At 38.3% G+C, this 144179-nt stretch overlaps 3 protein-coding genes across 4 annotated transcripts; all 3 read right to left on the bottom strand.

The window, feature by feature from the left end:
• Positions 1–64682: 64682 nt before the first annotated feature.
• LOC127637029 (inositol polyphosphate 5-phosphatase K-like) lies at positions 64683–76242 on the bottom strand. Of its 2 annotated transcripts, none has more exons than XM_052117874.1 (12): positions 76208–76242; positions 72228–72332; positions 71914–72022; positions 70771–70887; positions 70497–70672; positions 70267–70378; positions 69616–69725; positions 68496–68718; positions 67518–67655; positions 67315–67398; positions 67053–67157; positions 64683–65199 (listed from the first exon to the last, which is right to left on the bottom strand). In XM_052117874.1, the coding sequence occupies exons 2-12, from the start codon at positions 72323–72325 to the stop codon at positions 65131–65133; spliced, it is 1341 nt and encodes a 446-aa protein (XP_051973834.1). In that variant the 5' UTR covers positions 72326–72332; positions 76208–76242; the 3' UTR covers positions 64683–65130. The 2 variants fall into 2 exon arrangements, with proteins under 2 accessions (XP_051973834.1, XP_051973833.1); XM_052117873.1 differs by lacking the exon at positions 76208–76242 and adding an exon at positions 72600–73165.
• Positions 76243–84166: 7924 nt separating this feature from the next.
• Positions 84167–123519, bottom strand: pitpnab (phosphatidylinositol transfer protein, alpha b). Its single transcript, XM_052117569.1, has 12 exons — positions 123379–123519; positions 115458–115488; positions 101345–101490; positions 100405–100496; positions 99066–99073; positions 98750–98824; positions 89420–89503; positions 89250–89327; positions 89018–89128; positions 87801–87923; positions 86625–86705; positions 84167–86459 (listed from the first exon to the last, which is right to left on the bottom strand). Exons 1-11 carry the CDS (start codon positions 123393–123395, stop codon positions 86658–86660), a joined length of 813 nt encoding a protein of 270 aa, XP_051973529.1. The 5' UTR covers positions 123396–123519; the 3' UTR covers positions 84167–86459; positions 86625–86657.
• Positions 123520–126058: 2539 nt separating this feature from the next.
• On the bottom strand, positions 126059–142596 carry LOC127636773 (large neutral amino acids transporter small subunit 4-like). The gene is made up of 14 exons (XM_052117493.1): positions 142535–142596; positions 141572–141822; positions 134887–135181; positions 134680–134735; positions 134466–134542; positions 133447–133539; positions 132705–132838; positions 132419–132615; positions 131291–131434; positions 129785–129917; positions 129483–129615; positions 128608–128681; positions 128345–128468; positions 126059–127757 (listed from the first exon to the last, which is right to left on the bottom strand). Exons 2-14 carry the CDS (start codon positions 141729–141731, stop codon positions 127596–127598), a joined length of 1782 nt encoding a protein of 593 aa, XP_051973453.1. The 5' UTR covers positions 141732–141822; positions 142535–142596; the 3' UTR covers positions 126059–127595.
• Positions 142597–144179: the final 1583 nt, after the last annotated feature.

Genomic DNA, 144179 nt, shown 5'->3' with positions numbered 1-144179 from the left:
CACACTGTGGAAATTATAATTCTGTGAATGATTTAAATATTTGGTTATTACCTGTAGGTTATGATAACTTTGCTGTGTACAGTGGGATGAGGGTGCTATTCACCCAGAAATGCTACCATTTTGTATTGGAGTTTAAAGATACTTAAGAATAACAAATAAATACAATAATATTAATTAGAAAAATGCATTTAGTCTTTATATTAGCATATATATTATTCGCCATATGATCGCCTCACGCCCGCACATCTCTCACACGCACGCCCCACGCTGTGCACAAACAGAAATGCTGTCTGTTCGTGTTCTAGTTGTCAATCACGTGAACGGCAGAGCAAAATGCTCTACACTTTTACACTACAAAATTTACACTTAACTTGGAGTTTTACGTGGATTTATACAGTTAATCAGCCCCAAGTAGCTGCTATAGTTGCCAGTAGTGACTACGAGGTGGTTACCCATGTGACTCTACCCTCCCTAGCAACCGGGCTAATTTGGTTGCTTAGGAGACATGGCTGGATTCACTGAGCATCAATTCTTGCTGAGCAACCCAGGCCCCCTGCTTCAATTTTAATATTGAATCCGCTTGGCTTGGTGTTAAATGAAGGCATTGCATGATGAAACTATTCTTTTTTCATTCTGTGGAGTGAGGAAACTTTTTAACTTTGAAGAGCTTGATGCTGCAGCAGTGATGGACTCAGATTGAGTGACAGTGCACGCAGCTGTGAACTTCCGTAAAAGTCCCATTTAATAATCTCTCAATAAATTACATAATACCTCAAATTAAACCCAGTAAAGTAATGACAGGAATGCTGCGCATTGTAACGAAGTAATTTTTATCATTCGAAATTTACTTGAGTGAGATTAAAAAGTAACAACATTTAAACCTACTCTAAAAGTATTTTTTACTAAAAAGTTACTCAAGTAAATGTAATGGAGTAAATTTAACATGTTACTACCCACTTCTGGTATTAATATATTACAGTAAATATTAATATATAAGTATAATTTACTTTGAATATTTGTAGTATTTGTTTATTGCAAAATAAATGCAAAATCTTGTGGAGCACTTGCTTCTGATTCACACATGACAATAAAACACAGAGCACATGCTGGTCCTGAATAAATTATATAATCAATTATAATAATGACAACTGTGCATGTGCACAATTACATTTTTTACTCTGTGCTTGTGCATTGTGGGATTTAAATGTATCCAAGTGCCTCGAGTGTTTTGACTACATTCACCAAAATTCTTTCACATTACAGTGACCATTTCTGGTGATGCCAGAAGGTGAAGACAAATGAGTGTCTTGTGTGAAATTAGTTAGACACTGAATCAATTATTAAAATAAAAATGTAATCCTTTAAAATGTGTATGTCTACAGACCTACAAAGAGACTTTAGTAGAGGTTTTAAGCATTATAAGAACAAAGCAAATCTATAATCTCCATACAGTTTGTTAAATGCTGAGCATGACTTTTATCAAAAGACAACAATATTAGTCCTATAATATTTATAATGAGTATCAATAATGTCCGTACATTTTCATGTCTACATATCTATTCACTTCAGTAAAATGCATTCTGAGAACACAGCAAATCTATCTTTTTTTCCTACAGTTTGTTGATTGCACACCAACACAGAGGTAAAGAATAGGAGAACATCAATGCAGATAAAAAACATGGATATATGAGCATTGTTAAAAGCAACTTTGTAGAAATGAACGGAGCCATGTTGAATAGACTGTCTGACTGACGCCTATTACGTAAGGGTTGTTTCGGCTCATGAAACTCACCTTTTACATTCGCTCAATCAGCCCAAAGTAACAAAATGCAAAGAATACTGTATACAAATCCACTATTCGGACTTGGTTTGGGTTTAGCTTGGAAAAGTGCGGGAGACAAAAATCACCTTTTCAAAGAGTTCAGGCGATGTGTCCCCCACGTCCCCCATGGCTGCTACGCCCTTACCTGGAATATGTACAACACTGGCTGTGGATCCATAGTATCTTCTTAAAAAAAAAGTAACAGAAACATTGTAAATCACTCAAGAGATCCATTCTGCTACAATCAGTGGATATGTTCAACCTAAACCTCTCTTTTAAATGCTCTCCCATAACTTCTAGGTGTGCGACGCAGGTGTGAGCAGTGAATAGTTTAAGATTAGTGTAATATACGTGCAGGTGGGAGCATTGGATGTCCCTTATCATTATGTCTGTATTCAGCACATGGGGTGGAAGGATAAGCCACATGACAGAGGTGACGGGGGCCCTAGGAGAAACAAAGTGTCTCGATATCTCCACTACCTTCGTTTAATTATGGAGTCTGAGCTGTCACAGGTCTTTGTGCAAGCATTCACCGCATTGCACTCTTCTAGACTATGCCCTGTCTCTCTCTAGCTGACACATGATATGACTCTATCGGAATTATTTGCAGCAGAAGGTCCCTATGCACATTAAGTAAAGTTCAAGTGGAAGCTGGGGGATTTGATCGCTCTGATACCCCTCCCTTTTCCTTTCCCGCTTTTTTATTTTTTCTGGCTTATTCATCTCCCTGCCATGGATCCTTTACTGTCTTCATAGCTTTGAAGTGTTCTTTATTTCTTTACTTTAGTCAGCGATATGGTAATCTCCTTGTTTAAGGACTCATTAGTATAACGTTAGCTAGATATTTTAATTGAGGAGAGCAGTGCAATTTAGATCGGGAAGAGAGGGAAGACGCAACACTTGCATCAAAAAGAGGATATTTATTATTTATATTATATATATTTATGCAACAAAAATCGCATTAGCATTTTGCTTGGAGATCTTTAGAAAGGGTTGCTTTTCCAGTAGTTGATAGCGATATTTTCATGTTATTCCTAGTAAAATTTAAGACTCACTTATCTTGTTTATCTTCCTGTGACCCCACGTCCACATGCGTGGACATTACGTTTTGGCTTTGCTATAGGCTGTGCATAATTCCATTTCATTTAAACAGACTGATTCCAGTTCCATAGACTCTAGGCTGTCATTAAAGGGTAAACTTTTGACGCACCAAATCATGTGACAAAGCAACATGGTGCGATCTGAGTTTGGCCGATATGACATTTGGACACTAGAGTGCAAATACAGCAAACTAGATTCCCGAAAGCACAACTGGACCATCGCAATTGAAATCAATGGATTTGTAGAGTTCTCTGGCACAACATTGATTTTATTACATTGGTATTTGTGGCAGGGCGGAGGGCGGGGCCGGGTCGTGATCATACACACCCGGCCCCGCCCTCCACCCTGCCACAGTATTATTATACTGACACCTAGTGGAATGGATGCTGCATCTTGTAAAAACCAACATTTTCTGTTAATGCTCCGCTTGTAGAAATATAGAATTCGGAGTCACCCATAATTAATTTATTTTGTGAGCAAAAGTGTCCAATGATAGGGGGTTTACTGAGATAAAAATAAATAGTATTTGACTGGTCATGTAATGTCAATATGGCTGCTCCCATGACACAGCCCAGCTTCATTTAAAACAAATCAGCTTTTAGTAGTCAAATCTTTTTTTATTTGTAAAGAACTTTTCACAATACACATAATTTCAAAGCAGCTTTAGAGTATATCCTACAGCAGTGGTATTGTAATGGTATCGCTATTGTTCATTAGGCTATTGATATGACTGGATTTTTTATCTCATGTGACAGTACATGTTTTAAAATAACTTTTTAAAACTACTGTAAATTTATTTTGGGGTAAAACTAAAGGTGCATACCAAATAAAAATAAATCTTATTATATAGTGTTGGTTAGAATCATCTCATAATACACCAAATTATCTGCTTTGAGGCAGGCCCTTTTTTATTGTTAAAGCTGTTACCAACTTTTGTAATGTCCTTTTTTCAAATTTTCCATTCTCTAGGTAATGAGTTTTGTCATCCAGAATGGCTTGATTTTCCCAGAAAATGAAATAGCAAGAGCTACTATTATGCCCGTCACCAGTTCAACCTTGTGGACATTGAGTATCTGCGATACCGACAACTATACACTATTGACCGTGACATGAATTTAACAGAAGACAAATACGGCTGGCTGGCTGCCCTTCAGGTGAGATGCACACAGTTTCATAAACACTGCGCAACCCCCTCCAAGTGGTTTTAAGTGCAGTTCACCCAAAAATTAACATTCTATAATTATTTACCAACCCTCATGCCTATCCAAACTTTTATGAGTTTCTCTCTTCAGTAAACCACAGGAGAAATTCTTAAAAATGTACTGGTCTCTATTTCCCATGCAATTACTATGAAAGGGGACTGGAGCGTTCAAGCTTTAAAAAGGACACAAAGGCACTATAAAAGTATAAAATGGTCCATACAACTAAAATATCTGAATATGTTGAGTCATATGGACCACTTTTATGAAACGTAATAGTGATTTTGTGTCCTTTTCAAAGCTTGAAATCTCCAGTCCCCATTCACTGTAATTGCATGGGAAAGGCACGGATATCTTCTTTTGTGTTCCTCAAAAGAAAGTAATTTATACCGCTTTGGAATGGCATACATTAAGGGTGCATAAATTATGACAGAATTTTCATTTTTGTTTGAAATGTTCCTTTAACCTATAGAATAAACCCAGTGTAAATCTCCTTGCTGAATCTGTTCTTGCCATCTGTTAAACTTTAGGGAGCTATTTATCTCCTCTAATAAATGGAATGTGTGATGCATGGCCCATATGATAATGAAATTGCATAATACAGCCAACCAGGCATGATTCTCCAAAGCAGAAAGACATTTCATGCACATACTTTGTACTGCAGACGCCAGAAATCAGATTTTCACTGTATTAAACAGAATAAAAAGCTTGCTTCAGGGGCTAACAGTTTGTCAAATGCATGTAATTTATCAACATAATCAGAGACTTGTGTTTTATTCACCTGGCAGAAGATTTATACTCAGATTAACAATCACAGAAGAGATTCCCATTGAAAAAATCTCTTTAATATCTCAGTTGTTCTTCTAGACGGGAATAAGATTAAATAGAGAGCAAATGGAGATGTTTCCTTAAGTCTCCTGTATTATCTCCTGAGAAAAAGTTTTTACACATCTTCTTTAGAGTTTCACAAGATGTTTCAACAATGTCATGCACCATGCACAGATTTTGTAAAATACCAAACTGTGCAATCAAAATGTCTGTAAATGCTAACATTTCTCATCAAATCCTTTGCATTGTGTTTGGCAGACATTTACATAGTTTGTTTCTTGTTTTTGTTTTTTAAATTCAGGCAGTGGTCACAACTCTGAATCAGGCTGATAAGGTGATCGTATTCGAAGGAGCAAAACTTCTGTTTATCTTTAACATCCATTCCAGCAACTGCTACATCGATTACAGCAGTGGAGCATGCTGGGAAGTATCCTTTCACACAAAAGCTCTAGAAGACTAACTAAATTCGACAATGTCCTGGGTTTATATACAGTATACGTGGGAGTGAGGATGTGTGTCTATTTGAGGATGAGTATATCTACAAACTTGGTGCTGTGGAATATGCAGGAGATATGTAGGAGAGAGGTCAGGTCACTGATTATATATGCATTAGTGTGTGTGTGTATGCAAGCAAGGTATAGTATATGTATGTGTGTGATGGAGAGATTGCATGAATTCTGAGGAGTGTGATTGTTTCTTTCTTGGATCTGTGGCAGGTGTTCTACGGCATAAGGGGCCGTTCAGACTGAATGCTGTTTTTGCTTCTATCTGCACAGTTTTTCAATTGTTTTTCTGTATAAACATGCGCTATAAGGTCATCTTTGTCTACTGCGCCAACTCTCTCTGTTTTTTCAGCGTCTCGTGCAGGAGTTCCACTTTTTTTAGAAGTGGTGTCAAGTTTAAAATGGCAACTTTAAAAACGCACTTCGAGACACCTGAGTTTTATTGTTTTTTGTGCTACATCTTGCTTTTTTTAACACTAGAACACATTTGGTCTATATGGTCCCAAATACGTTTTTGCATCCATCTAGACTGTATTTAATTGTGTTTCTATGTAAACGTGCACTGCATGGAAGTCTTTGACTGTGACTAGCTTTTTTAACACATTTGGTATAAAACGTCCCTCTTAGTATTTGTGTCCATCTGCACTGGTTTTTTAAATGATTGTTTAATATTTAACATGCACTAGAAGGACAACTTTGATCATTGCACCTCATTGTGCTGCTTTTTCAGAATCTTGTCCAAGAGCAAGTTTTTTTAGACACAGTGTCACGGTACAGTTAAAAGAACTTCAGCTTTTAAACAAAGCATCTTGAGAAATCATCTTGAGAGCACGTTTGGTCTAAATAGCCCTTATGACCGTTGTGCATATCTCACTGTGTTATTAAGCATGTAGTGCAGGAACGCCAAATATTTTAGATGACTTGTCAAGTTAAAAATAACTTTTAAAACATGCCTCAAGACACCTGAGCTCTGTTATATTTATTGTGCTGTGGCTAGCTTTTTTAAGCACAAGTTAGGTCTGAACTACCCCTAGGCGTTTTTGCGTCCGTTTGCACTGTTTTTTATATATATATTTTTATGTAACTTGATAGCCAGATGTTTTTGACATTTGTGCTATGTCTTGCTGTGGTTCATAACATCTCATGTAGGAGTGCCATGTTTTAGGCACAATGTCAACTTGAAAAAACACGTCTCAAGACACCTGTGTCCTATTCTATTCGTTTTTCTGGTTCTAGCTTTTTTAGCTTAAGAATGCATTTAGTCTTAACACCCTTACGGCTTTTGCACCTATTTATTTCTATGTGAACATACACTAGATGGATGTCTTTGACCGTTGTGCTGCATATCGCATGGGAGCTTTTTTGAAAGGAAATAAGGTTTTGTTCTGAAAGGCCCCTAAGACCTCTGATGAGCACTAACTACATGGACAAGTACAAATCCTGTGTGTGTGTTCTTCAACCCTTCATGGCTCTTTAGATGCTGGCCTGCCATTGGCTGTGACACATTTCCATTGATGTGTAAAGACAAGCTCGTACACGAGGGAGGAAGGGGAAGTGGAAAATGATCTGACAAGTTTTGAAAACACATTTAATTGGCTGCAGAGATGCTAGAGGTGACTGTCATCACACAAAGCGAGCTGTTCACGGGCTTGTGTGTGTGTGGGTGTGTACATGTGATGTTGTGTTGGAGCATTTGGGGTTGCACCAATGGGAGTTTGTGTTTGTATGGTGACTCCAATTAGGAGATGAGCGGGGGGAGAAAAAGAGACACCTTACGACGAGAGAAACAACGGCTCATCAAACATCACCCACTCGCATATATTTACTTGCATAAATACCCTCACTCACCAGTCACCAACATGCATCAAAGATATAGTCTTAGCTCAGTTAAACACACAAACAAAATACTATTGTGTCATTTTTGACAGAAAGAGCTCCAAGCAGTTTACGGAGAACAAATGCCACTTTAACCCTAAAACAGGCAGCGTGCACCATAAGATAAATACTATTAGTTTCTTATAGGGGGTATGAGAAAGAGATTCTCACCCAATCTTCTTATCATTTATCATAGTTGGGTTTGTTTTGAGCATGTGGGTCACATGACTTGGTTAAACTTTTTTGTGATCTTTAAGTCAGCCTGACATAAAACCAACGTGGCCGCCCATGGTGCAGGACATGCTGACTATTTGATAATTAATTATATATTAATCTTGCTTTTTCTTTAGTAAAAAATAAATAAATAAATAAATCTGCTAATATTAAATTAGAACATTGTCTTAAGATGTGGAAGAAAATTATGTTGTAAAATGAGGTATTATTATGTTCATGCTTTTATTTAGCAAATTATTAAGTGTGAATATCCCATGAGATATGTTGCCAGATTAAGGGAAGTAAAAGCGTTAATCCACAATATTACATATACACATTTATTACACTTACACATTTCATACATGCAACCTTAAAGCTAAACGTTTCTCAGTTGTGTTACACACAGTGCTGGGTAGTGACAAATTACATGTAATCTGGATTATATAATCAGATTAAAAATCAAGTACTTGTAATTGGATTAAATTACATTTTAAAATATTTTTAATCTGACTACAGTTACCTTTTATGGAATACATGATTACATATTAAGAAGGTAATGGCAGTAAATTGTTAATTGATTACCCTAATCATTCTCTTTTTTTATATTTTGTTTTGTCATTCTAAATCAGTATACCACTGATATACATAGCAATGTAATTGCTGTTGATTTTATGGTCATTAATGTTTGTTAATTTTATAATAATGTTATGTTGATTTTATGACCAATGAATGTTCACAATGTTTCTGTTGTTTTATCCACTTAAAATGAATTTTCCATTTGATTTTTTGAATGATACACTGTCATTGCTGTTAGATTTAATTTTTATTGTATGTTCATTCATGTAATGTTTAATGTACATAACATTTAAAAAAGTCATAATTTTTTGTGATAAGAATGAAATACATTTTCTTTCTTATTGTACTTTTATGTTAAAATGATACAAGGTTATCCTACTCAAATGCATGTGACAGAATTAGGTTGGAAGTAATCCGAAAGTAATCAGATTAGATTACCCAAAAATTGTATCTATAAGATTATGTTACTGGTTGCATTTTTGTTTTTGTCATGGAATTTGTAATCAGTATCTGATTACAATTCACAAGAAATCTGCCCATCACTGGTTGCACAAACACACACACACACACACACACACACTCTCTCACACACACAAACACACACACACACTCTCTCTCTCTCTCTCTCTCTCTCTCTCTCACAGGCACACAAACACACTAACACACACACACACACACACACACATTTACATTTACATTTATTCATTTGGCAGACGCTTTTATCCAAAGCGACTTACAAAAGAGGAAGAACATCAGCGAATCATCTTAGGGAGACAGTGGTACAAAAAGTGCCATATTACAAAGTTTCACTATCATCAGAATAGTACACCAAACAGATTTAAGTGCAACAAGAAATGTAAATAATTTTTTTTTTTTTTTTTTTTTTAGTGACCGGTTAAGTGCTTTTGGAAAAGATGTGTTTTTAGCCGTTTTTTGAAGATAGAGAGTGAGTTAGCTTCCCGGATTGAGTTGGGAAGGTCATTCCACCACCGTGGTATGATGAAACTGAAAGTCCGGGAAAGTGTTTTGGTGCCTCTTTGTTTTGGTACGACAAGGCGACGTTGCTTAGCCGACCGCAGGCTTCTGGTGGGAACGTAGCTCTGCATAAATGTTTTTAGGTATGCTGGAGCAGACCTAGTGACTGTTTTATATGCCAGCATCAGGGCCTTGAATTGAATACGTGCATGAACCGGCAGCCAGTGGACAGAGACAAAGAGTGGTGTAACATGTGCTCTCTTAGGCTCATTAAAGACCAGACGTGCTGCTGCATTCTGGATCATTTGGAGAGGTCTAATAGCACATGCAAGAAGGCCTGCAATGAGAGCGTTACAGTAGTCCAGTCTAGTTATGACAAGAGACTGAACGAGCAGTTGTGTGGCATGTACAGAGAGGAAGGGTCTTATCTTCCTGATATTGTAGAGTGTAAATCTACATGATCTTGCAGTTTTTGAAATGTGGTCTGTGAAATTTAGCCCATAATCAATGGTTACCCCTAGATTTCTGACCGTTTTGGAAGGCGCAACTGTAGTTGGACCCAGCTGCACGGTGATGTTGTGTTCAACAGCCGGGTTGGCTGGAAAGACAAGGAGTTCGGTCTTGGCAGGGTTGGGTTGAAGGTGGTGTTCCTTCATCCAGGCTGAGATGTCTGCCAGACAGGCAGCAATTCGAGCGGTCACTGTGGTGTCGTTGGGCTGGAAAGACAAGTAGAGTTGCGTGTCATCAGCGTAGCAGTGGTAAGAGAAACCATGTGACTGAATGATGGGTCCCAGTGATGTTGTGTATATGGAGAAGAGAAGTGGCCCAAGCACTGATCCCTGAGGTACCCCAGTAAGTAACTGGTGTGGCTTGGATACTTCCCTCTCCATGCTACCTCAAAGGACCTTTCTGAGAGATAAGAGTTGAACCAGTCAAGCACAGTTCCAGTGATACCCAGTTTAGAGAGGGTGGAGAGTAGGATCTGATGGTTGACTGTGTCAAAGGCTGCAGAAAGGTCCAGCAGAATCAGAACGGATGATCTGGATTCAGCTTTCGCCTGTCTCAGCGACTCGATGACAGACAGCAGGGCAGTCTCAGTGGAGTGTCCACTTTTGAAGCCTGACTGATTGTCATCCAGCAGCTTGTTCTGTGAGAGATAGGTGGAGATCTGATTGAAAACTGCCCTTTCAAGTGTTTTTGCCATGAATGGGATGAGAGAGACTGGTCTGTAGTGTTCTATCTGTGTGGGGTTAAGTGCAGGTTTTTTCAGCAGTGGGGTTACTCGAGCCTGCTTAAATGTAGTGGGAAAAGTGCCTGCGAGACAGGATGTGTTAATTATGTGTGTAAGTGCCGGTAGGATGGACGGAGAGATGGCCTGGAGAAGGTGTGATGGAATGGGGTCAAGGGAACAGGTTGTGGGGTGGTTGGAGAGGAGTAGTTTAGAGACCTCAGTGTCAGTTAAAGGAGAGAACATAGGGAAAGAAGGGTTGCATACAGGAGCCAGGTGTTTGACAGGGTGTGGTGCTGTGAATGTATTGCTGATGGCTGTAACCTTATCAGTAAAAAATGTGGCGAATATATCTGCTGTCAGTGATGTGTCAGGTGGTGGAGGGGGAGGGCAGAGAAGTGTGTTAAATGTTCTAAACAAGCTACGAGTGTCTGTGGTGCTGTTGATCTTGGTCTGGTAATATGAAGTTTTTGCAGTTTTAACGTTAATTGAAAAGGTTGCAAGCAGAAGCTGATATTTACCTAGATCAGCTGGATCTTTAGATTTCCTCCATCTCCTCTCAGCTGCCCTGAGATCAGTCCGATGTTCACGAAGGACGTCAGACAGCCAGGGGCTGGGTGGTGTAGTCCGTGCTGGGCTAGAGGAGAGAGGACAGATGTTGTCTAGACAGGTTGTTAAAGTAGAGCTAAGTGTGTCTGTGGCAGTGTTTACATCAAGCATGGAAAATACATTTATTGTGGGAAGAGAGGCAGAGACATCAGTGGAAAGGCGAGAGGGTGAGAGGGAACGGAGGTTACGGCGAAAGGAAACCAAAGGTTTCCTTTCACACGCTCTCTCTCTCTCACTCTCACACACACAAACTAACACACACACATGTAAGTTATGTTTTAAAATAAATCAGAAACTAAAATTTTTGGAATTACTTTTTTTTGTACCTTAATAGGGCAACATATCCTGGGATATGTTTTAATTGAGTCCAAATGATATAAAAAGCGACATGACATTTTTTTGCTAATCATTATCTGTTTTAGGGTTAAAATCAACATGAACCATTTTTACTTTCTTAATTTATTTATATTTACTTTATATATTCACACTTTTAATATATTTATTTCAAATATGTATATATATATATATATATATATATATATATATATATATATATATATATATATATTTACCTCAGATCAGTAAAACAGTAATTGGTCGGTGCAAACAAACTTCACCACTTACTTGAGTTGGGGTGGGATCTATTTATTTTGCCCCCCAAAATAAAGCTCTGTGATGCAGTAGGCTTACATTTCTTCATGCTTCTGGGGAAAGAGAATGAAATCAATCATGTGCTGTAGTACAGAGAATCTCTCCAGATCTTTTTTCCCCCTTTACCTCTTTCACTTTATGTTTCATTCAGTGTTTTTTTTCTGCTCTCGGTTTGCCTTTCTTCGTAGTCATGGGAAATGGACAGGGATATGTTTCGCCTGTGATAGAGAAAGGCTGCTTAGGAGGCACACTTTGCCAGGCAACACTTTGATAAATAAATAAAAACACAAATAAAGATTGCTTGTGCATTGCCAGGTTGTAAATGATGCTAGGAGAATCGTGGTGCTTGAAACCAAGAGAGGCATGTTGTTTGAAAATGGTGATATTCTTTTAAGGGTGTACATATGATGAAATACAACAAAATGTAAAAGTTTGGACTTTTATCAGCAGAACAAGTTGGTTCTCCTCAGGATCAGTATAACGATTGCAGTTTTTAGGTTCTGGTAAGATTTTTTTTATTGTTTTTTATGGATAGGGTAAATACAGGTAAAGATACTAAAAGTGGGACACTAAATCATCTTTCATTATTTGTATATTGTTTCATTACTAAATAATCATGATTAATATAATCCTAAACTAGTATGGGATGACACTGATGCATTTGGATTAAAAAATGACAGCAATGATTTTAAATACTGCACTAGATTCCTGGTGAATTAAACTGTTGCTAAAGCAACAATGACTTTTATTCCCTTTATAATGGGTTACATTTTAATGTGCATATTATAATCAAATTGTACAGTAACTCAACATAGTGAGCATTGCACTTGCAATGAAAAGGACTCTTGTATGAGTCCTGAGGAACACGTGAGTCAACACATAAAACAAAAGTGTCCTAAAAGCACTGAAAAAATATGTGGATGCTTTAGCAATTTCATTTTTATCATTGCTTTTACGTATGATTCAATCAGTTAGGTTTAAGGTTTAGGGTAGGGAGGTAGGTTTCCTTTATTTAAAACTCTGAGCATTAGCCTTGAAAAGCTCATCTGTTTGGGAGAAAATTTTACTTGTTCTAAGAACCGCTCAGTGGACATTTCACCTCGGAACTGCCGTGATACATGTAAGGAGCCATATAATGTGATTTAGCAAAAATGCCACCACAGTCACTGTAATTTCCATGAGATCAGGCTCTAAATTTTCAGAAAATATCCCACTTTAAATGTATTCACTCCGCACATTGCTGGTTAAGCGAGTAAAAAAGTATGGTGAGAATACCAGCACCCCAACATCCCAAACAAAGGCCCAGTAACACAACATGCTGGTGACCAGACCTTGTCCTCTCTGTTTTCCAGAACTTGAGCAAAATCAGCCTTCCCATTGCCCAAGACACAACTTTCAAGCTCAATTAAAAATTCCCCCACTGTCAAGTAATAAACACCTCTGGCAGGTGCAGAGCTACACGTGTTGAACAACTAGTTTGAACCATATCGCTAATGCACACTCCAGCAGCTTCAGACTTGAGCGAACAGCCCCTCATTATAGCAAACTCATAGCAGAGGCTCTCGCCCACCCATCAGTGCCGCTCGTACCCCCTGCCCTCTTCTTCAGAGAAAAAGGGCTGTGGGGAGCTGCCGGAGATGAGCTCCACCAGCTGAAGGCCTCCCACCATGGCCTCTATTTAAGCCCGGCCCAGGCAGCCAGCACACTTGGTGGGGAACAAAGACACCCTTCAACCAGGGTGACTTAGGCTTCCTCCAGCCCCTGCCGCTGCCCTTTCTGTGTCTTGCCCATGAGGAGGGAGACCTCTTTCCATGCCAGCAGCCATCGTGCTTTGAAGATGAGAGACAAGGGTTTTAGAAGTGTTGGCTCCTGTTTAGGACAGACAGATGGAGTGGTAAATAGGGCCCCCGTGTTCCTCCCTGAGCACCTAATAGTTTTTGTGTTATGGCGCTGTATTCTTCTCATTAAAACATCGCCTTTAACCAGAGCCTGTGTGGGCTTTGTGGTGTGCAAAATTTCGAAGTGAAAAATGATTTCCTCCATTTACGCCCTTAAGCCATAAACGTAAATGTAGAGCTTGGCGCTCATTTGTATTCAAGTTGTATTTAGCTTTTTTTGACCTGCCAGTAGATTTGTACTATTCTTTCTCTAGTGCGATGGCCTGTCCTCTGTTGCTGATTCACAGAGCAGATACTGTGAATGTTAGAAGTGTTAATCCCAATAGGACATCAGATACATCAGAGAACTGGCAGTATATCTGTCTCAGAAACACATATTTCACTGTGAGTCATATTGTCATTACATATCATGAGTAATATGGCACAGACTTGGATTGGGAGACAGGAAGTGGAGTATTGGTTTCAGAACAGGTTCCATTAGAAAAAAGAAAAGTGGTACCGAACAAATTTCATGGCTTTCTGTTCCGTTAGAGGTTCTCGATTCTTCTGCAGATGTGTTGAAATTACAGAGTGAAATATACAGCACAAACAAACAAACAGAGGTCCAATTCCTCCAAAAATTACTTATAAGCTTGTTCTTTTAGGGGGAAAAAACACAAAGTGATTTTTTCATGGAAAGGTAAGCAAAACATATTAATGAAATAAGTGTTGTAAGAAATATCACCTGTCTCTGTGACAGCATTAGACTCTGTACACAGCAAACAAAAATGTGTCTGTGGACAATGACACTTTCGACCTGTCAATCATTTTGCTTGTTCTCTTAGTATTTTAGTTGCAGCGAATTATTGAGACTTACTGCCATTTTTAAGCCATGTTGTTAATAACAGTTGTCAGTTGAGGGCACTATTTTGCTGCTGTTGTTTTAAACAACCGTTTTTGCATGATGTCGGTCTCAATAAAGCTTATTTGGTATCTTTGGAGTCCTGTAACAATCAATGGCTCAGTCTCGAGGAAGTAGAACGGCTGAAAGTATTTTAAAACTGAAAAAGTTACATTTCATAATGTTGGACTTGAAATGAACCAAGAAACATTACTGTGTACAAAACTGTAAAAACTGCATTACTTTTATGCATATTCATCTGTTCTGCTAAAATCTGACATTATCTAAATATTTGGCATTTCCTATTTCCAAATCACTTTTCTCAAAAGTACTAAACAAATTGTTAATGGAATCCTTTAGTCACCCAAGAAGGAAACTTCTGCCATTATTATTGTTCCAACCCCATGTGAATTTCTTTTTTCTGGGGAACACAAAAGGAGATAATCTCCCAGACACAAAATAAAAATAAAATAGTTCATACAATTTGTGTGTCAAACTCCAAGTCTTCTGGGGACATATGATAGGTTTCAGTGAGTAACAACCCAAAATGTAAAGGGGTCATGACATTTTCCCTGATCTTTTGGATCAAGAGGACTTTGTACTATAAAAAAAAGAATTAACTCAAAACTTTCTCCTCACTTCAAAATGAGCATTTGTTGAAACCAAGCTGCCAAAAAAACCTCAGCACTTTATCTTAACCTCACCACTTCCGTAGCCCACCCAGTAGCAGTTAGCAGTGAAATGGCAAGTAGAGAGATCAGGTCAATCAAGAGCAGAGAGCTAATCATAACAGTGGGCGTGTACTGTCAAGTCTTAAAGGAGAAGCAGCACCATAACCGATTGTTTCTGACGGAGGGTCAGAATGATGGTGGAAAATGATGATGTTTTGCAAATATGTAACTAAGAATATTACTAAAATTATAAGTGAGCCTCAAGGAAAATAGAAAATGGAAAATTACTTAAAGCAGGCATGTCATGGCCACTTTAAGTAATTTCTCAGTAAAAAGCTTGAAATCGGTTGCACGTTCATGAGTGATATGAGAAAAGCTTGTTCACAGTGGCACGCATGTTCATGTAAGAACCTGCATTGTTTTTTGTGAATTATGTAAACATTTTGTCTATTTTTCTAGGACATTTTGGGTGTAATTTTTCTTTAAGCAACCAGTCTTGTTAAGAGCAATGGGAATCATTTCCAGAATCGTTCAGTTCCTTACAATTTCCACACTTGTTATCGAGTTCTGTTCTTGAGTATTGTTTCATATCTGCCCTCCCTCATTCCCATAGCTTTGCTATTGACTAGCTGGAGCCGTTACTAATCATTTAAACTGATCATTATGCCAGATTTCTCCTCCGCTGGAGTGTTTTGTTTAGTGGGAGGCAGGGGAGAGGAGATGTTGAGGTCTTGGAGAAGGATCAATAATTTCTTCTTGCAGGAAAATATTGACCCTTACGGTCTCCAGGGCCATGAATTGCAGAGGGGGCTTTCAGCCAATCGGATGGGTCGATAGGAACGTGGCTGGCTCACGTCAGCTTCTTACTGGTGATCATAGCCAAGCTTTCGGATGCTGGACAGGTAGATGTTCTCAGGGGACAATAAAAACAAGGTTGTTCTACTTTCAAACAGATTTAATAAATCAGTACACAGGAGTGCATAAGTTAAAGTAGCAGCTTAGAAAAACTAGAGAATTATTTGGCTTTAAATGTCTAAAACGTGCAAGTTAAAAATGAAGAGTGTAATTTTTATGTCTGGTGCAATTATGTTGCTCAAACTGATATCAATTCTGTTTGATGCCGCTACTAGTGAAGAAATGGCACACTTATCCAGCAAATCTTTGATTGTTTAATAGTGTTTACATGCCAGTGGAATCTGGTAACAAAAAATGTCTTACATACAGTTGTCTCTTCACCTGAAACTGGGATAGGAGAATGTATTTTAACAAAATAAATTACACACTTCACTTCACAACTAAAGGATAACAGTTTCTTTTTTCCTCTGTTTATTTTCTGTATACTTAAGCCTTAAAATGTTGAAAATGTCAATATCAAGTCCAGTAATCCAAAAGTGTTTATACATAGGCCTACGTAAGTGTGTCAAACTCAATTTCAGCCCGGGACACTTCAGCATTATATATGCCCTCAAAGGGCCGGTTGAAAATCTGATTTGGTAGCAACCATGTAATATCCAATAATTTAGCATATTTTGTGCATTTAAAATGCACATTTGTCAATAAAGCATTGAATTTGAGGTTTGGATGTATATGTAAATTATTATATTTACAGTAACATCTGTGAGATCATGAATGCCTAATCTGTATACGGCTAAATGAAAATATTTTGACAGAGCAACTAAAATGGGTCTCCTCTATAGATGTCTTTCATCAGGCTCCTACTTTTTAAAGTACAGCCATCTCTTAGAATTTATGAAACCAAACAAACCCAGTTACATTTTCGTACAATCATACAGCAATATTATAGAGACCAGATTTTACACAGAAAGAAAACTGATATCTTGGTTCATAATAATTATGAAAATTATGGGACAACAGTAAAGAATAACAGTGATCTAAATACATTTAGAAACTATTACTGGCAAAATACCATAATTAATACAGTGTTTTACAGTAAATCCTTGGTAAATGTTTGTAAGGTATATGATGTGTATGTGCAGTGAAAATTCTTCTGATTCATGTGTGCTCTTTTTTTTTTCATGATTTCTCTGTCGTTGCTGTTTATAATGGCTGGGCTGTTTAACATGGTTTTAAAGTAGTTTAATCTATGATACATTTGAAGTTTTGCGTTAGAATTCAAATGTGGTTCGTTATCCTTACCACGCTTGACACAAGCGCTGTTTATAATGGTCTACACGGCATGTTGCAGTCTGGTAAAAATGCATCTGCCCTGTGCTCACGCACCTCTTTGCATTTTTCTCTATTGATCCAGGCAGCAGTTAGCGCTGTTGATAATGATGTGCGCTATACGGTTTAGAGTGGTGGGCGAATAAAGCACCTTCTCTGCACTCACGCTGCTTGACCAGAGCTGATAGTTGTTCTGGGTAGCACAGTTTTGTTTGCTTTTGGAGAGAGTAAAATGCGCTCCGGGGGAAGGCCCATTAATATTCATGGAGAAAGAGCTTACTGATTGGTCAGTGAGACGTTCCATTAACTTTCCATCATACATTTTTGAAATCAGCTCATGGGCCACATGAAATAAGATGGTGGGCCAGTTTTGGCCCACGGGCCTTGAGTTTGACACCTGTGTCTTAGAGGATTATCTTGTTTATAATGCAGGGATGCACACACACAGACAGACACACACACACACACACACACACATTGAATACACTTTTGTGAGATGTTCAGTGTTCATGTGGAGACTGGTGGACAGGTCTCTGTAGACAGAAGCATTATGCCTATTCAAAATGAGGAGGCACATCAACAATATTTTGCCATCCCACCATCAAACATTTTTTCCAAAAATTCAAACGTGTTCATCTTTCCCTTTAGAACTACTGGTAGTTCAACCTCTATGACATGGGTTCTGGTCCTGTGGGAACCAATTGCGTTCACATAACCAGTGGTGAACTTTTTTACTTCACTGACAGTTCTAAGTTTAGGGTTAGGGCATAGGGCTAAAAAGAAATATGCATTCCTGTTGACTGTACTGCATAATTTACAGCTAAAAAGACTTGTTTTTGACGCCACTCTGTGGACATTTCACATGGAAACTGGAGCGCACACGTGCGCATACATTGAACAAAACCTCCAGCTCTGGTCACTGGGGGCAATGGTTCAAATTTCAGTAAACACAGACCAATTTTAGCAGCAGAATTTTCAACTTGCTGTTGCCGAATTCACAGTGCGATTAGTCTGGGCTCATCACTTGATTTTTAAGCCCAGTGGATTCTAAATCTAACTTCCAAAAAAGTATTTCTACCTTTTATAATTAAGTTTAAAGTTTATGTGGGAATCTGCATTTATATGTTTACATTTGGTCAGTCCAATCGAGTCACTTCTTACACAGATCTGTCATCATCTACCCATTCTAATGTTGCTTATAACTCATAAGGCTCTTGACTTTGGTTTGCCTTGCACACTAAACAAAAATGGTACCTAACACATCTTACACATCTTAAACTAAGATACTTTTTCCTTTTGTCTAATGCCCCATAAAAAATAAGGTGCAGATGCTCCTGTCTACAGAGCAAAATGTTTTCTTCCATAATTCCACCCACATGTGCTATTTCTGTTTTTATCATTCTTATCTTCCCTCTTTAAATTCAGTTTTTCTCAACTTTCCATTCCTTTTCTTTTCCTTGTCCTATTTAATCTACTGTTTATTTCTCTCAATTTCTCTCTTTTTTCTGTTGGGTTCACAGACATGTGTCTTTCTTTGCCTTCGTTGACCGTAGTTCTCTGTAACTACGCTTTTTGAAGCATGAGACCAAAACCGTCCTACAGACTTTATCCCTACAGAGATAAGTGCAGAGAGTGCAGTCAGGTCTATATCAGACTTAAGTGTTCCCCAGTTAAAACGTGTCCAGGGGCAAGTTATCTTCATATCGATTGAGGCGCAGAGAGAAAGGACCATCCTCAGCTCACTTCTGGTAAGCTGTATATCCAGGACATTGGGACTTTTGGGAAACTTTTCTATGCGTTATTCATGAGGACATATACACAGCGTTGAGGTGAAAGGCTACAGATTGTATAATGTTACATATTTTTATGGCAGGCATAAGGGACTTTTAAGAGCACTGCTACTCAAACAAGTTTACAGGCAGTAAACTGCAACAATAACGTTAATTAGTTTGACAAATACATGGTTGTTTTTAGCACCTTGTTGAAGTCTGTTGAATTTTCTGACTGTGTGTAAATAGCATACTAGCATACTACTCATACTATTTCTGCAGTATACAGTTTGCGTAAATGGACTTTTTATGCCCTGATGACTTTACACAAAAATGTATTACAAATAAATGTGTTTATTTCTGAAATGACAACTGGACACAAAAGTGTTTGAAGTGTTGCATACTACATAGTAGCACAGGGCTGTTTGAAATATTGTGTAATACATAGTAGCATGACTCTGTTTGAAACATTGCATACTATGGTTTTATGTGTTGCAAACTGCATACTTCATAGTAGCATACTATTGTATGAAACAATGCATACTACAGTACATAGTAGCATGACACTCTTTGAAACATTGCATACTACATTGTCGCATACTACTGCTAGAAACATTGCATACTGAATACTACTACAGTTTTAAAAAATGGCATACTACACAGTAGCATAATACTGTTTAAAAAAGTGTATACTGCATAGTATGTAGTAGTATACTACTATTTAAAAAAATTATACGGCATACTACATATCACTTTTAGAAGAGTTGCTTACCGTATACTACAAAGTGTGACTTTTACATACTATATTAAAAAAAGCAGGCAATATACAGTGTATACTATGCAATTGCAGTAAGCAGAATGCTAGTATTTAATTTCGGACATAGCCTCTGATAAATAACAGGAAAAATGAAAACCTATCAAATTGATTATCAAATTTTGATTTACTGGTGAATGGCCAAAGCTGTAGATATATTCATAATGTTTAAATATGTCATCAAATGAAAACAGCAACTAAATTAACTAATTTATCTACACTGGGATGAAAGCAGAAATGAATCTTATGAAAGAATAGTTTCCAGCACTGGTTCTTTAAGTTTTACCAATTCTATCTGTGTGCAATGTGATACTTTTGGACCTTTCCAGCTCTTCAACAGGGGCGATTTGAGAGACAGAATTAATTTAAGGATAAAATATCTTAGTCGAAAATTAAAGAGGGCAGATTGGCAGGAGAGAATGATGATAAGGTGTGTTTTGAAATGAGAGTCAGGTTTTTTGGAAATAGCTTTCAAAGCAGACAGAAAGAGATGGGAAAGAGTGAGAAAAGGTCATGAGGGTACAGATTTCAGATTTTAGGATATTCTATTTTAGAGAGTTTGGAAAGTTTATGTGAATGGCCCACAGCTGTGATTCACAGGGTCCTTCCTGTGGCATGGAGACCTGATTTCTCCGCCATCCATCTATCAGCTGTTGTTCAATCATTCTGTGGTGAAAGGTGGATAAACTCAGTGGAAAGTAACAGCCTCTATTTGCCCCTCCCGCTGATGCTGTCTGTAGGAACCAGCAGTGTGAAGCTCTAAGAGAAATCAGCCACCTTCCAAACAACCCAGGGAATAGAAAAAAGAGATTTGGAAATGCATTACAGCAAGTAGGAAAAAAGACTGAAATCAAAACAGTTGAGAGATTGCTTCCCTACCAACCTCCCCAAAGATGCAGAAATTCTCTGAAAAGCAAGCAGCAGGGCTATGGAGCCGTTTGGGAGGGTGAGGTCTGCTTACACACAGAGTATTGTTCTTTGTTTACTAGATTCAACCACGATCCCCTTTAAATCCCCAATTTTATATCAACCCATGGTGTTTATATTTCCGATTTTAAAACTATCATGGCAGTTTTTGGATATAATCTCTTTCCAAAATGATGTGCTTGCTGATTACTGAACTTGATCTGTTTTCTCCCCCCACCCTGAGCTTTTTGATTGTGTATTTGTTGAATGAGAACATTTACGCCTTTTGGGGAGGAGGTAGTTGGGCCTGGATCACATCCATAATTTTGGAAGCAGAGATTTCCTGGTTTAATGAGAATAAGCTTGCCCTTTTTACTCAGCTCACAATCAAAAAACATGTTTGATTTCCTTTAATGTGTATAGCAGCTGGCAGTTTTTACGAGTGTCAACAAATAAAATGCTAAAAATCAAAATCTGTATTTCTAACTTTAGATGTGACAACAAAACCTTGAATAATACCAAAACCTTAAAGTGTGCAGATACAAGTGAGTGATTTCCATTTGTGGGTTGTATTTTTCTGTTTTAACGTGTCAAATGAGTGTCTTACATTGTTTTAACCAGTTGTAATTGTGGAGTGATCAGTGATTGGAGGTTTTCACATCAACCAATGATGACCACCAAAAATACAGGTATTATAAGTTATTATAAGTCAGTGAACTTATAATAACCAAACCAATCAGCTCCAAAGTATATCACAACATTACAATAAATTTGAAGCATAAAAGTATTTTCAAATAAGACAAAAAGATGAAGGTACAAAACTGTTTCATAATGTCTCTAATAACTGAATGAACTACAATCCCATTAAGCTTTGGGAATGATGTAATACAATTAAAAACTATAGAAAAATATAAAACAATTGATTTAAATGTGCACTCAGTAACTTTTGTCGTAGGTTCATCTTGCACTTACACTGACACCTAGAGGCTTGGATGCAGCATCAATTTAAATCAATAGTTTTCAGTTTCAGATGTCATTGTAGAAATGTAGTATTCACAGTCATTCCTTTAATCAATGAGTGAAAGTGTCAAATAACAGGACGGTTACTGAGATTAAGTTAGTATTCAGCTGGTCATGTGAATCTAACATGGCAGCCCCTATGTGTGGACCCTCTCCGTGTAGAATAAAACAGCTTTTATAAGGTTATTGATATGACTGGAGTCTTCATTTTAATGTGAGTGCTCATGCTTTCCTACACATATAACATGAGAGTTAAACCTTTTTTAATGAGGAAAAAATGACTGAGTGCACATTTAAAGTTGCTGAATATATAAGTAAAAGTGTTATAAGTATAGAATCAATACATTAAACGTATATTGCAAAATATTCAGATACATACACTTATAAGTAGTTTGTGAGTGAAGGAAAACAAACTCAGTTGTGTCATTCACAGTGCGTCACAGGAGTTTTATTGTTATTCTTCAACTGATGTATTTTCCTCCTCAGGATCATTTGTAGTGTAGCTTTTCACCAAGAATCCTGCATTAAACATTGATTTTTATAATGAGTACTGATGGCTTCAGCGGAAGTATATACCATTGATTAACCTCAGAGCTTACAGTAGGACTGTCTTTAAAGGTTTTTATTACGGAACTCTGGAATAGAGAATTCTGATTGGTTGATGGCATCATCTAGTGGTCTAGTGGTGTAACAATGATATATCCGGGGATTAAGACATATCATAGCGGTCATCAGGGTATTGTCATCTTTCTTACTTCTTGTATCACTCTGCAACCTCTACATTTAGACTAAAAAAATTATATAAACTTAATTTTTTTGGTTAGTATCCTTGTTATAAGCTGAATAATGAGTAGTCACAGTCATTTTTGCAAAATAAACACCACTACTTCTCAAAACAAGCTGTTCAGCAATATCTTTCTTCTCACATAACATCATTTCAAGGCAAATCAATAATTATAGTCCATTTAGTTTATTTGTCAAGTAGTCTTGTAATAAGCAGGATAATGAGCAGTCAGATGGTCATTTTTACAAGATAAACACCAACAGAACTCGGATGCAAAACAAAGGTGGAATTCACCAGTTCAGTGATTTCTTTCTTCTCACATAACAACATAACAACGCAAATCAACATTTCATGTACATTAATTTATTTGGATTGGATAATGCAGTGTTTCTCAAACTGGGGTACGCATAACCCTGGGGGTAGGTGAATACAATTCTGAGATTTACTGTTCTTTTGATTTCATCTCTGTCTATATTAACATTCAAACCCATGTATTTCTCACTGGAAAAAATCATTTTGTGTGCCCTTGTGTAGAAACACCAAAATGGTTGTGTCATAAAGGTCAGATTGTGACAAGGCAGACGAGGAATGAGGATCAAACACAGCTTTTAATGAAACAAAAGATAAACAAGGTAACTCAGAATAAAAGGAAACTAAACACAGGGAACCAGGCACAGAACATGATAACACATGTGAATACTGACAAAGAAACCAGGGGAAGCAAGGCCTTAAATACTCAAGGGAAAACAAGGGAATGAGGAACCCTGGGGGAAATAATCAGGGGAAAACCAATCATGAAAGGAAACTATAAAGGACTGCAAATCTAACAAGAATCAGGAACGGGGAACTAAACAATAATTTCAAAATAAAATTCTAAGCACATAAAACATCATGGTTACTGTTGTAACCTCCATTCCCTGATGGAGGGAACAAGACGTTGTGTCGATGTAGTGACACTAGGAGTCGCTCTTCAGAGATCCGAACACCTCCCATTCTTTGGGAAAAGGCCAATTACAACGTTGTTATTGCGCAATGTTGCAATTCTCGCAATGAGAATGTCTCAGGTTATTTGACTGTAACCCTTGTTCCCTGAAAAAGCAGACCGAGATGCTGCGCTTGATTCAGCGCTTTGGGAACATATTTAGGAGTGACCAGATGTGAATATGTGTGCAACACGTCAATTAAATTGACTAGAACCTTTATAGCCTCTGTTGGTGACATCATCAAAATGCACCATTACCAGGAGCTATAAATAGATATGCCACAGGTGCATCGTCAGGTATATTTGTCTGAAGAGCAGTTCTGGGACATCCTTAGTGCGGCAATGAAGCGCAGCATCTCGTTCTGCTTTTTCAGGGAACAAGGGATACAGTCAAGTAACCTGAGATGTTCCCTGTCAAAATCTACACTTAATGCTGTGCTTGATTCAGCTGGGTGACTCAGAGAGAAGTAGAGGGGACATTGCGCTGTCTGTTGGAAGGCGAAGAGGTCCACCTGCTTCGTTAAATCTTAGCCAGATTTGTTTCACTACCTCAGGGTGGAGTTTCCATTCTCCCGTCTGTATTTTCTGTCTGGACAGTAATTCCGCTCCCACATTCAGGCATCCAGGGATATACTATATACTGCTTTGAGTGACAGGAGTTTGCCCTGGGCCCAAAGGAAAATCTTCCACGCTAGTCTCTTTAGCTGGCATGACTGCAGACTGTGGATGGACAACAAAAAAAGTGTTTTTTGTTTTTGTTTTTAATTTTGTTTTAAATTTTTGTTTTGTTTTTGTTTCCAAGGAAACATTTTAAATGTGCAGAAAAATTTTGAAATTATGCAGACAAATAATATATTTATTATGTTTCTGTGTTCTTATGCACAGCATAACATAAATGTTGTCCCTTTTTTTTTCCTCACCTTGCACTTCAGGGCTTCCAGAGTTTTCTGCTTGGATGTACTGTATACATTAATTCTCAGAACATATGTTTAGCTGAAATGTGCTTGCACCCATAGGTTCACACTTTGCAAGCTGAAGTGTTACTCTATTTGCATGATTTAGAACATTGGTAATGAGAGTCCACTAAACCAGTATTTTCAGCTAAAGTTTCTCTTCCCAAGAGGCCACTGTTTAGAAAGAGAGCGAGAGGTCTCCCCGGCTTCTCTCCTCCCTGTGTGGTGCCTGTTCACTGGCCTGACTCGGAACACACACAGAGTACCACTGCCCCAACAGGGAGTAAATTATGTTGTAGCTAATGATTACTTTAGCTAGCAGGAGGCGTGGAGGATGCTTGAGTGGCTCCACAGGAAAAGGAAAAGTGAAATGTGTTCTTCAAATGCAAACTCTTGACTAAATACTCAAATGTATTGGACATTATAATTATAAAAGTATTTATGACATTTAATACCTAATTACTTGCAATCACTGGTTCAACTCTTTCTCTTTCTCATGTTTCCATCTGTTTCCGTTTCTTCCTCTATACAGTATCTGCATCACTCTATTACTTTCTGGACATTTGTTGGGGCAGGGATGTCTAAAGTTTGACATGATATGTAAGGTCAATACTAAAACGTAAATAAAACAAATAATTTCTACAATATCAGTACCGAGGACTGACACAGTTCGATACCTGCGCACTGATGTTCATCTGTATTGTGCAAACACAAGCTCTCTAAAGAACTTGTGCTTTCTGCATGTGTGAATGGTCAAATGGTCATCCACACTAGCATATTCCTCCACCAGTCATGGATATTTTCGAGAACGCTGTTCATAACTGCATACTTTTGGAGGTTTTAAGAATTGTGAATTTTTAACTGGTATTGGTTGGTATCCACCAATGAAATGTTGGTGTCATGACAACCCTACTTGTAGACGATATGCACAGCTATTTCTAGATAATGATGAATATCATTGATTAGAAATAACTTGTGTTTACAAATGTTTACCTGTTTCACCCCAGAGATGATACAAACCCATGTCTTGTGTGTTATCTATCTGATGGTTTCCCTCTTGCTTCCTTCTGTTACTAAATAACACAGCCCTCCATCTCATCTCTGCATTTATCAATATCAGACCAACCATCTGTCCCTGAGCTACTGTTTACGAGAAAGCAAGAAAGAATAAGAGAGAGATAAATATCACAAGTCCAGAAAGCACTTCGCCAGAGTCTTCTTACAGTTCCTAAATCATGTTTCATATCAGATATAAGATCAAGCTGAACTCGACGAGCTCTAGTATGGGGGTCACGGGAGGCTTGTTCAGAGCACAGAGTTCTTCACTGAGCATCTACCTTTCAACAACCGATCCCACTCGTTTCTGGTGAGTTCCATCTCAATTGCACTCATCCATAATTTAACCATATGGTTAAAGTAAATGTAAAAAATGGCCACTTCCACAACACAGAAGGGGGAATTCACTTAGAATTAAGCATGCTCGGTAAAAGTGCATGCATGCTGTGGTTTAGCGCCTGAAGGAATTATGCTTGACTACACCACACTACTGGATATATGCCAGGTTATAACACTCGTGTCCATCATTTGATCATTATTTGATGCATTACCATTGCTATGAATAGAAAATTAGCATAACAATATATTTAAATTAAAATTCAGTTTACTGCCTGATTTCCTCGATTGGTAATAACTTGATAAAAATTGCAAAAGGGAAATAGCATGGAGTTTTGTGAATAAAGCGCAATCTATAATAAACCTGATTTACATAAAAAGAGGCGTGTTTGCACTGAAAGGAATGACAGTGACTTAATTTAAATAGTCAAGACACAGCGGTATTTCAGAGCTAATTGTGCCTTCTTAAACTAGATTGCGGATGATTTGTAAATAAGACATTTTGCGCTGAAATTTTACACAAAAGAGGCTCAACTGTTTCGTAAATTTGTCTGACAATGTCTTAAAACAATTGACACAATGATATTAATAAACTTGTCTAATTGAGGAGTGAGTTAATCAATTAAATGTTTGCCAAATAACCACTTTTCAGTGTACCTGCAGGCATAAGTATGAGCTATACACTCACTGAAAACTGGTACACTTAGTGATGGGTTTGAGTCCACCTTAGTCGAGTCCGAGTCTTTAAACGATCGAGTCAGAGGCGAGTCCGAGTTGGATTCAAAACCGAGTCCATAACAGGATAAGTCTGAGTCGAGTTCGAATGAATCTGTTCATGAATCTGAATTAAAATTGTAATCGTAAATCTTAGCATTAATATTTTAAGCTTTTTTTAACCTTCACAACTATGAAAAACAATTTGTTAATATAAATGTAACAAAAACTCGTCTGTTGCATTTCATATTCACATTTTATGATTTTATGACACACTTTAGGTGTATGAAGACAAAACTGTCCTTCAACACAATTCTTATTGCGTTCTGTTGACTTTTTCAATTATTTGTTGCTTTTCCCTCCACTCAAACATAGATTAAAGAAAGTGAAATATGTGCTAGTCTTTACAACCAAGGTGTTATTTGAATTAACGTATATGTTAATATATGTTTAATATGTTATTGAAATTATGTTACAAAGTTTTATTTACTTTTTATTTCTACTTTATTTTAAATTTTTCAATTCAATGTAATTTAGTTGTATTTTAAATTACTCTTATCTAAAGAAATAATAGTCCATACTGAGATTTCTTTCTGAATCTTTTTTCTCTATCTGCTGACTGATTTGGGAAAATACAGTACATAAAAATGAGTGAACACAGTAGTAATCAGCACTCGCTGAGAAGTTACGTCTCGCGATCTGACTGCAAATGCTCAACTAAAAACACTGGAAAAGCCCACTGACAATATTAGAGCCATGTCGTCACAGACAAGATTTTCTCTGATGTGTCCATGTGCGTCTCACAGTAACAGAAGATAATAAAAATAATAATTCATATATGCTTGAGTGGCAGCTGTGTTGGTCTGCAATCAGTTTGAAAGTCAGTCACTGAGCTCTTCTTTAACTGCAAAAACATGGAGAATAATAATTTTGAGTCATGAATTTAACAGAATTGCCCTTCAAAAGTGTCAGAGATAAAGGCTAAAAAATACCGGCATAAGTTACCCAGTGGTTTACAATAAAAATAGAATAAAATAAACATTTAAATTAAAAACGTCATAACCAGCTAAATTAATCTCGGAACATGAAGTTTAGCTTCATACGCAAACTATGTCATCGAACAATACATTTCTTTTATAGTCTATAATTCAATTATAAACAAAATATTTCACTGCACAAAATATCCTAATATTTTATTGTGCATGGTTGAATGGTGTGAATGGTGGACAAATGCTGTAAAAGAAAATTTTTAAAGCAGTTTTTAATGCTTTGAAAATAGTCAATCAATAATAAATAGGTGCTGTTTATCTGTTTAGAGCTGCTGTCTGATTTAGCAATAACTATGGAATGATATTCCGGACATTATTCAAAAGGAATTGCAAATTGTATTTGCAATTGCGTTTTCAATTTGTGGACGCATAAAATGTGACATAATCCAAACGCAACTGCAAATCGCGCATTACCGTTTGCATTTTCGTTTAAGCGAACGCACAGTGACTGCCAAATTTCAAATGGAAAAGCAAAGTCCATTTGCAACTGTGTTTCCCATATCTTACGAGTTTTGGCCCTGTCATATTTAAATAGCAATTTCAATTACCACGTCTGCTTTTTCACTTTCTCAGCGTCGCGTATGTAGCCAGCCAAAACTCAAATGGAATACTAATTTCCTTAGCATTTCCATTTCCGATGCCTTACACGGAAACCTGTCAATCAGGGTCAAGGGTGGGATTATGCTATGGGGCGTGTTTGTCTTGGGAAGTGACGTCACTCACAGTCGACGGTCAAGAGGTGATGCCCTGAACAGACGCCGGTTTATCAAATCAAATCAAATCAAATCACTTTATTGTCACACTACCATGTACACAAGTGCAACAGTAGGTGAAATTCTTGTGTGCAGTTCCGAGCAACATAGCAGTCATGACAGTGACGAGACATATACCAATTACAATAAACAACATACTTACACAACACAATTTACATATCAAATGTACACATACTTACACAACACGATAATTATATACAATGTACAGTAAACAATACACACAATATACAATACAATAAGTAGGAGTATATGAAATATATATATATATATGAAGTAGTATATTGAGGAGAATGTGTTGACAGTCCAGTGTGAGATTATAGATGAATAAAGTGCAGTGCTAATTATTGATCGTGATAGACTGTGAGTGACGTCACTTCCCAAGACAAACAATTTGCAATTGCGTTTGGATTATGTCACATTTTATGCGTCCACAAATTGAAAACGCAATTGCAAATACAATTTGCAATTCCTTTTGAATATTGTCCGGAATATCATTCCATAAATAACGCTTCCCCCCCGACTATTTAAAAAGTTACACAGTTAATTCATCAAGCTATTATGGACCAGTTCAAGCTGACAACACTGTGTCGAACACAAGAAACTACAGAAGCCTACACATGTAGATACTTTATGCCTAAAAAAACATTAAGATCCAGAATTAATGCTATTTTTATGTATTTTTATTTCGATTTGCTGTTTTTGGTAAACTGTGAGAGACTAAATATTTGTGACTTGACTCAATGAAGTTCTTGATTTTAAGTTTTTAACCAGAATGAAACTGCAATGCGATCACTGTCTTGGCTGCACAAACGCCACATAAAATTTGCCCAGATGTCAAGTCCCGTGTCACATGAAACTGCATTTGTTTAGTTTCTATTACATTGGATACATACTTGTCTTTATGTTTTCGTTGTGCCAGCCACCTGGGTAGTCAATATTATACAGTAGTCTCTGTGGTAACATTCAAGCGTAGTTGTTAACTGATGAGTGTGCCTGTGCACGTGCATATGTGTGTGTGTGTGTGTGTGTGTGTGTGTGTGTGTGTGTGTGTGTGTTTGCTTAAACACAGTGAAACAAGTCTGGCTGTGCCTGCGACTTCAGGGGCTAATACAGCTGCATGCAGACAGAGATGTGTTCATTAATTTCTGTTTTGTTATTTTTTTATGAAATGTTTTCATTGCATCACAAATGTCATGGACTCGGCTGGACTCTGAAAAAAATCTAGAGTCCCAAAGGCTTGTTTCTGAGTCAAGTCCGTGCAAAAATGCATCCAAGTCTGTGACAAGTCCAAGTCCATTAAAATTGGACTGCCAAACTCGAGTACCCCAACTCCAACTTGTACACCTTCTTAATTATGCGATCGTGTAATCAGCCAATCATGTGGCAGCAGAGTCAGGAGCTTCAGTTAATGTTCACATCAACCATCAGAATGGGGAAAAATGATTTCAGTGATTTTGACTGTGGCATGATTGTTGGTGCCAGATGGGCTGGTTTGAGTATTTCTGTAACTGCTGATCTTCTGGGATTTTCACACACAACAGTCTCTAGAGTTTACTCAGAATGGTGCCAAAACCAAAAAACATCCAGTGAGCGGCAGTTCTGCAGACAGCAAAGCCTTGTTGAAGAGAGAGGTGAAAGGAGAATGACCAGACTGGTTCGAGCTCACAGAAAGTAACTCACTACTGTAACTCAGATGAACACTCTGTACAATAGTAGAGAGCAGAATAGCACCTCAGAATGCACAACATGTCAAACCTTGAGGCAGATGGGCTACAACAGCAGAAGACCACATCGGGCACATTATTATGATCATATTGTTCCTTATAAAGTGCTCAGTGAGTGTAGAGCTGCTGTTTCACTACAAATTTAAGATTTTGGATTGAACAGTATCCATTTTTTTACCTCTATACATGCTAGAATGTGCTGAGATTAAAAAACAACTTTCACAGTTCAACTTGGTATGTGCCTATTGTCATCTGTAGTACTTTAAGGTTGTGTAAGTATGTGTGTTTGTGATTTACTTGCAGCTAAAGAGTGAATGCTTGTAGTCTCTTGTGTCCAGAGCTCTGAATTATAGCACAATGGATGTGCTGAAAACAAAACCTTGGCTCAAACTTTGCTGAATTGCAACATTTACCTGTATAAAACACAATTTACCCAATCCAGCTCAAAACAACACTGCTTTTAAAGAGGTGAGTACACCAGTTGTATTTCATTAAGCAATGCCAAGCTTCAGTGTGAGTATGTAATTTATTGAAAAATACAGCTTTAAAGTAGAGCAAGAGATTGAATAAATCATGATCTCATTTCGGCCTCATTACAGCTCATTGAATTGTATGACAATCCACTTTATATAGACTCTGAAGTCAAGGTGAGGAATGCCGCCCTTCCCATGAATCAGCTAAAAAGTCACAAAGATTATTATTTTTTTCTTTTTGAGTAATTTCTAACAATGCATCCAGAACTGAGACAGGGTTGAGGATTATACTGTATGATCTGAATGTAGTGTAATGGTTATTTGTACAGTTTATAAGTTATTTTTGGACTGTACTGCCTAAATTAAGATCTATATCTAAAGTTAGACTATGTGTGGCATTGTTTAAAAATGTGTTCATTGAGGAAAATTCATAAATACAGAATACATGCACAGCAGGGCCGTTTCTAGCCATAAGTGGCATAAGCAGCTGCTTAGGGCCCACGAGCCACCAGGGAGCCCCGCAAAGCAAGGTTGTTTTTTATTTAATATATACATACTGTGTATATATATATATATATATATATATATATATATATATATATATATATATATATAATCTGCAAGTAAGACTCAGACAGTTGTTATGGCTCAATTAGACAGCCCCCTTTTGGCTTGAGAGGGAAGGGAGAATGTAACTGCAATTCGTGGGTGTGCCCCCAAATGCTCAGAAACAGCTCGGACAAACAGGAGAAATATCACCAAACGAACACCTTAGTAGAACAAAATCGTAAGTGTATTTTGTCTTAATTTTATAGGTGAGCTCACAGAGACCTGTTCACCCAAAAAGTATAAATTAGCCTTAAAGATTCTCAAAGCCGCCTCATCACTGCATCCAACAAATGACAGTCGATATACCAAAAGTAATTCATTTTAAATGTTGAGTCAGACAGGGCCTGTGTGGAGTTCAAACCATCCTCAGATATGGAATTTTCGGATATTTTCGGAAAATATTTCAAATATTGTGTGACTAAACTGTATGCGACTGGCAAAATGGATGTGATGTATTTATTTAAAACTATGTGAGCGCAAAGTGAAAAATCTCAAAGTTTTTTGTTGTAAACTTTATTCTAAATGCCTGTTTCATCAGCAGATTGGATGGTCCTGAATGTAGAAGTTAGAAATGATCCTTTACGTTGCAAATATATCACAAAAATCATTAGTAATTGAACATGTGATTAAATGTGTACATGTTTCATTTATTACTACAAATGCAAAGCCTTCATTTGTAAAGCATATCCATTTCTATTACCTATTTGCTGACTTATTATTTAATTATAGCAATTTAATGGTTCATCACAATGGCCACTTGGGGGAGAAATCCAACAATGTCAGGGGTTCTCAATGTAAAGGTTCTTCATGCAGTGAAAGGGGTCATTCAGACTGAATCTGTTCTTGCGTTTTACAGAACAAAGGTGTTTTGAAATGCACTTTTAAAAGTTGATGGTTTTTTTACATGAAGTGACGTCTAAAAACACAGCGTTCCTTCATGAAATTCTGAAAAACGGTTGGAAGCAGCGCAACAGTAAAAGATCTCCATCTAGCGCAAGTTTACATTGAAAAAGAGCGTGGATAGACACAAAAACAGGTTTGGTATGAATGCCTCTTAAAGATTCTGCATGAGTTCAACATATAAGCAGCCAAATGTTTGTATTTGTGTGTGCATTGGATGTCCTTTATAGGCACTCTGTGCTGAGTTAAGGATGTGTTTGCCATTCAAAGGTTGTGTACAATATGGAGTGTTAAATTAGACCTTTCAGTGTGAAGCACTGCCCTAGATACAGTAGATGACTCCAAACTCAACTCCAGAGATGGATGTGAACCCTGGGGGAGGTTTAGGCTGAACTTCAAAATGTCCCCATACCTGATTTATTTTTAGAGTTGCCAATTTGTCTCTATCTCTCCCTCTTTCTCTCCCTTTACCCCACTGCCTGTTACTACCCATTCAGTCATTTCCCCGGGCTGTTTTCAGATGGACCGCTGGGGCCAGGGAATAAGGTAGGCCTGTAATGAACAGTTGAAAGAGCCGTCTCCAATCAGTTAGCCTGTGAAAGGCAGATGAACTTTCTGTTCATATATAAGCTCTCTGTTTAGTTCTCCTCCTCTCTCACTCACTGACTCTCTCAGGCCCGTAAACACACCTCCTTGGTTTCATATTGCTATTGATCTTTTAGCTCTCCCATATTTAAAGACTGATAAATGTATCATTTGTTTTCTCTGCTATAGAAAGGAAACTCAGCCTATTAGTTTCTCGACACCCTCCTCATATTTATCCTTTACGTTCTGCCTCGCTTTCCTGTTTCACAGATGACTGGTGAGGAAGCTTATTAAGAGCATACAGATAACAAGATGGATGAATAGGTGGATGAAGAAACAAACAGACATTTTTAATGCAATTGCACATTCTACGCCAAATTATTTTCTGGGAAAGCTTAGACAGATGGATGAATACGTAGAAGATGGCTCTTATGTAGTAATTAAAAAATTAGGAACGTTACCTTAATACTTGTGAAGAATGTTTGTTGCTAAGAAACATATTTTTCAGCTCATAATTCCTATTTTATTGCTTTAAATTACAGAATTTCAAGCTGTCAGTATTTCTTTCAGTCCTTGGATTTTGAGTCTGAACATATTAGAAGCTCTAATGAATACACCTAAAACTGTGGCTGGCTTTTTCTCTGTCAGCTAAGGCCTGTTTCACACTGCACGTCTTAAACCTAGTGTACACTATACAACTTAAACTCGTCTCTTTTTATGTTTTAAGTCAGCGACTGGTCTGCGACAAGAAGACCCAGATCTCCCAACGAAAGGTTGTGTATCGTGCGCACTCCTGCGACACAGCCAGACTAGACGCAGATGCTCAACAGATTTCACATCAGCTAGATATCTTGTCGTCAAGTGTGCGCACTGTCCTGACGAGCAAGAGGCTGACAATGAACAACAACCAAAGATTACAGAGGAAGCATTTTGCAAATGGTGCAAATAAGCGCAAAAACGGGCACAAGCCACTTTTTTCATGCTAGTTGACAAGTTATCATGAATAAACTGCTCAAGTTTGTGAATGAATATCCTTATTGTAATCTAAAGATGCGTTTTGTGAGATCCGTTTGAAACGGGACGATGTTAAAGACAGCTGTTACTGGGTCCAAACTGTATTGAGATTTGTCCACTTCGAACACATTCCAACATTTGGCTTGATGTGCCACAGCAGCAGAACAAGAGTTTACAATATGTCAGTTACGTGAAGATTTAAAGGGAAATACACTGCCATTCAAATGTTTGGGGTCACTTGACTAAAACGTTTCTCATAATCTTAAAAACTTTTGATCGAAGGTGTTGTGACGAAGCAGGCAGAGAATGAGGATCTAAGTGCAGCAGTTTATTTAATAAACATAAAGAAAACTCAGAATAAAGAAAAACACGGGACACCTGGCACAGAGCATACAAAAACATGCAAGAACTAACATTGGAAACAGGCAAACCAAGGACTTAAATACATAAAAGGAACCAACAAGAGAATGAGGAACACCTGGGGAAACAATCAGGGAACGAGAACTAATCAGGGGTAAACCAATCATAAAATGAAACTACAAAGGACTACAAAAACCAAACAGGAAACAGGAACTAAACTAAACTTCAACATAAAAGCACAAAGAGAACATGACATAACATATGGTTAAATGTTTCAAATTATTTTTGTAGACAAAAATATAATTGTGCCACCATATTTATTTATTTATTTCATTACAAAACTAACATTTTACAGGTACTGCTATAAAATAACTCAGAATTCTGTTCTAAAAGTGCATTTAATTTTTTAAGATTTTTAGCACTTCCTCAGTTTTTAGTTTTTTTTTCCTCTGGAGTTGTAGAAAAGAAGCAGTGTTACTACAACACCGTGTTCGCTTTAATATTGACATCTTGTAGGTTAATTACCCATTTGGATGTACATTTACATCAATCTACTAATTAATCTACAAGCTACAGAACTCAAACGTAAAAAATTGTAGCTATAAACATCTTAATCATCAATGCTGTTTGTGTCTGTCACTGCATGTGGAAATTACATCAAGCTCGACGTATTTATTTAGTCTTAATTTACTATTTTATTTAGCTTCTTAAAAGCCTATACTACTGTAAAGGGATCAATGGAAAGGAGGAGGCGAGAACTGGCTTGACAATATGAATAATAGTTTTAATGATAAACTTAAAAGACAAACACACACATGACGGACATGTCCGTAAACGATCTCTCGCTCTCTCCCGCACGATCCTCTGCAGTCAACCTTTATCGCTCTCGGAGGCTTGATTAGCCTAATACGGGACTGGGTGTGTAGGATCACGTTCCGGCCCCGCCCTCCGCCCTGCCACATTCCTCCCTCGTTCTCTCAGGCTGGGGAGAGACCAAACAGGCAGCTCCACCTCAACCTGGGCCCAGCTCTCAGCCTCAGCGTTGAGCACCTCGCAGGCAGAGTACACCCTCGTCTCGAGGACACCTTCAAGGACCTTGGAAAGCTCCGAAGCGCTCCTGTGACAGGCGACCCAGGCAGTCAGATGTTCACTCTGGAGCTGGTACCAATACCACTCCGTCCCCCGATAATCCTTGTTTTCATTACTTTCATTTGCTGGACCACCTGCGGACTGCGGTAACCACATTCTCAATAAAAGAACGATTTCCTCACTCCCTAGGTCATCCAGACGGTGCGAGCCGTTCTCACAGCACCCCGGCCCCAAAACTCAACAGTCCCGGCTCCTCCGACGCAGTTCTCTCGCCTCCGGCCCAGCGACTGCTCAGCCCGGCAGGCCAGCACTGACGAGTTCCGAAGACCCCTCTCTAGGACCTCTGCCGGGTGCGCGGAGGGAGGTAAGTGCTTTGAGTCTTTTCTCAGCACCCAAGCCTCGGGACATTCTTCTGCCTCCCGACATGCTATTACCTGCTCCCCCCGGCCGCGAAGCCCCGCCCGGTACATCAAAAGCGATCGTCCCGTTAGTGCCCCTCGCGTGGAGCTTGGCTGTGTGGCTTTCACTTCCCAATCCGTCGCGCTGGCCAGGACCATCCGACTCGGCTGCGCGATTCAGTTCGCCCGGCTCCCACCTCGTTTCAGCAGTGTACGCTCCACTTCCGTGTGTGGCGAGAAAGCCATCGCCTTACGAGCAGAGATCACAACCCTGCTCCTCAAGGATACTTTAGAGCCTGTCCCTCCAGCCAGAGATGGAGAAGGGTTTCTACAGCCCTTACTTCATCATACCCAAAAAAAGCGGCGGGTTGCGACCAATCTTGGACCTGCGAGTTCTCAACCAGGCCTTACACAGACTACCGTTCAAAATGCTCATGCAGAAACAGATTCTTACCTGCGTTGACAGTTAGATTGGTTCGTGGCGGTAGACCTTAAGGACGCATCACGTCTCCATTCTGCCTCGACTCCGACCCTTCTCGCATTCGACGGCCAGGCGTATCAGTACAAGGCCCCCCCTTCGGCCTGTCCTTGTCCCCTCGGGTCTTCAAGAAGATAGCAGAGGCATCCGCATACTCAACTACCTTGACGATTGGCTCATCCTGGCTCACTCTCGAGAGTTACTGTGCACTTACAGGGATCAGGTGCTCAGGCACCTCAGCCGTCTAGGGCTTCAGGTCAACTGGGAAAAGAGCAAGCTTGTCCTGGTTCAAAGCATCTCTTTTCTCGGAATGGAGTTAGACTCAGTCTCAATGACAGCATGTCTCTCCAACGAGTGTGCTCTGTCAGTGCTCAGATGCCTTGCTCTCTTCGAGCCTTGCGCATCGGTTCCTCTAAAACAATTCCAGAGGCTCCTGGGGCATATGGCGTCCTCAGCCGCAGCTGCGCCACTCGGGTTGATGCATATGAGACCGCTTCAGCACTGGCTACAGATTCGAGGCCACGGCACATACCGTGTGACAATCACCCCTTCTTGCATCAGACTTTCAACCTTTGGACAGACCTCTGCTTTCTGTAGACTGGAGTCCCCTTGCAGCAGGTGTCCAAATGTGTCGTGGTGACCACAGACGCCTAGAGTTGTTGGCTGTGTCTCTTGCACTAGGAAGTTTCTTCTAATCCGGGACAAGCATTTCTGGCACACAGCTGGCCCGGGGGCTGCACAAGTAAGCATTTCCCCCAGTGAGCCTTCTTGCACCTGTGCTGTGGAAGATCAGGAAGGACGAGAAACAGGTCATCCTGGTGGCTGCTTACTGGCCCACCCTGGCCTGGTTCTCGGATCTTACACTCCTCGTGATAGCACCTCACTGGAAAATTCCCCTGAAGAAGGACCTTCTTTCTCAGGGATGGGGACCATCTGGCACCCGCGCCCAGATCTCTGGAACCTCCATGTCTGGCCCCTGGACAGGATGTGGAAGATCTATCACCTGCAGTCATAGAGACGATCAACCAAGCCAGAGCTCCCTCCACCAGGCAACTTTACGCCCTAAAGTGCCGCTTGTTCGTGAATTGGTGTTCTTCCTGAGCCAAAGACCCACAGAGGTGTGCAGTTCGGTCAGTGCTTTCATTCCTGCAGGAGAGGCTGGACGGGAGTCTGTCCCCCTCCACCTTGAAGGTGTATGTAGCTGCTATCGCAGCCCACCACGACGCAGTAGATGGCAAGTCCTTAGGTAAGCACGACTTGATTATCAGGTTCCTGAAAGGCGCCCGGAGACAGAACCCTCCCCGGCCTAGCCTATTCCCCTCCTGGTGTCTCTCAGTGGTCCTCTCAGGCCTTCAGAGACCCCTTTGAATCCACGGTATGTAAATTCTGTCTGCCAACTTGACATTGGCCTTTTCTCAGGTTCAGAGGTACGTTTGGCGTCCCAGGAAGACCCCTCATGTCACTTCATTCAACACAACGTCTCATTCCTTCCCTCGGGGAACGGAGGTTACAACAGTAGCCATGAAGTTTCCTACACTGAAACTCTTGTACATGCAGCAATCCTACTCTCTTGCTACACTGCTGCTTATGCAGGCAGTGTGAATGTTATAACCTGTGAATTTTGCCACAGAAATAAATAAGACTCTGCTTACACGCTGATTCGCTGACTGCATGCAACAGGCTAATGCTTGGGTTTTAAAAGCCTGTAAAAAAAAAATACCCTCCTTATTTTCCACATACAAACAAGCTTACATATGCACACACATACACTCTCTCTCTCACACACACAGACACACACACACACTTTAGAGGAATGTTTGATTGTGACAGGAAATTAATTATTAAAACACGACGCAGGTGCCGGATGCAACCTCCATTTTGGGAGACTCACTCTATGATTTATTTAAAGGGCCATTGCTTCAAAGTCAGTTTAAAGATGTCTTTTCTCACCATTTCTATTTAATGGAACCCAGCATATCATTCTCTCTCTCTCTCTCTCTCTCTCTCTCTCTCTCTCTCTCTCTCTCTCTCTCTCTCTCTCTCTCTCTCTCATTCTGTATTTCACTTCTGTTCTCTTTCTCTAAGACTAGGTAACATTTGCACTCTGAATGCATTGCTTTCCTGACAGCTATCACAGTTTAAAAGGATAAGCCATGCTGGATAGCTGCAGTGTTTGTTCGATATTGCAGGTTTCACATGGTACCCACAGCACTCGGACATAAATAAACATCATGCTGGTTTCGATCAGGGCCACTCATGGGAAGCATCACCTGTTACCCTGAACACCACATCCACAGGCAGCCTGCATGAATTACTAATTTTATTCCTCATAGTCTTTTTTATTTTGCTCAAAGAGGACCACTTTATAAACATTAGAGTTCGCAAAGAACTAAAATTTGACAGATTTGAAAAAAAGATTTTTTTCCCCTATAATTTAGGTATGATAGCAGGTGAGCTTTTTTGTTTCAAAGCAGTTTCTTATGCTCCTATAGATGGAAGACAGATTCTGTGCTGAAACATTGTGCCCTTCGCTTCTTCACTCCTCACTTGCTGTGCATCTATTTTCTCACTTGTATATTCAAATGTAAAAGTTCCAGGTCCAACTAAGAATGGGAATCGCAGGGATTTAATGATTTGGGGGATTCATGAACATTTTAAGTGAAAAAAATTATAAGGAGTTTGTAAGAAGTTATCTATAAAAGTTGACAGTTTAAGAAAAACAAATTTTTTTAAGAGGTCTTTTCGGGAATATGAAATATTATAAACTTTTTTCTTAAGATAAAAAATAAGATGGAAATTTTAGTTAAGAACAATTTTATTTGTAAGAATTGTTTGTGAATCCGGCCCCTAGTCCAGATTACAAATTCATTGAACTGTTCTAATTTCTTGACAGTTTCATTAATGATTATATGTATATATAACAGGGCCGTAACCACCATTGACATTGATGGGGACCTGTCGCCCCAATATTCATAATAGTGGTCTATTGGAATGGGTTATTTTCCATGGTTAATTATTAAATTCTTACATTTGGTCCCCCCCAATCCTGAATATGTGGTTACATCCTTAATATATAATACTGTATATTAATTTATATTTAAGCAATATCACATGAGCACTGCTGTGATTCGGCTGCCGCGGCCGAGTGCCATAGGTAATTACAGCAGTGCTGATGTAGGGCCATTTTGTAGTGTGATATTGCTTAAATATAACAGTTCAATGAACAAGTACATTTAAAAAAAAATAGGAAAAACCATATGGTCATAAAGACGCATTTGTCCATGAAACTACTTTATTACTATATTATATACTACTTTAAGATTTCGTCAGAAATAGTATCACGGCTTGTGCTGTTTCTAACAAGTTATTGGATAAACAAGGATAGACAGCTGGATGTGTGTGTGTGTGTGTGTGTGTGTGTGTGTGTGTGTGTGTGTGTGTGTGTGTGTGTGTGTGTGTGTGTGTGTGTGTGTGTGTGTGTGCGTGTATTTATCACTTTGTGGGGACCAAATGTCCCCATAAGGATAGTAAAACCCGACATTTTTGACCTTGTGGGGACATTTTGTCGGTCCCCATGAGCAAAACAGCTTATAAATCATACTAAATTATGTTTTTTGAAAAGGTAAAAATGCAGAAAGTTTTCTGTGAGGGTTAGGTTTAGGGGTAGGGTTAGGTTTAGGGGATAGAATATAAAGTTTGTACAGTATAAAAACCATTATGTCTATGGAAAGTCCCCATAAAACATGGAAACACAACATGTGTGTGTGTGTGTGAGAGAGAGAGAGTGTGTGAGAGAGAGTGAGAGAGAGAGAGATGGAGCATGTGCAATCACCTGTTCCACACCCAATCAGAGATGCTGTCAGCTTTAACAGTGGAATATAGACGTTCAAGCTGGAGTATTCCTCTCTATTTCGTGGTAGCCGGTGTGCAGGAATCATTCAATATAGAAACAGCGATGTTCTCTGCCATTTTAAACAGTATGTATCCAATGTGGAAATTCTGATAAAAGGTAAGCACTTGAGTTCTGTAATAAATCAGTCTGTTGTGTCTCTCAGCATGAGCCTTAATCCTGAAGTGGTCCGTTTAAAGCCGTTTAAAGCTGTTTAAAGCTATTTCCTAGGTTTGGTTATTTATTAGTAATAAGAGCGATCACCGAGCGCAGTTCTATGTAAACAATGACTAACGGATTCACTTTACGTCACTAACTGGCTCATATTACACACAAAAATTATCTTTTGCCACCACCTGCTGGCTAACACATGTAAATTCAAAAATAAAGCCAGTAACTCCTAACACATATGCACTAAACTTACACTTTAGTTTAGAACAGAATGAACGCGAAGTGATACACACACACAGAGTGAAGCGTCAGAGTGCTGATGCTGTCACACCATCAGTGCTCCTGGAACATCTCTCCTCCAATCACATTTGAGGACCAGAACTAACTGTGGTGTATATATATATATAAATCCATAACTCATGAAGTCAAGACTGACTTGTGAGTTTTGACACATGTTTCATGTGGAGCAGTAGATTCTGTAGCAGTGCAGAAAACACTGTCAGAGTATTTTGTTCCATTTGTTCCTGGAATGCAGACACACAAGAACCATAAACGGAACCAAATGTTATGAAAATCATTCTGCTTCAGTATTTTCTCAACAATGGAACCAATGCTGAATAATTTCTCGGTTCCCAACTACAGTTCTAAAAATCTCACTTTCGAACAGTCAAACGCAGATATGAGTAATGCTGGTCAGTTGTTCATTCTTTCTTCCTCCTTTCCTCTCTCAGTTGCCATCTTTGTCTCTCTCACTCTGAAAAATTAGTAATCAAAGGTTTCTTAATGAGCAGCAGGATTGAATAATTACAGCCCTTAGATGTTTTCTTGATGAGATCCTCACATCTCATGACGGGCCAAGCAGCTCTTCTGACGATTCCTTAAGAAAAGAACAGAGGAGAAATACAGAAGAATGAAGCTCTGTGATCAAAGGAACGAAAAAGCTCCCTTTCATTTCACTCTCTGTCTAAAGCAATATGAATCTTCCATATTCAGCCACACTGTACAGATAATAAGGATGGAAAATGGGATGTGAGGGGAATAAAACAGCAGGAGTTTTCAAACTCATTTATAACCTTCCCTCCAACCCTTACTCCAGGATAGGTGAGTGAGCTACAGCTTTTGGAAGGACACCTGGTTATTGGACATGTTCGTGGTGGAATGACTCGCTCTACCGGTCATCACATTTTTATGGGACCGGTGACTTTGTAACCTCTCATTCCAAGTGAGGAAATGGCCCTCATTAGCAGGAGGAGCAACTCTGAGGCAAGATATAACAAGCAATGAGGAACAAGGTGATCAGAGAGCGAAAAAACTTTTAGGATCCTTGGGAAATCGTCTAGGAGACTCAAGGGTACAGATGGACCTCCCCACGCTGTCTGTTTTTACCTTTATAAAATGTTGATCAGAGTGTTTTAATATAGTATCTACCCAAAGGCATTGCTCACCTTTTGAAAGAGCGGCACTGCAAGCCACATAAACCTTCACAGTGGGTGGTAGAATCATCGAACGTGAAGGGAATGCCTGATCGTTCATAATCAAATTTCTTCCTCTACTTTGCAAAGCAAGGAGTGAATAAGTAGCTTTTTTCCAAATGTGAGAGGTAAGCAGTCCTTGTGCATCTAATTCACAGAGTTCATATTTACCCACAAGCACATTATTGGGGCAATATGGGGTAAGGCCCTTGGCTTGGAGACCGACTTCAGTAATCAAAAGAAGTCTAGGGGCCTTAGAACCTGCAGACCTCCAGTATTGTGTTACCTGAGATAGAAACCAACAACACCCCTACTGCTCAAAGTCATCCCAAAGAAACAAATACTTTCTGTGAGTTGCTGTAGCTTAAAGAGCTGAAGTTTTCATTAAAATTAGCAAAAACAGCAACAAGAATTAAAGAAAGGGGATGGATGGATGATGGATGCCAGGGTGTTCACCAGTCCACCTAGGGTCAGCAGACCACCTGTAACCACATCAGACCACATTAGATCTCTTAAGACCAGATCAGATACCCTAGAGTCCTCATCAGACCCCCTAGATACCACATCAGACCCAATTTGATCATATAATACTACATTAGACCTCATTAAACCCAATGGCTGACTTATTGCTAGGTGTCACTAGGATGTTCTGGCTGGTTGCTGTGAAATTCCACCTAGTTTTATAGGTGTATCTTAAGGGTTCTGGCTGGATGCAAGGCTTTTCTAAGCTGTGCTAGCTATTATTTGGTGTAGGATTTTATGGCTTGTTGCTAGGTATTTCTAGGGTTTTCAGGCTGGTAAAGAGGTGTTTCTATGGTGTTTTGGCTGGTTGCTAGCATAGATAGATAGATAGATAGACAGACAGACAGACAGACAGACAGACAGACAGACAGACAGACAGACAGACAGACCGATCGATCGATCGATCGATCATAACAACTCAAAGTAGTGAACAGCAGGGGTGCTTTCAGCAAGTGGCAGGGAGTTCATCGTGTCCCTACTGAGCCCAGAGCTCCTGCTCTGTAACTTCAATGAAATACTAATGCCTGAAACACTTTACACTGCTGATAAATAGGTCTTATTCTCCTCACTCTTGATATCGTTCTGTCTGTTGTCCCTGCAAAATACCAATAATCATCAGAGGAGTAAAAGTGTGATCTAAGAGGGGAAACCTTCAAATTGTGTTTCTCATTGATTATGTGAATGTGATTCATTCCTAGTTTCCATGAAATCATATACCATGTTACAGGAGATGCTCACACAATGTGCTATTAGTAATACCACAGAATGAACGTTACTAAATTATAACAGAATTTTTGCAAAAGGACTTTTACGTGCTGAATTCTACATTCCGTCATAGTTTCTGGTTGAAATTAACACTAGAGGCCCTACAACAACAATGCGCTTTTTTCAATTTCACACAAATCACAACAACAATGGCTAATTATGACTTTATTTAAACACTTATCTTTTGTACTATTACTCACACAATGCTATGTTATGGCATCAAAACACTTATTTACACACTTAATCATAATGTGATTAGTTTCTGCGGTGTAGCTCACCTCATAGTAATTTGGACTTTGGACTCAGAAAACTGCAGTTTGAGACCAGTCAAGCATGCAAGTTGACACGTGTGAAGGGAGTGTCAAAGAAGTTGACGTGGTTCATTTCTCATTTTGTTTTTGAACAATATTGGTTTAGGCATTGGTTAAGGGTAAGTGTAAGAATGCCTGTTTTGTGTCTACTTCTTATCACTATTGGTTAGGTTTTGGTTAACTTTTTAGGTTAGGAAGGTACGTTTTTCTCAATAAAACCTCCATCTAAAATTAACCTTAAAAACCTTGTCTGATTACGACACCATTTCACTCCCTTTTGGCGACCCCTGCTGGACATTTAACTGGGAAACGGCAGCCAAACTTGAAATAAGGCACGTAATTTTGTTCTGCAAAAATATGCCACGGTCATGTAATGTTAATGAGACCAGGCTACAACAAAATGTCAAATTGGAGATGGTGGATGTCAGTAACTCATCAGAATGGAGTTGATGTCAGGGAACATTTGATAGGAAAATGATCTGCGTGAACATGTTGAACAGACGGCTTAATTAGCTTTACATGCAAGACAATGTCAATTTAGCCATTTTCACTAATAGTGTAGCTAGGCTATTCAACTAGCTAGACCAGCACCAAACAAGCCTGGAAATTCAGGGAGTTTAAAGACAATATAAAATCAAAATATCACATTTATCGTCTTATTGTGAATGATTCGTCTTTGCACCCTATTCCAAGAAAAATATTTGTCTTCGTAATCTTTCATTAAAATATAGTAACTTGCTCCACCTCCTAATCGGCTTTTCTTTATGTCTGACTTTGTGACTAATACTTGCATGCTGAACATAAAACCTTAACCCTTTAAGCTTGGATTGGCTGTCCAAGAAAAAAATAATTATAAAAATATGAATAACTACAATCTTGACCAACACAAATTAGGAATCACCTACTGTACATGCATTGTAAAGTACAGTTTCTAAGCATCAAAACGATTCCTATTTTGTGTTGGTCAAGATTGTAGTTATTATATTTTTATAATAATTATTTCTCAGATGGCTTATCCAAGCTTAAAGGGTTAAAGTTTTATGTTCAGCATGCAAGTATTAGTGCTGTACCAGCCATAATTTACCCACAAAACAAGCTAACTAACAGTGCCTTGAATCAGAACAGCTAGGAGAGTTACTGATTGAGCACAACCACCTGTGTCTACAGATGCAAAGAAAACTGTCCTCTGTACTTTGGAGCTACAGACTAGGATGGGCGTAACTCCATTGTTTCTTCCTGTATTAGCATGAGCCCTGACTCAACAGACTTTAAGAGTCACACCACTGTTTTCCCGATATTACTGCTCTGCTTTTGTTCTGCTTTTCTTGCTTTCAAGCATCTGGCACCAAAACAAGTTTAAAAAATATACATTGATAAAAATGTTTAATATGTGATTAGTGTAAATATCTTCTTATATCCTATCTTAATTTTTAAAGGCAATTATATGTTAGTTTACCCTAAAAAGAGCTGCATTCTCTCCTACACTCCTGGATGAGTTTGAACTATTAAGGAATTAATAATAATTTTCTCATGTGATATATGGAGTGGTGGTGGTGTAGTGGACTAAAGCACAGAAGGTTGCTGGTTCGAACCCCACGGCCACCACCATTGTGTCCTTGAGTAAGACACTTAACTCCAGGTTGCTCCGGGGGGATTGTCCCTGTAATAAGTGCTCTGTTAGTCGCTTTGGATAAAAGCGTCTGATGAATGTAAATGTAAATATCACTTATAAGTAGAGGAAAAGAATGTGTAAAGAGGCATTTAAGGGCAACGTAACAAGCCAAAATCTTTATTACCAGCTTAGATCTCCTTGTAGCTGGAGCAAGGCCAGTTTTACCATGAAGTCCCCATCTTGCTCTTTTTACCTCCTGAGTCGCTGTACCTGAAGATAGCATTTATGTTTTAAATGTCAGTGATGGATTAGCCAGCTGGTCAGGGGTCACTGGCGGCCATGTAGTTTGTAATGACCTGAGTTGCATGATTACCGGTGCAGATGAGCCAACTGAAAGATGGTTATGCCAGGAATCAATGAGCCTGTTAATAATGTTTTGGCTCAAAGTGCTTTATAAGAGATCCGACTAATCACAGCAGGCATTTTAAATGGGCAAGATATTAATGCTGGTGTTACTCTGATGGTGGTCAGACAAAAGTATGTGTTCCAATGACATGACACCGTTGATCGAAATATATTGATACCAATATCATAAGTACCCTTTTAAAAGTACGTTTCCCAGCTCTGCGTTTTATTAAATAGAAGACAGGACTCTTACTATTACGCATTGTAATTTTAAACTAAACATGTTAACTAAATCAAGACAACATCAAATATATTACGAATCAGGGAAATTTAAACTAATATGATGGATAAAATTTATCATGATCGAAATTTTACAACTCAGTCTGTCTGATATTTGTTGCACAACCTCTGAAGACAGGCCATGTGAGGCAAGAAACAAGCCTTGCATCTCTATTCACATACTATCCACACTAAATATTACTGAACATGACAAGCCCAAAACATCAGCCAAAGAAGAGTTTGTCATATGCATTTGATCTTCAGGGAAGTACACCTGGGCATAACAGGAGGACTGAATATATGTGAAGTGTAGTAATATAAAATTAAAATTGTTCTGCTTTTATTTTATCTTGTTGTCTTTACTTTATGGCCATTAATAAATGATGTTTTAATGTTTTTATTTATTAAATGTATTAAATGTGTTCTGTAGTGTCCCCTTTTTGAACAACCACCATATGGTCACCTTAAAATCATGTTAACACACACAGGCCCCGAAATTAAATTATTATTCAGGGAAAACAAATATTTTATTATTTTAAAACTCAATATCATAACTGATAACATCATAAGCCTACCAAATATTTATGCATAAATAATGTCATAATTTAATCTTTTAAACATTGCTTTTAATTGCCGAAATATTGCAAAATATATTAAGTGGTGGTTCTTTCCAGTAGGCAGGCCGATACACACCTGTATGCCGAACAGGTTTCGTCTTGATCCCGTGAAACAAACAGGGAGCGCCAGTTCTGTAGCATGCAGCTTCCTGTGTCTCTCTCGTGTGCAGCTAACTTCCCCATGGTTAAGATAATAGCGGTTTGAAATTCAGATTTAATTTAAGTATACAGTGCATCCAGAAAGTATTCACAGCGCTTCACTTTTTCCACATTTTGTTATGTTACAGCCTTATTCCAAAATGGATTAAATTCATTATTTCTCAAAATTCTACAAACAATACCCCATAATGACAATGTGAAAGAAGTTTGTTTGAAATCTTTGCAAATTTATAAAAAAAAAACACATGTAAATAAGTATTCACAGCCTTTGCTCAATACTTTGTTGAAGCACCTTTGGCACCAATTACAGCCTCAAGTCTTTTTGAGTATGATGCTACAAGCTTGGCACACCTTTTTTGGGCAGATTCTCCCATTCTTCTTTGCAGGACCTCTCAAGCTCCATCAGTTTGGATGGGGAGCGTTGGTGCACAGCCATTTTCAGATCTCTCCAAAGATGTTTAATCGGGTTCAAGTCTGGGCTCTGGCTGGGCCACTCAAGGACATTCACAGAGTTGTCCCGTAGCCACTCCTTTGTTATCTTGGCTGTGTGCTTAGGGTCATTGTCCTGTTGGAAGATGAACCTTCGCCCCTGTTTGAGGTCCAGAGAGCTCTGGAGCAGGTTTTCATCAAGGATGTCTCTGTACATTGCTGCATTCATCTTTCCCTCGATCCTGACTAGTCTCCCAGTTCCTGCCACTGAAAAACATATCCAAAGCATGATTCTGCCACCACCATGCTTCACTGTAGGGATGGTATTGGCCAGGGATGAGTGGTCCCTGGTTTCCTTCAGACATGATGCTTGCCATTCAGGCCAAGAGATCAATTATTGTTTCATCGGACCAAATAATTTGGTTTCTGTAATGAGGCTGCCGTAGGCGGGGACCGGACCCAGGTCTGTAGTGCACAGGTGTCTGGTGTTCTACCACTGAGCTAACTCCCCGATAGTTGAACCCAAGAGCAGAAGAGCAAAGGGTCTGGATACTTGCGTTTCTTCCAAAAAAATATAATCTTTTAATTGTTGAGATAAGCAAAGTACAAAATAAACTGGGTAAGCAGAGCTTCCACAAAATCACTGGGATCACTGGGGCAGTGGTGGCTCAGTGGTTGAGGCTCAGGGTTACTGACCAGAAGGTCGGGGGATCAAGCCCCAGCACCACCAAGATGCCACTGTTGGGTCCTTGAGCAAGGCACTTAACTCCAGGTTGCTCCGGGTGGATTGTCCCTGTAATAAGTGCACTGTAAGTCACTTTGGATAAAAGCGTCTGCCAAATGCATAATTGTAAATTTAAATGTAAATGGATCAATAAGTACAACTGGGATAAGCATTAACTGAGAAATGGTCACGGGAGGAACACAGTACAGAGGCTCAAGACTGAACACAAAAGGGAGAAACAAACAGACTTATATAGGGCAAAACACAGGTGAAGGGAATGAGGGTTGATGAGTAGATGGTTGAAGCGGGTTAGGGGTGTTGGTGCCATCTGCAGGAGTGGAGAGGTGCATTGCATGGGAGGACCAGGGTGAACGCCCTCTGCTGGTCTGGAGGAGAACAGCACCCCAAAGAGGAGATCAGTTTCTCATGGTCTGAAAGTCCTTCAGCTGCCTTTTGGCAAACTCTAGGTGTGCTGTCATGTGCCTTTTACTGAGGAGTGGCTTCCATCTGGCCACTCTACCATGCAGGCCTGATTGGTGGAGTGCTGCAGAGATGGTTGTTCTTCTGGAAGTTTCTCCTCTCTCCACAGAGAAACACTGGAGCTCTGTCAGAGTGACCATCGGGTTCTTGGTCACCTCCCTGATAAGGCCCTTCTCCCCCGATCGCGCAGTTTGGCTGGGCGGTCAGCTCTAGGAAGAGTCCTGGTGCTTCCAAATTTCTTCCATTTACGGATGATGGAGGCGCTTGTGCTCATTGGGACCTTCAATGCTGCAGACATTTTTCTGTACCCTCCCCCATGTCTGTGCCTCGATACAATCCTGTCTTGGAGGTCTACAGACAATTCCTTGGACTTCATGGCTTGGTTTGTGCTCTGACATGCAGTGTTAACTGTGGGACCTTATATAGACAGGTGTGTGCCTTTCCAAATCATGTCCAATCAACTGAATTTACCACAGGTGAACTCCATTCAAGTTGTAGAAACATCTCAAGGATGATCAGTGGAAACAGGATGCACCTGAGCTCAATTTTGAGTGTCATGGCAAAAGCTAAGAAACAAACAAACTACTTTCACATTGTCATTATGGGGTACTGTTTGTAGAATACTTTCCGGATACACTGTACATCAGTGGTGCAATCAGGGCCGGATGTAGGCATGGGCAGGGGTGGGCTGACCCCCCCCCGACCCCCCCCCCCCCCAAACGTGAGTCTTGCCCACTCAAACATTTGGGAAACAGTTTAAAATAAAATTAAAATTCCCAATTTGTGCATTGGTTAAAAGCAATATGGGGCAGACTGTGTGTTGCAAACATTGAGGGTGGGCTAAAGACTGCCCAACCAATCACAAAACAGCACCAGAAATGTGTAGTTTTTTTCTATGTTTGTCATTGGTCGTAAGCAACGACACTCTCAAGAAGCAGTTGCTCAAATAGCAGGGATTTTATGATGATATCATACAATCCTATAAATAGACATATAAATGCCACATTGAATAAAAATAAAATGGTATTTGGTGAGAGCTGTACTGTAGTTGCATTTGGCGCAAGTACCCCATACAAAAGCCTCCTTTTGGAGGGTGGCTACAACATATTTGCATGTGTAGTTATTTGTGCGATTTTCTTAGTAAATCACCCACAAAACGCCCAAGATACACACACACAGTTTCATAGATTGCGCAAGTAAATTAGCACAAGTTATTTAAGATATTAGTAAATCAGGGCTAAACTGTTTATGTCTTGTGGCTATACTTTTGAAACTTCCATCCATCCATCTTCAACCGCTTATCCGAAGTTGGGTCGCAGGGACAGCAGCTCCAGCAGCTCCAGCAGCTCCAGCAGGGGGCCCCGATCTTCCCTATCCCGAGCCACATTAACCAGCTGATTAAGTCCTGAGTCTTCCCCGAGGCCTCCTCCCAACTGGACGTACCTGAAACACCTCCCTAGGGAGATGCCCAGGCAGCATCCTTAGATGCCCAAACCACCTCCTTTTGACACCAAGGAGCAGCGGCTCTACTCCGAGCTCCTCACAGATGACTGAGCTCCTCATCCAATCTCTAAGGGAGAAACCTACCCCCCTTCTGAGGAAACCCATTTTGGCCACTTGTACTCGCAACCTAGTTCTTTCGGTCATGACCCAGCCTTCATGACCATAGGTGAGGATAGGAACGAAATTGACAGGTAGATCGAGAGCTTTGACTTCCGGCTCGTCTCTGTTTTTGTGACAATGGTGCGATAGAGCGAATGTAACACCGCCCCCGCTGCCCCGATTCTCCGGCCAACCTCCCGCTCCATTGTCCACTCACTTGTGAACAAGACCCCGAGGTACTTGAACTCCTTCACTTGGGGCAATTCCTCCTTCCCTACTTTTGAAATTTTGAGAATTTTAATGTTTATTGATTGGCCCCATTCACTTACATCTTTTTTTTTTAAAGAAAAGGAGTGACAAATCAGAATCAATTTGTGTTAGATTTATCTGAAAACAAGAAAAAAATTTGTAAAAAAAAGATTCTTTACAATTCACAAATGTATCTATGACTATAAATGTTACTCAAGCTTTTTAATGTGAGAGTTTCAATTTTAAAAAGAGGAGTTTCTCCTCTTTAAGCTATATATAACAAAATTATATTCCCTTTTTCTCAATTTACTACCCAAAATTGCATAAACAGACTTCTACTTAAATTGGAGACTGATTTAATCTGTTGTTTTATCTGACTCATGATTGTATTTATATTCAACAAAATGCAATTTGGCCTTGGGACATTGAGTGCTCATTTGTGGAAAGTTTACAGTCCACTCTTTTCTCAAAAATTCAGTATACTGTATATTTAGCAGGGTTGGAGCTGCATGCAAAGTGCAGTGTTTAATAAAACAAGAGCTCTTGTTATCTTAAGCCTCTACGCCTTGATAATACAGGTGAAACTCGAAAAATTAGAATATCGTGCAAAAGTTCATTAATTTCAGTAATTCAACTTAAAAGGTGAAACTAATATATTATATAGACTCATTACAAGCAAAGTAAGATATTTCAAGCCTTTATTTGATATAATTTTGATGATTATGGCTTACAGCTTATGAAAACCCCAAATTCAGAATCTCAGAAAATTAGAATATTACATGAAATCAATAAAAAAAAAGGATTTTAAATACAGAAATGTCGGCCCTCTGAAAAGTATAATCATGCATATGTACTCAGTACTTGGTTTGGGCCCCTTTTGCATTAATTACTGCCTCAATGCGGCGTGGCATGGATGCTATCAGCCTGTGGCACTGCTGAGGTGTTATGGAAGACCAAGATGCTTCAATAGCGGCCTTCAGCTCTTCTGCATTGTTTGGTCTCATGTCTCTCATCTTTCTCTTGGCAATGCCCCATAGATTCTCTATGGGGTTCAGGTCAGGCGAGTTTACTGGCCAATCAAGCACAGTAATACCTGTGGGCAGGTGCCAAGTCCTGCTGGAAAATGAAGTCAGCATCTCCATAAAGCTTGTCTGCTGAAGGAAGCATGAAGTGCTCTAAAATGTCCCGGTAGACGGCTGCGTTGACTCTGGACTTAATAAAGCACAGTGGACCAACACCAGCCGATGACATGGCTCCCCAAACCAACACAGACTGTGGAAACTTCACAGTGGACTTCAAGCATCTTGGATTGTGTGCCTCTCCATTCTTCCTCCAGACTCTGGGACCTTGGTTTCCAAATGAGATGCAAAATTTGCTCTCATCAGAAAAGAGGACTTTGGACCACTGAGCAACAGACCAGTTCTTTTTTTCTTTAGCCCAGGTAAGACGTTTGACATTTGAAGCCCATGTCCAGGATCCGTCTGTGTGTGGTGGCTCTTGATGCAGTAACTCCAGCCTCAGTCCACTCCTTGTGAAGCTCCCCACACATTTGAATGGCCTTTTCCTGACAATCCTCTCCAGGCTACGGTCATCCCTGCTGCTTGTGCACCTTTTTCTTCCACACTTTTCCCTTCCACTTAACTTTCTATTAATGTGCTTTGATACAGCACTTTGAGAACATCCAACTTCTTTTGCAATTACCTTTTGAGGCTTTCCCTCCTTGTGGAGGGTGTCAATGATGGTTTTCTGCACAACTGTCAGGTCAGCAGTCTTCCCCATGATTGTGAATTCAACTGAACCAGACTGAGAGACCATTTAAAGGCTCAGGAACCCTTTGCAGGTGTTTAGCTGATTAGAGTGTGACACTTTGAGCCTACAATACTGAACCTTTTCACAATATTCTAATTTTCTGAGATTCTGAATTTGGGGTTTTCATAAGCTGTAAGCCATAATCATCAAAATTATATCAAATAAAGGCTTGAAATATCTTACTTTGCTTGTAATGAGTCTATATAATATATTAGTTTCACCTTTTAAGTTGAATTACTGAAATTAATGAACTTTTGCACGATATTCTAATTTTTGGAGTTTCACCTGTATTTCCTGTTTCCAAACTCCAGCAGTGACATCTAGTGGTCAGGAGGAGAATGCACATGTATAGAGCTTTGAGAAGTGGGAGAGGATGCCTTGCCAAGATTACATTTAGTGTCTCATAAATCAATATTTCCTGCTGGGTCTGTTTCATAATGGAATCTGATGTAAATCTCCGAGAAGCATTTTTTCTGAAATCCTTTAGAGCCTGCTTTTACGGTAATATAGATGAATAAGTTTGAAGTATAAACACATAGTGGCAAAACAAATGATGCTAGAGCTTCTATTTTTGCAATTATTTTTAAACCAATAGCATTAAAGAGATTTTTAGGTGAATGCTTTATTACTTATTTTTATTTAAAAAAAAAAAAATCTTGAAAGTGCATCTTTAAAATAAACGTTAGTTGGTTTGATATTTAGTTTTTCTAACGCAATGGCATTCATGCATTTAAGTGTAGCCTACCAGTTTTCGAATGATGCTCCACAAGTGGTTACAAGCTCAAGATAGATAACAAATCACTCAGGTACATGGGTGCACACAAACTCAGTCATATTTCCAAAGGCTTCTACAGGACCATACTGAAGGTTCCTGTGTGAAAACAGTGATTGTCTGTTTGTAGTCACGGCAGTTTATATGAGCTCTTCTCATTTATGCTGGGCGCTCAGGTCTGGTTCCAGCAGGTGAGAACAGGCCCAGTTAATAAACCTCATGCCTACTCCCTGTGGAAATCAACCTGAACCTGGCTACAAAAATGACTTTGTTTCCTCTCCTTACACACAATGTTTTATTCATGAGAATTTTCACTAGATACATTCTCTACTTTCCTTTTTTGCTTCTTTCTGTAGACTGCCGGACCCAATCACCTCTCAGTTCCCAGTGGACTGATCCCAGGCCTGTAGTCTTTATGTCCTGCTGTGGTCCAAGAACAGTGATTTCACTAATAAAAAACTGTATTGCGTGTTGCTCCCTGGTTAAATAACGAATTGTTTTCACTCAGCAGATTAGAGCTGCTTTTTAAGAGTGCAATAACTTGCTCTCAAGCGTTTCTCCCAAGAGTAACACTCTTTTCCCTTTTGTAAGCTTGGTAGGTATGGCCATGTGATTTTTTTTTATATATGGTGAGTTTATTAGGGCAGACAGCAGTGATGTTTTAGTCTACCTCAGGTTTCTGCAGCTACATATGGTGGCATTGTTTTGCAGTTTAAATCATCTCTACGCAAGATTTTAAAGGAAAAGTTTGCCAAAACAATACATAAATAAATACATCTGTCATTTTTACTTCTTCTATGGAACACAAATTGAGATGCATTGCAGAATCTTCAAGCTGCTTTTTTCCATATGGCAAAAGCATACAGTGACTAGCTGCTTTCAAGCTTCAAAAAGAAAGGGAAAATGTAGCATAAAAGTAAATATGGCACATCAAAAGGCAGAATATGACTGTTTGATATCGATGATGTCTTGAAATCCATTGCGACTAGATTTGGCTAATTAGAAATTAGACTTTGTTTTATTTGTTCTCAGAAACCTGCTCCTGGTGGTGATAGTTAAGTGCAAAGTGTGTGTTACATACTGTGTAATTTCTTTAAAAGAAATATTAAATGAAAATTTAAAAGAAATTATAAGTCCATCAAGGCCAAGTTATTAAGACTTTTAGTGTATAGTTTGAATAAAGATTTTCTCTCTTTCTCTTAAGATGTACATTCCTTGCAGAACGTCTCGGGTTACATGTGTAACCCTTGTTCCCTGAAAAAAGCGGAACAAGATGCTGCGCTGCTAAGCGCTACGGGGAACAACTCTAGCTGTGAACCGAGCTGAATAATGTGTGCAACACGTCAATGAACATTGACCGGAATGTATAGCCTCGGCTGATGTAATCAATAGATGCACCTGCGGCCAGGCTATAAATGGATACCTCACCAGGTGTCGTCAGATACTTCTTTTTGAAGAGCAGTCCTGGGACGTCCCAGTGCGGCAAAGCAGCGCAGCATCTCGTTCCGCTTTTTTCAGGGAACAAGGGTTACACATGTAACCCGAGACGTTCCCTTTACAAAAAGATTCACTACGATGCTGCGCTGCTAAGCACTACAGGGAACGCAATACCCACGCCGCCGCACTTGGGTCTGCCCGGACCCCTACGGTTGTGCAGTGTACTCACAAAAACGCGAGAGGTCTCAGACATGAGCTTGAGATGTCGACTCAAGGGCATAAGAGCCCGGAGTAGCATAAACATCTAAACCATTCAATTTTGATGAATGTGTGAGGAGAGGACCAGCCTGCTGCATCACAAACTTGTTCAGGCATGAGCTGAGATGTCGACTCAAGGGCATAAGAGCCCGGAGTAGCAAAGCATCTAACCCATAAAGTTCGATGAATGTGTGCAAAGAGAACCCTATCGCAACACAAACTTGTCATAAAAACTGATGAATGTGAGCGGAGAGGACCAGCCTGCCGCATCACAAACTTGTTCAGGCATGAGCTGAGATGTCGACTCAAGGGCATAAGAGCCCGGAGTATCAAACCATCTAACCCATAAAGTTCGATGAATGTGTGTGAAGAGAACCCTATCGCAACACAAACTTGTCATAAAAACTGATGAATGTGAGTGGAGAGGACCAGCCTGCCGCATCACAAACTTGTTTAGGCATGGGCTGAGATGTCGACTCAAGGACATAAGAGTCCGGAGTAGCAAAGCATCTAACCCATAAAGTTCGATGAATGTGTGAGAAGAGAACCCTATCGCAACACAAACTTGTCATAAAAACTGATGAATGTGAGCGGAGAGGACCAGCCTGCCGCATCACAAACTTGTTCAGGTATGAGCTGAGATGTCGACTCAAGGGCATGAGAGCCAGGAGTGCAGAACATCCAAACTAAAAAAGTCCAATGAATGTGTGCGGAGAGGACAACCTGCCGCATCACACACTTGTTTAGGCATGGGCTGAGATGTCGACTCAAGGACATAAGAGTCCAGAGTAGCAAAGCATCTAACCCATAAAGTTCGATGAATGTGTGCGAAGAGAACCCTATCGCAACACAAACTTGTCATAAAAACTGATGAATGTGAGCGGAGAGGACCAGCCTGCCGCATCACAAACTTGTCCAGACATGAGCTTGAGATGTCGACTCAAGGGCATAAGAGCCCGGAGTGGCAAAACATCCAAACTATAAAAATCTAATGAATGTGTGCGGAGAGGACAACCTGCCGCATCACAGACTTGCTGCAGAGGGAGACCTCTAGCCAAGGTTTTAGAGGAGGAGAGCCCTCTGGTAGAGCGCGCCCTAAAACCTACTGGCGAAGCTTGACCGCGCGCCTCGTAGGCCCGGGCAATAATGAGGATGCCTCTTTGAGGGCACCCCGCCCACCAAGCCATGGCAAACCGCAGTGGCCACATAGAACCTGGCAGTGGCTAGGCAAGTGACAGTTCTTTCTACAAAAAATCCAGAACTGAAGCAAACTGGCAGTAAGCTGGTACTGTAATAAGAACTTTAGTAGAAGGAAACGCATGCAGGAGCATTTGTGCTGGGGGGGGACTGGGCGACTCGGGGAGAAGTAGAGGAGACATTGCGCTATCAACAGAGGCAAAGAGGTCCTCTTCTGCCCTGTAAAATCTACCCAGATCAGTTCCAAGTGGAGGGAGCCCTAGCACTTCAAATGGTCTCGATAATCTCAAGAGAAAACCCTGTGAATCTCATTTGGTACCCTTTGGGGCCAGACATGAAAGGTTTCACAATTCGGGCCAAGGATGAGAAGGTCCTCCCTGTTCGGAATCGCCCAAGGCGAGCCGTCGAGGAGAGGAATTAGCTCCGAGAAACATATCCTGTTCGGCCAACGCAGCGCCATTAATAGGAGGCAAGACCCTTGCTGGTGAACATCGCCAAGACTCCCGGGAGCAGAGAAACCGGGGAAAGAAATGCATACAGAAGCATTCTGGGTCCAGAATCGCTCTGAAAAAAGAGTTTCTGATGACACCTGGTGACGTATCCATTTATAGCCTGGCCGCAGGTGCATCTAATGATTACATCAGCCGAGGCTATAAATTCCAGTCAATGTTCATTGACGTGTTGCACACATTATTCAGCTCGGTTCACAGCCAGAGTTGTTCCCCGTAGTGCTTAGCAGCGCAGCATCGTAGTGAAGCTTTTTGTAAAGGGAACAACACTGGTTCTGGCAAATGAGGACATTGATAACAGAAACTGAAGACAGATGAATGGAGCTGAATATTGTATTGGATGGATCCCTAAAGCCTCTGCATCCATGCATTTGCTTACATTAACCCACACAGATATTGCTCTACAATGTAAGCCCGTGTTTTCTATCCGTATTTGAATGTGGCAGAAATTAGCTGCACAGAATATAATTATTACAGCAAAACTGTTTTTATATTGATTTCGTTTTGTTTTTTGTTTAGTTTTGTTTGTTTGTTTATTTTTGGATTGTTTGTTATTCTGCTCCACACTGCTTTGTTCTGTTTTGTTTTGGTGATTTTGTTCCATTCTGCTCTGTTCTGTTTTATAGTTTTTGTTACATTCTGCTCTGTTCCATTTTGTTGTTTTGATCCATTCTGTTCCGTTACATTGTTTTGTTGTTTTTGTTCCATTCTGCTCTTTCCCTTTTGTTGTTTGTTCCATTCTGCTCCAATTATTAACATTAGTTCATGTATTAGGTATCAAGAAACACTAAATTGAAAAACAGCATTTATTCATCTTAAGTCAAGTTATTTTAAAAGTATACTACTGTTTATTATTAGTTTGTTAGTTCAACAATCAATCAATATTACCATATTTATATACAACTTTTAATGATTAAAATTTATAAGCAAATGTTGACATAACAATAAAAGTAACCAAGATTAATAAATTCTGTAAAATTATTGTTTGTTGTTATTTCATGTTAACTACTGTGCTACCATGTCAATGTATAAAACCTTATTGTAAATCAGGGACTAAAAACAAAATGTTTCTCATTTCAGTTTTGTTCTGGTTCAGAAGTTCCTCAGCCTCCCTTGGTCCAAATGGTTACCGGTTAGAACAAACTAAAAGAACGGTTAATAACGTTCTTTTAAAAATGACTGTATGTATGTGCCATCGGGGTCCAAACCCAGGGGGGCTGGGAGATTCAGAGAGAAGTAGAGGGGACATTGCCCTCCCTGTCTGTTGAGAGGCAAAGAGGTTCACTTCTGCCCTGTAAAATCTCACCCAGATTTGTTCCACTACCTCGGGGTGGAGTTTCCACTCCCCCATCGGTATTTTCTGTGTGGACAGTAAATCTGTTCCCACATTCAGGCATCCAGGGATATAAACTGTCCTGAGTGACAGGAGCTTGCCCTGGGCCCAAAGGAGAATCCGACGTGCCAGAATATTCAGCTGACGTGAACGTAGACCTCCTTGATGGTTTATGTAGGAGACTGCTGCTGTGTTGTCCACCCACACCAGGATATCATCTCAAATGCTGGAGGAAGTATTTCAGGGCCAGAAATACCACCATCAACTCGAGGCAGTTGATGTGCCAATCGAGCTGATGACCCTCCCATTCCCCTTGAGCTGGACGACCACTTAAGACCACTCCCCAGCCCATCAGGGAGGTGTCTGTTGTTAGCAACCTGCGACGACATGACGCACCCAGAGTGGGACCCAAAGTAAGGAACCGGGGTCTGAACCACATAGAAAGGGAACGAAGGGGACTGGCCCTTGGATGAAATCCCCTGGCTTTTAGCCACAACTGAAATGGTCTCATGTGCAGAAGGCCCAAAGGGATCACCGTGGACGCAGACGCCATGAGACCTAGTATTCGTTGATACTGACGAACAGTGCAACCTTGACCTAGCCTGACTTTGCTCAGGGTGTTCTGAATGGACATGAGCCGAGCGGGAGACAATTGTGCCTGCATTGAGATCGAATTCCATATAACTCCCAGATAGGTAATTCCCTGGGTGGGAGAGAGAATGCTATTTTTAATGTTCAGACTCAGACCCAGAGAAACCAGATGAGCTAAGACAATATCCCTGTGCTGAACTGCCAGTTTCTGAGACTGTGCTAGTATCAGCCAGTCGTCTATGTAATTCAGAATGCGGATGACCCGGAGTCGCAAAGGAGCCAGTGCTGCATCCATGCATTTCGTGAATGTGCGGGGTGATAGGGATAGGCCGAATGGAAGAACCCAATATTGGAAGGCTTCGCCCCCGAAAGCAAACCTCAGGAACTTCCTGTGCTGTGGCCAAATTTCTATATGAAAGTATGCGTCCATGAGATCGATCGTGACCAGCCAATCGTGATGTTGGATTTGTGACATGACCGTTTTGATAGTTAGCATCTTGAACATGAACGCCTTGAATGAGCGATTCAAGCCTCGAAGATCTAAGATCGGACGCAACCCCCCACCCTTCTTGGGAACCAGGAAATATTTGCTGTAAAAACCTGACTCTTTCTCTGGAAGGGGAACATGTTCTATGGCCCCTTTGACCAAGAGATTTTGCAGTTCTTTCCACAGTAGACATGCCTGCTCCGGTTTCACAGTAGTGGAAACCACACCGTTGAAACGCGGAGGGCGGTGAGCGAATTTAATTCTGTAGCCATTTTCTACTGTTCTTAGGACCCACATAGAAATACCTGGCAGAAGTTTTCACGCTGCCAGGTTCTCTGAGATGGGTATTAATTTTGACATTTCCTGTTGAGGGGATGTCGAGTGTTCCACGTCCTGGACTAAGGCAGGAAGCAGCAGTACACCCAGCATTTCACTGGAAGCCTCTAACTCCCGAAACAACAGAGGCGGCGGGAATGGAGAGGTTTCGTGGGGGATGATGCATGCGCCCCGTCCCTAGGGGGGCTACCCCCACAAGGCTGTGCAAAAGACCGTCAGGGTTTTTTCTTTTTAGAAACTACTCCCCTGAGGTCTTGATTTGGGGTCTGCTGAGGGCGACGAGCCTGTCCCCAGTCTTTACAAGGGGGAGCACGACTCGCCATGCTCTGTTTCTGATCCTCCCTTCTAGCAGGACTGGGGCGGGTCTGGGTGGCTGACGGCCCTGCCCCCTGAGTGCGGTGAGGAAGAAATTGCCCGAATGCTTCCTCGTGATAACTATATTCATAGCATCCCCAAATAAACCAGAAGGCGAAACCGGGGCATGAAGAAGGAAAACTTTGTCCTTATCTCTGATGCCCGATAGGTTGAGCCATAAGTGTCTCTCCATGCTGACTAAAGCAGACATAGACCGGCCAATAGCACGTCTGCTTGGTCGCATGGAGAGATAGATCCGTGGCTCGACGAAGCTCCGGAGAAAGCCTCCTCATCGAGTGTGGCACCCGCACTCAGGTCCTTCAGCAGATCAGCCTGGTATGCCTGTAACACTGCCATAGAGTGCATGGCAGCACCAGCCTGACCCGCTGCCTGATAAGCCTTCCCTACTAGCGTGGAGGTAGTGCTGCACGGCTTTATGGGGAGAGAGGGTTTCTTTAACGATGATGCCGAACCGGCGAGAGACAACCCGCAAGTGTCTCTTCAACCAGCGGCATCGGTATCAAATACCCGTGTCTCAGCACCCACGATAGTCGAATATATCGCCGTCGAGGGCACGTAGACATGGGAAGTATAACGGTGCGTACACACTGCCAGCGACTTTATCGCTGCAGGTTGCCAGTGGCTGGCGGTGAAGTCGCTAGTGGGTGTTCCCACTACTGGTTGCCTAGTAACGTTTATAAATGACATTCACGGATGCCATTCCATTGCTGTTAACAGCGAATCTCTTTTCTTGCCACTAAAAACAAACATTTTGGAGGGAAAAGACTAAATATAAATGGAATCAGTACATAAAATGCTTTATATCAAAGATGAACGAGAAACAAGGCATGCTGTTTGCCAGAGCGGCTGTTTATCTGCGGCGAAAATGCAAACCGGTCTGTCTGGGTCCATAAAATCCCCGCGATCTCAGATACACCTTCCCACGCAGTATTTTTCTTAAAAATGTCCTTGTACGTGGGAAGAGACATATCATAGAGCACTGGAACATTTCTAACAGCAAGAATTAGCCTTTCATCCATCTTTCCGTTACTGCAGGAGCTGAGAGAGAGAGAGAAGGGTCACGTGAGCTCTCCCGTCTTCTCTCCCATTGGCTGTCACTTCCGTTAGTCGCTCCAAAGTTAAACTTTTCATAACTTTGTCACGTCGCTGGACACGCCCACATCTAGCGCCAACGGTCGCGACAGCTCGTATCGCCGGAAGTCGCTGTGCTCGCATTGAAAATGAATGGTATTGAGTCGCTGTCGCGCGCGATGTCGCTGGCAGTGTGTACGCACCTTAAGGTTTCCTCCATGAACGAGAGAGCTTGTCATGGAGGTTATCAAAGAAGGGAAGGGACTGATGTGGCGTTCCCTTCCCCTGGCCACCAGACAGAAATCTGTCCTCCAACTTGGAGTGTTTGGGGGTCTCTTGTTCACGTGGCCAGTCTAATTGAAGCCTGGCCACCGCGTGAGTAATCACCTTAAGTAATTCCTTCGATGATTTACTATCATGCCCGAAATGCTTGGAGGTGGGTAACTCGAAGTCCGCAGACTCAAGAGATTCAAGGTCCCCCTCATGAACCAAAGAGGCACTGGAACGCACTTCAGGATCAAGGGAAGGACCAGCTGGGTCTGGGGAGAGAGAGCGAGTGATAGGGACAGACCCGTCTTTGCCGAATAATTTTAATTACAGATGCGCTTCTCAGTTAAAACCCAAAGTATCAAATCTGTATTAATGCATCACATCTAACAATAATTCAGTGAAGACATGGAAACAACTCAGAAAATTAATTTTACCACTAATAATATTTTACTTGTATATGTAGTAATTATACATAGTTGTTAAAAAATAATTTGACATCCACATTGGGAAATTAGGCAAATAAATTTGTGATGAAGCAGATTCCTTCAGGATCAAAGCACAAGTAAATAATTTTGGCAGCAGAAAGTGGTGTAGTTCCACAAATTTACTGTGATAACCCTTTGGCCTTTGTTTTCATAAAAAATGATTAGAACAAAATAAACCAGTTATAACTCGTTACCAGCATTTAAAAATAAAATATTAATTCCAGAACAATTAAAAATCACTTTGTTCCCATTTCGGTTGCATTCTGCAAAAGAAAAAATAATAATAATAATTGTTTTCAGTTTCCGTTCCTTGAACCGTTTTTAGTCCCTGTTGTAAATTGTTACTTTATTGTTGTTGTTGTTGAATAATTTGTTAGATAACAGGTAGAAGCAATCAATCATTTTGTAAACTCTAAAGGTTATCACAATTTAAAATATTATTGTAGCACATAAGCACTTAGAGTCTTTAATGTTCTGTTCTGAACATTCATTGTTGATAGAACATCTGTGCATTGTGCTGATTGCATATTGCATTTTATGACATCATCAAGGTCGTTTCACCCTCTCTCCATGTCTCTCTTCATCCGGCTCTCCCTCTCTCTACCACCATAACCTTATCCTGTCTTCACTTTGCCTTAAATGCCTCCAATCCAAGATTCTGATTTAGTGGGCCATTAAAAAGTTTTACTGCACTGGGTGACATCATGGTCCAATCGGATGTATTAGGGAAAATGAATCTCCTGGGCATCAAGAGAATAGTGTCCTCTCTAGGGAAGAAGAATTCCCTTGTATCTGCTCCTGTGGGTGTGAGGTCTTAGCGGCTGCTCTGACAGAACAGCAGACCAAATTCCCATCTAATTACTCTAATTAACACTTTTTTTCTTTAATGCATTTAATTTAATTGCTTCAGTTTAATCTATCGCAGCACTTTAATTTTGCCGGAGCCTTCAGCCCAAGCTTTTAAACACTAATAAGACAATATATCAATATTGAAGACATTCCTGCCCTTATAGTGGAGTTTATTGCCCATACCACAAACAGCAGCCCAGTTGTGTGTAAGAGTGTGTACATTCAGATTTGAATCAGTAGGGTCATCTTATACATTATGAAATGTATTTCACTGGCTTTAATGTTGTTACAATATTCTTACGCTGTTTTAATTGTAAAATCCTAGAAGTAATTTCTACAAGAATAGAGCAAAAATTTATAAAAGTCCATAAATTTTTTGTATGCACAAGCCATCTTTCAATAGTCCCTATAAAACATTCCCTGCAAAACAGGGTGGCATATGGTGCTGATGCTCTTAAAAGGATAGTTCAAAGGGTCAATACACACTTTCTCTAAAGCTAAACTTAGTTTGTCTATGCGGATAAATGGCCTTCTTCTTCTGGGTTTACTATACCAAATATAGATTTACTGTCAAGCACAAGAAACAGTAGTTAGTAGCTCATGATCACTGGCTGACTCACAGTGTGTTGTAGCCAGTTCTTTGTTCTCTTTCTGCCACGCTGAAGACCACCACAAAGAGCACTGCACGTGCCCTAGACTGATTTATAGCTATAATTACCATAGAAATGCTCCTAGAGGTAACACCACACAGTATCTCCAGTGCTGAGTACTCTACACAGATGGGTAATATTACAGTCTGTTAATTCGCATAGATGCATGTAAAATTGCAGACTTTCGGTGCAATATAATCAAGTGAATAAGCAGGTAAACAGCGCCCCCTGGAGCAAATGACTAAAACCTATGAGAAACATTTACACATCTCAAAGCTGGGTAATAGCACTGTCAGTGAGATTGAAGAGATTGGTGTTATTTTACTACGGAGAATGGATATTGTTGGATGACAAAACAAAATGCACATTATTACGGATGTCACAATTAATAGTGCCGGCTATGTAATTAACAATTTAACAATTCTTTCAACATGTCCCACGGTTTGTAAAAACAAGCAAAAAAATTCGGCTGTTACACAATTACAATGGATGCACAACAATTTAACATAAGAATACATGTTTAGATCAAATTTACATTTAGTAAAATACATTCAGTCCTTGATATATTTATGACATTTATTAAAATCCCAATAACACATCTGTGTTCAACTGGAAACATTTGAACACATATAACGTAAATCATAATAGCTTTATTCACCTTGATACACTTCCAAGAATACAGTTCCACTACATATAACATTAAGGAGAATGTTTGATATGTTTATTAAGGAAGAGATATAAGGCTTTTTGAAGAATACTCGTGTTTAGGCAGGTTACAAATGGAAATGTTAAAGTTAAATTGACTCTTGCTCAAAATAAAAGACATACACATAGATACTGTGAGTAAAAGGCACAGTGAAATATAATGCGAGTTCTGCACATAGCACCAATGGGGAACTATGATATAAGAAACAGAAGACGTAGCTCTTTAAAATGTAATGGGTAAAATAAATGTCAAATTTTATGGCAAAAATTACAGATAAAAAAAAGGTAATTTAGAACTAATTTAATTGCTAGAAAATAAACTGGTAAGTGACAGCATTTACACCAATCAGTCACAACGTTAAAAACACCTGCCTAATAATGTGTAGGACACCCACGTGCTGCCAACAGCCCCAAAAGAAATAGCATTCTGAGATTCTGTTCTGCTCACCAGAATTGTACAGAACGGTTATCTGAGTTACCGTAGAATTTGTCAGTTCGAACCAGTCTGGCCTTTCTCTGTTGACCTTTCTCATTCAACAAGGTGTTTCCATCCACAAAACTGCTGCTCACTGGATGTTCTTTTGTTTTTGAGATCATTCTGAGTAAACTCTAGGGACTGTTGTGTGTGAAAATCCCAGGAGATCAGCAGTTACAGAAATACTCAAACCAGCATGTCTGGCACCAACAAGCATCCATGCGATTATCTAATCTTTCAATCGTAGTTCAGCAGTCCAGTGCATAAAATCATGCAGATATGGGTCAGGAGCTTCAATTAATTTTCACATCAACCATCAGAATGGGGAAAAAATGTGATCTCAGCGATTTTGACCTTGGGCTGGTTTGAGTATTTGAGTTCTACAATTTACTCAGAATGGAGCCAAAATCATCAAGTGCGCAGCAGTTCTGTGGACAGAAATGCATTGTTGAATGAGAGAGGTCAACAAAGAATGGCCAGACTGGTTCAAACTGACAAATGCTACAGTAACTCGGATAACCACTCTGTACAATTGCGGTGAGAAGAATAGCAACTCACAATGCTATTCTGAGATGCGGGTTGGTGCTCTTTTGGTGGCACGAGGGGGACCTGCACAATATTAGACAGGTGGTTTTAATGTTGTGGTTGATCAGTGTATGTCTTTTCTACACTTCTATAATGTTTGAGTCAGTGGATCATATTAACAATACTAAATTAGCACAATATTGGATTTGCCACCATCTCCTCTGTAAACTTATGATACTCTCTACAACTAATTTAAATCCACACACTTGCTGCCATAGATAAATGCCAATTCCTGTAGGGAGATATGTTAAAGGGATAGTTCACCAAAAAATGTAATTTATCTCATTATTTACTCAACCTCATGCAGATGTGTATGACTTTCTTTCTTCTGTTGAACACAAACTAAGATTTTTAGAAGAATATTTCAGCTCTGTATGTCCATACAATGCAGGTGAAAGGGTACCAAAATTTTGGAGCTACAAAAAGCCCAAAAAGGCATCATAGAAGTAATGCATAAGACTCCTGTGTTTTAACCCATGTCTTCAGAAGTGATATTATAGGAGTGGATGAGAAACAGATCAATAGTTAAGTCCTTTTTCCTGTAAATTCTCCTCCCTGCACCGTAGGGGCGATATGTGCAAAGAATGTGAATCACCAAAAACAAAAGAAGAATGTGAAAGTGGCGATTGACAGTTTGAATTACTTTTATGCAGCCTTTATGTGCTTCTGAAGCTTCAAATTTTTGGTACTCATTTGCTTGCATTGTATAGACCTACAGAGCTGAAATATTCTTCTAAAAATCTTTGTTTGTGTTCTGCAGAAGAAAGAAAGTCATACACATCTGGGACGGGATGATGAGTAAATGATGAGAGAATTTTCATTTTTGGGTGAACTTTTCCTTCAACGGGCTAATCAAAGTTACTATCTTTTACCAAGTATTTTGCAATGTGCTCTGAATCATTCGCCTCTGTAATTTTTTTTATTGTTCCTCTAACAGCAGGTGCAAAATCCATGAGTACAGTGAAATGTGTTCAGTGTGTATGTTTACAAGAGCTTGGAGCAGATAAAAAGAGTTCAACATTTTGAGGACAGGCACAGAGAGAGATGGTCGCATGTTCAGTGACTAAACTGTTTTTTGTGAAATATCAAAGCCTGAGATTTACACTCATTATATTAGCTGTTTCAGATTCAGTTTTACCGTATAAAACCTTTCTGACCAAAGTCAGTTTAAACAGGAAGAAAGCTGATCCCAGATCAGATCTCTTGCTTTAATGGATGAGCACATGCGTGGTAGGTTAGCAAAGATTCCTGTTACTTCTCATGTCCATTGATGTTCTCCGGAATCATACCCTCAATTAAGGCTTGTTTGGACTCTAGAATCTGGACCAATCAGACACACAGCAGGTGAGTAGAGAGGTATAGACTAATCTTCATGCACAGATATGTGCGTGTGTGTGCTTCCATGGAAATCAAGAGACAGTATTAGGGGGAAGAGACAGATCAAGTGTAGAAAATGTAATGAGAAATTGTAACGCATAATATAGCGGCTGTAGGAATGGAACTCCTGCCTTTTAGTAGAAAAAGCCAGTTGCCTTATTGAAAAAGTTTGTCCAGAATGTGTATATTACAGAGCCCCTTAGATGACAGGGTGGGATTTTTTTTTCTGAAATAGTTTTGTGTGCCCTTGCAATAGTTTGCGTTCCCTCGTAACAGGCTTTGAATTCCCTCGCAGTAGTATGCATTCCCTCTCAATAAGTTTTGTCTTCTCTTGCAATAGTTTTGCATTCCCTCGCAATAAGTTTTGGGTTCCCTCGCAATTGATGCATAATAACTTTTGTCTTCCCTCACAATAAGATTTGTCTTCCTCGCAATAGTTTGCGTTCCCTCACAATAAGTTTTGTCTTCCACACAATAGTTTTGAGCTCCCTCGCAATAGTTTTGAGCACCCTCGTAATAGTTTTGAGCTCCCTCATAATATTTTGTGCTCCATCGCAATAGTTTGCTTTCCCTCGCAATAAGTTTTGTCTTCCTTGCAATAGTTTTGAGCTCCCTCACAATAAGTTTTGTCTTCCTTGCAATAGTTTGCATTCCCTCAGAATAAGTTTTGTCTTCCTTGCAATAGTTTTGAGCTCACTCGCAATAGTTTTGAGCTCCTCACAATAAGTTTTGTATTCCTCGCAATAGTTTGCGTTCCCTCAGAATAAGTTTTGTCTTCCCTCGCAATAGTTTTGAGCTCCCTCGCAATAGTTTTGTCTTCCCTCGCAATAAGTTTTGTCTTCCTCGCAATAGTTTTGTCTTCCCTCGCAATAAGTTTTGTCTTCCTCGCAATAAGTTTTGAGCTCCCTCGCAATAGTTTTGTCTTCCCTCGCAATAAGTATTGTCTTCCCTCGCAATACTTTTGTCTTCCCTCGCAATAAGTTTTGTCTTCCTCGCAATAGTTTTGAGCTCCCTCACAATAAGTTTTGTCTTCCTCGCAATAGTTTTGAGCTCCCTCGCAATAGTTTGTTCCCTCGCAATAAGTTTTGTCTTTCTCGCAATAGTTTTGAGCTCCCTCGCAATAGTTTTGTGTTTCCTCGCAATAAGTTTTGTCTTTCTCGCAATAGTTTTGAGCTCCCTCGCAATAGTTTTGAGCTCCCTCGCAATAGTTTTGTCTTCCCTCGCAATAAGTTTTGTCTTCCTCGCAATAAGTTTTGAGCTCCCTCACAATAGTTTTGTCTTTCCTCGCAATAGTTTTGTCTTCCCTCGCAATAAGTTTTGTCTTCCCTCGCTATAGTTTTGAGCTCCCTCGCAATAGTTTGCGTACCCTCGCAATGGTTTTGTCTTCCTCGCAATAGTTTTGTGTTCCCTTGCAATAGTTTGCTTTCCTTTGCAATACATTTAGTGTTCCCTCGCAATAGTTTGCATTCCCTCGCAATACATTTTGTGTTCCCTCGCAATAGTTTGCGTTCCCTCATAATAAGTTTAGCATTCTCTCACAATAGTTTGCGTTCCCTCATGTTTTGCATTCCCTCGCAATAGTTTTGCATTCCCTCACAATAAGTTTTGTCTTCCTTGCAATAGTTTGCATTCCCTCACAAAAATCACGCAAAACTATTTCTGAAAAAAATCTCGCCCTGTCCTCTAAGGGGTTCCACAGTACGTGCATACAGAAGCTAAAAAAGCTTAATTTTTGATACAATTTTGACGACATTACCAAGATTGTGGCAGAGTGAACTGACTTGCTTTAAACCCACCTGGAAAGCTGGACTAAAGGCAATGAGGGTCTGCATGTTGCTGCTGTGGTAGCCAAGTACATATTCCCCTGCCAGCATGGGGAGCTTATCATTACTCACAGTGACCTTAAACAGGAAAAGGATTACTCATGTCATATAAACACTCTTAACAGTATTAACTGTAATACACTAGTAACTGTATTTTCTAGAAACATTAATGTCATCAGCAACCCTTTATCAGAGGAGACCCACTCTCGACACAGACAATATGAGTCTGTCGTACCGTTACAACTTCTCCGTTGGCAGCCACTTCATCATCTTTGACCCAGGCAAAGGTGAAGTAATCGGAGGCGCTTTTGAAGCCGATCTGCACACAGAGATATAAATCACTTCTAGTTAGTGACCCGCTCCATGATAGAGCTCTCCTTTTGTCTCTTTCTATGTTTTTGTTCATCCATCATCCTTTTCTTTCTCTTTCCTTCTCACCTTGTACAGGCCGATCCAATCCCAGGTGGAGGACTCAAAGGTCTCCAGTATGGTGTAGGTGAATAAGGCATCTTCATCAGCGCTCCAGCAACCCTCTGTGGTCAGTCTCACTAGAGGGGTCTCCACCTTCTTCCTCATCTACATTGATAATAGTGTCCATCATCATTCAGTGAACTTGACCAAAATAATCAGGAAAAGTTTAATGAACTAGTTGAAAACTCTTAAAGGAATATTTCATCCAAAATAAAAATTCAGAAATACACTACAGAAGATATGCAAGAAAAAATGTGCGTTGAAGCCATGAGGCAAAATGTCACTATTTCTCTGGTGTTATTTGACCTTACGACCTTACATCAATGTCAATTTGAAAGCTACAACAGAGTTTTTATGTTTGTAACACAAAGTTATCATATGGCTTCAGAAGACTTGGTATATAGCACACTTCTGATAAGAAGACTGTGTATGCATCCTAGGGGGAGGGAACCTAACAGAGGAATGATTTTCGATGAGGACATGAGGGGTCTGTCATGCATGTACTGTGTTTTGTTGCTGTGGATCATTATCCTTTTGTTGGAGTATTGATGTCGCCTTTTCTTGGGAAAGTGTCAAATTGTGATTTTTAATTGCACATTTATCACCACAACCATTTTAAAATTGATCCAAACTGTATCTACACAAGGGCTGGACCGGGAAACCCCATCTCCACACCGCACGCCACCGGGCCAGAGTGAAGCCAAATCAACAGGCGAGTGGCCTCTCTCTGGGTGAGTTGCTAGCTTACACACACACACATCTATACATACATTTTGATAGGATTGACTCCCACGTTATATTGCATCACGTAGCGAAAGTTCAGTTTGCACGTTACATGTGGAAGCTGATTCAGTGTATTCCCTAGACATAAACTCTTGTAGTGTGTTTACTGGGAGGCTTCCGCTTCGTAACAGGGTACCATTGTGACATTTACATAATTCTTACCTCCAGATTGAAGGTCCCGATGACAGGTTTGTGGTCACTGACCCCATATGAGACATCACAGGTGTACATGTCCTGTGTCATCTTAACAGGGTACTCATCATCATCATCATCAGCAGCAGCAGCAGATGATGTTGTTGACCCACTCTCATCCTCATTGTCTGCAGCTTTGGGCTTTATCCTCCACAATATTCGATCCGTCCAGGCAGGCTTCTGCTTTTTACCACTAATCAATGACCCATGCAAAAATAAGAAAGACAGGATGTAAATAAATAATAATACTTTCATATTATTGTGAATCTAGATTGCAACATTTCGAGGACAGGGACAATGGTTGAATTATTTTACGAAATAGATGTGTCCCTCCCCCATAACTATCTATGTGTCTACGTTCATATTAAACCTGCATAGTCTGACTCATGATCTCATTATATACATGTATGTATATACATACAGTTGAGAGCATGAGTTTGCATCCCCCTTACAGAATCTGAAAGATGTTGATAATAAGAGAGCCCATGAAAATTGCATTTAGTTTTTTTTATTTAGAACTGCGCTGATGAAGCTATTTGACATAACAGAACATGTGTTTAAAAGAATATCTGAATATGCACAAATTATCCTACTCAAAAATCGAACAGGACTTGGTTCTTAATATGATGTTGTGCTTCCTTGATTATCAATGGCTGTTTGTATCTTTTTTGATAGTTGTGCATGAGTCCCAGCTTTGTCCAGGTACTGCATGTTCTTATGGTTATATATATATATATATAGTGTATACAAACTATTAAATTATCTGTGAGTTAAAAAAAAGCTAATTTAAATTATTTCCTTTAAGAGACATACACAAGACAACAAAACATATATAACATTATCAGATTTGATCAGATATAATAACATATCAAAGTTAAACATGAACACGTACAAGTGTGTGTGACAGGTGAAAATGCCACAGATCTCCAAGACTTTTCTAAGCCAGTGAAGCATTTATAGCTTTTGAGGAAGCTGATGGACGGATGGACGGATGGATAGATGGATGGATGGATGTATGCATGGATGGTGTATGAACAATCTCATACACTCTTCAGAATTGTGTTGAGAAGGTGTGAATGAGTGAATGTACCTCGTGTCATAGGTCTCAGAGAAGTGGTCAAATTTATATGTAGGTTTGAAGCACAAAGGCCCCTCTACAAACTCTTGAAGAATAGGTTCATTCTTCTTCAGCATGATCAACTAAAATTCAAAACACAGTGAAATAGAATGGAATAGAATAAAATATAATAGAACCAATTAAAAAAAAATCACATAGAGCAACACACATAGCGCTACAATAGAGTTTTACAGCATGCTGCTAAGCTAATGACTCAATATTGTAATAAGTACAAAACATACATAGCACACACAAATATTGAAACTTAAAATTGACTGAAAATAATTAAATATTTAAGTAATTAAATATATAAATGTTTATAATCAGCAAGGAACCCTTGACTTCTGTAGAAATGTAACTGAATTCCCATGCATTTTGGGATAGTTTTATCCATAAAAGAAAGTTCAATGTTGCCTTAGAATTTGGCAAAAACATGTTTTCTTGTAAGGCAGCATAATTTTGCTGCCTTCGATTTGGAACAGCCTTCGCATCAGGAGCACACCCTAAGATGCCTCAAATGCTGTCAAAATTGGCATTGGATTTTGGAACATAACCTTGGTCTTCAGAAGTCTGTGGGGTCATGTGTGTTTGTGATATTTGTGTTTGTGCTTATGTTTGCCTGACCTGATCTTTGTTCCACAACAGGTTAAATTGGCCATTGTTGATCGAGGAGCGGAGGAAGTGCATCCCATGGTCAGCGATACGAAAGTTCAGGTCACCAAACCAGAAGACCACCCTGGAAGACAACAAAACAGCAGAATTTTAGAATCATATTACTGTATTAGGATGCATAAATGTGAGCATGTTTTTAGTGATGTAGTATGAGTTTGAATCCAAGCAGGGTCAGCACTTACTTGTGGTCAAGCACATGTGGCGTGTTGTAAATATCGAAGTCTTGCGTGTCCAGTATATATTCAAATTCATCCAAACGTTGCAGGGCATAGTTCATGTGGGCCACCAGGTGACAGTTCAGAAAACACAGCATGTGACCGTAGAATGAGAAACGCACAGACACACCACCTTTATTTCCCTGAGGAGGATAAATAAATAATACTATATTAAACAATGGATGGATGGATGGGTGGGTGGATGGATGGATGGATGGATGGATGGATGGATGGATCATACCCAGTATCCAAACAGGCCTGTGCGGGTGTATGTACTTTGAATGTCTCTGATGAAGGGGAGGTGGACCTGCTTTGCAAACAATATCAACAGCAAACCCTGCATTCGCACTGAGGTCACCTGAGGACAGCAAATAAATATTGTACCTTTTCATCTGACTCATATAAGGACTTCAACGCACCTCTCAACACAAGCATCAAACCATGTTTTGAACTCCACATGAAGCGCTGCAGAAAGCATCATGCAAGAGCAATTTTAAGAGTTTGACGTAGCAAGAAACCCAGATATGTACAGTGTAAAAAGGTTTTGTTAGGTAACCTAAAAAATGTGCTTCACATGGTCAAAGTCAAAAATGTCATTTCATCTGACTAAATCAACCTGATATATTAAGGTACACCAAAGTCATTTAGAAATAGATCCTTTCCAGAACCCACAAAAAAAATGTGGGTTCATGAAATGCAAAATGTCCAGGAAGGACTGCATGAGCTCGGAAAGGTAAGCGACAAACACATTCAAAGTTAAAATTACCTGAACTTTAAGAGTCACAATACAGCGCTTAACTTGTGTGCAATGTGATAATGCTGTGATCCTTCGCTCCATAATTACAGCACACTAGGGAATGTTGACACGAGTCAAAACACAACATATCATCATAAAGGGCTGTAATTATTGTTAATTGTTGTTATCAAAGGCAACAGCAAGTAATTGTCCATTGTTCTTAAGATTCACAATCACAAAACACATTCACAATATCAAACTCTGAGTGTACAACATTTCAAACTCATTGTGTGGGGTATGATGAGATTGCTTCTGGAAATTCCTGGAATGCTTCTGATGAAGTGGGAACCCCCCTTTTTTTAATCAGAGCTAATTTGTAATGAAAGGAAGAAGGGGGAGGACTCAAATCAAATCTGTGCTTGCGTTGCATAAATACACTGATGTAAAACAAAGCCATAGTGTTTTCAATGGCCTGCAGTGAACAATAGAGCTTAACAAGCTTAACGAGAAGACAGCTCATTCTGAGCTCAGTCATTCTATTAAATTGTAACTGGCTGAGACTACAAATAAACATATGTAAAGATACTCACAAAAACCCATCTCTCTCTCCTTCACACATTTAGCCATTGAGTTATTATGATGATGTACCTTGATGTAACCCTTTGGTGCAAGGGTATCCATAAGAAGATGACTCCATGAGTCATCTGCAATGAGGTCAGAGATATACCTCAACGGAGAGGAATTCACTTCCTGTAGACTGGGACATAAACACTTATGCTCATTTTGCATGAATGAAAACCTTACACATTAATAGAATGCAACAGATGAATGGTTATCCAGTCTGATACTTTCTTTTAAATGTTTTTAAAACCTTTTACTTCTAAATATTTTTAAATATAAAACACATTTAGTTGTTGAGCAATCAATATCCTGATTGTGTGGTTTAGGTGACCGTTACTCACCCAATCACATAGAGGTCAGTGGCCGGTTGCGAGTCAAGCTGCAGTAATGACTTCAAATCGGCTGGTGGCTTCGCTGCGCCAACATTCCATGTGACCATGTGAAGCCTGAACAAGAGAAGAACACAGAAACAGAATATGAATGATTCAATTTAAGTACCTAATTCATAAGATACTCCACAGAGACAAGCCGTCATTCAAACACAGCTCTCTCTCTAAACTCCTTTTTACATATATGAACTCTAAAAGTCAATGAAAACTATAGACAGATAATAAAAATAATGCTGACATAAGGGTTTTTGACATGAAATACAGGTGGGACTAATTAGAGGAGTGGAATCAAAGAAATTGGAGGATTTTCCCATGCTGCGAAACCTGAAGGACTCTCTGTTGGTGTGTCTTCCACAGAGCTGGAATGCTTCGTCCAGCGTGCGGGACACTTCCTCATTGGCTTCATCATCTGAGCTGAGATCTTCCACACAGGTGAGCAGCTGGGAGAGCCGTTGGCGAAGCATCAGCCGTGAAGTAGACAGCGATGCTGTGCTGGACAAACTGTCTGAGCGCACACGTGGGGCGTCAAACATGTAAGACATCTTATTACTGATGTTCTACAATACAGCTAATAAACTGAGACCGGATTTATGTAAACCAAGAGTTCAACTGAAGGTAGATGGATAAGCTTCTTCTCTCATAGATTTTCTTCATAAGCAAATGTACTTGCCAAATTACAAGTGATCTTTTGTCCTTGATTTCAAACAGAAAAAGAAAGTTCAGATATCCAGTGTTAGTTCAAATGTCCAAGGGCTGATTTTCCTCCTGATGCGTTTGTCTTCAACTAAAGATTCCCCACAGAAAGCAGATATTGATTCTCTTCCCAGTTAAGCTTCTTTGTTCAAGCAAGTGACATCCATGTAGCTCTAAGAGTCCCAAAATAACATAGATCTTCCCAGAAAGACCTCATAATATCTCATTTGACCCTCATAAAGTTTAAAAAGAGAAAGCCAACAGAAATCCTCCAGAAGTCAAAAATTGGGCCAGTAATTTTATTTTTTGAAATAGTAAATGACACTAGATGTGTCCTTTTGCCTTCAGGCACTGTGTGATAGAATGGACAAGTGTGAGTAAAGACATGAGTTTTGGAGAGAGTTTGCGATTAGGAGCTGTAATCTGGAGCAAGGTAGAGCCACGTGAGAGAGGTCAGGAATAAAATATGCAGAAATTTACTAATAGGCCTGGTCTCCAAATCCCTGTGTGCATTGTTAAAGGACTGAGCAACGTAAGTGAATGTCGACAGATGCTAATCCGGTTTATGGAAGTATTGGCCTCTACAATATGAGTATTTCTATGGGAAAAAAGATATAGAGCAAAGGTAAGGTATGAAAATGTTAGAGGTTAAAGTCAAACTTTGGTAATCAAACATTCTTTCCTATTTTTAGAACATTAAGCAATGTGTAGCAGAGATTGATTTTTCAATCACCGGTGTTCAACACCACTGAAAAAAACAATTGTTGTGTAGTAAATATAGCAGAAAAGATTAAGAACTTAGTTTAAGCATGTTTAAGCATGTTGAATAAATTAGTTTAAGCATGGACTTGAAAATATTAAGTCAATTCTATTATTCAAATATGTAAAAATGTATGCTCTAGCTTTCCTCAGAGCATAAAAAAAGTATGCTAGAAGTAAATATTATTTATGATTGTTTGATCTTTTTACAATGTGTACAATTGTGTATTAATCCTAAAGTAGAAACGTGTTTCATATTTATTTGCTCATCTGTGTAAATTTCACTGGTAAATAAAATAAGTACATTTTACTTAACTTATTGAATAAATAATGAGCATGCATGCTTTCCCTGTTTGCAAGTTTATTCACACAGTTTTTATTGTTCATTTTGTTGTATGGTAACGTATTCTCTTGTTGATTGACACCATCATGGTGTTTTGTGCACCAAGTGTTGAGGTCTGTGTGTACAGCTCTATATTTTGTATCTATTGTGATTAAAGAAATGTTTGTAAAGAAAATTCAAAATGTTCTAAGATGTTTCTTTAAATTCACACACACATGTACAGCATATCATATTTGTAAGTAAAAGTTACTAAATTAACTAAAATGTTTAAGTTAAATTTACTCACACTCTTTAATCAATATTATGTCATAAAATTAAGTAGATTTTACTAGTTTTTTTTTCATTGAACTTGAAAAAACAAATAATTCTTGTTATTATTCAAACTTGTTTGTAATTTTGAAATTAAGCATACTTGTTTCCACTTATTGGGTGTTATTAAATTTGTATTACAATATATCAAGACAGAACATTAACCAACAATTTTTCCAAACATCATATAATGACATTATTTATCAAGGGCATTTTCTCACCAGATTAGAACTACAATGGTTTGTGTACCATTCACACTGATCAGGGAATAAACTGGTCCCCAAACAACATCATAAACACATTAATTCAATGATTTTGAACTGTATTTCTCCATAATAACAGAAGCTACAAGATCTTTAGTTTAATACTCAGGCATGCTCTCTGTAGATAAAATATTCATCAGCAAATGAAAATGATACAAAGCAGCATTTCCATGTACAGTATGACTGGCGTAATGTGTCTAGATTGTACTGTTTGACAAAAATATTTTTTATTAATAAATCACTGAACTGACAGTTATATGTCATTTTATGTTACAGAAATACCTGTTCTATGGAAGAAAAACTTTTAAGTTAATCTGAATTCCATTGAACACCTAAAATTACTAATGCTTCACTGCTTCCCTGATAGAAGTTACTAAACTTAGTTTAGAATTATAAATGCAGAATTCTTAATTCTCAAATGCAGGCAAACTCTTAAACTCTTTGCTCTGTTCTAGGGTCACACGCAAATTCTTAAGTAGCAAGGAAGCATTCAGCAGTAGAGAGAGGGAGAGAGTGAAAGCAACTGGTCTTGTGATAAATCACACTAATATTTCACAATTTGGTTCTAAGCGATACATTTTTATTAAATAAGATATTACACCAACACATCTACCAAGATTAACACATTTAACCTTTATAACAGCATGATGATTTTAAACTGAAACACAAGAAAACAAGTGATGGGTTGCACAGATATTGCACAGATCGATGTTGTTTGCTTACAGATATAAGCCTATTATCTTATATTGCATTAATGTTTGCAAAATCATGTTTATTTAAAGAAGGCATTATATCAAAAATCAACATACATTACCTTTTTTGCAATCCTGTGACTGTCTTGTCTCTGACCTATTGCTACCTAAAGTGTACACTTCCAGAGATTATTTAGCAGAAATGGCCCACTTCTAGTAAAATGAATAGGAGAAATTGGAACGCTTAAACAAAGAGCTCTAAGCGCCCAATGGTCAATGGATGTTGAAAAGAAGTCCTGCCTTACAGTTAAAAAAGCCAATCACCTTTTATACACAGACATCACCTGTCAATCAACTCTAGAAACATGTGCATTAGTTATACAAGCTGGAAAAATTGTGTTTTTTAGCATAATATGAGGTAAAGAATCACAATTTATGATTCTAGTATTGTCAAATTTTATTGCTGATTTGAAATATGTTTTTGATCGTAATCTTGACCAACCATTTTTGAGATTTTGGCCTTTCCCCGTTCATGAAGATAGGAGCTGCACTGTCATGACTGAAAATATCCTCCCGAGAGTGTTCCAAAGATGGCCGACAGTGGACTTACTTGCTAGAAAGACTTTGACGCTTCTCAACCTTAATGGGTTTAAGGAACATACCCCATTTTAAGAAGCTAGAACACATTCTTTTGAGAAATAATTAATCCCTATTATTATCTTTCTCCTACACTCTGATCAGCCAACCTTCTTATTTATCTCTTCATTCACATTCTCTCCATCTCATTTCTTTCTACTTTCTATCTTCTCACCTCACTTGTTATTTTGCAGTGGAGAAGGGCATTTGAATTAATGTGATCATAGAAAATGTTACCTGTAAGCCGGATGTCCACATCTGGATCGAACATTTTGTGCACTCATACGCACACCTGTGGACAAACGCAAACAGACCAGCATGCATGTTAATTCAAATTCACACAACAACAGTTAATCCTGATTAATCTCCTGAAAAGCTTTTTAATATGATGAAATAGCAATATGGAGGTTAACTGACTATTTTATAATGAATTGTTTCTGGTACCACAGTGTCATTTCCACAGCTCAAATTTTGTATTGTGATTAATAGAATTCTGTGGTGGAAAAGAGGGTGATAGAAATTCAATTTATTTTATAATTTTGATATAAAATGGAAAACTACTTTGTCCTGCTAATTTCAAACATATTTAATGTATCCTAAATACACACATTTAAATAATATTTTCACACTTTTTGATCATTTGGTAAAATTACATCTTGATTGGAAAAACTATTATTTTTACTTTGCACTTCTTTTTAAAACATTGCTTGTCTCACATTTCATCTCAAGAATGCTCTTAACAGGGGGCCTGGGTAGCTCAAAGTATAAAGATGCTGACTACCACACCTGGAGTCTCGAGTTTGAATCCAGGCTTGGTGACTCCAGCCAGGTCTCCTAAGCAACCAAATTCTTCTGGTTGCAAGGGAGGGTAGAGTCACATGGCGCAACCTCCATGTGGTTCTCACTCTTGGTGGGGCATGTGGTGAGCTGTGTGTGGATGCAGTAGAGAATAGCTTGAAGCCTCCACACGCACTAGGTCTCTGCGGTAACGTGCTCAACAAGCCACGTTATAAAATGCGCGGATTGAGTCACTAGGCCACCACAAGGACTTCGAGAGCGCATTGGGAATAGGGCATTCCAAACTGGGAAGAAAAGAAAAAAAAAAAAAAAAGAAGAATGCTCTTATCAGTTTTGTGGACTTAGTTGACAAGTACTACACTAACTTTTGAAGTCATGTTGTTTTTATTATTATTGATATGAATCAATTTTTGCAAAATAAATATTAAAATGGTTTCGATTTATTTTACTCGCTGTTTAGATCATCATAGTTTTAAACATAATATAATTATGAGTAAGGACATTAAGACACTTTCATATGATAAATAAACGTTCAATTCTCACCAAAATTAACAGATCATCCCGTTGCAGGCGCAAAATCGCACAGAGAAAAACATCCGGGTAAAACTGCTTACCTTTCAGCCTCGGCCGACTGGAGATTCTGCTGATGTCTTAAATGATTTATTCCGCACTTCACAGGTGCGACAGCACACAGTGTGAGAGTTTGTGGTTGTGTTTACTCCCTTCACTTACACAAAGCCCTGACAATCCACAAAAACCTCTTAAAGCCACAGTGTTTTACTGTTTCACTATATAAACACCTAAAAGGTATTAGACGTTATGAAAGACTCGGCTGTGTCCAAACTGTTCGATATATAGGCTACCGAAATCTCGTTGATTAGTGCATGAAACAGACGATTTACTGTTTATGGTTTTCATGCAATGGCAGTGAGAAAGCAATATAGATATTTAAACTGTTTGCACTTTATGCATTATCTGCATGGACATTTGATCCGATATCAATTCATACTGCTTCACAATTGCATAAGGAGCCACTTACATAAAAAAGTGCAGTGGTAATAGCATTACTGTAAAACATACGCCATGGAAAATACATTAGGTAATACCATGTTTTTGGACACTTTACTATAATGGTGATACTATTGTCTAGTACTGCTACAATAATTTGATCAAGCAGGGGGGCATGGTAGTTTACAACCCGTCTTTGTCTGTATTCTGTGAAACGAATGAATAATTTCTGTTGTGAATATTTATTTGATACAAAACATAGTAATCTTCTAGAGATTATGTTTAAAAAAAACACACACACATTCTCAAGGTTCTATGATTTGCTAATGATCTCAGAGCTGGAAAGTTTCCCTACATTTTTCAAACAGCACTTAATATTCGTGAATGCATAATGACACTATTAACTTTATTGATAATAATACATTATTTTAGTAATTAAGTCAATATGTAATAATTACATATATCACATATATGTAAACTATTATTTTTCAAATTGAACCCAAAACCCAGTTTGAATCAAACACATCCCACTTTCCGATGGCCTCATAAGCAGGGTTTAGTCTAATCTGCCTTCGTATGTTCAAATCCAAATAAGACTTTAAGGTTTAGCTGAGGGGAGGGTTAGCACTGACACAATCTATCACAATTGTGAAACAGATTATGGATAAATAATAAAGTGTTCACTCAGTAATTTGAATCTAATTAAAAATCTATATTTTAAAAAGAAATATGTCACATCAGCAAACAACTGCTCATTCTACATGGAGAGGGTCCCCTATGGGAGCTGCAATGTTTGGATCACATGACCAGCTGCTTAAAGGGATAGTTCGCCCAAAAATTAAAACGTTCTCATCATTTACTCACCCTCATGCCATCTTAGCTGTTTATGGCTTTTTTATTTTTATGACATCATCAGCAATCCAGCTATATATATATATATCAATCAGTGGTGAGAACAAAATGTAACTCCTTTTTTTCTGTACATTGTGACAGCAGTCTCCTTGGTGATCATGAATTCAAGCAGGATTACACTTTCAATAGCACCATCTAGCGCCTTGTGCATGCATCAAGAACTAGGAAGTGCTATCGAGCTTGAAAGAGAGACTGAAATGACAAGATGTACAGTGAAAAAGTTATATTTTGTTATATATATTTTGGTCTGTTCTCACCCAAAACAAACTTGATTGCTTCAGAAGACATTGATTAAACCACTTTTAAGGATTTGAATGGATTACTATTAAGTTTAATACTAGACTAAAGACTCACCTCTTCAGCCAGCCAAACACCTAATTTTTCCCTCAAGTTAGGGAAGTCTGTTGAATGCTTGATTCTGATTGGTTCACGGACATTCTAAGGTGTGCAATTATTTTTCAAGTAAACACACGGCTATAAAGTAGTCTTGACCGCATAAAGGTTCCATATCACTTTGACAAATTATTTCAGTTATTTCAAAGAGCCCTACAGGCTACCACAACAAAATAACCAATTAAAACAAAGACATTGGTTAAAGTAAACTGGTTAAGAACGTCAAAACAATGTCTATAATATCCTACAGTTATTTTAATTTCAGTTAAAAAGAGCCCTCACGCCCCCTCGTTTCCCCCGCACTTACACACGCGCACACACACGCACGCGCAAACAAACACATACGTACGTACATGCGCGCACACACATATACTGCCTTGTTACTTCAATGCCGAAAGTTCTACAATGGCTTGAGCAGTATCAAAGCCAGATAGGCCTTCACTTGACCAATACAACTGTTTCTATATTATCTGAGATATCTGTAGGAAAAACCCTCATGCACCCGCTCTCACACACACTCCCACACAAACTTACTTGTGATAGAAAAAAGGTCTTCATGGGGATGAAAAAAGTTATTAAGGTTTACAACGGGAATATGGCGATTTTGAAGCGATGTTACTTCTGACGAGAGCTGCAACAAAAAAAGGTAATTAAAGAAGCGAGATGTCTAATTTTCTCAGTTTCTCTCTTTCAATCCCTCAAATACAAACTCACACACAAATGCATTACCTCATTACCCACTATAAATCCTCGAGTAAAGATCCGCAAGCTTCACTATCCTCCGTTGCTAGTTATAACGTGATGTTTCGAATTAGCAACAAAGGCTCGGACTGTAAGACCCTAAATCTATGGCAAAAGCATTTTAGGGTCTTGAGAGAAAACCCTGAATGATGTCTTAATGTGTGGTAATCGTGGTATAAGCGGAATAATTGACTCCGGACCTTTGAATTGTTTAAAAACGTTGTGACCGCATTATCACCTTGGATGTGCGAACAATTCTGCGGTCTGTCGTCAATTATTCCTTACTTCTTAGTTATGCTGCGTTAGTCAGGTCTGCCGGAACCAGAAACACTTCTCAAAATCTATAACCTTGTTTCTGTCTCATCCTCAGGATACATATCCTGAGGTTACCAGAGCCTGCCAAATCCAGCTCTGGTCCAATCCAATGTTCAGCTTTCACCTCTGTGTCTCTTAGCCATGACTACTAACTGCAGCCTGTGACAACCAGACATCAGTTCAGTCTACTATGATGGACTTCACAGAGAATGAACTGCTGCCAGCTCCAACCGTTCAACAAGGTATAATTCCAACCTTGTCTCATAGAATGTAATTTACATTTTTGCAAAATGATTTGTACATGCCACATTCTATGTTTCACTGCAGTTTATTGGTGGAATTAACACTAGAATATTTTATGCTTGTATTACAGATCCAACTACATTTATAAACTTTTCCCCAAAGTGATAAGCTTGCATCTGTTTTAGTCAGTTTTTTTACCTCTCATTTGCTTTTAGGAGAATTTTGGCTTTAGGTTAGGGAGGTATGTTTACTAATTAAAACCAACTAACATTCACCTTAAAACCCTTGTCTGATTTAGAAATAATTTCAATCGATTTTGGTGCCCCTCGCTGGACATTTTACTGCGAAACTTGTAATGAAGCACATAACTTTGTTTTGCAAAAATGCTGTCACAGTCATGTATTTTTCATGAGATCAGTCACTTCACTTGTCTGGACACATCTGGACAACAATGCACTTCAATGACCTTGCTTGCATCATCATGATCATAGGATGGATTACACTCTCTTAAAGTGTAATAAGTAAGCAACAAATTAATGTCAACTATAGCATTCATCAGCCAAATAAAAAAAGGACACCACATTTACGTGCACTTCCACAGTCAATTCGGAATGGGCTTTAAAAACACTTAATCATAATCTTACAGTTCAATCAATAACCTTTCATTTTAAACATTGCCTATGAATATCTACTCAGTTTATTCAAATAATACATGACTTGTATTACACAAAGATAACTAATATTTATATTATATTCATGCTGTAAAGCCAGAGGGGAACTGGCTCCACCAGCTGAGCCTGGTATGGCCAATAATTGGCAAATAATTTTTAAAGCATGATTTTCAATAATCTTTTCTTATAAATTGCTCAGTGAAGACTTTAAGACATTACAGCATAAGTTTCGTTTACAGAATAATAAAGGTGCTTTGAATAAACAAGGTGTGTTGTGAAATGCATTATACAAATAAAAAAAAGACTTAAATTGACTTGAATGCTGCATCCAGGAACCCTTGGGGTCAGTGTAAGTCTACGATTACATATTCAAAAAATGATTGAGTGCACCTTTAATCAAGAAGAATTTAAAAAAAAAATGTCAAGATATACAAATCAGTAACACACTACTTTTTAAAAGTTTATTTATTTTTTTCACATCTCCAATGTAGTTTTATTGGAAGATAAGATGACAAAAGGCACAAATTCACATAAAAAAAAAATCAAACAGATGACATGATGGTGGGTGGTGTGAGAGAAGTGCTAAATTGATAAAACAGTTCTATTATATATATACTTCTGGAAATATAGTTTTTCTATTTTTCATTGGGTTAAAGTTTGACAAGAAATTGTGAAATCTAACAACAACATATGTATGAGAAAGTCCTGTTTACCGTGATCTGCCTCATATAATATTAATACAAACTGTTAATGATCAATTCATGTGGATAGTTCCTTTTTATAAGCCACCTGTCACTCAAACTCAAACTTGTTCTAAGTTTCAGTTCTATAGCCTCAATATAGCCGCATTTCTTAACCTGAAAGATCACAAACGTGGCTTCATTCACAGTGAAAGGAATTTAAAGGAACTTTGAAAGGATTTTAAAAGTGACAGACATCTACGGCTCACAGGATAAAATTCAACAACAATCAATGAATGAAAACATTTTTAGACACATCCTGCCAAAAATTATCTGAGGGTTTTTATAATGAATATTTCAATATCACTTCAATTCCAGTTTTTAATTCATCTAATGAACCATAAGAAACAGTATCTGCACCCACAGACAACATCCAGCCATTACTAATACGCTAGATGGAATTATTGTGGTTTGGAGACTCTGTGTGCTGATAGCCTGGCAGGACAGTCTGAAGACTTTTATAGATATATATTTATATATTTATGTGTTCATCTACATTTATTTATATACTATATACAAATCAATACATACATCCATACATCACCTTGATTAGACTCAGGACAAACGCAGTTCCATAGTATTGCTGATTGTTATGTTATGATGGCAATGAGATTCAGGAACGAGATTGGTTTTAATACTGCTGGAGTTACGCATATCTTTCCTATATCATAAAACAACCTCTGTTCAGTTCCTAAGGAATCAATTTAACCTTGTGTTAACCTACTAAGATCCTCTATATGGTATAGCCTTCTTTTTGGGCCAAGAGAAGGGAGCACATTGTGTTAATTTAGGTGTGATGAATTTTCTGCGGGTCCTGAGCATTGGTGGAAAGGAACGCAGGGGTGTAAACCTCCATTTTTAGTTATGTTACATGTCGGATGTCCCTCACGTAAATAAAAGAAACACTGAGAACTTCAAACACATGTACATATCCGTACACACATCACGTTACTGAGAAAAGACTGATTTTAAAACCCATACTCAACCCATTTCATGTTCCTACAACTGATTCAATACTTTTTGTATTCATTTGTATTAAATTCCAAATGCTGCAACATTTGAGAGGGTAGGGATACTACTTCTAAATTCACTATCTCACAATGTATTGTATTTGGAGAGGTTGATACAAGGAGGAATGGAGGTATTATTGCTAATATCTGGATACATGTCTCTTTATCCTTATTATAATTACAAGGGGAAGTAATATAAAGAATTCTTCAATGGAAAGGAGGTGAGAGAGGAGAGGACTGGGCAATATGCGCATTACGTAACACATAACTGAGCACCATAGCTGTAGCGCCCACAAAAAATAGAAGAAAATTATATTAAGCCTCTTCTGAAAGATGTCAAGACTACAAAGTTTTGTGTCTTTGAGCTCCTTTAAATATGTGTGGGCCAGAGGGCAGAGCCTGATCTCTGAGCTAAACCAATCAGAAAGAGAAGAGGAAGTTGTCTTTTAACACAACAACTTTGACCAAAGCAATTCATCACACACAGGGAAAATCATAGTAGAAAAAATAAGAGGCAAAAAGTCTACATCTTAAAGGGAAAGTTCACATAAAAAAAAATGACAATTCTGTAATTATTTGCACACCTTTCTTGTTTGACTTTCTTTCTCCCATGGAACTCAAAAGGCAAAATGTTAAAGGGGTCATGACATGAGAAACCAAATTTGCCTTGATCTTTTGGTATATAAGAGGTCTTTGTATCATTAAAACGTCCTGCAAGTTTAATATTTTAAGACGTCCTCCCCATTCTAAACGAATCATTTATTTAATCAAGCTCAAAATACAGCTCGTTCTGGATTCATGGTTAGAAGTGACGTGTCGGTTAGAAGTGACGTAACAGCGTTTGCATATGACCGCCTCCAGCACAAGATAACTACGCTTTAAGCGCAAGACAACTACGCTGATTTCAGTATCGCCGTGCGCCTCACAAGTGTTCAGTCGATGGACAGCGAGCTCTGACAGAGACTACTTGTGCACAGGAAAATTACGATGCCACACAGATGTGCTGTTCCTGGCTGTGGTCAAACAAAACCTCTGAATAAGCTGCCGAAAGATCCAGACGTCAGGGAAAAATGGATGCAGTTTATTTTTTGAGGACGTCCCAGTCACGGCAGTGTTAACTTAAGCGTTTGTTCTGTACATTTTAAGGATGACTGTTTTGAGAACAAATCTCAATATGATGCTGGCTTTGCCAGAAAACTGTTGCTCAAAGATAAGTCCGTGCCGACTATTCTGGGAACAACGACGACGCTAAACTGTAAGTAATCTATTTTAAACTTTAAACTACTTTTTAAAGCGCAATTTCATTCATTATGAATAATCACAGTGTTTTTACTTAGTTTACTTGCATATTGTTCTGGCTGGGGGCGTCAATAATTGATACATAGGCACTGACGTTAGCCAATCATAACAGTGAGCGTTAACACTGAAGTCTTAAATGGAAAACGCCCCAAAACAGACTGTTTGAATCAGAGGATGAGAAACAGGGTGGGAAAAGGTCATAAATCACTAGATTTTAAAAGTTTTTCTTAAAAAAAAATATATTAATACTATAATTGCACCTAAGGGAACATAATAATACAATAAAAAAAACCATGTCATGACCCCTTTAAGCTTTAATCAGCCTCGGTCACTATTCAATATCACTGTATCTTTTTTCCTACATTTGAAAGTAAATGGTGACTGAGGATAACATTGTGCATAGCATCGTCTTTTGTGTTCCATGAAATAAATAACGAAAGCCATATAAGTTTGGAATAACACGAGAGTGAGTAAATTATGACAGAATTTTCATTTTTGGATGAATTACCCCTTTAATATTGGTGCATAAATACCTGATCAATTAACAAACAAGCAATTAATGATTTCAACTTCAGCTTATTTCAAAGACATGTGTATGATACTGTAGAATGTAGCAGATTTGAGCTGGGCACAATTAACTGTTCTGTTTTCAAATATGAACTGCTGATGCATACTTTAACTTGATTTAACGTGATCAAAATGCATGTTACAGTAAGTCTCGGGTCAGGATGAAGAGATAGAATTGTACAGTACTATAATATAAAGATTTATAGACACACTTAAAGGGGTACCTTTGGGTAAATATAGGTTAAAAGAGGGTCAAATTAATCATATAGCAACAAAAACAAATCACTACAAGATTAAAACAAAACACATATGGAGAAACATCTTGGTCTGCAAAAATACATTGAATAACTTTCACTTAAAGGTACAGTTCACACAAAAATAAAAATCATCGTTTACCCTTATGACATTCCAAATGTGTATTACTTTCTTTATTCTACTGAACACCAACAAAGATTTTTAAAAAGATTTTGTGAATGGTGGCCAGAACTTTGAAGATCAAAAAGCACATAAAGGCAGCATAAAAGTAGCAACACAACTTCAGTGGTTAAAGGTGCTGTAAGCTATTATTTTCATGAAAACTCTCTTAAAGATATTAATGAAATAAGTGTCCTGAGATATCTCAGATATCTCAGGCAAACAAAAATGTGTCCGCAGACATTGATGCTTTTCATCTGCCAATCATTTTGTATGTTCTCATTTGAAGCAGATAATTGATGCTATGATTCATAATGTTTGTCAGTTGAGGGCGCTGTTGTGGCACTGTTGAATTTGACAGCCACAGAAACAAACAATGCAGCTGTTTTGCTCAGTTTTTATTTCAAAATTATCTTTGGAGGGTGGGATTTTGAAGTGAGGCGGCGTGGCTAATTCAATGGCTCGGTCACGTGAAAGTTTCAGAACGCTAAAATCGCTTTAGCACCTTTAAATGCATATCTTCAGAATTAATATGATAGGTGTAGGTGAGACACAGATCAATATTTAAATAAATGTTTTACTATCAATTCTCCTCCATGCCCAGTAGGTGATGATATGCATGAGAAATGCGAATCACCAAAAACAAAAGAAGGACAATGTGAAAGTGGAGATTTATTGTAAAAAGAAGGACTTCAATTTTGATCTGTTTCTCACCTACACCTATCATACCACTTCTGAAGATATGAATTAAACCACTGGAGTCAAATGGATTACTTTATTCTGCCTTTAGGTGATTTTTGGAGCTTCAAAATTTCTGGCCACCATTCACTTGCATTGTATAAACCTACCGAGCTGAGATATTTAAAAAAAAAAATCTTCGTTGGTTTTCAGCAGAAGAAAGAAAGTAATACATGTTTGGGATGTCATGATGGTGAGTAAACGATGAGATAATTTTAATGTTTGGGTGAACTATCCCTTTAAAAACCATGTTTGTAAACCTGTTACAAGAACTTAACTGCCAATCGATATTCTGAACATATATACACACACAAATAGCATCTGATTAACATTGAACTCATCTTAAAACACAGGCTTGAAGATAGTAATCTGACATCATAAATGACCTTTTAAGTTGCTACAGCCAATCGTCCCTGTGTTGTTGTAAGTAGACTTCATAAACTGGCCGTAACTCTTAAATCATATTTTATTTAGTCAATGTGCTCCATTGTCAGAGTAAAAGGAGGATACAAAGAATGCTCAGGATGGAGAGGCCACACAAAGGGCTGGATGATGAACGTTGATTATGTTTAAAAAGACATGTAGGTTTGCTTTGATTGAGGGTAGTCATGCTGCTGGTCCCCAGTAGTTCAGGTCTGGTCTGAGCGAGAGAGTTGGAGTGGAAATAAAGTGAGGGAGAGAGAGAAAGTGATGAGAAAATCACAGTATGTATTTAGTTCATATTTGAAATCTTAAGTTATTTAGGGGAATTTCACTTGCTGTTTTAGTTTTATGACATTAGGGGGTGCCAAAGATGGTGAATTACCATTCTGAACGGCAGCATCCAGGAACAGCAGCCTCAGTCTTCAAGAGCCACCATGCCTTTTACTGGATCTTTCACTCTCATCTAAGTGACAAAGAAACAGAAAGACAGAGAAGGAGAGCAATAAACAAGAAAAGAGAAAGACACAACAAGAAACTAAATTATTACCTGAGCTACAGATGTTCAAGCTATGAATAACAGGGGGGGAGTGAGGATGAGATGAGTAATCTCTTTAAAATGTATATATATATATATATATATATATATATATATCAATGAAACTACATCATTTATTTTTAAATACCATAACACATACTGTATGTGACATATTTCTTGGCCATCTTTGACACCAAAATTTGAAAAATAAAAGTGCCATTTGTGCATGCACATACAGAGACTTTATGGGGAGGGGCTTAAAATGTGATACAGGAAGGAGTTGCCTTAATGTGTTCCTGAAAGTGAAAGGTCTCTGAAACTCGGAAAGCCCCCAACACGTTCCCTGGGCAGTTGTGACCTGCTCTGCTGCCCCTTTTGTTCGCAACGACTGGACCTCATTATGAGCTACATTCAATTATTCATCTGCCTCATTACTCGTAACTGTCTTTGTGCATTGGGAATATACTAGCAGAAGGTGACATACAGTACCTGTCACACTCTCAAAACAACAGAATAAAAACCACAACTAATTCTCACTTCAAATGCTCATTTCAAATATTTCTGTTCTCTTCTGTCAAAATGCTCCTACAAAAGTATCTCAGCACAATTTAACTGTTAGGTAATTGGCTAAAACCTCATCAGTACCATATCAAAACTAGCAATCGACCTACACTATATATCGGACATTCAGTTTATGTAATTTGACGATTTTTAACCATTTTAACCATTTTTAAATTAGCGGCATTGACCGATTGCTGTGCCTACTTGTTCGATTAACTGATGTGTAATTTTCCTCTTGTGGCAAATCCATGGCAAAAAAAAAACAATGGATAATAAACAATTACTGTTTTCACATATTTTAGTGAACTGAATAAATACAATTTGCAATATTGTATAAAATACAGAAGGCTACGTATTGAACCTAAATCAATTTAGTATGTCTCATTTAACATTAATCAATTCTATATTAAACATATAAGGTATTAAAGGGTGTAAGAGAAATTCCGCTGGGTGGAATCTGACCTCATCCAGTTCCCTCCTGGTCTCTTCCTCCATTCTGCGGATATCATCCATGTTCAACTCGATCCATTTATCAATCCAGCAGAAAAGCTGCCGGTGGAAATTAGTGAACAAACGCTTCTCTTGCTGTTGGAGAGAGAGAGAGAGAGAGAGAGAGAGAGAGAGAGATGTTGAAGAAAAAAGTCAGGACCAAAATCTTTTTGGAAGGTGGATTTACATTTTTTTTAGTTTTGCAAGATGTCATGAATTTACCGTAAAGTCAACATGAAACTCTTTCAGAAGTGAAACAAGATATTTGACGAGAAAAAATGTAGGGAGACACTTCTGGATCATGAAAAGTGTTTAAAAACTCTAAACTTTATAAAATCAGAGTACTTGGTGACATCAGCCAAAAAGGAAAGTCGTGACAAAGGGGTGACATAAAAGAGCTGAAAAAATGTATTCAAATTATATATTATTTTTTTTATTAAAACTTGTAAATGTATATTTAAAATATATATATACAACTTCAAAAACAACTTAAAATAACTGTAAACTTTATAATAACTCAAATCTTTGCATTGTTTTTCTTGTAAGCGGTCCGTGGCAGCCAATCATATACACACATATACAGTAAATATATATATATATATGTGTGTTAGGCCTACATGTTTATTGTTTATATGCCTAATTTTTACTAGTTTATGTGTATTTACATAGATACAGTATATAGAACTATTGCTAAAACGGTACTGTCTCTTTAAGATTACCAGCTGAGTAATTCTTTTTTTAATTACCATTAACAAGTGTAATGGTAGCTTCTTCAATACATGTTTCTCTTTTTTTTTCAACAACTGACTGTAAAGAACAGAAAGGATATTAAAAGGGACATTATCATTGACAAATAGATTGCATGGATCTCATCTTTGAACATGCATTAAACAACGAGTCATACTTTTACTCTCAATCTCTCAAAACATTTACATCTCCGTGCTCAATTTTACATATTAGAAGATCGATCTTGGGATTTTATCAATAAGCCTATATTTGTTTTGCCAGACCTAATCCCTATTATTTTTGTTTTAAGTCATACTGTACATTTTGTTTTATAGGTTAAACAAATCAAAATTCAATTATTTTCCCGAACCCCCTGGAACCTGCTTGTGTACCTCCTGGGGTATGCGTTCCCCTGGTTGGGAATTACTGCCCTAGATGTTTCACACACTCTCAGACACACTGACCTTCTGAATGAAGTTCTCCACTTTGTTTTGCAGGCCCCACCACTTGAACTTGACAGTAACAAGTTTGTAGGCACACATGTGTGGGCAGTCTCTCTTTTTAGGTAGTTCTTTCTGCACACACAGATCAAAAACTGTTTAGATATACATTCCCACAAATAATTCAAGCTCAATGGTCATACAGCAAACATGCACTTACTGTGGCTGTATAGTTTAAATAGTGGGTGTCTCTCACCTTCCAATCAGGACCGAGTGGCCCTCTGCCAGTCTTTACAGACTTAAACTTTGTGGGGTCTTCTTCTGGTTTATAGTCCTAGAGAGAGTGAGAGCACTGATTAGACATGTACCTGGTCCTCATAGCAACAAACAAAAACTGTGATACTTGTGAAGCCTGTTGAACCTCACCTTTGGCTCAACCTGACTCCGGTCTGCAATGTCTATGTACACCACATCCACCTTTTTCCACGTGTCTGGATCTAGACCGTGAACCTGCAGAGATGAACACAGCATGTTTATTGTACATGCCCACCAATACGCTCATTCCTCCAAAAATCAGCTTATTAAAAATATACAAAAAGCATCCGCGTTTACATGTCATTTGAAATAATCCCGTTATTCTCTGCTTTTGACATCAAACCGTGAAGAGGCATGCACTCCACATGTGCGCACATTGGGTAAACCAGTAAGAACAACGGTTAAGGTGTTTAGATGCAATGCGAAAAGGTGTAATGGGAAAACAATGTACCCCTGTCGACTGGTCTTACGGCGTTTATGAATTTACAACGATAAATGAAAGTCATTTAATGCGTTTAACTGACCACCCAGGTTGTTGACCTATTAAGCATAATCTGTGTAAGAAGGTGCATGTAAACGTGCTTGGTTAAAAAGGAACCACAAGAGGTCAGACATATTGCAACCAAGGGCGTAGATTTGGTTTGATCATTAAGTTATTTATCTATCTGTCTGTCTATATAGACTTTAATACAGTGTTATTGATTTATTCTCCTCAGAGAAATAAAAGTGGTGTATCTGTGCGATTCTTGATCTACAGTCAAAGTGTTTTCTGAACAGTCACCTGGTGGCTGACTGCTACTAGGATATCTATAATAATATCAACAGGACTGCAAGTCTCCAACTATGTATGATCAAAACATTTAATTTCATTACAATATGTTACACGGTGCATAAAAACACTTCAAAATAATGCCCAGATAAATTAACTTTCATAGCATATTCTTAAATATTTGCATATTGTGTATCAAATCAAACATTCTTCCCTATCAGACATTTTTTATTCTTACCTGCTCATCTGAAATGCCTGCCTGGCTGCTGTCCTCACCCTGTCCCTCACTGTGATATATCCACATAAGCCAGACAAAAACAACTAATCATTTATATTAACAACTTTAACATATCCTTGCATACCACTGTATATATATATATATATATGTATATATATATATATATATATATATATATATATATATATATATATACATATATACACATACCATTTTATATAGCTAAATTATATTGGTGTATTTACATTAAGGGTTACTTTTAAAATGTATTCCACTACAGATTACAGAATACATGCTGTAAAATGTCATTTGTAACATATTCCATTAATTTCTCAATGTCAATAATGTAATCTAAATACTTTGGATTACTTCTTCAGCACTGGTAGTGTTTTTTACTTGTTTTGACTATAAAAACTACCAGTACAGTAAGACAAAAAACACATGTTAAAAATACATTCTCTGAAAAACCTAAATATCATATGTTGTGTTTCTTTTAAAACAAGATAAAGCAAATGCATCTTGTTTTAAGGACTTTTATGATATTTTTACAGAAAAACAATACAGAAATTCTCATCAAGAATACGATTTTTGCCATAATATCAAAGATCTTACAAGAGAAAACGAATTATGATCTAACGTGAACTTTCATGATTTAAAAAAAACAATATGATCGTGCCTATTATCAGGTGAATTTAAAGAATATAGAAATAGAAATAGCATTTAGCTTAGCATAAAGTTACATGTTCACATGAAGGTTTATTTCAATTTCTTCTGATCCAAACTTACTTACTCTGTCTGCTCGTATGATTGTAACACATCATAAGAAAGTGATTAATCGATGTTCAAATGCACTTTGGATCACATCATTTATATGCCAAAATGTCCTGAAAGGACTAAATATGAAATGAAACAAATGACAGTAAAATGCAAAGTAGTCTCTTCAGTAATCAAAATACTTTTTGAATGTAACTGTATTTTGATGACCAATTATTTAAATTGTAACTGTAGTGGAATACAGTTACTAATATTTTGTGCTTTATTATATATATATATATATATATATATATATATATATATATATATATATATATATAATCCTGTTATATGTAAATAATTTTCTCCTCTAACTGAAATTGATAATTTTATGTTATCATGGTCAGATTCACAAATAAATATTAACCCAAACTTAATTAACATAATTAATTATTACTAGAGCTGTCAATTTAACATGCTAATTCAGTGTGATTAATTATATTAAAAATTAAGCAAATTAATCATGTCCTTGGACAGTACAAAAATATTCCAACCAAACTTGAAGTACCAATTGTTTTCAGCAGGGGGCAGTAAGTGAAACTCTATGTGTATTGCCAACGCACAGCTGTATAGACAACAAACCACACTTGGGCTTGCACAAGTTTAGAATGCTTTCTTGTGTTCAAACACAGCTGGACGAATCACAATTCCCAATGAAGGGGGAATCGCCAATGTATCAAGAATGTATTTGCTAAGTTTCAAAACCATGTTTAACTTGACCCAGCGACCTAAACACGCTGTGTTTATGACATGGCTCAACCAAAATGAGATGCTCCAAAAGTGTCCATCTGACACATGTGTAAATCCTTTGTAATTAAAATGTTTTATTGATTCAAATAAAATAACACATCAGAGAAAAACACAACACATACACACCGAATCAACATATAAAATAATACACACACACAAAAATAATAACATAAAAGATATAATAAACATGCATAATTAAACTAAACATCTCTCTCCTCATCCCTTCCCTGAGAGTCCCTCAAAATTGCCAAATATCTATTCCACTTCCTGAAAAACAAGTCCCCAAACCCCAGCCTTCTACCTGCCATATCCTGAAAAAGCTACCACCCTCCATATCTCTGCACACCACTCCAGAAATTGTGGAGTTCTGTCCGACTTCCAACCCCTTAAAATAATTTGTCTGCCAATCATCATGCTAGTCTGGACCCAATTTTTTATATATTTTTCCCCAAATGTATGACTGCCCCATCGCCCAAAATACTAAGTCTGGGGCAAAGTTAAATTTGAGTGCCCAAAAAGGTCACACAAATAATTCTGAACCTTTAACCAAAAATCTTGGATCTTAACACACTCCCGAAATACATGGGTTGTGTCTCCAACTTCTGATTGGCATCGCCAGCAGGCGGGTGTGTCTTTAAGACCTAGCCTATATAATCTAGAGGGGGTCCAATTAACTCTTAATGAGCAGGGAGTAATACACTGATGCCTCATGTCCTTTTCCAAAAGCAGAAATCACCTCTCCCAAAGTATCTGCCAATTTAGGGGTGTGTGTACTACTCCCAAAAACAGTACAGAGCATGTGGCACAGCTATAAATACCTATAAAACTGAGATCTGGGAATCCCAAAATGATGACACAAATTTTCATAAGATCTCAACACTCTCATATAGGTCTCCGAGTGTAGTAACCCCCCTCACAATCCACTCTGACCAACAGAAAGGGGACTTTCATAATTTATACATAATTTGGGTTTCAGCCATTTGCTTGAGGCAACATATAAATAAATGTCTAATTAAATATTCTGGCCACTCTTGTCCATATCACGTGCAAATGTGAGATAACGGGGTGTGACTTAACTTCTCTGGTTAGTTTGACAGAAAGGCTTTGCAATAGCGAAATAGGGGCTTCCTGTTCAATACGAAACCAGGCAGGGGCTCTCTCAGGTGGAAGTGACCAATGAGCCAAATGTCTGAGACCGATTGCATAATAATAAAACAAAATCTTGGGTAGGCCTAGCCCACATTTGTCAATCGGCCTATGTCATTTACTAAATTGTAATCTGGGACATTTACCATTCCAAATGAAGGACTTCGCTATGCTATCAAATTGCTTAAAATAAGAGAGGGGGACATCTACAGGGAGAGAATGTAACAAGTAGTTGAATTTTGGAATACAATACATTTTAATATCATTAACCTTCTCAATCATCGATAAATGTAATAAGGCCCACCTACTCGCATCACTTGAAAACCTTTTTAATAAAGGGTCAACATTAACTAACTAAATCACACAAATTAGATGGGAATAAAATGCCCAAATACTTAATGCTTTGTTTGGGCCACTGGAAAGCACCCAGCTGAAAATCTGTTACCGGGCAGTACGCTGTCAGGGCTAAAGCTTCGGATTTAGACCAACTGACTCTGTATCCTGAGAATTTAGAAAATTAATTAATAATTCTGTGGAGGCAAGGCATAGATCTAGTGGGGTTGGAGATGTATAATAACATATCATCTGTGTAAAGCAGAAGCTTATGCACCAGACCTCCCACCATCACTCCTGGAAAATCCTCCTCCTTTCTGGGCAAGACAGAACAATTATGGGGAAAGAGGGAAACCCTGCCGGGTGCCCTTATCCAGAGTAAAATAATCTCAAATTAATCAATTTGTTTGTACCGCCGCTACAGCATGACTATAAAGTAACTTAATCTATTCAATAAAAGTATTCCCAAACCTATACATTTCCAAAATCTTAAAAAGATAATCCCATTCTACCATATCAAACACCTTTTCGGCATCAAGTGAGATGGCAGAGACCGGAGTCTGTTCATTCGCCACTGACTTAATCAAACACGTGATGTTATCAGAAGAGCTACAGCCCCGAATAAACCCCACCTGATCTATATGTATAAGAGATGTCATAACTTAATCGGTTAGCCAACATTTTTGACAAAAGTGTAATGTCTAACTGGATCATGGAAATTGGACCTCAACTCTTACATTCGCTTGGATCTTTGTCTTTTTTAAGAATCAGACTGATCCGGGCTCGTGTCATGATTGTGCAAAGTTTTCCATTCTTTGATGATTCCGTATAAACTTCTAACAAAATTGGAGCCAGTTCTGTAGCATAAAATTTAAAAAATGTGGCAGCAAAGCCATCAGGCCCCGGAGCCTTGCCTGTAGGCAGGGCCTAAATTACCTCATCAAGCTCCTCCAAGTTTATCTCAGAATCAAGAGAATCTTTTTGCTCAGCCATCAGTTTAGGAAGATCTAATGGTTCCACAAAGTTTCTAATATCTTCATCAGTAGACGAAGATGTGGAACTACAAAGATCAATATAGAATTAATTAAAAGCATTATTAATATCAATGGCCAAGGTAAAAATTTCACCACCAGCAGAATTTAATGAGGGACTGGTAGAAAAAGGCCATCAGATGACATACGATGCTTCAGCTCTTTCTCGGTACTTTAAATATTCTCCACAAGTTCTCGTGCTTTGGATTTTTGATGAATGAGGCATACTGTATGATCCGACCCTTAAGAACCGCCTTAAGTGCCTCCCAAGCCATGCCCACAGAGGATACTGAGTATCAGTTGGTCTCCATGTAAACATATACTTTAGCCTTTGACATTTGTTGGAAATCAGAATTTTGCAAAAGGGATACATTCAAGTGCAAACTATACGATTTCTTTTTCTCTATTTGTGGCAACATCTCTAAACTCACCAGGTTGTGGTCTGAGACTGAAATGTTTTCAATTCAGCAATCTAAAACAAATTAAATGAGGGACTTGGATAGCAAAAAAATATATTCTAGAATAAATCTTATAGACTGATGAAAAGAATTATATTCCCTACCAGATGTGTTAAAATGTCTCAAAATATCTGTAAGACGAAGATTTTTACACATCATTTGAAGCATAGATTAAAGTCTCCTCCCAATATTATATCATAAGGGGTGACAGCGGCTTGCAACATCCCTTCAAGATCTATAAAAATGCCCTGATCATCAACGATAGGGGCGTAAATATTAGCCAAAATCAACCTTTGTCCCTGAATTTCAGCTAAAACAATAATGACTCTTCCTAATTTATCTTTAATAAGTTTGAGATGTTTGAATTGTAAATGTTTACTTATCAATGTAATGACTCCCCTGATTTTACTTGAGCCAGCACTAAAGAAAACATGTCCACCTCATCCATCCATCCATCCATCTTCAACCGCTTATCCGAAGTCGGGTCATGGGGGCAGCTGCTCCAGCAGGGGGCCCCAAACTTCCCTATCCCGAGCCACATTAACCAGCTCTGACTGGGCGACCCCGAGGCGTTCCCAGGCCAGTGTGGAGATGTAATCTCTCCACCTAGTCCTGGGTCTTCCCCGAGGCCTCCTCCCAGCTGGACGTGCCTGAAACACCTCCCTAGGGAGGCGGCCAGGGGGCATCCTTACCAGATGCCCAAACCACCTCAACTGACTCCTTTCAACGCAAAGGAGCAGCGGCTCTACTCCGAGCTCCTCACGGATGACTGAGCTCCTCACCCTATCTCTAAGGGAGAAGCCCGCCACCCTTCTGAGGAAGCACATTTCAGCCACTTGTACTCGCGACCTAGTTCTTTCGGTCATGACCCAACCTTCATGACCATAGGTGAGAGTAGGAACAAAAATTGACCGGTAGATCGAGAGCTTTGCCTTTCGGCTCAGCTCTCTTTTCATGACAACGGTGCGATAGAGCGAGTGCAATACCGCCCCTGCTGCCCCGACTCTCCGGCCAACCTCCCGCTCCATTGTCCCCTCACTCGTGAACAAGACCCCGAGGTACTTGAACTCCTTCACTTGGGGCAAAACCTCATTCCCTACCTGGAGTACGCACTCCATCAGTTTCCTGCTGAGAACCATGGCCTCAGATTTAGAGGTGCTAATCCTCATCCCACCTGCTTCACACTCGACTGCCAAGCGATCCAGTGAGAGCTGAAGGTCACGGACCGATGATGACATGAAGACAACATCATCTGCAAAAAGCAGCGATGAGATCCCCAGCCCACCGAACCGCACACCTTCCCCACCCCGACTACGCCTCGATATCCTGTCCATGAATATCACAAACAGGATTGGTGACAAAGCGCAGCCTTGGCGGAGACCAACCCCCACATGGCATGAACTCGACTTTGTGCCGAGGACCCGGACACAGCCCTCGCTTTGGACGTACAGGGATTGGATCGCCCTAAGAAGGGACCCCCCCACCCCGTACTCCCGCAGCACCTCCCACAGTCTCTCCCGGGGACTTCTCCAGATCCGCCTTCTCCAGATCCACAAAACACATGTAGACCGGATGGGCATACTCCCAGGCCCCCTCCAGGATCCTTGCGAGAGTAAAGATCTGGTCCGTCGTTCCACGGCCAGGACGAAAACTGCATTGTTCCTCTTCAATCTGAGGTTCGACAATCGGCCGAACCCTCCTCTCCAGCACCTTGGAGTAAACTTTACCAGGGAGGCTGAGAAGTGTGATACCTCATATCTTCCCCAATTTTTTAGCTTCCTGCAGGGAAAGATGCGTTTCTTGATGATGCTTTTTTATGGGGTGCCCAACCAATTCACATTCCACATGGAGAGAGACAATCCACTCATATTTAACTTAGACATTTTGACATATTAGAAAAAGTCGACTGTGTGTCAAAACAAAAATTATAAAGACCACATTCCCCATTAGAGCAACAATCAAACCCTGAACTTCTCCCCTAACCAAACAAACAGAAAAAAGAAAAACATGCTCAATAACCCCACGCACGACAGCGCCAACTGGCGTCCATCCCTCCAAACTCAAATAGTCCATGAATGTCTGCGAGAGTCCCCACGACAACTTTGCCATCGGATTGCTAAAGTCCGGTGTTTCTATACAAATTTTGTGAAACAGAATTACACAACAAAAGGTAATCTATAAAACAAATGCCAGCCAATAGGCAGAATAAACACCAAAAACATGTAGATTAATACACAAAACTGTCTCGAAGGTGCGATCCTTCACAAAACAAACTCCAGCTTGTAGCGGAACCAGCACAAAAAAATTAATAAATAATACATGAAAAATACATAAAAAAATACATAAAAATTAAATAATAATAAAGATGTTCAGTTTCCTCGGACATTCAAACAAGTGTTCAGTGAGCCGGCTGTTTCATACATGCAGCAAATGACATAAACATTCCAATGTCCTGCAAAAAAGAAATCCACGAAACACACTCCATCCAATAGGAGGCATAAGCTCAAAGAACAAGCAGCTTTATCCATAATATTATCCTTTCTTCCACAAAACTCCAGCCACCATAACAAAAATAAACAAAAAAGGTGCCCAGCTTCCTCGGATGGCCAAAGGCATATTCAGTGAGTCAGTCCATCTGGAGGCACCTGAGAAACATACCATGACTTCCTCAGTCCATTGGTTTATGAAAGACAATGCTTGCTGTGGGCATGTAAATATTTTACAGCCATCCTTAATATCTATTTTAAATTTGTCTGGGAACTTCAGTGCAAAAGCTTCCCTTCATTGATGCAAAAGGTTTCTTGAAGGAGTGTTATTCCACAAAACATACTCTAGCAACTAGTCGGGACCAACACAAAAAGAAACAAAAATGGCGCTCAACTTCATTAGACAGTCAGTAGAAAGTATAGCATGTTAATACACTCTGGGGCCTCATGAAAAACACCAGATGGCTTACTCACCCATTTTCTCTTTGAAAAACAATGCTTGTTGTGGGCATGTAAATATTTTGTAGTCATCCTTAGTATCTATTCTCAATTTGGCTGGAAACATCAGTTCAAATAAGACCTTCTATTGATGTAAGAGGATCTTGCATTCCTTGAATTGATCAGGTTTCTCTCTTGTCGAATTTGAAAAATCTGGGACTCGAGAAGAACTCTTAGAAGAGAAGAACAAATGTGCCACTGCATGATGTCTATTAACCAACTACTCAAGTTTATGCAGCAACGCATATTGCTACGTGTTACGCTAAAGGGCTCCGAGCAGCTCTTATTTGCCTTGCACCTCAGTCATTTAGTTTGCATGTCCACCTAGCCCCTGAAGTGTAACTGGTTAACAGATTGTTAAGAGTATACAAATTTGTCTTTCTGTCCATAAAGGGGAGGTGCTTGAGCGTGCAGCTCAGCTCGTGCTCTAAGTTTCCCCCATCAGGACTACTGAACTAAAGTTGGTTAAGTTTAATAATCAAGGAGGAGTAGGGGTGGTGGAGGGATGCCGGAAGAATCGTCACAGGAGTGAGGTAAGCAGCTGCTTACGTGTGCTGGCATTATGATTAACAGGACTATCTTGACAAGCCCCCCTCCTTCCCCCCCAACCTTTATTTACAACTCCATGTTGAAATACCAGAAATGTTGCAAAACGTTGTAAAATGTATTCTGCATATGTCATTAATCATAGTATGAATATTGAAATACCAGAAATGTTGCAGAATGTTGTAAAATGTATTCTACATATGTCATTAGTCATAGTATAAATATTGGGAAAGTGTTTCTTGCTAGTGTGGATTAGTATAGTGCGGTTGGGGTGGTGATGGGGTGGGGTTGGGTTACCATCTCCTCCCCATCCCCCCAGAATCTACGCCCCTGACAGCCACATCTTACACACATACACGTCATTAGCACTCACATTATCCTGCTGCCCCATGTCAGGCTTGTGCCACGTCTCAATCTTGATGAGGAAATTTTCTTTCATATATTCATTCTGAAAACACAGATGTCAATCAAATCAATAAACAAACCCTGATAAAACATAACTGCTCAACAGACTGTGCATTGACACAAATTGACGTATATCCTTTCACTGAAGCTAAAGTTACCATCTCTTCTTTCAAACTGTGTGTGTGCGTGCGTGTGTGTGTTTGTGCTGTAAATATACATGTTAAACACATCTGACTTGTACTAAAATGTATATGTGTGTGTGCTTGCAAATAATAAATACTTACAGTGATTACTGGAGGATAACGCAGATCAAACATAGAAAAAGAAAGACATTTTTAATTAGATACTTCTGTTCAAGAAATCTATCTAATTTATGATAATTCCAATCGTTATATGTTATACAAGGTTAATTTGTTGTCCATATTTATTCACCCAGGAATTAAAAAACATTGCAGTAACATGTAATACAAAGGTCACCAATTAGTGGAGCCATACACACTCCATACGAAAAAAATTTACAGGCTTTTTCCTAAAGTGGCAAAATGTATTTACAATTGTACAACTAATCAGCTTGATGATTTCTGTTTATGCAATCAGCCAAATTCACTTAATGCAATTCAGCCAGTGGTTGTTAACACATAACCCTCAAATGAGAAGTTTAGTTTAGTTTAATTGATTAGCATTTCTTAAATTCTTTGCTATTCTATACTAGACAAAGCAGTAGTCTTTGACTATTAAGGATTTGTTATTTCTTCCTTTGAAAAGGTATTATGGCTGCAAACTTGAATAGTTGCAATGAAATAGCAATACATAGCTACACAACATATTGAGTCAGTTTAAGTGATGATGATTTGGATGTTTGCTAGGATGGAAATCTGGAACTTTTAAATACCTCTGATGTAATGCTACAATGTTACTGTATCTGAGACTGTGAAAATATGTGTGAAGGGAATGTATCAGTATAATCTCAGTTTCCTGTGCTGTAACTCCACTCCTACTCTGTTCAAACAGTGAATTATTCAGTGCCCTCAAATTCAGTGATGGGGAGGGAGAGAGAGAGAAAGAGAAAGAGAAACAGATAGCGAAACAGATAGCGCAGTAATTATAATAAGAAAGCAAGAATAAACACAGAGCAAATAGCCAATGAGTTAAGACTAAGGGGTGTGTGTGTGTGTGTGTGTGTGTGTGTGTGTGTGTGTGTGTGTGTGTGTGTGTGTGTGCGTGTATTTATCACTTTGTGGGTACCAAATGTCCCCATAAGGATAGTAAAACCCAAAATGTTTGACCTTGTGGGGACATTTTGTCGGTCCCCATGAGGAAAACAGCTTATAAATCATACTAAATTATGTTTTTTGAAAATGTAAAATTGCAGAATGTTTTCTGTGAGGGTTAGGTTTAGGGGTAGTGTTAGGTTTAGGGGATACAATATAAAGTTTGTACAGTATAAAAACCATTATGTCTATGGAAAGTCCCCATAAAACATGGAAACACAACGTGTGTGTGTGTGTGTGTGTGTGTGTGTGTGTGTGTGTGTGTGTGTGTGTGTGTGTGTGTGTGTGTGTGTGTGTGTGTGTGTGTGTGTGAGTGAGTGAGTGTGAGTGAGAGAATATAAGGGTGTGTTACCTGTGCGGCAGTATGGATAGGCATTCCAAGCTTTCTCGTGAATGTTCAGTGCTGACGATGGTGCAAGCATTCGCACAAACGAGGGGACTTTACTGAAAAAGCAGAAAGGGGAATGAGCCTAAAGATTTAAAAACATATAGAAATTGATTCTGAAAACAATGTAATTCCTTTCAAACCAGAAACAAATATGACCTTAAGGGGTTAGTTCACCCCAAAATAAAAACTTCTTCACCATTTACTCACCCTCATGCCGTTCTAAACTCCAAAAATGTTCTTTGATGGAGCAATGCAGGTAAATGGAGACGGACATAGTTCGAACACCCAAAATGAAAATAAAGCACCATGAAAGTACTTAAAAGACAAAGTTGATATGCCCTCCCTTGTGAATTACTTTCTACGTTTTCAGAAATCATACTTTGTGTGGAGAACAGGCCGCAATTTAAGTCATTATTCACTGAAAATGTTCCCTTCCGGTGCAGCTCTCAAAATCTTGCTTGCTATTGTGTGGCTTTAGAAGACTAGAAGAAAATATAGTAATATATTGTACAAGTCATATTTGATCTCTTTTAAAATGCAGCATCTTTACGGTTCTTTTTTTTCTGTGTCATTTTTTTGGAGCTCAATGGCATCAGTCGCCATTCACCTTCACTATATGGAACAGAGCAACTAGGACATTTTGATAAACCTCTCTGTTTGATTGAGAAAATAAGTCATGAAGGTTTGAAATGTCACGAGGGTGACTAAAGGACAGAATTTCATTTTGGGATGAACTATCCCTTTAATTTTGACCTTAATATTGTACAGTTAAGTTGTGTGTGTGTGTGTGTGTGTGTGTGTGTGTGTGTGTGTGTGTGTGTGTGTGTGTAGCGTGTATTTATCACTTTGTGGGTACCAAATGTCCCCATAAGGATAGTAAAACCCGAAATGTTTGACCTTGTACCTCTGCAAGTGGTAGATTTTGTGTGTGTACTGTCCCTTCTCTCCATCCTTCTCGTAGGGTTCATTTTTCAACACCTCCACCCCTTCTCCGCCACCCGTCTCATTTTTACTTGCCTCTGCTACTGAGTACAGCTGCCCTACCTGATACTGTGAGACACACAGAAATGCATTCAGTATTCCTTGTATACATATGTGTGGATGGAAGCATACATGTACATTCATTTTCACCACAGCAGTCAATTCATGTTTTTCAATTAATGTTTAATTAAAACGTTCTGCTGAATAAACAGAGAGTGATGAAAAAACTATAGTCTCTTTCAAAAGCAAAAACAAAACTCTCCTACAAAGCAAAAAGGCAGTAACTACACAGAGTGCAGAACTGAGAAAAATGACTTTAAAGTTATCCTGTCATCCAGCCTAAGTAGTTGTAGGTAGATTATTGGACATGTGGCTGCTTTGTTACTTTATATTAGCTTATTCTTTGTACATATCAATCCTCATATTTAATTTGATATTTTACCACTATTTTGCAGTTACTGTATTCTTGCTTTGTATTACTTACCAAAACCGTGGCACCATACCAAGTAAAAGGCAGTAACTACAGATTCTCCAAAAACTATTTTGCTACAACTTGGGCTCTGGGTGTGTTAGATACACTGTATTTGAAATAATTGGAACCATCTGTTTTCCTGAACATGGATATACCAAACCCAAACTAATTTGACCATTTTAGGTCAATATTTTCCACCCGGAAGCTGTTCTGATGCTGAAACAGCTGCTTAAAGTCTCACATTGCTAAGCTGTATCAAGGCCCAAATTGGGACAATTTATTTTGAATAGGACCACATGCTTTTCTAGTTATTGAATATTTTTCCACCGCTGGTTGGATTATAACTTTGTGACATGAACAACAAAATGATGACATGGCATCGGCGATGATGTGAAGTTACAGAGGATAAAGTTACAGCTAGGAGCAGGGAGAATCGGGGGCAGGTAAGCAAAGCTATTTAAAACATTGCCTGTCAATTAGCATAATGCTATCTGAATGGACCTCTGAGAGGAAGTCCCGCCCTGGTGGCTGACAGGTGTTTATATTGTGATAGCCTAGCCTCTAAATGTTTAATTTGTCACTGTTACTTACCATTCTCCGGGTATTTTCTTTTCAATGCCAGTTCGACCATCTTCTTTCCCCAGCTTTGTGCCATCTCAAACAAAATTTGTGTGAAGTTAGAAGGGTGAAATCGCAAATGTTAAAACCGTCCCGTGAGGACGAAGTCAGCTGTGTGTGTTCACCATGTAAACAGTACCTTCACTGCGCAGCAACACGGTTATTTTTTGTTAGGTAAAAGATAACAAGAATACAGTAATGGATGTTACTGTACTCATGCTTTGTTTCACTAGGGCTTTTTGCAGTTACTGTACAAACGACTACCATTTTTCTCCAAAACGACACACATTTGAGATAAGATGTTTTGTCACATAACAAAGGATGCCTTGAATGTCATGAAAATGATAATAACTCATTTCTGACCAAAAATGCAGTTACTGCCTTTTTGTTTTGTAGGGCAGACCTCTAATCCTGTGGAGAATAAAGTTAAAAAGCACAAACAAACAAACAGACTTCTCACACTGCATGTGTGAATATTTGAGAATGTAAGAAAATACATGACAATGGACAAATACATTCACACACACAAAAAAAAAAAAACTTAAATTTGTGCAAAAGATTCGTTTGAACAGATGGAATAACTGCAAAAACATTCTGAAATTGACTGATAGTTAGATAGAATTTCTTGTTTTGTTTTACTTATTAAATTAAAGGAATATTCCTGGTTCAATGTATGTTATGCTCCATATGTGGCATATTTGTGGTATAATGTTGATTACCATGAAAATTAATTTAGACTTGTTTCTCCTTTAAAAACAAAAATTCTAAATCGATGTTACAGTGATGTACGTTCAATGGAAGTGAATAGGGCCACATTTTGGAGAGTTTAAAAGCAGAAATGTAAAGTTTATAATTTTACTAAAGCTAAGTGAAGAATTTCATTAATTCTTCTGTTTAAACTCATGTGTTATTTGATCTTTAAAGTTGTTGAAATCTTTGTTTTTACTGTCATTTTAGGGTTTTAGTGTTTACAGCATTACATCATCTTGGCATCTTATATTTTGTGGCTATACTTTTGAAACAGTGGGTTTTTTAATGTTTACAGATTGGCCCCATTCACTTCCATTATAAGTGCCTCACTGAAACACAGATTTTTGCTTTTTTTTATAGAAAATGAGGGACGAGTCAAAATAAATGTTTGTAGTAATCAACATTGTGCTACAAATGCTGTTGATTGAGCTTAAATTGTATTGAACCTGCAATGTTAATATTAATGTTTAATGTTACTTTCCTAGTATATTCCTTTTTCTTTTTTGCTATTTGTTTGCTTTTCACTTGTTGTACCATCTTTCTTTATAGTTTGCTGCTAAGTTCTAATTTTTGTTAATACCACTTGTAATACCACTAATGTTGTTTTATTTTTCTTATTTGGCACTGTATGTTTGGCACAAAAATGAAAGGTTTTCTGTCATGCCAACAGAGCACACTTAAATTGAGAGTGAGCAAACAATCCTGCAGTCCTTGTTTAGTCAAATAAATTAACTGTGAGGGAATTTGAATAAAAAGTGAGTGGTTTAGTGTCCTGACACACATGTTCAGTGTCAGCAGCATCCATTCAGAGTGAGCCAGCAGTGTTCAACTCCAAAGATTCAGGCCAGAACTCCTTCAGAATCTTACCTAGAAACAGCCCTGACTGTCTAAATGGGGTATCCATCCATGTACACATTGTTCGTCACACATAAGAGTGTGACAGAGAGAGAGAGAGAACAAGAGAGAGAAAACTGCACTGCTGACCTACAATTGAAAGATTAGATAATCAGATGGATGATTGTTGGTGCCAGACGGGCTGGTTTGAGTATTTCTGTAACTGCTGATCTCCTGGGATTTTCATGCACAACAGTCTCTAGAATTTACTCAGAATAGTGCCAAAAACAAAAAACATCCAGTGAGCAGCAGTTCTGTGGATGGAAATGCCTTGTAGATGAAAGAGGTCAACAGAGAAAGGCCAGACTGGTTCTAACTGACAAAATCTAAGGTAACTCAGATAACCACTCTGGTGAGAAGAATAGCATCTCAGCTATTCTGAGATGCGGGTTGGTGCTGTTTTGGCGGCATGTGGGGGACCTGCACAATATTAGGCAGGTGGTTTAAATGTTGTGGCTGATTGGTGTATCTACATGCAGTGTCATCATTCCTCTACCAATCAGAGGCTTTGTCTCTTCTTACAGTCAATCAGAGGCCAGTAGCAGTGTGCATCTCTTTCCAGCACTCTATGAAAATCCAACCTACATTATACATTATCATCCCACGCTCTCTGCTGATCTCTCTCACACACACACACACACACACACACACAATCACACATCAATGGGCTTGGTTATGTCTGCAGTGGATGTGCTATTTTTTGTGCATGAGTTTTATATAGCCCATCTATATTTAAACTGCTATTGCATAAAACAGTGTAATCTTTTTGAATGAACAGCATGTTCATTCAAATGATGTGTTTATATGGGAATCTGTTTAAGCCCTGATTATAGTTCACTGATGGTGATGGACAGGCTAAAAGACATATCCGACAGCCTAATCGACATATTCAGACACTGGGTGACAGACAGAAACGATGTCTCATCCACCAAACAACCTACAGAGTCAGACAGGCTTATAGTATGTGTGTGTGATTATTCTGACTGAGAGAATGACTAAGAAATCATCTAAAGCTTTGGAAAAGGAAGAGGAAGCAGAGTGGACATGAGGGAGTGTCACAAGAGGACATAAACTGCCCAGTTGCCCCCTTAAGCAAGTAAGCTTTCTTAATCCATCATTCCCCGCTGAATGAATGGACTCCAGGAATAGCACTTTGGCATCTTGCTTTAAACAACATCAGCCAAATAAAATGTGTCTTTAAGGTTCCTGGAAGCAGATGAGGGATCAGGGCTTTAATTCATGTAAGCTTATCTGCCAAAAGCTGCTCTAGGCTCTCAGCACTCAATTGATTGTGCCAGCCATTTGTCATTATTTGTTCATATATACAACATCATGAAGACTAATGATAAGGGGAAATTCTAGGGTTTTTATTTTTATTTTTTAAAGGGATCCCTAAGGGGCCAAAGTGTGCAGAAATGATCCACATTAATTTTATATCACAATGTTCTTTGTTCTATGAAATGTGGATTCTAGATTTTTAAAGCAATTTAAGACAGACTGGTAATGTCTATAGGCTAATTTATATTTACTGGACGAACAGGCTTCATCTAGTTCACCTAAAAATGACAAACGAAATGCACTGATGTTCTTATCTTGCTAGGGTTTTCATTTGGTGGTAATTCTCCTACTCACGGACATCCCAAAAATTCTTAAGAACTTGGCTAGTTGAAAAGTAATTTTGGGTGTGGTTTGGACGAGAAGTTCTTTATTTTCCTAAATCTAAATAATTTTAAAACCACATTGCACATAGTTTAAACATTCGCCTAGGAAATTGTGAAACATTTATATTTTTAATATTTAAATTGTTTATATAATATTTTATGTTTTTAATATGTAATTACTTAATTAAATTTAATCAGTGCACTTTTAGAAGTTTACAATGAATAAACTGTAACAAAATCATCTGCTAGATTTAATTCTGTCATATGGAGTTGATACTGATACGCAGAGCGATGACATCTCAGATCATTACCTCATCTCTTGTTTGTTGCAATCAGCTAATGTCACTCAATCTACACCATGCTATCATTCAGGTAGTACTATTATTTAAATCATTGAAGATAGCTTCACTAATAATCTTCAAGAATTGTCTCACATACTCAGTAAAAAATACTAATCCAAAGAATCTAGAAGAACTTGATGAAATAACAGAAAATATAAATACAGTCTTCTCTAACAATCTTGATAGTGTCGCCCCCCTTCGATTAAAGAAAATTCAAGTAAAAAGCCTTGCACCATGGTACAATAATCACACTCATGCTCTCAAGAGAGCAGCTCAGAAAATGAGTGGAAGAATACAAAAGGTATTTCGCCGTGCATGGAAGGAAAGCTGCCAGTTCAGCATATTTTAGCACACTCATAGAAAATAACCACAAAAATCCAAGGTGTTTATTCAGTACTTTGGCTAAATTGGTTAGGAATAAAGCATCAACTGAACCAGATATTCTGTCGAAGAACAATAGTAATACTTCATGAATATCTTTACTGAAAAAATTGAAATAATCAGAAATAAAATTGGAACTATGCAATCAACAACACCTCAGATTACAGTGTCTCATAATTTTGCTCACATGCAACTTCAAACCTTCGCTGTCACTTGTCAAAAAATCAAAAGGCACAACATGTATGTTAGATCCAATACCAACTAAGCTCATAAAAGAGGAAATCCCAGTAATCGCAGAACCTCTTCTTAATATTATTAACTCCTTGCTGTTCTTATGACATGACCTAAGAAACTTTAAAATGGCAGTTATCAAACTGCTTATTATAAAGCCACAGCTTAATCCTAGAGAATTGGCTAATTACAGACCAATTTTAAATCTCCTGTTTATGTCGAGAATACTAGTAAAGGTATTGTCCTCCCAACTATATTCATTTTTACAGAGAAATTGAATAATTGAACAATTTCAGTCAGGATTTAGGCCCATCACACTACAGAGACTGCACTTATCAGAGTTACAAATTACTTGCTCTTATCAGCTGATCGTGGCAGCATTTCTCTTCTAGTGCTTTTAGATCTTAGTGCTGCATTCGACGCGATAGATCACAACATTCTCTTGAATAGGCTGGAGAATTATATTGCCATTAGTGGACTTGTATTAGCATTGTATGTCCTATTTATCAGACCGCTACTACCGTAATTTCTGGACTATTGAGCGCACCTGAATATAAGCCGCACCCACTGAATTTTTAAAAAATTATTATTTTGAACATAAATAAGCCGCACCTGTTTATAAGCCGCAGGTGCCTACCGGTACATTGAAACAAATTAACTTTACACAGGCTTTAACGAAAACAGCTTGTAACAAAAATAAATAGGCTTTAACGAAACACGGCTTGTAACAAAAATAAATAAGCTTTAACGAAACACGGTGTGGCAGCAGGGGCGTAGTCAAGCACCCTTCCGGGAGAGAAAAGCGGTAAGGGCGCTTACATCAAGTGCTGAAAACTGTCACACTGGTGCCAGTGTGACAGTTTTCCCAAGAAGGACATGTGAAACAGGGCACTTGACGTTCCAGGTAAGGCTTTTAATGGCCACAGCAATGTTTACAAACAATTTTATAAAGTTTCTCAATTCTTGGTCTTCTATGCGCCAACACTAGACTGACGTGTGTCTGTCACTCACTCTGTCACTCACTCTGTCTGTCACTCACTCACTCACTCACTCACTCACTCACTCACTCACTCACACTCTCTCTGCTGCCTTTTTATGCCGCTCTCCCCACGCTTACTGAAATTAGACACAGGTGTTAGACATTAGCTCAGGTGTAAGCGCCCTCACCTCTTTTCTCCCCGGACGGGCGCTTGACCACGCCCCCGCTGCCACACACGGCTTGTAACAAAAAATAAAAAATTAGCAGTAAACAGTAGCCTAGCAAGAAAGTCATTGGTCACTATCTTCCTCCTCTTGTGCACATGAAACCACTGAAGTCATCTCCTTCGGTGTCGGAGTTGAATAGCCTCAGCTTTAGTTGTCTTTTTGCACTGAGTCAATTCATCACGCTGCTGTTTCCAACGTCTCCCGTGCAGCAGAGCTCTCTATTTCCTTTTCCAACAGCCAGATCAATTGCCTTCAACTTGAAAGCTGCATCATATGCATTTCTCCGTGTCTTGAGGGTGACAAAATGAATACCGTAATCAGAATGATGGGAAGTTTGAGCGTGCTCGATTTAATCTAAACTGTAAACAAAAAAGTTGTTTGACCTTAACCCGTTTGGCAATTTCATTGGTCTAATGAAAGCTTCATGCCGCCAAAAAACTGAGCACGTCACAGAATGTTTTTTTATTTTTTTTCAATAAAATTTGAAAGCGGGAAAAATCCATATATTAGCCGCATCGTTGTTTAAGCCGCGAGGTTCAAAGCGTGGGAAAAAAGTTGCGGCTTATAGTCCGGAAATTACGGTACTTTGCATGTGTAAACGAGGAATTGTCAAATCAAACAAATGATAAGTATGGAGTGCCACATGGATCAGTTTTAGAACCTCTTCTTTTCTTCTTATACTGTACATGCTTCCCCTGGGAGATGTTATCAGGAATCATGGAATAAGTTTCCATTGTTATGCCAATGATACCGAACTTTTATATTTCTTCTAAATCCAACAAAAATTCTCCAAATTAGCAGAGTGTATCAATAAAATCAAAGATTGGAGTGCCAGAAATTTCCTTCAACTCAATTCTGAAAAAACAGAGGTATATTAAAACTGAGAAATATTAGTAAATTACAACACATGCTCTCTGTTGCTGATGCCGAAAAATGTATTCAAATGATCATAAACTCAAGACTAGATTTTTGTAATGCATTACTGGGAGGATGTCCAGCAAGTTCAATAAATAATTGCAGCTGCATGAGTGCTGACTAGAACCAAGAAATATGATCATATTAGCCCAATTGTATTGTCGTTACATTGGCTACCTGTTAAATTTCTTATTAATTAAAAAATTCTGTTAACTATACAAAGCTTTGAATGGTCTAGCTCCACGGTACTTAAGTGACCTTCTGACACGCTATATTCCATCCCGTTCATTATGATCACAAAATTATGGCTTATTCATAATTCCAAGAATATCAAAATCCACAAAAGGAGATAGATCCTTTTCATACTTGGCTCCTAAACTGTGGAATAGTATCCCTAAAACTGTTCGAGATGCAGACACGCTCACTCAGTTTAAGTCTAGACTAAAGACTCCTTTATTTTAGGCATACACCTATAATTTCTCCTTCAACTCACAATAGGCTGCTTTAGTTAGGTCTGCCGGAACCAGACAAATCCATCATGAACTATAACTCTGCATAAAATGTAATGGCATCTATGCTAATATTATTCTAATTGGATTCACATCCTGAGGTTACCAGAGCCTGCCAGATCCAGTTCTTCAAAGGCATTAGTCATTAATCTTAAAGTTCAAAAAAAACTTTTATTTTTATTTTTAAAACATTGGACCTTAACGTTTACTTGATTTAAAAAATATATATTTTGTTTTTTTGTTAATGCATGATTTCCTGTAAAGCTGCTTTGAAATGATGTGTGTTGTGAAAAGTGCTATAGGTACCCTTGACTATGGGTATTTTGAATTTGCTGACTATCATTTTTTAGCACATGCAGGTACACTGAAGGGGCCACTTTAGCTGTGGACAGTGCCCCTCTGGTCCCACCCCTAGCTCCATGTATTCTAGCAGTTTTCAGACTCGAGGGCATGCCTTCCCAGGAGGACACCAGAGTATGGCAAGGGAGGCATGGAAAATTATGATAAATTCACCATGTAAAATCAAAAGATAAATAAATCAATACAATACAAATGTATTGTAAGATTAAATGAAAATGATAAGGCAATCAAACAAAGTTACTCCCCATTTGGCTGATAAATTTATTAGGAACTGCAGCATAATCCTGCATGGTTTGAATTAAAATGATAGAATTGATAATCTGAAGTAAAATACTTTAGTAAATCAAATGATCCTAAAAGGTCAACTGAAAACATCTGTTACAACTCAAGTCTCATGACTTTTACCTCAGTGTAAAACTTACCTACACAAGATTATTTAGGATGCATAAAGGATTTTCCAGATCTTCACTCAAAAAGGATTTTTGTTGCTAGTTCAATTAACTTAATTTGAATGACCTAAAGCAACACAAATCTAAAACATTTTCTCACATCTTAATTCCATTACATTCAATCCATTTAAATTTCCAAAATGGATGTTTACTTAATCCATTTGAGTTGGGACTACCTGAATACTTTTTGTGGTGTTAAAGAGCAACATGCAGGTTGAATTTATAACTGAATTAATACTTTATATTGTCTGCAGAGGTCTTTTAAAAACACATATGTAGAAATTACTAATTAAATCTCATTTGATGTAGAGATTTTGATGAAAATGTGCTAGGCTCTGGAATACGCCTTTCCCGCTATCAACGCGTCATATGACGTAGGGCGAGGCAAACAAAAGAGCTCGCGGTCAGCTCTCATTGTGGGTGTTGATGTAGTTAGAGCAGTACAGAAAGTTTTAGAGAAGCCATAATGGTAAATTATTGTGTTTGTGCTGGTTGCACGAATTCTAGCCTGTCAGGACATCGTGTCCATCATTTTCCTTCTAGAAAAAACAAGGCTTTTCGGTCTTGAGTGCGTTTTTTGCAGGTGAAGAGAGCAGACTTCACTGCCGCGTCTGTTACCACACACTCGGTCGTTTGTGGCGCACATTTCACTCTGGAGAATTATCGACCTGGAGATTTGTTGGAGTTTCGGATGGGATTTCGGAGTAAGGACCACGTGAGGCTGATTACTGATGCTGTTCCCTCGGTGCTCTCGATGGAATCAAGTCCACCGTCAAAGTTTACACCGGATTTTGGCGCGGGCTGGACTGGAGGACAAAGTGCTAACGTTAGCAGACATTCTGTGCAACGAAAACGAGGACTTAGCAGAGTAAGTCTTACTTTTAATTATTTTAACTCTTAATTTGCTCATAATTATAGGCCTGTGGGCCATCATAGGCATGTTCGTCCACACCGGAGAACTCGGTTTCTTCATTCAGCATCCATTGTAACCTGAGCTTGAACTTGACCAGACTCCTCAGCCCATCGTCACTTCCGGTTAGTGCTTTATAGACGCGGAAGTTATTTTATCACAATTTATCTCAAAATATCGTTAATGGCTAAATATATATTACTCCAGTTCAGAAAATCTAGTTGTTTTATCATCAACATACACTATGCTATATAGGGGTGTCCAACCTGCATGTTGCTCTTTAAAGTAGCATTGATGAAACTGGACAGGAGATTTCCATTTCCCAGCACGTTAAATTACGTTTAATTACGTTAAATTAAGAGTTATTGTATAAATTTATTTTTGTGCACGATGAATATAAAGGGGGATAATTGCTAGTGTTTAATGTTTTGTTATGTTGAGATTTAGAAGAGTTTGGAGGTAACCATTATGGTGAAGAGTAGAGCTTGAGCTAATGATGAGGACAGATAGATGTTACACATGTAATTATGTCTTGCTCTGTTTAGCAATTGCTGTGGTAACCAAAGCATATTTACTAAACTATACTCCGAAGTGCTTCCAACCAGCATATATTTAGCATGCTAACAGTCACTTTCACTAGTTAGTGCAAAAAGAAATAAAAGAGATTTATTTGAGTTATATTGACACATCTAATTTTGTTGGGTTTACCCAGTTCAGCTTGGTTCTTTTTACACAAAGTATTTGCGTTGAGATTACATAGTAATTTTAAGTAAAGAAAAACAAAAACTCATCTTAAACATGTGGAACTACTATTCGAGATTGAATCAAGTACAGCCAAACAGATTTTTTTTCACGAAGTGTCCATTATTACAATCAGGCTGATGTGCCTTTTTGTATTTGTGACAGGAGCTATTTCACAGAGACGTGATGTGACGCTGCAAATTTATCATAAATATCGCCAACAAAAACAACTCAAGGACAAGATAAATAGAACAAATATGTATTTTCAATAAAGAATGCGAAAATTCTTATTTTTTATACATAATTTATATTATTCATATAAATATTTATGGCCGTAAACTACACACCAGTGTTTGGCACATTGCTGTAGGCTACTGCTGTATTTTTTTATAAATATATTTTTAGCCTATCTTTTTTATTATTAATGTACTATTTACTTAGCTGTTGTACAGGACTATTCACAATATATATTATTATATGTATAAACATTTTGAAAAAGTAAATACATTTTTTTTTTATTCTTAATGCAGGCACAGTCACGTAAATTTTGTCAGAGGGTGAGCTGATATGGAGCCAAAACAATCTCATTAATAATTCATGCACAAAAAATGATTCACACCTGCGTAGACAATTTCACATGCATGAAACCTAATTTGTGTACACACAAAAAAAAATCACGTGCGTGAAAAAAATAGATATTCACAAAAAGCTATTCACATGCGCAAAATAAAAGTACAAAAAAAGTACATTTTACAAACGCAAAACATACTTCATAGATATACAGCTAGTCGCAAAAAGTTTCGAATGTTTCAAATATACGAGTGTATCCATGAACCTGAATGTGCAAATCGTCACCTCTATTCTAATGATTTATTTCCTCAATGAAGATAATTAATCTCAGACAAAATACATGGATCAATGATACAGTAAAATGATGATGAAAGAGTGAAACTAGATACTCTGTGTTAACCAGCCTCAGCTCATTTAACTCAATTTAAATCTAATCAACTCAACATCCATTTAATTGTGCTGCTTAAATAAATGCAACACAAAATCTCAGTTTTAGCCTTTTAAACTCCCACTGCATGCTAGAAGGAGAACTTCATCTGACAGGAGGGAAACGTGATTTACTTTCCTAGACATATTTTATGTGACACAACAGATTAAATTACTTTCCAAATGGATCTTGGCTGACTATCCTTTTTCCCAGGATATGCTGAGGTAGGTAAAACTTAGTGCAGACAAAAAAAGTGGCCCCACAAGCTGGGAATAGCCTTTTAATTTGCATTAACTGGTCCAGAGAGAGGGTCTCTCCCCCAAGGCCTGATCCCACCATGTCATATAGCACTAGAGATACAACCAGGAGATTACTGGGACATGATAGAACAGTTAGAAGACTCAGTCTTAGAGCGGTTGAGTTTTTTTTTACATGAGCCTATTAATAAAGTCTACATGTTTTGTGGTAAATTATTAATGTCTCTACAACTCCACCCACACAAACACATAATATACACTCACTAAGCACTTTATTAGGATCACTAAGGTCTTAATAAAGTGCCCAATATGGTCTTCTGCTGTTGTAGCCCATCCGCCTCACTGTTTGACATGTTGTGCATTCTGAGATGATATTCTGCTCACAATTGTACAGAGTGGTTATCTGAGTAACTGTAGCCTTTCTGTCAGCTTGAACCAGTCTGGCCATTCTCTTTTGACATCTCTCATCAACATGGCACTTCTGTCCACAGAACTGCCACTCACTGGATGTTTTTTGTTTCTGGCACCATTCAGAGTAAACTCTAGAGACTGTTGGGCGTGAAAATCCCAGGAGATGAGCAGTTACAGAAATACTCAAACCAGCCCGTCTGGCACCAACAATCATACCACGGTCCAAATCACTGAGATCACATCTTTTCGCCTCTTCTGATGGTTGAAGTGAACATTAACTGAATGTCCTGACCTGTATCTGCATGATTTTATGCATTGCACTGCTGCCAAACAATTGGCTGATTAGATAATCACATGAATGAGAACAATGTGTACAGGTGTTCCTAATAGTGTGCACAGTCAGTATAAGTACATGAACTAGGATCAAAATATATTTGTACTCTATATTGCTGTATGACACAATATTTTTGTAATACTCTATGTAGCTGTATTTGTTGTTCAGAGTAGTAAGGCATACTGAAAAGAAGTGTTGCAGGTTCAAACACACTAAGAGGTGGTACAGGTATTACCATTGTTCCTTTGCTGTGAACTACACATCTCACCTCAGTTTGCTCAATGAGGATGGTCCCTGTGGGTATAATTTCATTCACTTTGGATAAAAGCATTGGCTGTATGACAACTTGCTATACTTGCATACTACACATAAATATGTACATGAACATGGTATTTAAAATATATTTAATTACATTAACATATGAAAACAATCAATGTATTACACGTGTAATACCAGTGTGAAATGCATTGAACACCATATTAATACACTGTAAAAAAATGTGGTTGCCAGAAATATATATAAGTAGGTATAGCTGCAGGCCGGAGACCTCCAAATGGGGGCAGAATCTAAAAAAGAGGGTGGGGTTACTCCAGAAAGGGTTGAGGCTACTGAAAAAAGTGGTTGTGCCAACTCCAAAAGGGGGCGTCACTTCCACACACGGTTAGGGTTAGGGAAACGGTTAGGTTAGGGGCTCCCTACTATATCTATGCTGGCGGTTTGGAGCGCTGCCTGCAGCTATATCCTGAAAACTATTTTCATTTTTATTTATTCACAATTTTTTTACTGTAGCATTTTTTTTATTATTCTGTTAAAATAACTGATTAAAAAAACTGATAATACTGGTCTTGTTTTGTAGTAGAAAACTAGAAAATGGAAATGTATGATTTTACAGCTCACAGTACACAAAAATGTGCATGTAGACTAGACTCTGAGAAAGACTAAGAGAGAAAAGGAGAGAGACACAAGGAGGCGGTATCAGGTAACTCATTGTGTAATCAGAACTAGATGCTGAACTGAATGACACACTAAAGGATCATGGGAAATGAGGAGACACATCACAAAGCAAGCAGGCTATGTTCCTTCTGAACGGGGCAGAGAAAAGAATGAGCGAGATAGAGGAAGGAAATATGTGAGAATTGCTGACTTAGCGACAAGCATGGATATTAATATTGGCACACCCCCAGAGAAGTGATGCATTAGTGATTTTGCATGGTCTGTACAGTTATCAGACAGCATGAGACTAGAAATATTCCTCCTCTTGCTGAGATAACTGACACTTAACTGACTGGCTGACAGAGTAATGTCCATTTTTTTATAATAGATCTGTGGCAGTGTAGACAGAGCACACCACAAAACCACATCGTGACTGCTGTCAAAATGAGCTAAGACTGACTCATACAAACTCAACAAATGCAAATCAGCTATTGACACAGCGCACACATACACATACAAAAACTGTTTAGGATCAGTATCATTACCAGCATTCACAGTGTGCTGTACCCAAACACACACACACACACACACACACACACACACACATTCAGAGTTAAAAACAAAACAAAACAAAACAAAACACTCAATTTGCAAATTTGCACTTACCTCCTCCACAGAAATCGGTAGGATCACTCGACTGAAAGAGAGCAAGAAAAACACATTTTTCAAAAGCCACTCAATTAACAAGCATAACATACTGTATTATTATAGACCAATCATTTGGCAACATCACTGCCTACGTCACGACAGAAGCGGTGGCATGAAGAACGGCACCAACGGTAAACCACACTTGTAGTTAGTTAGCATACCCAACAGTCCTCAAAAAGTTAGCTGATGCATTTAAATGATCTGGTTCAGCTAATTGTAATGCCGTGCTGCACTGTAATGGCTGACAAAATCGCAATGGCAAAAACCAACGTCTTCACTTTGATCGGATTTCATCAACAGAGCTGACTGGACTGAGAAGACTCACTTCTTTTTATTACAGGTATTTTTATTTTATAGTCATATAATAATAGTATAAAGAAGAATATTCCTTTATTTATGATGGCTTTGTGTCTTACTTTCATTCAATCAATAATTATCACTAGTTACTAGCAATAGTGAACCCAAACCTAGCTTGACCCTGAAGGCTACTTTTATTCTATATGATCTTAGCTAGCGCTAGCTGTCTAATCTGTCAAATCTAACACAACAGATTTCCAAAATTACAATTAATGTCTTTAGGAGTTAAACTTTTTTAATGAAGAAAAATGACTGAGTTTACTTTAACTACTATGTACTAACATTAAAATACATACAATACAATGTATTTACTGGGTAATGATCATGCTGTTCTGCAAAATTCTCACAAGATTCACATTTGCTGCTACTGTGGTTGAGGGATGGGTAGGTTTAGGAGTAGGGTTAGGGTTAGGTTTTAGGGTTTGAGGTAAGGTTAACAGTGTAACTACAAATGTAATTTAAGTACATAGTAGTTTAAGCCAACTGATATAAAGTGGGACCGTGATATTACGTGGTTCCTTACACTTATTGCGGCAGTTCCGAGATGAAATGTCCACTGGGTGGCACTAAAAGCGAGGTAAATGCTCTCCCAAACAGATGAGGTTTTTAAGGTAAATGCTCTATCTTAGTTTAATGCAAACTTATGTACCCTCCATTTAAATGCAATTTTTTTATGTCATGCCACAATAATATTCAGCATCTCTTATGCCAAATTCCAATAACTCTTAACATAATTTGATAACATGTGCAGACTTATATAATGCAATTCCAAATATCTCCATTAAGATGTCCTTGGCTTTGGCTCTTGAACAAATTGTATTATATTTAGAGGTCTAAACTAAGTTTGATCAAATGTAATGAATCTATTTAGCAAACCTATAAAAGCTACTACCTGTCAAGAGCATCTCCAGTAAGTGTGTACTTTTCTCGATGGTAGCTGCAGCAAACCAAGCTCTGTGCCACCTACATACTGTATATTTTCAATATTCTTAGGAGTAAGACAACAGAACTACTGTGTTTCATGACAGATAAGCACTGTACTTGTCTGCCTTATGATGACATGGATGCACACACCTCATGTTTGTCCTCACGTGATTTATCTGGGCTTCTGTGACTGGCAGAAGTAAGTGGTTAGGTGAATGGTGAACTTTGCTAAAAGTTCAGATTTTAAGTTGAGAGCAAACAAAACATCTCCGTGGCTTTGAGTGCTTTAATAATCCTTGATAAGCAACAGTAATTGAGGTTAATGCAGTCCTTCAAGCACACTGTGGGCAATGCACTATTTATCAAATGCACCATATAGGGGAGACTGTTATTGGTTCATAGAATCTATTAATTACATGTATTGGTCAAAACAATGGTTTGATTTTTATTTATTTTGTATTTATTTTTTGTGTTACCTTTTACATTTTTGCTATTTCATAGTTTGTTTTCGTAATTTTTTCCCTATTTAATTTGAGCTGAAAAGCGTATAACAGGCTATTTAATTGCATAATGGCAGGTTCCATTATGAAAAAAGTTCTGTGTTCATTTAACTGTCTCTTTTTCCTGAGCAATATTGTTGGAAATGTTCTATAGCATTTTTGTAGCCAAGACTTTAAGGTACGTATGTGCCTATACAGATTCTGACATTCAAAAATAAACCTACCCTGAGTAAAAAGTGAGACAACTAGCCCCGGTCTCCTCTACTCTGAGTAAAGACTCGCCATATATCAAATACTGTGGTTGCTCAGGAGTTTTATTATTTGCTGTTAGCAGCCACTAAGAGCAGGAGCCACCTTGCCCTCTTGAACGCTGCCCATGTCCTGAACAGGGACTAATGGTCACCATTGTGGATTTGGTGTCTTATGTACTCTGCCTCCATGACACCCAGGATACTTTCTGCATTATAAATGTCTTTGGACGCATGGGCGCATTTTGCTGTGTAGGACAGGGTTTACTTATTGCTTCAGTAAAAAGACAATAAAGTTTACAAATAGATTCTAAAATTCAATACAGAGAATGGGTCAACAGAGTGAAATTTAATGCATTTATTCCAAGATGAACACGTGTAATAATGTCACATGTTACTTTTGGTGTTTAATTAAATCATTTATAATGTGATAACACATATTAGACTGTAATGGTCAATGATTATTACTAATAATTACTTAATGCATATACATAAGGCTGGCTTATTCACTGTAAAGCGTATTTCTAACTAATCCTTAAAATTAATTTTGCTTGTGTTTTGGGCCCTGTAGACTTTGTGCCTGGATTCTGGAGGTGAACTTAGTCACAGTAAAGTGTCACCAGAGCAGCAAAGAAGACAGAACAAAATGTAAAATGTTTAGCTCAAGTAGAAATAAACCATCACAGTGTAACCAGACTTGTACATTAATAGCTATTTATACCTATTTTAACCCTTAAAATTAGTTTTGTAGATGTAACCTAATGTATTCTTGTTGTATTCGCATTTATAATGGCTTAATTACAAAAAGTGTATACGGTCATTAGAGACCCTAGCAATGCAATTCACTTCTTTATGATTATTACATTTCTATACAAGTTTACTATCAGAGGATATCTATTTATTTGTATATTATGAGAAAGGAGTAATATATTCCTAAAAATATATACTGTATCACAATGATATTCTGTGCAACAATGGTGAATTTTCAGTATCCCATTTGTGTGTACACATACATATTATACATGCTGTTGTTTCAGTGATTGGCGTGATTTACATTTGACATTGTTATTTGTTGAAGAAACAACATGGAAGTAAACTATAGCAAGTGTAACACATGAACAGTATGATATTACTTTTGTCATTTGGGTGTACTACTGAAATAATGTAAGTTGTTCATCTATTTAGACTCAATAAGTGACTGAGAAAATACTTATGTGTAGGTTATGTGTAGGTTATGTGTTCTTTATCCTCCTGAGACCCCCACATGACTGCTGTGTGCATTTTTCATTTCCCCTTTTGATCTGTAACTAGTAACACCTAACGAACAAGCAAAACAAAAATAATAATCTAGAGCAAATAGTTTTACTAAAAATGTATGTCCACATATGTGGACAGCGGGACTCATTTGTGAAATTTTAAGAAATTCCAAGCTATAAAAGTCTAGATTAAAAATAGATTATGTTTCCAGAAGTGTTGGTTATTCATATTTTTGAGACATTATAAACATTACAACTGATTTTCTATAAAGCTGAATAAATTATTCTGATTAAACGTTATGGCCAGCATCATCCAATCACTGCCAACCATGCTAAAATAAAAATTTGCATTGTAAAATTCTGAATTTCTGTTTTGATTATCATTGTCCCAAGTCTGCCAAACATGTTGAGTGGTCCAAACTTCATCTGCAGCCTGAAATGAACTATTGGTCAGATTTTAGGAGTGAATGCACTTAGCTGAGTTAAAAGCTATAGGATGCACCCTTACTCCCTATTTAGTGAATGACTTAACCTCCAGTGTGCTGCCTGTCTGCTCTGTTCTCCGAAGAGTTTGAAATGCACATTATTTTCTTCCTAACTTCATATAAAGCCTCTGAAAGCAAAATTTCTCAGCTTTTGCATGAATACATTTATTCCCAATGTGAAAATGCACAGTAAATAAATAGGAATGCATTTACTAATGTTAATGAATAGAACCATATTGTACTGTGAAAACAAAATAAAATAGAACAAAATGTATATTAAAATGAAGCAAAATGACCCACATATTTCTTACTGTGAAAAGTTGAAAATATGCATATTGCATATAGTGAGTCCTCGCATAAGGCCACAGGGTTGCAAGAGGGAAAGTAATGAATCCTGTTCAAGATTTGTCCTAATTTGTTGCATTATCTCTTTGATATATGAAAAATAAAACATCAAAATATATTGTATTCTGTTATTTTCAAATTGTCTTGAAAATATTTTGAAAATGTAACACTATCTGGGTATTTTTTTGATCAATTTGTGATAGATATTCGTGCCAGGTCTCTAAAGACCCAAATATGTAAGAGTGTTTGGTGAGTGACAGGGACAGGCCGAAGGGGAGGACCTTGTACTGATACGCCTGGCCATCGAACGCAAACCGTAGGAAGGTTCGGTGTCGAGGCAAGATAAAGACGTGGAAGTACTCATCCTTCAGGTCTACCGCTGCAAACCAATCCTGATGCCAGACGCATGTTAGAATGTGTTTTTTCTTGAGCATCTTGAACAGGAGTTCAAGGCCCGGTTGAAAACTCGCAAGTCCAGGATCGGTCGTAAGCCGCCGCCTTTCTAGGGTACGATGAAGTAAGGGCTGTAGAAACACTTCTTCATCTCGGTTGGAGGGACAGGCTCTAAAGTGTCTTTGAGTAAAAGGGTCGCAATCTCCGCACGTAGGGTGTTGGTGTCTTTGCCGTGCACCAAGGTAAAGCGGACGCTGGTGAAAAGGGGTGGGGGCCTGGCGAACTGGATTGTATTGCCGAGTGGGATGGTCCTGGCCAGCCAGCGCGATTGGTTGGTAAGTGAAAGCCACGCGTCCAAGCTCTGTAAGAGGAGCACTAGTTTACCACCCCTGGAGTCACGAGTTCGAATCTAGGGTATGCTGAGTGACTACAGCCAGGTCTCCTAAGCAACCAAATTGGCCTGGTTGCTAGGGAGGGTAGAGGCACATGGGGAAACCTCCTCGTGGTAGCTATAATGTGGTTTCCAAATTGGGGAGAAAATGTGAGAACCCCTCCACCCCAAAAAAATTACATTAAATAAGGCCAGACCCTAACTCTATATAAAGCTATTGAGGAAAAGACGAGAACACATAATGTGTGCCATTACTGTAGCATCACCAACTTAAATGTAATCAATTCGAAAATGTATCGATTCATATTAAAACTTTAAAATGGGAAGTTTTCATTATAACAAAACAGTTTTAATTGTAGATTTTAAATATGTTTAGGCTACTGTTTTTTTCCAATGCTATAGTTTGTTTTATTGAAACCATAGTCACATTGACCACTTCAATGATAAGCCAAAAATGGTCTAGCCCGTGGTAATTCTTACAAATGAGAAATGTAAAATTAAGGGCTTTAAAGCCTAGACCTCTATGAATTATGGACCAAGCTATCAGTTTTTCACCTGTATAAAATCTATTCTATTCTAATGCTCTTGCAATGGGGAAAAATCTAGTTTGGTGTGCCTTCAGATATTCCAAGAGATTAATTTAAATCTATATTTAAAACATAAAAATTCTATATTTTCATTAGAAACACAGTCCCAACTCACTAAATTAACATGATCAAACATTCAAAAAATTATAGACTATTTCAAGTATGTAAACAAAAACAAATAAATTAGAACCATCCAAACGTATTTCCAGATCCTTTCAAGTCTCTTTTTCAAGGTAAGTCAGTCCACTTGGCAGTCGTTTTTGGAACGCTCTTGGGCAGTTTGGGCAGCTATGTTTCTATGTAAACAAGAATCATAACAGTGCAGCTCCTATCTACGTGAATGGGGAAAGACCGAAATCTCCAAACCGCTTTGTCAAGATTATGATAAAAGAGCATTTTTCAAATAAGCATTAAAATTTGATTGATCCGAGGCATATGTGGGGCCAGCTTCACTCGAGTGGCCCAGCTGCGATGCGTGCTCCAAACCCCCGTGTCGCATCTAAATATCACCAGAGGTGCAGGTCCGGCGACGCATCTTACTTGCACCGGACCCTCACCGCTCCATTCCTGGATCCATGACCAGCAGGTAGAGAGCAGTCTTCCGAGGAGAGGTGTGCTCGGTGTTTAAAGGCAGCGGTGATGAGGCTGTATTTTTTTGTTGACCGTTGGCTGCCGTTGGGCATTTCAGTTTTTTCAATCCATTTTAGTAGAAGTGGCCTGTCTCTGCTAAATGATCTCTGTTTTGACAAGCAGGAAATGTTCACAGAACAGTGACATCACCAACAAACAGTCCTTGGTCTATGTTTTATATATATATATATATATATTGTTAGCCTATTTCAGTTAATCCTTTTCATTATTTTAATGAACTTTTCAAACTCAACTTTGTTTTTGTGGCTCTTATTGAATGTGCAATATTCATTATGTTCACTAATTATCACTTTTGATGAAAAAATAAATTTTGCACAGGTAGTGATATATAAAATAGGAGATCCAGAGTGCAAAGTTCTCAGGGGGCCCAAAAATACTAACAGCGCCCTACCATCAAGTACCATGGACAGCAACCTATTGGAACTGAAGGAAACAGTGGGTGTACAGGCATCCACTTTAGAGCCCAGAGGAAATACAGCAATTGTTTGCTGAGATTCTCCTATATAACAAAAAATAGGCTATGTTGCATTTATTACAACAGTTTCTGAAATATAAGATGAATAAAACTGAGAGATGTTGTTCTCGATAATATACATAAGGTAGTTCATTTTACAGAACGGACACCTCGTTATCTACAGTGTACTCTCTATCCATCAAAATCTCCATGACGTCGTTGATAATGATGACAGAGAGATGCATGTGACGACGAATGGGTTGCGAGTAGCGTCGCGAGGAAGAGATTCGGCTCATCGCTGAGCGCGTGTCTGAGTCATTCGGAAGACTCGCGAGTGCGCATTCCTGCGCGAGAGAACACCTCGACAGCTTTCGCGTGCAATGAAAGAAAAAGAGGGGTTTCTGAAGGGCAAATATTACATAAGAAACATCAAGTGCACTATTCTAATCTTGACTCTGATGTAAACGCATTTTGCCCTATTTCGTTTTAAAAGTGTGTACTTGTGTACCAGATTACTGTTGAGATGATCAGACAGCCTCATATGGTTTTTAGGAATGACCTTTCTGAGGGTGGCTTCTGTGTCTGTGTTCAGAGTAAGGTTATTAATATTGCAACGGTGAAGGACGGGAGGTGAGGTTTGGAGTATATTATTAAGTTATAGTCGGTTGGTTCAATGAAACAGCCGCTCAAATTACACGCGCAAGGTGAACGGATCCAGCAGTTGTGAAAAGCGAGGCCGCCGGTTTGGCGAACATTTAACGCATTGGCACATAGTGATGAGTGAACGAGATATTAGTAAAAGTATTAGTATATATGGGCGCCATTTAATATTGGAACGCGGTGTACTAAATTTCGTCCGTTTCACCTTCAACAGCGTAACACCGCGGGAGGCAATTTAACTCTCTCGAGAGGGTTTTGGTGTCCAAAATCGCAATCGTAAACACCGGGGCGATTCACTGATGCAAATCTGAGGAAAACGTTATAATTATTGAAACAGCCAAATTTACATTTTAAATGGAAATAAAGTGTATTTTAGGCCTAGCTAAAGAATGATTGCATCCTTTAAAATAATAAATATGCGCCAAATCCATATGTATTAATTTGGCTACATCCAAAAATAATTACGATCAAGGGCTTTCAAATATAAACGGTCATAAAGTCAAGTTTACAATGTCGACATGGCCTCTGGTGGTGAGATGCGGTTGTGGTACCTGCGCTGCATAGACAGACAGAGGATGCTCCCATCACAATCAGATAATAAAAATAAAAAAATAACAGCTGCACTTACAATTCTTTGATAAGCATTTTTTCCCCCCGGTGCTCTTTACTGTCCCAAGATTACGTCGCTTAGCACCTGGATGAATCCAAATAGGTGTCGAATCCTCTGTTAGTCCCGGTGTCTCGATCTATCCCACTTCACCCGCTTCTGTCATTCTAGGGACCTTTTTTCTATTTCCCACAGATTCACTTCCTGATCTGGGCCGAGGGGGGCGTTAACGACAACCGTGGTGTCGTGACATACGTGTCGTGACGTCATGGGGGTGGATCGTGAGCAGCGTTAATGTCTTTAAAAAATGGGACGACCGGCGATGGATGGTCTGATGTGGTCGCCTTTGTGATGTAACAGCTGGTGGTCGTATTGAAATTATATAACAATAAGCCGGTACAGTCTATGTGTAACTCATCTGGATTCAGATCCCACAATTCAGATATTTTCTTGTGGTTATAGGCTACACAACTAAATACAGGATATCTGTGTGGTTTAATTCTAGTGTTTAGTCATAATGTTTCTGTGCCAGATCAGCACACTGGATTTTTGTTCACTCTCTTTACTTTACTTTACAATATACACCTAACTATGGAACATTTATCCTTCCATGTAATGTGTGTGTGTGTGTGTGTGTGTGTGTGTGTGAGCGTGTATTTATCACTTTGTGGGTACCAAATGTCCCCATAAGGATAGTAAAACCCGAAATTTTTGACCTTGTGGGGACATTTTGTCGGTCCCCATGAGGAAAACAGCTTATAAATCATACTAAATTATGTTTTTTGAAAATTTAAAAATGCAGAAAGTTTTCTGTGAGGGTTAGGTTTAGGGGTAGGGTTAGGTTTAGTGGATAGAATATAAAGTTTGTACAGTATAAAAACCATTATGTCTATGGAAAGTCCCCATAAAACATGGAAACACAACAAGTGTGTGTGTGTGTGTGTGTGTGTGTGTGTGTGTGTGTGTGTGAGCGTGTATTTATCACTTTGTGGGGACCAAATGTCCCCATAAGGATAGTAAAACCCGAAATTTTTGACCTTGTGGGGACATTTTGTCGGTCCCCATGAGGAAAACAGCTTATAAATCATACTAAATTATGTTTTTTGAAAATGTAAAAATGCAGAAAGTTTTCTGTGAGGGTTAGGTTTAGGGGTAGGGTTAGGTTTAGGGGATAGAATATAAAGTTTGTACAGTATAAAAACCATTATGTCTATGGAAAATCCCCATAAAACATGGAAACACAACATGTGTGTGTGTGTGTGTGTGTGTGTGTGTGTGTGTGTGTAAAAAGGTAATTCGGACTTTATATCTCAGAATTGTGACGTTTTTTCTCTAAACTTCAACTTAAGTTCTCGTAATTCTCATAATTACTTCTTGTAATTTGGACTATATATCCGCAGTTGCAACTTTATTTATCTTAATTCTAACTTTACATTACAATTGCGACATTATTTCTCATATTTCAATATTATATATCTCGCAGTTGCAACTTTATTTCTTGTCATTTTGATTTTATAAAATGCAGTATTTTTATCATTTCAATTTTATATCTCGCATTTGTGACTTTATTTCTCGTAATTTCGATTTTATATCTCGCAGTTATGACATTATTTCTCATAATTTTCACTTTCTATCTTGCAATTATGACTTTATTTCTCAATATTTTGATTTTATAACTCGCAGTTGCGACGTTATTTTTCATAATTTAGACTTTATATTTCACAATTGTGACTATTTCTCTTAATTTTGACTTCATTACTTGTGAAGTGGATCTGCAGAACATTATAACATATAATGTTATTTTTTAAAGAAATATTTTGTGCTGAACATGTTTTTATAATAAAAAAAAAACAATAATAAAAGTACCAAGACAACCCAGAAATACAACGTTCTCAAAGCCACAAGTCTAAAGAAATTATGTTTGAAATTTGAAGATGATCTAACAAAAAATGATGTTCCTGCAAGCGTTTTTCTCTGTAAAATTGCTTGAAGTGTACAGACAAAAATAAAGGCTCCGCCTTTCAAGACGACACAAAATCTGACTGCACTGCTTGACTATTATGAATAAAACTACGCCGCATTTTTAAAAATACACTTCGGAGATGGGCTCTTTTTGTTTACAGGAATCTAATATTTAAGATCATATACAGTTTTACAACATGAATGCTGCTCAGATTGCATAGTTTGTTGAAGAACGATGACGAAGGGTAATTCTTTCAGGCGAGATCTCATGTAAACTATGGAGAGTATATCAATATTTCTCAGATGTATCACTTTTATGGACAAAAAGTGCTATTGGATGTTTTTCAATGAACGCTTGCCATGGACAATTGACCCAAGTGTGGCGAACTGGATTCATCTGGCGATCGCATTTTCACAACAAAGGTGTGAAGTCCCGTTTTGATATTGCATATTTTCATTTGTACTCCTGGCACATTGCTATCGTAAAACAGAGATCGGATATCAATGTTGAACCCTTAGACCTTTGAAAAGATGCGTAATTTGTTAACATTTATTACATTTATAGATGATAGATTATATATAAAATGTAAGCAGAGTGACGTCACCACCGCGTGCAGTCGATTGCGGATCAACAGGTTAACTCTTAGGGAAGACTCATCTCATCTTTTCCATTAGTCACGCACAGCTTCTTACCAAAAGCTATCTAACAATAAATGAAAGCAAGATTAGCAATAATTAAAGTAATATTTTATTGACTATATGAAATCCTCAATAATACTGCCATATTAAACAAGAAATGTAGATTTTTAAAGAAATCAAAACTTAAAACAAATAGCTACTCCAACAAAGACATTTAAGTTAATAAAGCAACCTTTGCAAATAAGGTTGCAATGTCCATGTTGTCTGTTAGATTTAGAGACACAAAATATATAAATACATTAAACAAAACATCAAAAACATTTTCATAGAATCCGTGGTTCCAATCCTCTCATCAGCTATCAACATTGTTAACTGCACTGTAAGCTGAACAAAAGGTATTTACAAAAGGCACATTTGTGAGTTACGTTGTGCTTTCTAAAAACATTTCACTTTAGAGGTCCATGGGAACCTCATCATGCAATCACTGACATATGAATGCCAAATGACTGCTTACACACTCTGAAGTATCACAGAATGTTATTTTAGTACATAAGCACAAAATAAAAGAAAGAAAGAAAATGGAATTGCAAGTCTTGAGGGGTTTTATGGGACATGTGTGTGGGACAAAGTACTGTAGTTCCCCTGACATTTGGTTCTTTCAAAGCTTTGAGTCATCAGTCACTTAGTACAGATCATAACCAGTTCATTCAAGCCTATTTATGTGTGCATCTTATGTGCATGCAATAATATATATACAAACTGGAATACATAAATTGAGGCTTTCATAAACTACCTATGAACAAAGTAATCAGATTATATAATGCTTCCTTGTCACAAATGTATATCATTAGAAATATGTAAAATGACCTTGTCTGAATCATTATGAATGAATCTTGCAAGTTGTATTTTTGTGTATGTAAAGGTGTTGCACAACTAAAAGCACATGATACCTTTCATTACACCTGGAGGTACCATATATCATGATTTACTATTATTAGATTTAAAAGTTGTTGCCTTTTAGGCCCATGAGATCATGTAGATTGTACCTATACGGTAAGTAATTATGTTTCTTATTTTTTAAAATGAGCTGTGTGCCTCTTATAGAAGCATTTCTTGGCCTTTAACCTGCTGGAGTATTTTGTTTACACAAAACTAGGGCTTTACACACAAGACTATACTGATTTTACAACAGTGAAATCCCTAATGGAGGTTGGTAGAATGAATGAGGGTTTTTTAGAGGTGTTCCTGTGAAAGACAGTCTGTGTGGTCAGACTTGCTTCTTCAGCCCTTCTCAGTTTGCATAGTACATAACGGTGTATTCAAATCTTATGATAGCAAAGAAAAATTCAATGTTCCAATATGCAATAAATGGAAATATCTTTCTAAAGCACATAGGCCTTGTCTTTAGATTACGATAGGGTTAAAACTTTGTCACATGAACATGTCACATATCATTTCCCATGTTGCTTCATCCCTCTTTTCATCTATTAAGTTACTCAGATATTGGTTGAATAAGCCTCTGGAAAAGAGAGGCAAACAGCGTGCAATTGTCACTACTTCTGTGTGTGGCCATTATATTTTCTGTCTTTGCTTGTCTTTAAGTCTCATGCTTTTGTTTTTCCCTTTATCTGCTTTCTTTACACAAATGCCTCTGGTACTTCACTGCCATTGATTTTTAGGTAGATTTTAGCCATATTTTCTCTCTCCTTCCTCTTTTTGTGCAGAGTTTTTCTGAAGTACAGCAGGTAGAGAGGTAACAGGAATCCCAGCAAAGTAAGTACCAGCAGACCGACATTCACCTACATCAGAAAAAGAGGCAAAAAGACAGAGAGAAAGAGACATGAGGTCAAAACAAGCCTAACAGGCATTAATTCCATCCAGTATTACTACATGTCTCTTTTATGTATGTCCCTAAATCTGAGCTAAATCTGACAAAATCTCCCTTAGGGGACATCAAGTGATGTCCTCAATTGGAATATAATTTAATAAAGAAAGAAAAATCTAAATTGCTAAAAGTTTTTTAGGGGTAGGTTTATGGTTAATGTATCGCCACTATAATTAGCTTTAAATAAAAACAATGGAAGTCAAGGGTATATCCTTACTTAGATAAGCTAAGTAAACGTGTGTGTGTGTGTGTGTGTGTGTGTGAAGACATTTCTAATGTCCCCATAATTCAAATCGCTTAAAAAACGAAATACACTTTGTTTTATTGAAAATGTAAAAATACAGAAAGTTTTCTTTAAGGGTTAGGTTTAGGGGTAGGGTTAGGTTTATGGTTAGGGGATAGAATCAATATTTCGTACAGTATAAAAATCATTATGTCTATGGAAAGTAATGGCCAATGTGTGTGTGTGTGTGTGTGTGTGTGTGTGTGTGTGTCTAGTACCCAGAGTGGGTCTCCATTTAGTGGTCCCATCATAGCCATGAACAAAGGCTGCTGCAGCAGTGCAAATAAAGCGCTAACCAGAGACTGCATTCCAGTCAAACTGCCAAACTGAGTGGATGGGTACCTGCAGACATATAGCGAGATTTCCACAAGTTACAGAGAGAACAACGCTCCAGAACACTCACAATGAAGTGTTATCTCATTATATGCTTAATCTAGTTAATACTGGTAATATAACAAGCAGAATAAAATGATAAACTCACACAGCAGCATAAAGTCCACCAATGGCTGAGTGTATGAAACCTCTGACGATGGTGTGAAGAACAAACGAGAGCATCTAAAAAAAGAGAACAAGAGAGAGGACATGAGGACTTAATAAGAATAGAAAACAAAATACTTTAAGTAGGTAAAATAGGAAGGGGACAATGTGCATAACGGCCACTAGAGGGGAATATTGGACATCTAAGCAGAACCTCACAAAACATTTACCAAGGGTTCAGAATTCGGCTGGAAAGTTAACTTGACGATTCAAGAATAGTGAATAAAAGCTTTTCAGCACATTATAGTTGAACATTTGGTTTTCAAAATTGATTTCTCTTTAGTGCTGGGGACATTTCTGTTACAACTGAGGTGATCATTTTTCTATATGTATATTTGACCGCTCTCCACACAATTAAGCAATTTATACAGTATAATTCATTTGATTGAAAAAGACACGAGCAAATGCTCACCTAAACAGAGCGATCCATATTTAGCAAAGCAGTGTAACTAAAGTGTAACTATCATCAGAAAACCATAAAAGTGCGCAAGGGCCAGACAAAGATGATTGGTGGGCTGCCAGTTGACTAGCCCTGGGGTACTTTAACATAATTACGTTTCATTTCACAAGAAAAAATTGCAAAAAGAAAACGTGTTTTTTACTTGTATTAAGTTTAATATAAAGTGATCTAAAGTGTTACATCACATGGCATTTGCAGCTCAGTTGAGAAAAAGTTAAAGTAGATTGTTTCAAAGGAATATATTGTGATTCATTAGGATCAAAAGTATTTTTTTTTTCCCGATTGAGCAATCGGCCGGATTATTAGGCTGAATATATACGTACTTAGTTAATGGCAATCTTAAACACACACACACACACCTGAAGAGGGAGGTTAGGAATCAGGCAGGTGATACCAAAGCCGACGAGGAGGATGTTCGTGAAGATGAAGGCTCGTGTGGCATTGGTCACTTTCTGAATCTGTCTGTCTCTGCGTTTGGGTTGGGGCTCATCCCTGGAGACATGGCAAAAAAAACAAAGACATTTAAAGATCTATAAAGTCCATCTTTTTGAACTTTTAAAAATTCAAACAGCTGTCATTGATTTACTGGCATTTTTCCATTTTTAACTGATTTAGGTCACGTCCACGTCAACAGTTTAAACACAAGTGTTTCATAACCTACTTGATGGCCTCTCTTTGATTGATTTCTCCATCATCACATTCCTTGAGTTTCCAATCCATGATCTGACCGATGACCGGCGTCGTCATCAGGCACAAGAGTTGCATCACGCCGAAAATGGACGTGTAGAGGCTCACTGAGAGAGCGAGAGAGAGAGAAAGGGAGATTATATCATTGTCTAATGGATAATGTCTGAGGTTGGTTAATGACTACTCTGGTTAATGGCTGAGTTTATGGCACTTTGCAGGCTTGTGTATGCCTTATATCCAAGAGCACAGGTGTGCAGGGAGTGGGTTACGCTTGAGGTGATAGGACAGATTGCATTCAGGAGAAGGTTAAACGTTAGAATAACAAGCATGAGGGAACACACGCTCTATTGGTTTTTACTGCTAGTCAAATGTGCTGCTGAGATTCTTACCCAATTCCATTCTCTCAACTGCAAAAAATAAATAAATAAATAAAAACACCTTTAGTCATTTAAGAAAAAATAGACCTTTTCTACTGGGACATAAATTAAAAGATAACAAGACCTAACAAGATGTCAGAAATCGAATCTGTCTTTGAAAATCAAAATTTTTAAATACGAAAGAGGCAGTGCATTACAGTGATTTTATCAAGGGTAAGGGGCGTTTGTAGGCACAACATAAACAGCCTTTGGCTTGTTTTATGGGTGGTTTTTAAAGCACTATTTTTTAAAAATGATTCTGTGAAACTGCATTGAAACTACATGTATTGCAAATAGCTCTATACAAATAAAATACAATTTAATTATAAATATTAATAATCAGAATTCCTTGGCCAAGTAATAATAATAATATATATGCTGAGCGTTCGCGAACAGGATGCGTGATGCAAATCTTGTCATCAGCAGGGTGCTCGAGCACTGAACGTGTGCAGCCCAATTTTTCAAACCGTGCATCTTTGAACGCACAGAATGCGCATACGCCTGGAGATATTTGCATGAATTAGTGGATCCACAAGGTGGCAAAATTCACATTTGAGCTGGTAAATAACAGGAGACGAATGTAAAAACAACAACAGTATATATGCAGGTCAACAGCCTGTGTGTGAGGAGGTCAGGAGATACCTGCATCTGTATAACTCAAGTCTGAAGGAATAAGGAATATAATAGTTATGGGTCTATGAGACTCCTGAAGAGAAATTGTCCACATGCCAACCGCATGTGTATGCATGCACTGTCAAATATATATACTTTGTAAGGCTCGCGTTCGACTGTGCGTAGACGCTGAGCGTTAGCGTCAAAATCGAAGTATACTTTGGACTTAAGACAACTGATTACTGATTAGTAGTCTGAAACAGACTACTGATAAGCGGTCACAGGTGTTCATATATCAGCTATCCATATAACAGCACAGCTAAATGCACATCAGAATTTAGAGTCGGAATGGAATCTGTTTCCTTTTCACATTATAGTAATTTTGGTAATTGTAGAAAAAAGCATGCAGCCATTTGCATGCATTACCAGTACATGCATTTCCTCAAACACACCTGTGTTGAGATCTCCTCCACTAAGGGACTCCAAGATGTTGTTCATGGCTCCCATGTAGAAGATGAGACGGAGTTGAGTCACACACATGGTTACCAGACTCAACATGAACAGCGGACTTAAAATACTCTGCATGAACGATTGCGCTGTGAAGAAGAAAAACAAAGAGTTTACATCAATTCATAGAGAGAGCACCATGAGTTTGACCCAAAAGATGTCAGAAACATGCAAGCATGTGAACGCAAGTGCTTCTAGCTATGCAAGCTCAATTTGAATGCTTTATTTTCCAAAATGTATAAGAATGCTTTTGTAACACTATTATTCGATGTATATTCAGTGTTGCCACAAGGGGTAACTATAGCGAGCAATTGCGTAAACTTATCTTCTTCTATGGTCATTTTCTCTTTCATGTCAACTACTGTCAAGTGGAGCAATAGATTGAAAAATCCTAGCTGAAGGAGTTATTTAAATTGTCTGCAGGTTTATAGCTAGCTTTAATTAAGAGTAAATATAATACATCCTGTTTTATGGCGCATTAATTTGAAGGTAACTCTCTCGCCTTCTTGAGCACAAAGGTTTGTTACAACCAAAGTAATGCAAGAACGCACATTAAATGGATAGTTCTCCAAAAAAAAAAATAATTTACTCACACTCATGCCATAACATATGTGTCAGACTTACTTTCTTCTACAGAACACAAATGAAGATTCACATTATTTCACATTTAGAAAGTGAAAGTAAACATGGAAATTAACAGTAATTTTTTTATATATGTTTCTCACCCACACCTATCATATTTCTTCTGAAGACATGGATTTAACCACTTGAGTCTTATGCATTACTTTTATGTGGCCTTAAAAAGATTTTTGAACACCACTTGCATTGTAAGGACCAACGGAACTGAGATATTCTTCTAAAAATCTTTGTTTGTGTTCAGCAGAATAAAGAAGGTCATACACATCTGGTATGGCATGAGGGTGGGTAAATGATAAGAGAATTTTCATTTTGGGTGAACTATCCCTTTAAATAACGTACAATGGGAATACTTGCATCTGTGAATTTGCAAAGAGAATGTTTCTGGCCTAAAAAACTTTTTAATATGCCATTAATGTATAAACATTGTCACTTACACTCCTCCTTGGAGTCACCCTGCAGTTCCAGATCCATGGTGGATAGGCAGAGTTTGTGGCCCTCCTTGGCAGCGAGCTCTTTCTGTTTCAGAGTGTTGTCAACACTAAGACGCTTGCCGACTGTTGTCACCTGCCTATAAAACTGCTTGCCAGTGATCTTGTGGTCAAAGCCCAGCCAGCTGAATTTGATCTTGATACTGTATAGACAGAGAGAGAGAGAGACAGTTAGAAAATGTAGAATTCTTAAGTATATGAGAACAATATGTTTTTTATGTGAGTTTCGTACGAGTAATCCATGTCCTCAGGTCCAGGGAAAGGCTCCAGGGGCCAGTTGAAGAAGCAGTTGAAGAAGACGAGACCTGCACAGCCTGCCCAGACCACTAGAATCATGATAAAGGTAATGCCAAGGTCATAGATCACCTACAGAGAGAAACAACACAATCAAACAACACACAATAAACCAATCACTCAAGTCACCCATACCCCCAGCGGAGACTGATTTAATGTCATTCCTTAAGCTAGAAAAGATCAAATTCTCACTTAGAGGGTCAACTGAGGAATTCTACACTACATGGCAGCCTCTCCTCTCATATTTTGATAATGTAGTTATGACCCCTGCCACTTAGAGATAAGCAAAAAAATATATATTTTTCTAACCAGTTATACTATTGCAACAATGTACAAGGTACAGATACAAGTTGTTTTATGTGATACATTGATGGAGAAAGGTGGACCAACTTGGTGTGGGAGATTGTATTTAATATTTAATTTTGTATTAAGTTTTGTATTTGTTATTATTATTATTCTTTTGTTCTTTCTTTCTTTTTTACCTTTTTCTACATGTATGTCTGTTTATTTAAAAAAAAAAATGGTCACACATGTAATCATACAAGATTTATGTCATTTGATGTGATGTGTTCCAATAAACAAATTTATAAACAAAATTTAAAAAAATAAACCAATCACTCTTAGACCATTGTCTAAGAACACAATGTTGGAATATGATAATTTGTATTAACCTAACAAACCTTAACCCCGGGAAAGGTGACAGCCGAGGAGGCATATGAGCCAATCATAAGTGCGATGAAGGTGGAACGAAGGTCACCAAACATGTTGGGCAACTGAGAGAAAACAAGGGAACATATAAAAAAATTATTCAATAAAAAATTACTTCATTTACACAGACAGACAGAGGACAGCTCTATTAGGAATTAGGATGAAATGAAAGTGTTCTGCAGAAGAAAAAAGTCATACACATCTGGGATGGCATGAGGATGAGTAATTATGAGAACATTTTCATTTTTGGGTGAACTATCGCTTTAACAAAGCTTCAGACCAAAGATAAATTCTATGACTTTTACCAGTGGAAAATGTACTCTTTGAAGTTTGCGTGAGACTTTTTTCCCCTCCAGAACTAAAATAATGTATACAATTTCATGTCCAGTAAGAAAACAGCTATTTATTGATGGAACATTTTCTCAATTAGCCATTAGCAGGAGAGGCAAAAGTTTATTTTTGACCCTCTGTGAGTTCATAGTCATGTATTTTCTCAGATCACGCTGAGCTCATGCCAACAGGAGGCTGCTCTTACTGCATCAGCACACTGGGTAGTACACCATCAGGAGTTAATGCATGGTGCCAGCACAGCAGCAGGAGCAAGTCAGCAGGACAAATAGTGAACTAAGACGCACAGATGGATCTAATGATTAACCTACTGTGTTACGCTTGAGAGATGCTGAGACGAGAGAGAATGGAAGGAATAAAAAAAAAAAAAGAGAGACATGAATTTCCATGCTCGTCCAGGCTGCTTTATGTTGGTTTTGTGCTGGTCTTGCTGGTAGATGAGCATGACCAGACTTTTGACCAGCCAAAATATGCTGAGCAAGTTAAGAGGCCTGGTAAAGAAACCAGCACACCAGCATCTAAAACACAACATACATTGGTGACCAATGTAGGTCTTGTCAACAGGGGAGAGCTGGAGGAATGCAGCACTAAAATTGTGCATTTATGAATATGTTAACACAAACTCACATGTGCACACACTCACCGTAAGTGAAGTGAAGGTCATACACATTCCTCCAAAGCCATTAAAGGTAAGCGCAATGAAGATCAGGACAGACAGATCTAGAAAAAACAGGCAGATGACGCATTGTAATTATCTCCAGCATAAAAACATGATCATCCACACAAAAACATATACAGGATGTATTCCATCACTGTGTGAATCCTGATTCAAGTTTAATTGTATATGATGTTCTCACCATTTGGGTTGCTGGCTCCATAAGCGATCATGAGGCACGAGAGGGAAAAACAGGCACTGGAAACAAAGACAAGACACTTGACGGTCAATTCATCAGGAAAAACCAACTCCAAATTTCACACAGCTAATATATTGGCAAATCAGACCCTATATATTCAAGATATGTAAATTATATACACGTTATATTGAGAACAAACTTGATACCTACCTGCCAAGCAGACGGAGTTTGCGTGGGCCGTATTTGTCCATGACGATTCCGAGAGGGAGCGTGATAGCGCTGAGCAGGAAGGAGCCCACAGTGAAGGCCAGATTGAGCATCTCATCCTGCTCCTTACAGATCAGCCAACCGTTCATCCTCTGGTGGTCTTCTGAATGGTTCAGAGGAACCACCTCCATGCCTCCATCATGCTGGACTGACTGGAACTCATCATATTCATATTCTGCATCATCAGACAATGATGAAGACACAGATGGCAAGGAGAAGTTTGCTGTCAAGCTATTGCCTGTAGAAGACAATGGAAAAAAAGAGAGAGTTTAACATGTCTAAGACATACTTTTAGACAATCCGTTTAGACAATCACACTTAAACCAGGATTTATATGGTTTCTAGTTGTTAGAAACTGGTGAATCAAGCTGGTTAGCTGGACCAAGTTGGTTTAGGTGGTTGTGCAGATTGACTACCAGCTGGTGGGGCCCAGGCTGACCTGGTAGACTGGTCTGGTTATGCATGGTATACCATCTCTTGGTTTCAAAGTCAAGATTTATGTAAAAAAGAGATCTGTTGGAAAGTCCTGATAAAACAATAATGGTTTCAAGCTTGTTGAAGCTGGTCATATATGGTAATTTGCTGGTCCAAGCTCATTTAGGTGGTTGATCAGCTTTACTATCAGCTGATGGGGGCATGGTAGAACTGGTAGGCCATATTGATCAACCTGGGCTGGTTAGATCTTGTAAACCTTCTCTTAGTGTCAAAGTCAAGAATAACATAAATGAGAGACCCTGCTAGACAATCCAGTTAAAACCAGGTTTTGTATGGTTTCTAACTGGTTCAAGCTGGTCATGTATAATCATTAGCTGGTCCAAGTTTGTTTAGTTAGTTGGTGAGCTGTATTATTATCTTGAGGGACCATGGTTGACCTGGTAGACCACCTTGGTCTTGACTGAGCAACAAACCAGCAAGCATGTTCCAAAAACCAGTTTGACTTCTTTATGGACCATTCACAAAGAACATGTTCTTGAGCAAAAAAATTAATAAATAAAAAGCTAGATGCAGGGTCAAGAATAGTGCACAACGCAGGTATAACGCATCTGGTATGAACGACCCCTTAGTCGGTTAGTTGGTGTGACCTGATACAATTTTTGCAAATTAACTACTCATGAGGTCACGAGTTCTGCTACACTAATTCCAGTAAAGTGAGAAAACTCAGATGTTGGTGTAAAAACTGAGCGAGGGCTGAGAGAAAGAGAGATGCTGAAAACGTGCAGGAGGGAGATGAGAATGAATCAGTCACATGCGTCCCTGCTGTGAGTCCTACTGTGACATAAGCATCAAATACTTGCTACTTTGGATGCTGTCCAATCACGCAGATGAGACATGTGCAGACTCCCATAATTCTTGATAGTTCCTTGAATATCACAACTGAGATTTCTCAAAACTTGCACTCTACAGCCTTGTCAACACACCATGAGTGGAACAGTTAGTGGAATAATGCAAGGTTGCAGGAGGTAAAGACACTATGAGTTTGCTTGAAGACTGTGTGGAATTGTCTGTACATAGACCATTTTTGACACAACAAGTACAATGAAACTTGCTAGGAAAGCTCAACTTGGTTAATGTGTAACTACAACTTAAATGTAGCTGTGGTGCCTATGGTTGAAAGTTACAGAATGTTTGTACTTCTAAACAATTTACTCCACTGTAAATGGATATGTGCATTTTTTAAGATGATGTGTGTAATATTTGTGATGTTGAAATACTTTCTTGTATCCCAGTTTAATATGCAGATTATAAAGTAAGCTATTTATAGGTTATTTCACCTCAAATAAACTTTACTAACATTAGTAACAATATGGCCCTGTGTTTGTTTGAGTGGCCTGTAAAGCCAGACACAGCTAAACTGGCTTAAACAATGGCATAAGTTATCTGTTTAGACAACCAACAGAATGCTTAAGAAAATTTCTGGAATATTCTTAAATAAAAGATTTATATTTGCAATTCAGTTTGGAGACTCTAGTGTCGCATATATATGCCAGAGTTGATTCAGTCATATTAAAGTATATTTTTGTCTTTTGACTTTGAATAAAATCAGTAAATATAGATGCTACCACATGAAGTCTACATAATTTAAGCACTACCCATTTTAAACCAGCTTGAATCTGCATGGAATTATTCCTGGTTTAAGTTGGTCTGCTAAACAGGGTGTTCTTTATGACTGCAACCACAAAGTTCCTGAGGTAGAGCTTCACCCGGTTGAAAAATTCTTGGAATGAGGAATCACTAGAAAGGTTTCAATAAAGACCTGAGATAAGGGCTGGGAATGATAGAAAGCAGAAATCACATATTTGCTATTCCTTTATCTTGTTCTGCTGTGAGAACAATGTTTATAATCGTCCTTTTGGACCATTGTACAATCCATCTTTGTATTATCTCACTGTATACATATAAACTCTGATACTGAGCCAGGTGACAAAGGATTGCACTCCATTAATAGCAGCTGGCACATTGGAACTAGATAATATGACTTGACCTGAATGTGTGTTCCACATAGCCTAAAATGCCTATGGTTGATACATTTTAGTCCTCTCTTGAAAAATATCAAACACATGTGAAACTGCATTATTTTTTAGAAACATGTAAACTGAATATGGTTTAGTGTTAATGTGGCCTTGGAAAATACTTTTGAGAAGTTATAGTGGGGTAAAAATGAATAAGACTGGTTTAATTCAGAAAGAGCAGGAAAATATAAGCTTTTTCTCATTTGTTTATGCAACATTTCCAGGTCCCAATATGCCACCCAGTTGCAAAGTTATGCTAAAAGTGGGTGTCGAATGTTATCGGGGGTGGGGGTGGGGGGTACCGAAAGATACACGTGTACTAGTTTCCACAGCTACAATGGAAGAGGCTGTCAACTCCAAGCGTGCTTTAAAAATCAGTGTGGAATGTTCAGATGTGTTTCGAACTCGGTCGTGAACTCTCTCACACCAAAAAAGAGGGCTTGGGATTTGCCACAACTGAGGAAGAGCAGGTTCTAAAGCTTGCTCTGGCTTCTTTCCTAAACCAAGCCTGTGTGTGAACGGAGTTCCCAATTTGGGCATTATTAATGGCTACAAAAAGTCATTGGGGTTGGCAGGAGATGTATGCAATCGTTTTTGTTGAGGATGCACGAGTGGCAGTCCTGGCTAACTTGATGGCCCAGGTGAGATAAAGCATGGCCAAAGGAACAAATAAAACACCTTTAAGCAACTTCAGTTTGTATTAGCATAAGACGTAATAGTCTAATTGTACAGTTTACAGTTAACATGCAAGGTGACCTGGGAATGAAAATCCTGACCTAAAAAACATATTTTTTTTAAATGTATAATTGCAGCTGAACTTGACAGTCAGTTATAACCACAAATTTTCATTGAATGAAAAAGAGCAGCTTTGATATTTTTAAACTAACTAAACTGAAAACATGATTGTGTATAATTTGTAAGGTAAAATTATTAATTAAATAAAAACGTTTTTTAATACAACCAGGGGGGAAAAAGACATTTTTTAGGTTAGGCCTACTTGACAAACAGGTATTACACTGGGTGAGTAGATGATGACAGATTTTTTTGTTTAAAGCAGTTGATATCTGGTAGGCACAACTCTGACAGTTGAATCTGTAATTTCCATCACACCATACTCAATCTCTTTTGTTTTACATCCAAAAGTCATGCAACTTAAAGGTACACTCAATAACTTTTTGAAGTATGTCGAAATGGCTCGCATTGGCTTACACTGACGCCTAGTGGCTTGGATGCTATATCATTGAAACACAGTCGTTTACAGTTACCAACACCATTATAGAAATTCACTATGCAGAAAGCCAGAATAATTTAATCCATGAATAAAAGTTTCCAATAACAGGGTAGTTACTGTGATTTAGTGAGTAGTATTCAGCTTGTCATATGATTCTAACATGGCTGCCCTCATGAGTCGCCCTTGCTCCATGTAGAATAAAAGTGCTTTTATAAGGTTATTGATGTGACTGAACTCTTCATCTCATGAGTGGACATGATGTTATACATAAGTTTCAACTGAGTGCAACTTTAATTATAAAAAAAACCCTACACTTAGCAAAAAAACTGAATTGTGTGTTTGATAGAAGGGTTGATAGAGGAACAAAGATGTGAGAATGAACCTACTGAACCCGATTAAGCAGTGTATTAGATAACCTTACAGTAATAAACTGTCTTGTCTTTCACATACTGCTATGATAACGATAAGTAATTAATATTGCTTTTCATCTATCTGATCCTTCAACTATTTTTACTGATAGGGCTATTGCCATGCAATTTACTCCAAGAGTCACATGGAAATTAAATTCCCATCCCAAACAGGAGAGTTTACTTAAAATTCTCAAAAATGATTATAATTATTTATAGGCTTCGTGTATGTGCACTCATATTCAGTAACACACATTCCAAAAATGGAAGAAAAAAAAACATTTATACAACTGTGTGAAGAAATAAACACATTTGAATCATTATATTTTAAACTAAAATCTTTAGGATGATATAAACTTTTAGTTGAATACATGCATCAACTTCCCAATACAAAAGATGGATGGACAGATTATGGTCCAAGACAAGTAGGAGAGAATACAAGGAGGGGTTGTTCTTTTCATTCACAGTCATTAGTTTATTGGCCAGATCTAATCAAATGTAAGGCACATTACATCTATACACATTACAAAGTGACCCTAACCCTATTTTAGCTGAGAGAGGTGGGAGTAAAGACTTTGTTGTAGATAATCAAACTGTGCACTAAACCACAAACCTCACATGCTTCAATCCATGCTAAACAGTCAAAAAGGAAGACTGTAGTGTAAATATGACTCCTGCTATATGGCACATTGTCCTGGACCTTTGAGTATTATCTGTGGACTTTAAGACAACACATTCTTACTGCTGAATTTCACAGATTTTGCTGTCTTGTGCACCAGCAATTTTCGCTGAGACAGACCTATTACGTCACAACAATGTGACAGACCAAAAGGACAGTCAATCAACTGAGTAATGTCACAAAACAGGAACTAGGACTTTTTATGGCTTTTCAAGCACGTTTTCATGCTATTTTTTTTGTTTACAAGCACAGCTTTGCTCTGTCAAACAGAGAGACAGACACGTGAGATGCCTACAACTCAACCCTGAAGAAGCGGTTTTCCTAGATCTACCAAAACGATAAGCCTCCTACAATTTCCTTCACATTCAACTCATTTTATCTTCCCTTGCCCCTCGTCTCCCCCTTCCTCTGCTTGGAACTTTCAAACCTGCTTTTGTGATTTAATCAGTCCCCGTGTTCTTATAAATAAATACTGACAATCCAAGAGAAAACAAGGGAAAATGGCATCAACAGTCACATTGAGAACTTAAGTCTGAGGCTCTAAAAGCAGATAGGAAAATCTTAATTTACATAAAATAGGCCATAAGACCATTACTAAACTATACTTAACATTAGGCCTCTCGGTTTAAGGGTGCCTTTGATTAGGTCAGATCACTTCACATTCCAGTGTTTTACAGAGCTTTGGAACTGTGATTAACAGCTGATTTAATGGAAGTTGCAGCAGCAGATAAGGGGATTCTTCCTTGTTAGAGAAGGTGAGCACAAAAGTGTTTTGATTGGAATCTGCTACAATCAGCTACACCAGTTGTTCTCAACCTTTTTGACACCAAGAATATGGATTTTTTCATTGCATCGTGATCTTTGATCTCGATTCTTAAATCCCAAGAATCCTTTTACTCTATGTGTAATGGTATCTCCATTGCAATGAGAGAAAATCACTCGCATCAGCCAAATTTCAAGCTATGCGACTAAAATGTATATATTTGGCAACTGGCTGGTAAATGTTTACATTTCACTCACCAATAATTGTGTAGTATAGTGGTGAAGTATTTAGCCTTGAGACACAATCACTGCGTGTTGAGAGTAATAGTAGCATGTATTGTGTCTCCAAAGTCGAGATCCATACAACCGATATGTTATTGAATAAGGTCTCTTTAAATATCCATTCTGTTGTTTACAGTCAGAAGTTAATCAAAAACAACAAAAAATAAACATTTGCTTCAAATCACGCATAGCGCAGATACAATAAAGCCATTCGAGTCCTCTCTCGTTAACAAGCTCTCATTTACAGACACTTTTTTACAGAAATGCCAGTATTCAAACTAATCAATGTACGTAAATACCTCTAAATAGAAAAAAATTAATATATTAAATAATAACCATGTAATAAAAAATTATATATGCAATGGATTATCATATTTATTAATTGCATATATGATTTGTTCATTTTTAAAAAGCTAAAATGTGACCAAAGTGATAAAAAACTAATAAAATATAATCAGTAAAATGTATATTTTCATAATGAAACCTAGTTAGAAGGTCCCCTGTATAATTAACAGCATTAGCTGGGAGAGAATTTATTTCATATGTTAGCAAAAGGGACATAATAACTGACACATGAATCAAAATCTAATTGGAATCTAATTGGGAGCCCTATTCTTCATGCATTGATCAGAACATTGGTTTGTGGATTGTTCTTATATGTTTTTTCAATAATAAAAAAAGTTCTTATGAAGGTGTAAAACCCACTCAAACTGTATTTTATCTTTTTTTAAGATAAACGTTTCAGATTAGTTCTTACCTGGCTCTGTGCAGAGGTACGAATAGAAGCCTTCAGACTTTAGCATGATGAGTAATGAACCCCAGCCCAGTAGGACAGCAGAGAAGAGCAAGTTTTCAATAATGGCTGTTAATGCCATCCACCAGCGACGGGCAAATGCCGTGGCCAGAGTGGGTGCCATGGCTGAAAGGAGTAGGAAAGCAGACAGATAAGAAGGTGGTTGACAGGGTTTGGTGGGATCAGACCTCAGAGTGTGGAGGGGATCCTTTGATCTGAGGAAGAAAAAGTGGGAGAAGTTTGTTAAGACTTAAATAAGAATTTAAATGGATTCATCATGTAATTATATTGCTATATAGAAATGGCTCAAATAAATAAAATAAATACTAAGTGTCCTAACAATTTGAACATGTTCTTTTCAATTTTTTCACATCTGTGAAAGGCTCATTGAGAGGATTAACAAAAAGTGACTTCAGAGGCTAACTCCTTTGTTACTTATATTACTGTAAAGTGAATCTCACTTCTTTCAAAGTCAGTTGGGCTCTTTTGCGATACATTGCTTGAGGGAGTAAAATTCAATTTGCAACAGACTCCCACATTGTTTAGACACCGGATATCAAATAGAGCAGTGTCAGCTGTTAAGGTTAGAGAAATTCTGACATGAACTAGATTAAATATGTTTCTGTGTGTTGCATTTATGTCTTTGTATCACTAAATTTCATTTTTTACCAGCTTATTCATGATCAGAGAATGATGAATAATATAGTAGTTTAACAACTGCTCTTCAGCTCAAATAAACTCCGGCAAAAAAAAAAAAAAGAAAAAAGAAACTGTATATAGGCTAACATTTTTATAACAGGTTAAAATAACAGAAGTGTACTGTCCTCGTCCTCTCAACTACATCATGATATCTGACGGTGCTCACATACTGTATACATACATTTCACGTGCTCAAATATGCTATTAAAATATATAATGAACACATACCTTTGAGAGAAAGGCAATTTCTGTAATGTCGCTCTCTCTCTCTCTCTCTCTCTGCAGTAATCGGCTCTAACTTTCAGAAATTCTTTCATGGCAACTGCCTAATTTATAGCAGTTGCATGTGTGAAAACATCGGAGCGTTTCAATTGGCTGCATTGGGAGGCTGACTATAACTATCAGCCAATCAGCTGGGAGCCTCAAGCTGCATTGAAACATCACGGGCCGTCCACAGGTGATCAGCAGCTCACTTCAGTCGATCGCTTTTACTGTACTTGATGTCGCAATAACTTCCAGATATTTATCTTGGCTAAAAGAAGTGGATGCATTGGATTTGAGTGTGTGCAGGAAGTTGATTTAGCTATTTGTCGCCTCATTAAATGTAGGCTATCATTTTGTTTTTAGAATCAATCTTGAAATCAGTTTTTTCGACGGTTAGTTTATTGATTAGGGTGTTTCCTAAAACTCCAGATTAGACTAGAAACTCGCCATTGTTTTATTAAAAAATGAAAGATGAAGGCTGATTTAATCCCTCCTTGGGATAATTAGGCTGCAGTTAGATTCAATTATAAATCGTTGACATATACATATCGAGATATGTATTTTATTGTTAGTGACTGTAAACATCAGTAATAGACATGAGGTGAACGAAGGTTGCAAATTGCAAAACGTAGATAACACGACAAAAACACAGCAGTAACCGTCATCTTCAGAACTCAGGGATCAATACAAACAGCTCGAAGTCTCTGACAAAGTTACGCAGGTTGATGAGATAGTTAACACACGATAATGTTTCACTTCCATCACAAATAGATACGTGTTGTACTGACAGTTGCCATAGTTTCCAGCAAAGTATGATAGTTATTATCATAGGGGGAACGCGAGACGCGGCGCAAGGGTCAAAGACCCGTCTAGTGCAGGACGATTGAAAAACAACAGATTCGGTGTGAACGGCCCCTAAGATAGTTTCACTCACACATCAAGTGTGTTGTTGTGCTGAGAATTTTACTAAATTCCTTCATGTAGTATTAAATGGATCAGTGCAGCAGTGCACTGGTCACCTTAGTGACGGCAGATATAATTTCCTCGTGTTATTAACCAGAATAGAGGAGACTGCGCGTGCTCGTGTGCGCGTTCTCGCTGACCGGAACAAAACAGTGGCTGGTACAAGCATTGAACGTTGAATGGAACAACGTCCCAATCTCACTGTACCCATTTTTGTCCGTGTTTAAAATTGTTTGATGTTTTATATTAAATCATTGCACAACAAATTATTCTGCGTTGATAAGCCTTATCAGCAAGAAAGTATCTCATGCATATCAACATTATTGATAGATGTCATACACAAAAAGCATTTATCATTTGTGTAGGATACTATTATAACAGTTAACAATTATTAAATTAGATTAGCCTATCCTGCTAAACAGTGGTAAAATTGCTTTGTTTACCACAATGGATGATTAATGGCAAAGATACTGTTTTAGTTACTCTGTAACTCTCGAAAACCAATCAATAATGAGCTTGTTTATTTGGACAAGCTTTGCATTCTATTTCATAATGAGCTTATGTCTGTTTCAATGTGATCAATGTCTCTTCTGCTTATCACCGTGAAGAGTAAACGCTTGATCAGTGTTTTTTTTTTTTTTTTTTT

This window comes from Xyrauchen texanus, chromosome 44 (assembly GCF_025860055.1).
Source record: "Xyrauchen texanus isolate HMW12.3.18 chromosome 44, RBS_HiC_50CHRs, whole genome shotgun sequence".
In the NCBI taxonomy this organism is placed as follows: domain Eukaryota; kingdom Metazoa; phylum Chordata; class Actinopteri; order Cypriniformes; family Catostomidae; genus Xyrauchen; species Xyrauchen texanus.
Note: the sequence above shows the minus strand (reverse complement) of the source record. Positions and strands in the feature narration are given on the sequence as shown.

What these genes read in the sequence shown, in the direction of transcription:
- LOC127637029 (XM_052117873.1), bottom strand. Translation starts at nt 72,817, where the DNA reads ATGTCTTACATGTTTGACGCCCCACGTGTGCGCTCAGACAGTTTGTCC. An exon ending in CCACATGTGCTTGACCACAA is followed by an intron (nt 70,379 to 70,496) that starts GTAAGTGCTGAC and finishes GTTGTCTTCCAG; the next exon opens with GGTGGTCTTCTGGTTTGGTG. An exon ending in ATTGGATCGGCCTGTACAAG is followed by an intron (nt 67,399 to 67,517) that starts GTGAGAAGGAAA and finishes CTCTGTGTGCAG; the next exon opens with ATCGGCTTCAAAAGCGCCTC.
- pitpnab (XM_052117569.1), bottom strand. An exon ending in TACCGATTTCTGTGGAGGAG is followed by an intron (nt 101,491 to 115,457) that starts GTAAGTGCAAAT and finishes TGTGTCTCACAG; the next exon opens with TATCAGGTAGGGCAGCTGTA. An exon ending in GGAGTCAGGTTGAGCCAAAG is followed by an intron (nt 89,328 to 89,419) that starts GTGAGGTTCAAC and finishes CACTCTCTCTAG; the next exon opens with GACTATAAACCAGAAGAAGA.
- LOC127636773 (XM_052117493.1), bottom strand. Translation starts at nt 141,731, where the DNA reads ATGGCACCCACTCTGGCCACGGCATTTGCCCGTCGCTGGTGGATGGCA. An exon ending in CCTGAGGACATGGATTACTC is followed by an intron (nt 132,616 to 132,704) that starts GTACGAAACTCA and finishes CTGTCTATACAG; the next exon opens with TATCAAGATCAAATTCAGCT. An exon ending in TAAATGGAGACCCACTCTGG is followed by an intron (nt 127,758 to 128,344) that starts GTACTAGACACA and finishes TTTCTGATGTAG; the next exon opens with GTGAATGTCGGTCTGCTGGT.